The 125,427-nt window shown below is 43.6% G+C and overlaps 1 protein-coding gene across 13 annotated transcripts; it reads right to left on the bottom strand.

The window, feature by feature from the left end:
* Positions 1-26,954: 26,954 nt before the first annotated feature.
* LOC139566069 (protein phosphatase 1 regulatory subunit 12A-like) lies at positions 26,955-95,982 on the bottom strand. Of its 13 annotated transcripts, none has more exons than XM_071386945.1 (28): positions 95,638-95,982; positions 74,444-74,574; positions 65,062-65,180; positions 59,870-60,029; positions 59,056-59,200; positions 58,836-58,910; positions 58,496-58,587; positions 57,712-57,872; positions 56,963-57,099; positions 55,276-55,383; positions 54,101-54,364; positions 52,907-52,998; positions 52,345-52,464; positions 51,613-51,765; positions 51,065-51,232; positions 50,732-50,875; positions 49,799-49,889; positions 48,985-49,167; positions 48,586-48,787; positions 44,045-44,175; positions 43,547-43,612; positions 36,354-36,370; positions 35,942-36,056; positions 35,710-35,814; positions 35,540-35,587; positions 32,261-32,311; positions 30,434-30,652; positions 26,955-28,689 (listed from the first exon to the last, which is right to left on the bottom strand). In XM_071386945.1, exons 1-27 carry the CDS (start codon positions 95,872-95,874, stop codon positions 30,512-30,514), a joined length of 3,456 nt encoding a protein of 1,151 aa, XP_071243046.1. In that variant the 5' UTR covers positions 95,875-95,982; the 3' UTR covers positions 26,955-28,689; positions 30,434-30,511. The 13 variants fall into 13 exon arrangements, with proteins under 13 accessions (XP_071243046.1, XP_071243040.1, XP_071243035.1 ...); XM_071386939.1 differs by lacking the exon at positions 30,434-30,652 and adding an exon at positions 35,316-35,346 and having other exon boundaries at positions 50,717-50,875; positions 56,990-57,099; XM_071386934.1 differs by having other exon boundaries at positions 50,717-50,875; positions 56,990-57,099.
* Positions 95,983-125,427: the final 29,445 nt, after the last annotated feature.

Here is a 125,427-nt window from a genome sequence, read left to right as displayed (position 1 = left end):
ATTGCTATTTGTGTCTCATGTAGAGAGTTGTTCCCCTGTTTTGCAAGAACTGTCTTGTGATTGAGAGTTACATCTACTGTTAAAAAAAACTGTTTAGCATTTGCATTTAGTGTGAAAACAATCAGAAATTGCTAGGCTAACTGGTTATACGGTTATTTGGATTCCAGTTCCGCTCATGTGGATTGCAGTTTCCTTCAGTATTCAATGAATCGAGACAAACTGTAACGCAGCCCCCTAAACTGAAGTGGGTTTGCCAAAACAACACATTTCTCTTGCAAAATGCACTAACACCATCAAAGCTTCAAATACCCATCTCAAAATTAAAATCACTCCATCAAACAGTATCATTTGTCATTAATGAGAAGATTTATTTAGCAAAATTAACTAACACCCTCTAAACTGTTATTTGCAATAGCTTCGCATACAACACGCTGTTGGCCTCACATGACAGTGATGTTAGGCCTACAGCGTGTTTTCTACCCGAATCCACAGCGAAGTCTGTATATTTATTATCCCTAAGTACACATGTTATTGGTTTATCTTGGTCGTGAACACGCTGTAGGCCTAACATGACATTAAGGTTGGTGTTTCAGGCCAGAACTTACTTCAGGCCAGGTATGGCAGTTGCATCGCGTGCAACTGAGAATACATTTCTCAAAACAGTATAATTTGTCATCTAATAAAAAAGTAGTCTCACCATTCATTACATAGGCCTGAAAGCACAACGAATATGCAAATTGTCTGGGTAGCCATTTGATTAGATGTTCAGGAATCTTAAGGCTTGGGGGTAGAAGCTGTAAAGAAGTCTCTTGGACCTAGACTTGGCGCTCCGGTACCACTTGCCGCCCGATAGCAGTGAGAACAGACTATGACTAGGGTGGCTGGAGAATTAGACAATTTTTAGGGCCTTCCTCTGACATCGCCTAATATAGAGGTCCTGGATGGCAGTAAGCTTGGCCACAGTGATGTACTGGGCCATACACACTACCCTCTGCAGTGCCTTGCGGTCGGAGGCCGAGCAGTTGCCATACCAGGCAGTGATCAACCAGTCAGGATGCTCTCGATGGTGAAGCTGTAGAACCTTTTGAGGATCTGAGGACCCATTCCAAATAGATTTTGTTGTGCCCTCTTCACGACTGTCTTGGTGTGCTTGGACCATGTTAGTTTGTTGGTGATGTGGACACCAAGGAACTTGAAGCTCGCAACCTGCTCCACTACAGCACTGTTGATGAGAATTGGGGCGTACTCGGTCCTCCTTTTCCTGTAGTCCACAATCATCTCATTTGTCTTGGTCACGTTGAGGGAGAGGTTGTTGTCCTTGCACCACACGGCCAGGTCTCTGACCTCCTCCCTTTAGGCTGTCTCGTCATTGTCGGTGATCAGGCCTACCACTGTTGTGTCATCGGCAAACTTAATGGTGTTGGAGTTGTTCCTGGCCGTGCAGTCATGAGTGAACAGGGAGTACAGGAGGGGACTGAGCATGCACCCCTGAGGGGCCCCTGTGTTGAAGATCAGCGTGGCGGATGTGTTGTTACCTATCCTTACCACCTGGGGGTGGCCCGTCAGGAAGTCCAGGATCCAGATGCAGAGGGAGGTGTTTAGTCCCAGGGTCCTTAGCTTATTGATGAGCTTTGAGTGCACTATGGTGTTGAACGCTGAGCAGTAGTCAATGAATTGCATTCTCATATCGGTGGTCCTTTTGTCCAGGGGAGAAATGGCAATGTGGAGTGCAATAGAGATCGCATCATCTGTGAATCTGTTAGGGCGGTATGCAAATTGAAGTGGGTCTAGGGTTTTTGGGATAAAGTTGTTGATGTGAGCCATGACCAGCCTTTCAAAACACTTCATGGCTACAGACGTGAGTGCTATGGGTCGGTAGTCACTTAGGCAGGTTACCTTAGTGTTCTTGGGCACAGGGACTATGGTGGTCTGCTTAAAACATGTTGTTATTACAGACTCAGACAGGGAGAGGTTGATAATGTCAGTGAAGACACTTGCAAGTTGGTCATGCTCGCAGTACACGTCCTGGTAATCCGTCTGGCCCTGCGGCCTTGTGAACGTTGACCTGTTTAAAGGTCTTATTCACATCGGCTGCGGAGAGCGTGATCACACATTCGTCCGGAACAGCTGGTGCTCTCATGCATGTTTCAGTGTTATTTGCCTCAAAGCGAGCATAGAAGTAGTTTAGCTCATCTGGTAGGCTCGCGTCACTGGGTAGCTCTCGGCTGTGCTTCCCTTTGTAGTCTGTAATGGTTTGCAAGCCCTGCCACATTCGACAAGCATCGGAGCCGGTGTAGTACGATTCGATCTTAGTTCTGTATTGAAGCTTTGCCTGTTTGATGGTTCGTCGGAGGACATCAGGATTTCTTATATGCTTCGGGGTTTGAGTCCCGCTCCTTGAAGCAGCAGCTCTAGCCTTTAGCTCAGTGTGGATGTTGCCTGTAATCCATGGCTTCTGGTTGGGGTATGTACGTACGGTCACTGTGGGGAAGACGTCATCAATGCACTTATTGATGAATCCAATGACTGATGTGGTGTACTCCTCATTGCCAATGGAATAATCCCGGAACATATTCCAGTCTGTCCTAGCAAAACAGTCCTGTAGTTTAGCATCCGCTTCATCTGATCACTTTTTTATTGACTAAGTCACTGGCGCTTCCTGCTTTAATTTTTAGCTTGTAATCAGGAATCAGGAGGATAGAATTATGGTCAGATTTGCCAACTGGAGGGCGAGGGAGAGCTTTGTACGCGTCTCTATGTGTGGAGTAAAGGTGGTCTGGAGTTTTTTCCCCCTCTAGTTGCAAATTTAACATGCTGATAGAAATTTGGTAAAATGGATTTAAGTTTCCCTGCATTAAAGTCCCCGGACACTAGGAGTGCCGCCTCTGGATGAGCTTTTTCCTGTTTGCTTATGGCTGAATACAGCTCATTGAGTGCGGTCTTAGTGCCATATTCAGTCTGTGGTGGTATGTAGAAAGCTACGAAAAATACAGATGAAAACTCTAGATAGATAGTGTTGTCTACAGCTTATCATGAGATACTCTACACCTCAGGCGAGCAAAACCTTGAGACTTCCTTAGATATCATGCACCAGTTGTTGTTTACAAATATACATAGTCCACCCCCCTTGTCTTACCAGACGCTGCTGTTCTATCCTGCCGATACAGCGTATAACCAGCCAGCTGTATGTTGATAATGTCGTCGTTCAGCCACGACTCTGTGAAGCCTAAGATATTACAATTTTTAATGTCCCGTTGATAGTTTAATCTTCCTTGTAGGTCTTCGATTTTATTTTCCAATGATTGCATGGTAGCTAGTAGAACGGAAGGCAGTGGGTGTTTATTCGTACGAATTCTCAGAAGGCAGCCCGACCTCCGTCCTCTTTTTCTCCGTCTTCTCTTCACGCATCTTCTCCGGCGCCATGATACATGGCAACCATGTTCTGTGTATGTTTGGTGTGATGTTGATGCAAGGGCGTAACTTTGTGTTGAATATTGGGGGTGGTCAGGGTCAATGGGTTCTGGTGGATTTTTTAAATATAGCAGTGAAATTGTTGTTTCTGGTGAATTTTTAAGAATTGTGATTCCCGTGCATTCACTGTAACTGAGTGGCAATGGGAGTGACTTTTAGCATGAGCTGAAATCTTCTCAATAGCCTTCTAATTTCAAAAGCCTGTGCTGACAAATGCAGGGTCTGATTTTGTGACAAATGGTGACCTCTTATTCAGAATAAAACCCTTTATAGAGACACTGTAATGCAGCCCGGGGAATACTGGACAGTACATTTGTTTGAAAGACTCACATAATGGTCAGCACAAATACATTCGTATCCTTAGTACACCAACATTGAGAGGGTTAGGGTTAGCCAGAGACAGACCTGTCTTACAGCAGCAGAGCTATTAAAGACAGAAATGTGTGATAACCTTTTCTTCACCCACATTGACAGTGTTAGGGTTATCCAGAGTACTGACTTGCCTTTACAACACTAATGACGTAGCTAAGTGAGCCTTATCAGAGCCAGAGTGACCCATAGGGTAGGGGCCTATCTTCCTGTTTCTTTAGCATGAGGCAGTTTGATGCACAATTATTTCCCTTGGACAGGACACTAGGACGTTAGCTACAAAGCTAAAGAGGCAGTAAAAAGGAACCGTGATTCCTACCACAATGGCGATAGCAAAGTTAGGCCTTAGCTGCTAGTCACACCAGGAATGGGCGGCCCCATGGCTGTCCTTGTAGATGCCTCTCTTGTGCACCAGGTCTGGATGTTTCTCATTGGTGTCCTGAAGGTTGTGAGACACATCGCACCGGGCACAGACGTTGATTTAATGTCTAATTCCAAGTTGGTTCAACGTAATTTCATTGAAAGGACATTGATTCAAACAGTGTGTGCCCAGTGGGATAGAACATCTCAAAGTTCTGCTGGATCCTCCTGTTCCACTCTTCATAGGGCAAAGAGATATTACGACCTAGAACAAAACAGATATGTCTAACTTATCGATCGGAAAACATACACACCATTTTTATTTTTACAATTCCAGTGAGGTACTGTATCATGTTTAAATAGACAATTCAACCTCTAACATTACTGCGAAGTAGTATACCAATTGCCATAACTTCTTATGGCCGCAGGGGCAGTATTGAGTAGCTTGGATGAAAGGTGCACAGAGGTGCCCATATTAAACGGCCTGCTCCTCAGTCCCAGTTGCTAATATATGCATATTATTATTCATATTGGATAGAAAACACTCTGACGTTTCTAAAACTGTTTGAATTATGTCTGTGAGTATAACAGAACTCATATGGCAGGCAAAAACCTGAGAAGTTCCACTTCCTGTTTGAATTGTTTCCGAGGTGGCAGATTTTCAACCAAGCTCTCAATGAAATTACAGCGAGATATGGATGACTTTTCACTTCTTACGGCTTCCACTAGATGTCAACAGTCAACAGAACTTTGTCTGATGACTCTAATGTGAAAGGGGCCGAAGGAGACAGAAATGAGTAATCACTGCCACGAGCTGATCACGCATTCACCATGCGCCTTCACATGAGGAGGACGTCCGTTCCACCGCTCTTCTGAAGTCAATCTAATTCTCCGGTTGGAACGTTATTCAAGATGTATGTTAACAACATTCTAAAGATTGATTCAGTACATCGTTTTACATGTTTCTACTGACTGTTACGGAACTTTTGGACATTTCGTCACGTTATAGTGGAGGCGCTTTGTGACTTTGGAATTGTTTACCAAAGGCGCTAACCAAAGTAGCTAATTGGACATAAATAACGGACATTATCGAACAAATTAAGCATTTATTGTGGACCTGGGATTCCTAGGACTGCATTCTGATGAAGTTCATCAAAGGTAAGGAAACATTTATCATGTATTTTCTGGTTTCTGTTGACCCCAACATGGCGGCTAATTTGGCTATTGTTCTGAGCTCCGTCTCAGATTATTGCATGATTTGCTTTTTCCGTAAAGTTTTTTTGAAATCTGACACAGCGGTTGCATTAAGGAGAGGTATATCTATAATTCCATGTGTATACCTTGTATTATCATCTACATTTATGATGAGTATTTCTGTTGAAACGATGTGGCTATGCAAAATCACTTGATGTTTTTGGAACTAGTGAATGTAACGCACCAATGTAAACTCAGATTTTTTTTTGTTATAAATATGAACTTTATCAAACAAAACATGCATGTATTGTGTAACATGAAGTCCTATGAGTGTCATCTGATGAAGATAATCAAAGGTTAGTGATTCATTTTATCTCTATTTCTGCTTTTTCTGACTGCTATCTTTGCTGGACAAATGGCTGTGCTTATTGTGGTTTGATGGTGACCTAACATAATCGTTTGTAGTGCTTTCGCTGAAAAGCATATTTGAAATCGGACACTGGTGGGATTAACAACAACAATATCTTTTAAATTATATAAAACACATGTATGTTTGAGGAATTTTAATTATGAGATTTCTGTTGTTTGAATTTGGCGCCCTGCACTTTCTCTGGCTGCTGTCATATCGATCCCAGTAGCGGGATGCAGCCATAAGAAGATAACTCATCAACATTTTTGAGAGTTAGTGAAAGTGGGTCACTAGTAAGAAAAGCACCACTGGTATACAGAAACGAGATCATTTTTCATTCCGCCACATCTGATCCAAGATGGCGTAGCAGTGAAGACGTGTTTTTGTTCGTCCTCTCGTGTACTTTTGTATTTTTCTTCTTTTTTTGTATAGATTTCAATTTTATTTTCACTCTTTTCCATTTTAATTCGATTATACAGTGGGGCAAAAAAGTATTTAGTCAGTCACCAATTGTGCAAGTTCTCCCACTTTAAAAGATGAGAGAGGCCTGTCATTTTCATCATAGGTACACTTCAACTATAACAGACAAAATGAGAAAAAAAAATCCAGAAAATCACATTGTAGGATTTTTTATGAATTTGTTTGCAAATTATGGTGGAAAATAAGTATTTGGTCAATAACAAAAGTTTATCTCAATACTTTGTTATATACCCTTTGTTGGCAATGACAGAGGTCAAACGTTTTCTGTAAGTCTTCACAAGGTTTTCACACACTGTTGCTGGTATTTTGGCCCATTCCTCCATGCAGATCTCCTCTAGAGCAGTGATGTTTTGGGGCTGTTGCTGGGCAACACGGACTTTCAACTCCCTCCAAAGATTTTCTATGGGGTTGAGATCTGGAGACTGGCTAGGCCACTCCAGGACCTTGAAATGCTTCTTATGAAGCCACTCCTTCATTGCCCGGGCGGTGTGTTTGGGATCATTGTCATCCTGAAAGACCCAGCCACGTTTCATCTTCAATGCCCTTGCTGATGGAAGGAGGTTTTCACTCAAAATCTCACGATACATGGCCCCATTCATTCTTTCCTTTACACGGATCAGTCGTCCTGGTCCCTTTGCAGAAAAACAGCCCCAAAGCATGATGTTTCCACCCCCATGCTTCACAGTAGGTATGGTGTTCTTTGGATGCAACTCAGCATTCTTTGTCCTCCAAACACGACGAGTTGAGTTTTTACCAAAAAGTTATATTTTGGTTTCATCTGACCATATGACATTCTCCCAATCTTCTTATGGATTATCCAAATGCTCTCTAGCAAACTTCAGACGGGTCTGGACATGTACTGGCTTAAGCAGGGGGACACGTCTGGCACTGCAGGATTTGAGTCCCTGGCGGCGTAGTGTGTTACTGATGGTAGGCTTTGTTACTTTGGTCCCAGCTCTCTGCAGGTCATTCACTAGGTCCCCCCGTGTGGTTCTGGGATTTTTGCTCACCGTTCTTGTGATCATTTTGACCCCACGGGGTGAGATCTTGCGTGGGGCCCCAGATCGAGGGAGATTATCAGTGGTCTTGTATGTCTTCCATTTCCTAATAATTGCTCCCACAGTTGATTTCTTCAAACCAACCTGCTTACCTATTGCAGATTCAGTCTTCCCAGCCTGGTGCAGGTCTACAATTTTGTTTCTGGTGTCCTTTGACAGCTCTTTGGTCTTGGCCATAGTGGAGTTTGGAGTGTGACTGTTTGAGATTGTGGACAGGTGTCTTTTATACTGATAACAAGTTCAGACAGGTGCCATTAATACAGGTAACGAGTGGAGGACAGAGGAGCCTCTTAAAGAAGAAGTTACAGGTCTGTGAGAGCCAGAAATCTTGCTTGTTTGTAGGTGATCAAATACTTATTTTCCACCATAATTTGCAAATAAATTCATAAAAAATCCTACAATGTGATTTTCTGGATTTTTTTTTCTCATTTTGTCTGTCATAGTTGACGTGTACCTATGATGAAAATTACAGGCCTCTCTCATCTTTTTAAGTGTTAGAACTTGCACAATTGGTGGCTGACTAAATACTTTTTTGCCCCACTGTACCTTCCGGTAACCTGCCTCACCCAATGTGATACGGAATCGCTATTATTTTTTATTTTAGAACACATTCAAGAACCACCAGAATCTAATTAGCTACAAGCTATTTAGTCATTGTTAGCCACTGCTAGCGGCTTTAACCTTCTGCACAGATACCAGCCCTGTTTTTTAGCCTGGATAATACTCGCCAATCTACCAGTATTGGACTATCTCTCCACTACAACGCCGGATTCCTGCCGTAATCCCTGGACCACCACTTCTGATCTTCACAGCTAGCTAGTGGCTAACGCCCCTGCCACGAAGCTAGCACCAGTTAGCCGTGAGCCAGGCGCATCTCCCGGCTAGCAAACTAAATTCTACAATACCTCTTTCGCTATCTGGCTTGGATCCTCTGTCGACACGGCGCCCCGCCGCACCACCACGCCTGGTCTGCCGACGAATACTCCTTCCGCTGTGCCTTCAACCGGCCTCCGTCGGAGCAGACGCTCCTACTAGCCCCGGGCTACTAACATTAAACGCCGTGTCGCCCGCGTGCTAGTGTAGTGGCGACTACTCAACGGCTTCCCTGTTCCATCTACTGCTGCCCCCTGGACACTATGATCACTTGGCTACATAGCTGATGCCTGCTGGACTGTCCATTAATTCACGGTACTCCATTCTGTTTATTTTTTTTATCTGTCGGCCCCAGCAGCGAACTCAGGCTCTGGGTGTAGTTATTCCGACCCTCTCTGCCTAGTCATCGCCATTTTACCTGCTGTTGTTGTGTTAGCTGTTAGCTGATTAGCTGTTGCTGTCTTACCTGTTGTCTTAGCTAGCTCTCCCAATCAATACCTGCGATTACTTTATGCCTCGCTGTATGTCTCTCTCAAATGTCAATATGCCTTGTATACTGTTGTTCAGGTTAGTTATCATTGTTTTAGTTTATAATGGAACCCCTAGTTCCACTCTTCATACCTCTGACATCCCCTTTGTCTCACCTCCCACACATGCGGTGACCTCACCCATTATAACCAGCATGTCCAGAGATACAATCTCTCTTATCATCACCCGGTGCCTGGGCTTACCTCCGCTGTACCCGCACCCCACCATACCCCTGTCTGCACATTATGCCCTGAATCTATTCTACCACGCCCAGAAATCTGCTCCTTTTATTCTTTGTCCCCAGGGCCTTTGGCCGCACCCTCATCCTACTCCTCCTCTGTTCCTCGGGTGATGTGGAGGTAAACCCAGGCCCTGCATGTCCCCAGGCACCCTCATTTGTTGACTTCTGTGATCGAAAAAGCCTTGGTTTCATGCATGTCAACATCAGAAGCCTCCTCCCAAAGTTTGTTTTACTCACTGCTTTAGCACACTCCACCAACCCTGATGTCCTTGCCGTGTCTGAATCCTGGCTTAGGAAGGCCACCAAAAATTCTGAGATTTCCATACTGTTACGGGATTTTTATGAATAAATGACTACAATATGTATACATTTGACTTAGAATTATAACTAAACAGAATACTACTATGTTACTGTATGGATGAATTAATCTTATTATAATCATAATGCTGAATATAATGTGTTCCTTGTTAGAAAGAATGGAGTTATCTTCAGACAGGCTGAAATGATGTGTTCCTTATGTAACAGTATAACTTTAGTACGTCCCCTCGCCCCGACACGGGCGCGAACCAGGGACCCTCTGCACACATCAACAACTGACACCCACGAAGCGTCGTTACCCATCGCTCCACAAAAGCCGCGGCCCTTGCAGAGCAAGGGGCAACACTACTTCTAGGTTTCAGAGCAAGTGACGTAACTGATTGAAATGCTACTAGCGCGTACCCGCTAACTAGCCATTTCACATCCGTTACACTTACAGGAAATTCTGTCTCTACCAGGGAGGGGAGAGACCTTGGGTTGGTTGCAGATTGTTTAACAGGTGGCAGACAAAATAAGAACGCTAACTGTACTGCCATTGTATCCGAGAGGAGGAATGACATTTTAAAACCTATGACGTCAGTTTTATTATATAACCTGATGTAAATTGTACTATGATCAGTACTCTCGAGAATAAACGCTATTGATTGATTGATTTTGAGACTGGTTTCTGTCCATTTAATGCTGATAAGTATCTTACAAATTCTTATGTATGGGCAGAGTGTTTTAATTGAATTGGTTGATAAACATATAGGAATTAAATTCCTTTAACACATACCCAACTATAACATTTTCCGTCAAGATAGAACTGCCAAAGGGGGAGGAGTTGCAATCTACTGCAGAGATAGCCTGCAAAGTAATGTCATACTTTCCAGGTCCATACCCAAACAGTTCGAACTTCTAATTTTAAAAATTAATCTCTCCAGAAATAAGTCTCTCACTGTTGCTGCCTGCTACCGACCCCCCTCAGCTCCCAGCTGTGCCCTGGACACCACTTGTGAATTGATCACCCCCCCATCTAGCTTCAGAGTTTGTTCTGTTAGGTGACCTAAACTGGGATATGCTTAACACCCCGGCAGTCCTACAATCTAAGCTAGATACCCTCAATCTCACACAAATCATCAAGGAACCCACCAGGTACAACCCTAAATCCGTAAACATGGGCACCCTCATAGACATTATCCTGACCAACTTGCCCTCCAAATACACCTCTGCTGTCTTCAATCAGGATCTCAGCGATCACTGCCTCATTGCCTGTATCCGCTATGGGTCCGCGGTCAAACGACCACCCCTCATCACTGTCAAACGCTCCCTAAAACACTTCTGCGAGCAGGCCTTTCTAATTAACCTGGCCCGGGTATCCTGGAAGGATATTGACCTCATCCCGTCAGTTGAGGATGCCTGGTCATTCTTTAAAAGTAACTTCCTCACCATCTTAGATAAGCATGCCCCGTTCAAAAAATGCAGAACTAAGAACAGATATAGCCCTTGGTTCACTCCAGACCTGACTGCCCTCGACCAGCACAAAAACATCCTGTGGCGGACTGCAATAGCATCGAATAGTCCCCGCGATATGCAACTGTTCAGGGAAGTCAGGAACCAATACACGCAGTCAGTCAGGAAAGCAAAGGCTAGCTTTTTCAAGCAGAAATTTGCATCCTGTAGCTCTAACTCCAAAAAGTTCTGGGACACTGTAAAGTCCATGGAGAACAAGAGCACCTCCTCCCAGCTGCCCACTGCACTGAGGCTAGGTAACACGGTCACCACCGATAAATCCATGATAATCGAAAACTTCAACAAGCATTTCTCAACGGCTGGCCATGCCTTCCACCTGGCTACTCCAACCTCGGCCAACAGCTCCGCCCCCCCCCCCCTCGCAGCTACTCGCCCAAGCTTCTCCTTTACCCAAATCCAGATAGCAGATGTTCTTAAAGAGCTGCAAAACCTGGACCCATACAAATCAGCTGGGCTTGACAATCTGGACCCCCTATTTCTGAAACTATCCGCCGCCATTGTCGCAACCCCTATTACCAGCCTGTTCAACCTCTCTTTCATATCGTCTGAGATCCCCAAGGATTGGAAAGCTGCCGCGGTCATCCCCCTCTTCAAAGGGGGAGACACCCTGGACCCAAACTGTTACAGACCTATATCCATCCTGCCCTGCCTATCTAAGGTCTTCGAAAGCCAAGTTAATAAACAGATCACTGACCATCTCGAATCCCACCGTACCTTCTCCGCTGTGCAATCCGGTTTCCGAGCCGGTCACGGGTGCACCTCAGCCACGCTCAAGGTACTAAATGATATTATAACCGCCATCGATAAAAGACAGTACTGTGCAGCCGTCTTCATCGACCTGGCCAAGGCTTTCGACTCTGTCAATCACCATATTATTATCGGCAGACACAGTAGTCTCGGTTTTTCTGATGACTGCCTTGCCTGGTTCACCAACTACTTTGCAGACAGAGTTCAGTGTGTCAAATCGGAGGCAATGTTGTCCGGTCCTCTGGCAGTCTCTATGGGGGTGCCACAGGGTTAAATTCTCGGGCAGACTCTTTTCTCTGTATATATCAATGATGTTGCTCTTGCTGCGGGCGATTCCCTGATCCACCTCTACGCAGACGACACCATTCTGTATACTTCTGGCCCTTCCTTGGACACTGTGCTATCTAACCTCCAAACGAGCTTCAATGTCATACAACACTCCTTCCGTGGCCTCCAACTGCTCTTAACTGCTAGTAAAACCAAATGCATGCTTTTCAACCATTCGCTGCCTGCACCCGCCCGCCCGACTAGCATCACCACCCTGGACGTTCCGACCTAGAATATGTGGACATCTATAAATACCTAGGTGTCTGGCTAGACTGTAAACTCTCCTTCCAGACTCATATTAAACATCTCCAATCCAAAATCAAATAAAGAATCGGTTTTCTATTTCGCAACAAAGCCTTCTTCACTCACGCCGCCAAACTTACCCTAGTAAAACTGACTATCCTACCGATCCTCGACTTCGGCGATGTCATCTACAAAATAGCTTCCAATACTCTACTCAGCAAACTAGACGCAGTTTATCATAGAGCCATCCGTTCTGTTACTAAAACACCTTATACCACCCACCACTGCGACCTGTATGCTCTAGTCGGCTGGCCCTCGCTACATATTCGTCGCCAGACCCACTGGCTCCAGGTCATCTATAAGTCCATGCTAGGTAAAGCTCCGCCTTATCTCAGTTCACTGGTCACGATAACAACACCCACCCGTAGCACGCGCTCCAGCAAGTATATCTTACCGATCATCCCAAAAGCCAACACCTCATTTGGCCGCCTTTCCTTCCAGTTCTCTGCTGCCTGTGACTGGAACGAATTGCAAAAATCGCTGAAGTTGGAGACTTTTATTTCCCTCACCAACTTTTAACATCTGCTATCTGAGCAGCTAACCGATCGCTGCAGCTGTACATAGTCCATCTGCAAACAGCCCACCCAATTTACCTACCTCATCCCCTTACTGTTTTTATTTATTTACTTTTCTGCTCTTTTGCACACCAGTATCTCTACTTGCACATGATCATCTGATGATTTATCACCCCAGTGTTAATCTGCTAAATTGTAATTATTCGCTCCTATGGCCTATTTATTGCCTACCTCCTCATGCCTCTTGCACACAATGTATATAGACTCATTTTTTCCCCTACTGTGTTATTGACTTGTTTATTGTTTACTCCATGTGTAACTCTGTGTTGTTGTCTGTTCACACTGCTATGCTTTATCTTGGCCAGGTCGCAGTTGTAAATGAGAACTTGTTCTCAACTAGCCTACCTGGTTAAATAAAGGTGAAATAAAATAAAAAATAAATGAAATTAACACGTAAACATCGTAAATTGTGTTTTTATGTCTGTAACTAGTTGCTTGACAATGTCCCAACATTTCATAAGGATACATTTTTTAAACATTTTAGACCCCTGTTAGTGCAATTAGGGTTGATGGACAGTAAAGTACACCCTGTTTTATCATATCTTGTCTTGAGCAAAACAACTGTAGCTAGGTGTAGCTGAGATTTATGAGCTGTCACTCTCTCCTTTCTTGTTCATCCACGCCCCACAGTTAAATCAATTTCTTCAATAGACAAACCCAGAGTCATCATTCGCCTTGGCCTCAATATTAAACCCTGGAGGGGAAAGACAACCAAGTCAAGAGAAGAAACAAAATAGCTGATCAACCCTGATTCTGTAAATGAAACATACTCTTAAGTTAATAAAAAATACTTTGGAAAGTATTCAGACCCCTTGACTTTTTCCACATTTTGTTACGTTACAGCCTTATACTAAAATTGATTAAAAGTTTTTTTCTCTCTCATCAATCTACACACAATAACCAATAATAATAAAGCAACATGTTCTTAGACATTTTTGCTCATTCATAAAAATAAATAGAAATATCACATTTACATAAGTATTCAGACCCTTTACTCAGTACTTTGTTGAAGCACCTTGAACAGCGATTACAGCCTTGAGTCTTCTTGGGTATGACGCTACAAGCATGGCACACCTTTATTTGGGGACTTTCTCCCATTCTTCTCAGCAGATCCTCTTAAGCTCTGTCAGGTTGGATGGGGAGCGTTGCTACACAGCTATTTTCAGGTCTCTACAGAGATGTTCAATCGGGTTCAAGTCCGGGCTCTGGCTGGGCCACTCAAGGACATTCAGAGACTTGTTCCGAAGCCACTCCTGTGCTGTCATGGCTGAGAGGGTCGTTGTCCTGTTGGAAGGTGAACCTTCGCCCCAGTCTGAGGTCCTGAGCGCTCTGTAGCAGGATTTCATCAAGGATCTCTCTGTACTTTGCTCTGTTCATCTTTCCCTGCCACTGAAAAACATCCCCACAGGATGATGCTGCCACAACCATGAGCCAGGTTCTCTCTGGAAGTGACTCTTGGCATTCAGGCCAAAGAGTTCAATCTTGGTTTCATCCGACCAGGGAATCTTGTTTGTCATGATCTTAGAATCCTTTAGGTTGCTTTTGGCAAACTCCAAGTGGGCTGTCATGTACCTTTTACTGAGGAGTGGCTTCCGTCTGGCCACTCTACTATAAAGGCCTGATTGGTGGAGTGTTGCAGAGATGGTTGTCCTTCTGGAAGGTTCTCCCATCTCCACAGAGGAACTTTAGAGCTCTGTCAGAGTGACTAATGAGTTCTTGGTCACCTTCCTGACCAAGGCCCTTCTCCCCCGATTGCGCAGTTTGGCCGAGCGGCCAGCTCTAGGAAGAGTCTTGGTGGTTCCAAACTTCTTCCATTTAAGAATGATGGAGGCTATTGTGTTCTTGCGGACCTTCAATGCTGCAGACATTTTTTGTACCCTTCTCCAGATCTGTACCTCGACACAATCCTGTCACTGAGCTCTACGGACAATTCCTTCGAACTCACGACTTGGTTTTTGCTCTGACATGCACTGTCAACAGTGGGACATTATATAGACAGGTGTGTGCCTTTCCAAATCATGTACAATCAATTGAATGTACCACAGGCGGACTCCAATCAAGTTGTAGAAACATCTCAAAGATGATCAACGGAAACAGTAAGCACCTGAGCTCAATTTCAACTCTCATAGCAAAGAGTCTAAATAATTATGTAAATAAGGTATGTTTTTTTTATTTTGAATACACTTACCAAAAGTTGAAAAAAACAGTTTTCACTTTGTCAGTATGGGGTATTGTGTGTAGATTACTGAGGATTATTATGTTTTAATCCATTTTAGAATAAGGCTGTAACGTAACAAAATGTGGGGGAAAAATCAAAGGGTCTAAATAGTTCTTCGTTCTTCTATCCTTGTGCGGACCTAAAATCCCACAAAGTCCCCACAAGGATAGTAAGACAAGGAAAATCCTTTCCTACGTCCCATGAGTACAAAGGCTATTCTGAGTTTAAGGATTAGGGTTATGACTATGGAATTAGAGTTAGTTGTTAGGTTTAGGAGTTAGGGTTTGGTCTAGGGTTACGGGTTAAAGGAAAATAGGATTTTTAATGGAAATACATTTTGGGTCCTCACGAGGTTAGAAGAACAAAACGTGTTTGTGTTTAAGAATTTTAAGAAAGTTGAAGCTCATTTACAGCAAATCTAGACAATTGAAAAACTCTAAAATGGAGAACAGAAAAAAACAAGCAGAAATTAGCCCAACCATTATCACATTGGTTGCTGAAGCTTCATTCACCTCATTCCATCTAAAAACACGTAGCCTATTAGTTATACAATCAGGGGTTGGAACCGGTTCAGGGAACAGAACCAAAAACCATAAAATAACAAACATTTTCAATTAACAGAAATGGAAACGAAAGTGGTTCATACGGTTCCGGAACAGAACCATTATTTATAAAACATGGGAACCGGTTAATAACGTTTTTTTTAATGTTCCAAGCATTTTTTCCCTAGTCCCACAAAAAAGCAACAAAGTGCCTCTGCAAAGGCCTCACTCTGTCACTCAGAAATGTATTCCGGTATCTGCCTGCAAGCTGAAAATCTTTGCCAGTGTGTGCGTGTTTAGGCTGCCTGCTACTCCCCCTCCGACGCATAGGCCAATGTACTGACGTTACCATAGGCTACTGTACCAGCGTTACCATAGGCTACTGTACCGACGTTACCATAGGCTACTGTACTGACGTTACAAGTTTGGTTCAGAAGATAGGAGAGAGATTTTAATTAGCGAGAGAAGTATGGATTAACTTTTTTCAATGCTAGTTAAGGATACTATAGGCCTAGTTATCACCTTTCACGTTGGATTTATTAACTACAAAATCGTTAAAGATGTGTTTTTAAATTCTGGTGCCGCTCTTTACACACAAGTTTTTTAGCTAGCTAGTTCACGCTTGTTAGCTAGCTAGCTCAAAGGTGTAAGAAATTGTAATAGATACTGGAAACTTGTTTTAACAACTTCTCAACACAAGCTATACTTGACACAACATGCACCCATCCCCCTCTTTACCCCCACACTTCGTACCCTTAATGATAATAACCACAGACCCACACACACTCCCCTCCCCCATGAACAGGCCCCTGCTAAAACAGAACGCACACGCATTTTGCTCAAGGTTGAGACTCTAAGACAAAGAACCATGTTAAGAGCCAATGGAACGTCGACACCAGGCCCGAACAGGACTACCCACGACCCAGAGCGACCAATCAGAAGGCCAGACTACCAGATTCAACCTACGTCATTTACTGCATATATAATCTGCACAATATGTTTAGGGCCTCTTTTTCCGACGATTCCATACGAGTCAGACAGAACGGGTCCGTGCTGCACGATTTCTAAGATATCTTTACCTGTGAATAAACTGCCTTATTATACAATATCCACCTCGTCCTATGTCTCAACTTGATCTCCTGTCTCCAGTAAATGTTTTATCAACAAAGGACATTCAAAGTTCCTCTATAGAAGCTGCTCCTCCTAGTTATAATACTGTAGACATAATTCAGATAATGCATGTGAATACAAGACGCCCAGCATTTCAAGCCTCCTCCTCAACCCTCTCTCTCCACCTGTAAAATTGTTGTTGTGTCTTGCGTCATAGGCTACACTTGCCTGTCCATCACGTATGTAAATAACAAGCATGCCTGCTCTATTGACACTGACTGGTGAAGTAATTTAATGAGCTAAATGTTAATATGATATCTGAATGAGAGTGACTAAGAACATCAATGGGGGCCCCCTAGAGGTCAGGGCCCCGGGCACGTGCCCAGTGTTCCCGTTCGGTAAATCGGCCATGATTACTACAAATTTAGATAGCTGGCTAGACTAACTAGACTATTTGACCAAAACTATTAACTGACATGGGCTAATTGAGTGACTGTCAGTGAGTCACATATAACAAGAGGGAAACTGCACCTTGTGTATTCTACCACTCTAACTCTCAGCAGTAAGTGGAGTCCAAAATATATATTTTTAATATCATTTTTAGTCCAGACCTCGGTGTCTGCATATGTAGCTACTGCACTGTGTGCCTTCATCTGTTGTCCAGCGTTCCTCTCCCTGAACTCCCCCTTTTATGTGAGATCCATTCAATTGTTTAGCAGCATCCAAAATCATAAGTGGACTGGATTTTCTTACTTTTTATGGATAGTTTTATTCTCCATGCACATGGAAACTTTATATGTGAGAGCTGAGAGTGTGAGACATAACTGATCTTCCTGTCACCAGAAACGGACCTCGCAGCACAATGAAAGTGTCCCGGCCCCAGCAATGGAAGAACCCAGCTGCAAAATGAGGGAAACCTCGAACATACCAGAAAGCGAACATTAATATCAGCCAATTAGTAACTGAAAGAGAAAGGGAGCAACATTATGTTGATGTATCTGTATCTCTGTAACAGTACAGAGGGGGATTTTCCATACCCAGAAGGGCAAAAATAAAGTTGTAATGAACTGGATTTAAATTGAACTCGATTGAATTGAAAGCCTTACCTGAAGCCAGTGAAACATCACTGCTCTTTCTCATTGGTGATATTGTTGAGACGGTAGGGCACGTCGTGCAGCGTGGGTGCGAGGGAGGCAGGGACAGGGCCAGGTGCAGGCCCACACCACACATCTGTACTGAGCCCAGAGCTAACTGCTTCACCAGAGTGGAACTAGTCTGGATAAACCTTAACACACAAATATTACAAACTGAAGGACTGCCCATTAACTTAGAACAGCAGTATTTTTGTACTCTGGTCATGACTTGTCTCATTAAAAAATTCTGATTTTACTATTTTATTTATTTATTTATTAATAGGAATAGCAAGTTGTTATTAAACCCAGTTTTACATTTGATTGAAGACAATATCCAAGGTGGTGGTATAGGCCCCAACAATGATGGAGCCAAAGTAGCATGGCACCAGGTAACGAGTGATGTACAAGGGATATGTGAACATAGCCTGGAACCACTTACCCACATGGAGGGACAACACGAGACATATCATTTAACTGCAGAACAGTATTTGTTTATAGTCACTTACCTCCAGTCTAAAGACACTGAGTGTACAAAACATTAGGAACACCTTCCTAATATTGAGTTGCACCCGTTTGCCCTCAGAACAGTCTCAAATCATCAGGACATGGACTCAACAAGGTGTCAAAAGCATTCCACAGGGATGCTGGCCCTTTTTGACTCCAATTGCGTCAAGTTGGCTGGATGTCCTTTGGGTGGTGGACCATTCTTGATACACAGGAAACTGTTGAGCGTGAAAAACCCAGCAGCGTTGCAGTTCTTGACACACTCAAACCAGTGTGCCTGACACCTACTACCATACCATGTTCAAAGGCACTTCAATCTTTTGTCCTGCCCATTCACCCTCTGAATGGTACACACTGTACACAATCCATGTTTCAATTGTCTCAAGGATTAAAAATATATATTTTTAACCTATCCCCTCCCCTTGATCTACACGGACTAAAGTGGATTTAACAAGTGACATCAATAAAGGATCATAGGCTGACCTGGTGAAAGCTATGTCATGGAAAGAGCAGGTGTTAATGTTTTATACACTAAGTGTATACAGTACATAATCAATACAACACAGATGCAGAGATTGTGTGTGATGAGGTGGTTCGTTTTGTTAGGTTTGTAAAAGTCTACTGCTTGGAAAGAAGTAGATGACCATTTACCAGTAGAAGACAGCCAAGTCTTATGGTAGTTACTTATGTGAATGAATAGGCCCTGTGTCTGCAATGCATAGGTCAGATATTGTATGGGCTGAGACCCATGACATAAACAACCATCAACCAAGTAAAATAATAATGTTGAGTAAGTGCACTGCACGGGGAGTAGTGAGTATGGCTGGTGAGTTGGTGTCAGGCACACTATCTGTCTTGTAGTGATTACAGAAGTGAATGAGGCGTCTCCTCAGAACCCCCACCAGCTCCTGGAACTTGGGGTCCAGGACAACATTGGTTACAGACTATAGCCATCAGTACATCTGTAAACTACAGTTTGTAAATTGTACTTCAAATCAGATAAAAGTTTATTGGTCACATACACAGATTTGCAGATGTTATCACAGGTGCAGCAAAATGCTTATACAAACATAATCCCAAGTTAAAAAAATATAAAAAATAAAGAAATATCAGAACGAGTAATATCAGTGTCTGGAATATACACTGCTCAAAAAAATAAAGGGAACACTTAAACAACACAATGTAACTCCAAGTCAATCACACTTCTGTGAAATCAAACTGTCCACTTAGGAAGCAACACTGATTGACAATAAATTTCACATGCTGTTGTGCAAATGGAATAGACAACAGGTGGAAATTATAGGCAATTAGCAAGACACCCCCAATAAAGGAGTGGTTCTGCAGGTGGTGACCACAGACCACTTCTCAGTTCCTATGCTTCCTGGCTGATGTTTTGGTCACTTTTGAATGCTGGCGGTGCTTTCACTCTAGTGGTAGCATGAGACGGAGTCTACAACCCACACAAGTGGCTCAGGTAGCGCAGCTCATCCAGGATGGCACATCAATGCGAGCTGTGGCAAGAAGGTTTGCTGTGTCTGTCAGCGTAGTGTCCAGAGCATGGAGGCGCTACCAGGAGACAGGCCAGTACATCAGGAGACGTGGAGGAGGCCGTAGGAGGGCAACAACCCAGCAGCAGGACCGCTACCTCCACCTTTGTGCAAGGAGGAGCACTGCCAGAGCCCTGCAAAATGACCTCCAGCAGGCCACAAATGTGCATGTGTCTGCTCAAACGGTCAGAAACAGACTCCATGAGGGTGGTATGAGGGCCCGACGTCCACAGGTGGGGGTTGTGCTTACAGCCCCACACCGCGCAGGACGTTTGGCATTTGCCAGAGAACACCAAGATTGGCAAATTCGCCACTGGCGCCCTGTGCTCTTCACAGATGAAAGCAGGTTCACACTGAGCACATGTGACAGTCTGGAGACGCCGTGGAGAACGTTCTGCTGCCTGCAACATCCTCCAGCATGACCGGTTTGGCGGTGGGTCAGTCATGGTGTGGGGTGGCATTTCTTTGGGGGGCCGCACAGGCCTTCATGTGCTCGCCAGAGGTAGCCTGACTGCCATTAGGTACCGAGATGAGATCCTCAGACCCCTTGTGAGACCATATGCTGGTGCGGTTGGCCCTGGGTTCCTCCTAATGCAAGACAATGCTAGACCTCATGTGGCTGGAGTGTGTCAGCAGTTCCTGCAAGAGGAAGGCATTGATGCTATGGACTGGCCCGCCCGTTCCCCAGACCTGAATCCAATTGAGCACATCTGGGACATCATGTCTCGCTCCATCCACCAACACCACGTTGCACCACAGACTGTCCAGGAGTTGGCGGATGCTTTAGTCCAGGTCTGGGAGGAGATCCCTCAGGAGACCATCCGCCACCTCATCAGGAGCATGCCCAGGCGTTGTAGAGAGGTCATACAGGCACGTGGAGGCCACACACACTACTGAGCCTCATTTTGACTTGTTTTAAGAACATTACATCAAAGTTGGATCAGCCTGTAGTGTGGTTTTCCACTTTAATTTTGAGTGTGACTCCAAATCCAGACCTCCATGGGTTGATAAATTTGATTTCCATTGATAATTTGTGTGATTTTGTTGTCAGCACATTCAACTATGTAAAGAAAAAAGTATTTAATAAGAATATTTCATTCATTCAGATCTAGGATGTGTTATTTTACTGTTCCCTTTATTTTTTTGAGCAGTGTATATACAGACCAGTCAAAAGTTTGGACACAGTGAAGTGAAGACATCAAAACAATGAAATAAAACATATGGAATCATGTAGTTATCAAAGTGTTAAATGAAAATATATTTTCGATTTTACATTCTTCAAAGTAGCCACCCTTTGCCTTGCTGACAGCTTTGCACAATCTTGGCATTCTCTCAACCAGCTTCACCTGGAATGCTTTTCCAACAGTCTTGGAGTTCCCACATCCTGAGCACTTGTTGGCTGCTTTTCCTTCACTCTGCGGTCCAACTCATCCCGAACCATCTCAACTGGGTTGAGGTCGGGGATTGAGGAGGCCAAGTCATTTGATGCAGCACTCCATCACTCTCCTTCTTGGTCAAATAGCCCTTACACAGCCTGGAGGTGGGTTGGGTCATTGTCTTGTTGAAAAACAAATGATAGTTCAACTAAGCGCAAACCAGGCCTATCACTCAGAATTCTGTGGTAGCCATGCTGGATAAGTGGGCCTTGAACACCAAATAAATCACTGACGGTGTCACCAGCAAAGCACCCCTACACCATCACACCTCTTCTTCCATGCTTCACAGTCGGAACTACACGTGAGATCATCCGTTCACCTACTCCCCACCAGACTAATGTCAATTGCTCCTGTTTCTTGGCTTCTTTTTGGTGTCCTTTAGTTGTTTCTTTGCAGCAATTCGACCATGAAGGCCTGATTCACGCAGTGTCCTCTGAACAGTTGATGTTGAGATGTCTGTTACTTGAACTCTGTGAAGCATTTATTTGGGCTGCAATTTCTGAGGCTGGTAACTCTAATGAACTTATCTTCTGCAGCAGAGGTAACTCTGGGTCTTCCTTTCCTGTGGCGGTCCTCATGAGAGCCAGTTTCATCATAGCGCTTGATGGTTTTTGATGAAACTTTAAGTCCTTGAAATTTTCCGTATTGACTGACCTTCATGTCTTAAAGTAATAATGGACTGTCGTTTGTTTGCTTATTTGAGCTGATCTTGCCATAATAAGGACTTGGTCTTTTAAGAATAGGGCTATATTTTGTATATCACCCCTACCTTGTCACTACACAACTGATTGGCTCAAACGGAAAGAAATTCCACAAATGCATTCCAGGTGACTACCTCATGAAGCTGGTTGAGAGAATGCAGTGTGTGCAAAGCTGTCAAGGCAAAGGGCAGCTACTTTGAAGAATCTCAAATATAAAATATACTTTGACTTGCTTAACACTTTTTTTGTTTAGTTTAGTTTATTAATTCGACCATTTTAAAAAACAAGCACAACTTAAAAGCCATACATGCACATGAATAAAATCATCGAGGATAACACACAATAAAGTCTGGGACTTATTTCCATTGTGGTCCTCTTGAGACAAGATGGCTAGACAAGATCTAACACAGTATGGCAGTGTTACTACATGATTGAATATTATTTAGTAGTTTTGATGTCTTCACTATTATTCTACAATGTAGTAGGTGTCCAAACTTTTGACTGGTACTGTATATACATATGTTTTGTATACTCAGTGTATGTATGGTATGTAATGTGTATAGACAGTAAATGAAAAGATAAGGAGTGTACAGCAATAGTTATATAGGATGAGCCATGACTTGTAACCTACAGGCCATGTGTATCATTTGTCTCAGAATAGAAGTGCTGATTTAGGACCCGTTTAGATCATATTATATGGACACACGGGACACTCCTACTCTGAGACATTTGATACATAGGCACCTGGGACAACCAATAGGACATTGTATTCTTACTTACCTGAACAATAGTCACACTACCAGAGTGAGCTGTTCAAATGTAATATGCTTAAAATTCCCTTACCAGCGACGTCAGCCTGCTTCACAATCCTGCTGTCATGTAGCTGGACAGTTCCAGTACAAAAAAATGGTACTAGCCGTGCCTTACAAAAGGAATATAACTCATGTACATGTGTTTAGACTGAAGTGACCCAAGCACAAAACCTCAGGTCTAAGAACAGCCCTGAGTTATCACACAGCAATCCCTGTGTTCTCATGCCTTAAAAATGTAATTGCCCATTTTGTTCAAGCCCATTGTGTACATGCCAGGCATATACAGAGACACACCTGTAACCCTAGCTGGGATGTAAAGTTGTAATTCTATGGTGCTGTTCTCATGTTACCTGGATGTGTTCTCTGATCTCTGTGTGCTTAGGCAGACTCTGGTTTGACCCAGAGATCTGATCCACTCCACAGTCCTAGCCTCCAGAACCACCATCTCTTTTTGAAAGTTTTTTTTTTTTACTGAAGTAAATGGTGGAAAAAAATACAAAAATGGTTATACTTGAGTAAAAGTTATAGATCAAATTCCTCACATTAAGCAAACCAGATACCATATTTTTTTTAAGCTTTTTAAATTTACAGACAGGGGCACACTCCAACATTCACAAATACAGTATGTGTTTAGTGATTCCGCCAGATCGGAGGCAGTAGGGGTTACAAGGCGTTATATTGATAGGTTTGTGAATTGGATCATATTGTTGTCATGGGTAACGTCCAGGAACATGGCGTGGGCGATAGAGGGCACTAGACGTCTGAGGCTGAACGAACGAGCCCACAGGCTCTCCACCAAATGTGTAGACCAGCCTGCCTTCCACGTGACAGTCCCTGAGGAAGAGAGGGTGAGCGCGAGAGAGAGCGAGGATATTGTTATTGTAGCAACTAGATAAAATAGGCAAATGGTTATAGCCAATATGGTCATTGCAGTTTTTAATAAGAACTCAACCTGAATGAATCGGTCAATTTATTCATAGTTCACTTTAAATATTACCACCAAGGCAATTTTAGCCAAGAGACGATCAATTGCAGATTAATTTAATTTCCTGTGTATCAATATTTCATAAGGCATTTCATACTATCAACAAAGGCAATACCCAACTTCACGAACACATATCCATGTCACATGTTTAAGCAAAACAGAAACCGTGAACATTTCTTTTTCCATTTCTAACAGATTATGTAGTCTGGTCCCAGATCTGTCCAGCTTCTCGCTGCCCGTGATCAGCTCAGCCACCATATACAGGTCCGGCTTCAGCTAGCGAGTTCTCTCCAGCATGTACTACATACAGCACAGACACACCACACCACACACACAGGCCAGGGCACACAATGCAACATGGGCAAGGTTGGGGAATGGAGGAAGAGTGAGATTGGAGAGAGATAAGAGGAAGAGGATATAGAAAGAGAGATAGATATGAGACGAGAGGAGGCGAGGGAGACAGATAGGAAGGGGTACAGGCTGGGCAAGAGAGAGTAAATATTTTTTTTGACACAGAGCGGAGGGGGACGTGTCAATTACCAGGCAGCAAACAGGTTAATGGTGGGAATAACTCTGAAAAAAAGGGGGTGTTGGGAAATGTAGTAACAAAATCTATTTATATTTAAGTGAATGTGCAAAGGTAGTCTGGTGATAATGGAAAATATAGTTATACACTTAATATACAAAACATTAAGAACACCTGCTTTAAGTGCCTTTGAATGAGGTATGATAGTAGGTGCCAAGCGTACTGGTTTATGTCAAGAACTGCAACACTGCTAGGTTTTTAACCTTCAACAGTTTCCCATGTGTATAAAGAAAGGTTCACCACCAACTTGACAACTGTGGGAAGCATCAGAGTCAACATGGGCCAATATCCCTGTGGAGCACTTTTGACAACTTGCAGGCTGTTATCTTGGCAAAAAGGAGGGGGGGTTCCCCGTACAATCCTACATCACGATAGGGAAGAGGCATCGCCTCTGACCAGACTATCACATACAGGTTAGGTCTGACCGCCTTGGCTGCTGCCAGCATCGCCTACAGAGAACATCACAGTAATCCTGGGGCTACAATTTGTTCTTAAATACTGTGCTGTGATAAAGTATTTGCCCCCTTCCACAGCACTGTATGTACTTACATTTATTTGACAGCATTTGTAATTGTTCATAATGCTCTAATCTAGATGTTCCATAGTACATTCACACAAGATGGCAGGAAGACTAAGGGCCCCCTTTTCTTGAAAGACTTCAATGTTTTTCCCCTCCAGCAATAACAAGAGGACAAAGTTGGCCTAGTAACACCTGTAATACTCAGTACATTCAATTTAAGAGTATTATGGAAAACATTCACCAGGATATGCAGATATGAATGTGTGGATCTACAGTCAGATCAGCAGACTCTCGGTCATGCAAGTGGAGAGGAGTGAGTGTTGTCCAGGCGTACGCCTGTAAATTGTTAGGCCGTGATCTTTGTGTACTACTTCATGTGAGCCCACAGCTCCAGGCTGCCTCCCACCAGCAGATCAGCTCTGCCCTCAGCACATCTTCAAGCTGTCTCCCCCACATTTCTCAGGGAAGGTAAATCTTTACCACCCCTTTTTGGTATAGACTGGATATGACAATTTTAGGCCTATAACTAGGCCACAGTTACAATAGCACTTTCTGCTGACCTGGAACCTAATACTGCTGAACTATCAGCTGACCTGGAACCTAATACTGCTGAACTATCAGCTGACCTGACTCTGCAAAGTTCCTCAGGGGGTCATATGACATCACCCAGCTGTTGTGGGCCAGGAAGTGTCTGTCTGGCTCATCAGCTGCATTTCCTGGTCAAATACCAAGTTGTCCTCAGGTGAAATATCTGCACACCACTGGATGTTTCCCGGTGATAGGTTCCAATTTAGGCTGGTGGTCCGCAAGGTGTTTATAAACTACATTTCCCACAATGCAGTTCTAACACTCAACATTAAGCTCCTCAACCAGTTACAACACTCCAGGATGGATCAGGGCTCATTACTGTAACAAGCACAGGAGTGACAAACATTTGTAGATCCAACACTAGTGACAAGGCAACGCCCAGCTCAAGATTACTGGGATCATTTTCTTCAAGGTATTCCCGCTCCCCTAAAATGGGTCTAAAGCACCCGGACATAAAAATCGTAATTGTCTTATAGAAGGTAGCATACAATATCAGAAAAGGTGATTCGACATAGTTAGCAATCACTCTGTAGGAGCGGTTATATTGCAATAATGGAGTATCCAAAAGCAGACATGATTTGTGGCCACATATGGTTTGTTTACATTTCTACTGTTGAGGCTAGAGGGAGTTGACGTAGGCATAACAGCTCCATCTAGCGGTCGCGTCGGAGACAATAGTTGACAACTGTAGCATTAGCTTAAGCCTAACCCTTTTCCGAATCTTAACCTCATTCTCATAACCTGCTACGTTAATTCACCTAACCTGCTGCTTTAATAACCTAATCAGCTGTGGCGACAAATCACACCCCTAACCCTCCCCATGCCTTCACAATCGTGTGATTCGCAAACATTCAATGAAATACTTCACTCAGTATAGTCACTCCCACTAAGTCCAACTTTGAATCGTTGCGATGCCACGATTATTTGCGCAACAGCCCTGGGGACGAGGTTAGATGGTTCCTCACCCTGAAAGTAACCTATGGGCCAGGAGAAACTAATTCATGGTTGACATGGGTCTATATCACATCATTATTATTGCAGTTGAAACAAACTAACCTGAGGTGGTGGATGTAGGCCTAGAGGAGCATGGTTGTTGGGCTCTCCCCAGCTGAGCTGGGTGTTTCCGTTCTGTGTAGGTGAAAATAAACTTGAACATTATTGGTGAACATGAATAGGAATAACTAGACCTTGTCATTTCTAAAAACATGTACACTCGTTTGTCCTAAATAAAATACAGGTAGTTGACAGACATCAACATGGACATCTTTGAAGGTCCTCCACAGCTTTAGCCAGTTGTTGGAGTTGGGGACGTCCATAACACAGCTGAGACAACCCAAGAAACCATTCTCGTAGCATGATTCTGCTGTGCTATGGAGGTATCGCTGCAGAAAGAGGTCAAGACAAACTATTCACAGAGAAGTGACAGGTTAGCATCCCTGAAGGGCTATAAAGTCACCTTCAAGTGCACAATGTAATGAATGACAAGAAGAAAATAAGCAACAAGGGCTTTACAATGTACAAGTTTATTTTTAATGAACTCTTCAGTGGTTGGTAGTCACAGCACAGCTCGCATGTATGAAGCCACACGCCTATTTTACAAGATGGGAAATTTAAAAAGGAAAAACAGAAAAAATGTAAACCAAAAGAGGAGATGGCCAACAGTCCAACTACAGCAACTTGTTTTCTTTGCTACAGTATCCTTAAAAAGGCCACTGAAATGCATAAAATGTGTTTGATGGAGGGACTTTATTTGATGGTGGCTGACATCAAATACTCCTCACATGGCATTGACAGTGCATGTAGACATTGTAAAAAGGACTGGGTTAGCAATACCTAAGATATTTTTGTGACAACACCTTGGCTAATACTACGGTTTAAAAAAAACGGAGAAAAAAAATGAACAGCACTCATCCAAAGATACTGAATACAATGTGTGAAATGTAGAAGCAATTATATTATTCGTATCTTAAATACCGTGAACACTTAAAACTGGAAAGAAAAAGCACGGAACACTGCCAGCCATTCCCTTTAAGAGAGAGGCCCTATTGTAATCCAATGTCTTCAGACTATAAATGAAGAAAATAGTTAAACACACTTTTTTTGTCCTCTGGAGTTTGTATATTTTTAATAGTAACAGACGGGAATCATAAATGCATGCCATGTGCTGGTCTCAAACGATACATACAGGTATATACAGCATCACTCAGTACCTGCTAAAACGAAGTGAGAAATACAGAGTATAAACCAACGACTACACTACAACCTTAAAGAAAAGAGGGGGGGAGAGGGTCAGTGAAAGGGGTGAGCGATGGAAAGATGGAAGAGGAGTGAAAATCCTACTAGTGATGGACTCATCATTAAAGCATTTTTATTAGAAATAAATGCATATTGCACATACAGTGAAAGCTTACATTCCACCAAGTCCACCTGTTCTGTAAAGCGATAATTCCATTTACCTCTGAGGGAGACACACAAAGGTACAGAAATGGAAAGGGGGTGAGTGGCGTGGATAGAGGTGTGTGCGCATGTGCTTGTGTGGTGTGTGTCGGGGGAGGGGGTGGGTTGCATGCACTAAGACGGGAGGTACCACTGGGAAGTCTTCTGCTGTGAGACAGAGCCTCCAAAAACAGGGGGAGAGGGGGTCAGAAAGGACAGGACAACTACACATCGCACAGGACAACTACACATCGCACAACCCTTGTATGTAGGTCGAGGAACAAACAGGAAATTGAAACAAAAAGATCAAATAAGAGTTTGTGGCACAAATAAAATCAGGTGTGAAATAACTGTTCTTCTGTGACAGCCGAGAGATCGATACAAGTGTTTTATGTACAACTAAGGCTTATTGGTTAAATAGTTGAGGCTTCCCCGCCCGCAAATGCTTTAACATGCCGTTCACAACCCTATCCTTTGCTGATGTAAACTCAGTGGTTCTATCTGGAGAGCAGCCACTTGGTTGAAGTGGAGAATAACCTAATGGAGAGAGGGAGCACATGGAGGATGCTGTGGTGGTGGTAGAGGAGAGAGGGATAGAAGAGCTGAGGGGAGAAGGAGTCTTCCCGATGCTGATGTCTCTTGCAATTAATACCTAAAAGTTGCAAGTCCATTAGTCACTGCCATGGAGGAGTGGGCGGGCGCAGGAGGGGGGGTCTGTTCTACTTGGAAAGCTTGCTAATGACTCGAATAAGAGCTCCGTTCTCGTCCTTTAGTCTCTGGTTGTCTGCTTTCAAGTCTGGTAGCGTCTGGAAGAGAACAAAAGAGAGAAGGAAACGGGCTTAGAGACATGTCACCATAGAGACACGTTGAGGTTTACCATTCAGCCCAGTTCTAGAAACTGTTAATTGCAGAGTGTGTCATCAGCATCTTTGACAAGCCAGTCAACCATTTTTCCCCCTTGTCATTTATTTTCTTCGCTGAGAATGGAGCAAGCACACTCCGGTCAAAAGTCTCTGCTAAATAGCCATGCAGAACAAAAGAGGCGTCTCCACTGGCGCCCAGGAAAACATACTCTTCAAATACACAGCACAAATCCTGGCAGCACAAACAGTGCTCCTTTATTTGAAGCATACAGGGCCAAAAAATGCATGAGCAACAAACTGCTGCAGCATCAAATAATGCCTTTGCAATCGTTTGTTTTTTTCTATGTCTTTGTGAGGTAGACTTACCACGTGTAAAGCTAACACCATCTCGCAGTCAATACCCACCCAATACCCATTTCTGCCCTGAACCAAATTTACAAACTGGTATAAGAAAATAATTGCATTACTACATCTGCCTTAATACAATGAGAGTAGTTACGTTATTCACTAACATAACTACACCACTGCCTGTCATCTTGATCACGGTTTGTGAGTTTAGTCTGAAATTGAAACAATAAAACAACTTAAAAGCCCTATGCCACTCATTATTAGGGTCATTCTGACTAGATATCTGAATAAGGGATACCCTACTGCTTTAACTATTTATCAACACAATGTTCATCAGTGTGATGCCCAAATGTTGTGGATTAAGAAATACCACCCAGTTTGTTTGACAAATGAAAATATAACTAATCACAATCAGTCACAGATCATCACTTACAGGTATAATTCCCTCAATATCAACTAAAACCCATACTGGGCTAAGCAGATTCATGAAGCCATGCAGTCCAGCATTGCCTGGGGCAGAGCAACCATGGCGGATTGCCCAGTCCCTCTTGAAACACTCCAGCACTCACATAGGGAACAACTGAACATCCAGGGAGATCAAGAGCAAAACGTAACTGTCCACCGCAAAACTATAAGGCATTTTATTACAGATGACAATCAACCAACCTGAGCTTCTTATGGTATGTAATGGCAATTGAAATCATGAGCAAGAGCCAAATTAATATGTCTGTCTAGATCACTGGGAAATTAAATAAGACCAAGTGTAAACCTGCAGTAAAGGGGTGACCCGGTCTCAAAGCTGGGTTGATGTCATCTGTAAGAGTCAATTGAAATGGGGGTAGGACTGGAGAAAGACACTGAGGGGAAAGGAAATGTGTCCATCCTCCATAAAAAAAATGTCCGCCATTTGACGCAAAAAGAAAGCCACGTCATGCAAAGCCAGAAACAAGCCGAACGAAACAACGGCACTCCTTGATAAGACTTCAAGACTGCACACTGGGGGGAAAAGAACAAAATGGGGCACTCTCCTTTACAGTACATCAAATTATCTAGTAAAATCAACTTCATGAAGACCTAATCATGTAGTCCAATATTTATACTTCAGGTGCTGCACTAACAAAGTAGTACATATTTGCTTATATGAAAATTAACACCTGAATTGATACTTACCTGACTGAAAATAACCTTTAACTTTACTGTGAACTATAATTAGGTACTGTAAATGGAAAGTGCCCAATCAAAACACTACCCAATATGAAAACCAGAGGGGTCTGGGGAGGTAGGGGGGAGTCAGTCTCTGGGGGGAGTAGATAACCCTGTAGTTGGGCGGGGGACCTGCCTGTCTATGGGTGAGGTCGGAGCACAAATGGAGCATGAGAAGGGAGGGTGAGGGGTGAGGAGGAGCGGTTGGGCAGGGCTACAGGTCCACGGAGGGGGGCAGCTGGCTGCAGGCTGACTGGGAGAGCTTGACAACCACGCGGGCCAGGGCCCTGTTCTCTGCCTGCAGCCGCTCCTTGACCTGACGCAGGGCCTGAACCTGCTTTACCTCTGGGAGGTTCTGCAGGAAAACCACAACACAGAGGGGGAGAGAGAGCGAGAGGGAGAGAAAGGGTCAAACCAGCAGAGGGCAGAGAAAAAGGGGGAGATGGGAGAGTACCAGAAGGGAGAGAAATAATGGAAGACAAGGGGGGGGGGGCAATACAAATTCTAGAGAGGATAAGAAGAGGGGGCAAAGAGAAGACAAAACAGAAAAAGGACATTGTTAGGAAAAATGGGACAGAGTTTGGAACTGGAGGAATGACAAGTGCTTTCCAGGCAGGCTGGCATGTAGGAGAGATTGCAATCTACAGTAGCAGAGTAGAATAGAGAGAGGAAGACCGATATGATCGCTGGGCTGCCTATGACCTAGAAATAATCACTTCATTATGGCAGTGCTGGGCTGCCTATGACCTAGAAATAATCACTTCATTATGGCAGTGCTGGGCTGCCTATGACCTAGAAATAATCACTTCATTATGGCAGTGCTGGGCTGCCTATGACCTAGAAATAATCACTTCATTATGGCAGTGCTGGGCTGCCTATGACCTAGAAATAATCACTTCATTATGGCAGTGCTGGGCTGCCTATGACCTAGAAATAATCACTTCATTATGGCAGTGCTGGACTGCCTGCCTATGACCTAGAAATAATCACTTCATTATGGCAGGGCTGGACTGCCTGCCTATGACCTAGAAATAATCACTTCATTATGGCAGGGCTGGACTGCCTATGACCTAGAAATAATCACTTCATTATGGCAGTGCTGGACTGCCTATGACCTAGAAATAATCACTTCATTATGGCAGTGCTGGACTGCCTATGACCTAGAAATAATCACTTCATTATGGCAGTGCTGGACTGCCTATGACCTAGAAATAATCACTTCATTATGGCAGTGCTGGACTGCCTATGACCTAGAAATAATCACTTCATTATGGCAGTGCTGGACTGCCTATGACCTAGAAATAATCACTTCATTATGGCAGGGCTGGACTGCCTATGACCTAGAAATAATCACTTCATTATGGCAGTGCTGGGAAGAAGGAAGAAAACTTGCTGACTCTGGCATAATGGATTTTGTTGCCCCATTTCTGAGAACATCCAATCTCACATCTCCTTATTTAGAAGGGCATATGAGTTACGTCAACATAGATTATATAGAGCATCCCAAAATGTGACAAATACTGCACACACACATTCAGAATACACACATATTCAGAATACACAACACAGACAGGATATACTGGGGGCTCAAATCAAACACTGACAACAGGACTATGCTGACTGTCGGTTAGGATTGTTAGGTTATATAACTACTATGCTATAATTCACAGCAACAGAGTTTATCAAAATGGGACATTGAATTGCCTCCAGCCCTCCTCACATTGGGCCTGTGGCAGAGAGAAAAATAGCAGTCTTTGTGCAAAAACGCTAACCTGTATAGTTACTGATCAGCAAGGCATACTAATCTAGTACAGTAGTGGTCCAGCTAAAGTATACAGTATGTTTAACAGAATATTGACTGCTGTTCCTGATCTTAAAAGGGGCAATATGCAATTATGTCACTCACAACCTTCTGGTGCCCTACACACAAATAGGGCCATACAGCCAACACATGAGACAGTACCTTGAGTTCCTCCTCCATATCAGAGATCTTCCTTTCTAGAGCTCTTCTTTCCTGCAGGGAGGGGGACAAACAGATGTTAACCCCGGGTTTAAAGAAGAGGGAGACGAGCATAGAAAGAAAACACGCAAGACAACCACCGCATACAGGCTCCCACAAACTGCTTCAGTTATGTTACCTCACACCTCGTGGCCAAAACGAAGGCCATACCTCGGCTCCACAGCTCGGTTGTTACACCCTATTTTTTCTGACTAAAACGAGACGAGATTCCCTGGGGGAAAAAAACGATAACTATTACAATTTACTTGTCACTTTAGTCAACAAAAATGTGACGAGACTTCTACGTGACTAATGTACATTTAATTTGACATGGCATGCGGACCACGGCGCTAATGCCGCAACATTCGGCAGTCAAGTGTCAACTGGCTTCGCATCAATTCAAAAGGTCAACGAGTGACTGAAGTGACCACCTGGAGCTGTGTGGGAGAGCTGGGCAGATCAGCTTAATCAGCTGCAGACCGCGGAACATGAAAGACTTGAATTCTGCCAAAGAGAGGACTGCATTAAATATTCTGCATGCATACATGCTGAGGATTGGACTTTTTTGTTTGTAGAACTGACATCTTTGTTGCACAGTCTGATTGAGCTGATCTACCCAGCTCTCCTCCCACTCAGCTACCCAGGTCACTTCAATCACTCGTCAATCATTTGACCTGATGCGAAGCCAAGTGCCAGGACACTTGACTTGCAACTAACTCAACTAGAAACAGTAATGTTCACTCAATTTCATGTTGGCTATTTTTGCTTTGATCACATCAGAACCTCTATTTTCCCCTTCTCCCTATTATTCATCTGTGTTGCTGCTGACGCACCACAAGGCTCAAACACAAGTGGTTGCTTTTTTCCTGTGGGAGAAACTAATGCCATTTGTTGAATTTTAGGAGTACGGTAAAACTTCTGACATTTCTGGAAAGCTCAAATTCTCCCCTTTTCAAGAAACCACTTATGATGGGGAGAAAATCAGTTGTAAATTGTTTAACCTGTAGCCAAGGCGTTATAGCCTATATGGTTAATTATGGCTGGCATTAGTTACAATCTGCCACAATAATCAATGCCTACATATTATTTAAATTTTTTAAAAGCACCATGTGGTTAAAATGTGACTAAGCCTAAAAAGGTATTTTAAGACTAAAACAAAGACTAAATCTAAATTGACACTATGATAGTAAAACCTAGCTGGAGTTATATCCAGTGACGTGACGGTGGAGAGGTGTGAACGTCAGATAACAGATGCAGGTTGAGAAGCAACATGAAGAGATAGGCGAGAGGAGAGTGGGTGAGGTACACACGCATGACTGTGAAGCATGTCAAAGCCAGAACCATGGAGACTAATCTAAAAGACCTAACATGTTTAGTGCTGCATGTCCCATCTTCTCCTGACGTGGTTATCTAAACATGACAAGTTAATGAAATGACACATGGGTAATGGTCAGCTATACTGGCAGGCACAATGCAGCTAAAGTAAAAGCAGTTGGCTTCGTTTACAAAGGCAGACCCAAGCTGTGAAGGTCTGGAGGTATGCTGACTAAGGAATGCCAGGGGAAGGCCATCTAAAATCTGGTGACAACATGGACTTTAAGCAGACTAAAGCAATAGAATAGGGTATGAGTAAATCACTCATGGAATATGTTGGGAGTTCAGGATAAACTTTTTTTTTCTTGGCCACCATGCGAACTGCATGTGCCCGTTGTCGTTAAGGAGATGTTTGGGTCAGTCGTTAAGGTGCTATTTCTATGGGGTCAATTTCACACCATGTGTAAAATATAATAAATCATGAACTTGAAAAATAAAGTTGAGAATGTAAACATACTTGAGGACGGTTGAAATAATGGATGTTGAAATCAAAAACCCAACAAGACATCAAAAGAAAAAACTCAAAACGTGTAAGCAAATCATTTAAAAGCGAGAGCAAAACTATGACAAACAAACCATCTACCTACTTAGGTAAACATATGAATTACTTGTTGCGCAGGTGTATGGCGAACCAGTTACCAACACCTGCGCCAAACGTTGTGCGACAGGTAAGTCATATGTTTATCTAAGTAGTAAGACGGTTTGTCATTAAATGTATTAGACAGACATGCGTCTAATATCCGTACATTGACCCGTGACCGACAGTTTGAAGTAAGTTAGCTAAAACGAGCTGACGTCAGACCGTCTACTTAAGGAGGCAATAGAAAAAAAGCCTGTCTATCATGTTCATTGATTGGGACGAACCGTCACTCCAAAACTAGCGGACCAATACGCCTCCCTCTAAACCCCGCCCTTCACGGAAAAATACTGCCAAAACTCGCAATCGAAAAGACTGCCAGGAAAAGCAAAGATACGAGTAGCGTAACAAAAAAGCTAGTACATGCAGGCAAGAGCGTAGGCAAAATCTATTTCAATAGGATTGGTTGCTGGGAAAGTTTCACGGAAAAATATTTTTGCATTCGTTTTCAAATCTTGTTTTTAATCATTTGTGAGTTTTGCTCCAGCTTTAAAATTATTTGCTAACAAGTTTTGGGGTTTTGCTTTTGATGTCTTATTTTTGTATAGAATTCTTTCAATTGTTTGGTTTTTGATTTCAACATCCATTATTTCACCCGTCCTTGAAAATACAATGTTTACATTAAATTTTATTTTTCATGTTCACAATTTATTTTATTTTGAAATCAATACATATGGCGTGAAGTTGACCCCATATGTTTGTGTCAGCCGTTAAGGTGATTTGAGTGAACACTTGCCAAGAAAATGGCAAAAAGCACATGCAGAAGATAACATTTCCATTGAAACAATTCATCACGTATACTCGCTATCACACACTATGCAAAAAGAACAACCCTGGAGAAGTGACCACACACACACTGGCTAAAAATGTTCAAAAACACGTGAGAGAAGGTAGGTAGCTCGTGCTTGGGTGGGGTGGCACGCCCCCAGCCAACTATATGGGCATGGTGAGCCAGTCAGCAGGAGAGGCAGTAGACCGGAGAAAGTAGTCAGGTTTATAAGACCATACCACCCAGCTGAAATTGGGGCCTGCTTGTAACCTTCAGACATAAACCAGTTGGCATTGATTACCACGCTGTTAACCACTACTATTACCAATTCAGTTCAAGCCAATAACAATAATTGTATTTGTAAGTGCCTTTCATACATAGAACTAATTTTTGAGAGTTCATTCATTTGTTGGGCAAAATGATTCAGTATGTTAAAAACCATAAAACACTTAATAATCATTACCCTTTTCTCCATCTCAAGCTGCGACCGGTCAGCAAAGCGCTCCTGCCTCTGTAACACAAGCAACGTAAATAACCCAACGTTAGCGAGGAAGTCCTATTTATTCACAATGAGTCATCCTAATACATGCTAATTTCCCAACTGTACAGCGCAGCCTGGCCACAGTGCCTCACCTGTGTGGCTTTCTCCAGCTGAAGCTTCAAGTCATTCAGCTGCAGGTCTGTGTCACGTAACTGGGCCTTCAGCTTCTCATTCTCAGCTAGGATCTGCTCATAAAGCTGAGAGGAAAAACGGTCAGAAAAAAGTCTAACTTCACAGGGAAGAATTACTATTTCTATGGTGGTGTTATTGAGTATGGTGTGATTTTAACTAAGGTAGAAGGTGAGTGTGTGGGAGCTCCAGTACCTTCTTGTAGTCAGTGCTATCGTCTCGGTCCAGCCTGCTTGAGAATGACCTGCGACCCTCGCCACGGCTACCCAAGTGGTCATAGCGGTCAGAAGAGGAAGTGCTGCTCTCATTTCTGAAGAGAATAAAAACATTGATACTTAGCTCTACAGTATCTTATCGACCATGTCTAATATTTACACTGCCATATACCAGGTTGTCAACGGTTTATTTGGTCTAAAGTGGCACAAGCCCACCAAGTGAAGGGTAAGTAGTAGACAGGAAGGATGCATTCCCAAATGGCACCCTATTCTCTAGATTGGTCAAAAGTAGTGCACTGAGCCCTATGTGCCCGTGTCAAAAGTAGTGCACTATATAGGGAATAGGGTGCCATTTGGAAAGACCTGAAGAATAAACTGAATTTGGCACGTACCTGGACAGTCGGTCGCTCTGTGAAAAGAAAAACAGAAGCGATTTAATGTCTTTACCCGATGTTAAAACAAGCAAATCCACATGACAGATTCAGAGCAGTGCAGTTTTCCTGCTGTCTAGACAAGCGTAGTGCCTGGAATGTAGATCAATTAGAGTGCATTTGAGGGTTTCGGTTGTTCTGCTGGGGAATGTTTGGCGCATCACACTGAAAACAGGATGTTTAAGGTGGCATTCTATTCTCCTAGCAAATTTTTTTGTTCATTATTTTTGTAAATACTAAATTAAATGTACTGATAGGTTAGTCATTTCCTTGGCTTCACAAAGGTCTGCCTCCTTGACTTGCAAAGAGTTGACAAGGCTAGATGTTGGACCAATCAGCGTCTACCCCCTCAGCTCCGAGCCTCTCTCCCTTCTCATAGCACCTGACCACTCTGCACTGCAACAGACATTCCTGAATGGCTGCCAAGCCTGCCAGTGCCTTAAGGAGCAGCCCCTGAACCCCAGCGTCTCCTAGCTCCCGCCGCTCCAGCAGAGTGCCTTAGAGCAGGCAGGATGGGGGTCAGAGGGCCAAGCCTACAGCAGTGTTCAAATTGCTGTTGGCTTCCTGAAGCTGAAGGAGCCCGAATGCAAGGAAAAGCACTTGTGTGTCTGCACATCTTTAAGACCTTAGCTACAGAGATTAAAATGGTGGGGGGGAAGAAAACTGACATGTACAACTGGTTGAATTACAGAAAAGAAAAATACACTGCTTAACAAAAACACCAAAGCATGTTTAAACCTACCTCTCAGGTTGTGATATATTTTGCAGATCTTGACAAATTCAAATCTACCTCAAGTCGTTAGGAAAAAAAACTGTGCTTCACTTCACACTGCAAGTAATTGATAAATGCAGAGACATTCTTCCATTAACTTCAGTTATCCATGACTTTCACCACCACCAAAGGCCAGCTGTGTTTTCCACCTAAAATCAAGTGGGCAGAACTGGAGGGGTGAAACTAGTTTCATATCGCAATATTATAATAGATACTTGTATATCGATTTGTACTGAATGCATGTCTAATTTACACATCTCCATCTGGCTTTCAGGGGTTACCTTATTTTTTCAATTGTAAAGATCACATCTTTTATTGCAGCGTTTTAAAACTCCTATATCGTTTGTTGCTTTACATCAATGCACGAGCAGGCGCTCTCGCTCTCCATCAATTCTATTCAAATTGTATCCAATATTGATGAGATCGAGATATCTATCCAACTAATATATATACAGTGGGGAGAACAAGTATTTGATACACTGCCGATTTTGCAGGTTTTCCTACTTACAAAGCATGTAGAGGTCTGTAATTTTTATCATAGGTACACTTCAACTATGAGAGACGGAATCTAAAACAAAAATCCAGAAAATCACATTGTATGATTTTTAAGTAATTAATTTGCATTTTATTGCATGACATAAGTATTTGATACATCAGAAAAGCAGAACTTAATATTTGGTACAGAAACCTTTGTTTGCAATTACAGAGATCATACGTTTCCTGTAGTTCTTGACTAGGTTTGCACACACTGCAGCAGGGATTTTGGCCCACTCCTCCCTACAGATCTTCTCCAGATCCTTCAGGTTTCGGGGCTGTCGCTGGGCAATACGGACTTTCAGCTCCCTCCAAAGATTTTCTATTGGGTTCAGGTCTGGAGACTGGCTAGGCCACTCCAGGACCTTGAGATGCTTCTTACGGAGCCACTCCTTAGTTGCCATGGCTGTGTGTTTCGTGTCGTTGTCATGCTGGAAGACCCAGCCACGACCCATCTTCAATGCTCTTACTGAGGGAAGGAGGTTGTTGGCCAAGATCTCGCGATACATGGCCCCATCCATCCTCCCCTCAATACGGTGCAGTCGTCCTGTCCCCTTTGCAGAAAAGCATCCCCAAAGAATGATGTTTCCACCTCCATGCTTCACGGCTGGGATGGTGTTCTTGGGGTTGTACTCATACTTCTTCTTCCTCCAAACACGGCGAGTGGAGTTAGACCAAAAAGCTCTATTTTTGTCTCATCAGACCACATGACCTTCTCCCATTCCTCCTCTGGATCATCCAGATGGTCATTGGCAAACTTCAGACAGGCCTGGACATGCACTGGCTTAAGCAGGGGGACCTTGCGTGCGCTGCAGGATTTTAATCCATGACGGCGTAGTGTGTTACTAATGGTTTTCTTTGAGACTGTGGTCCCAGCTCTCTTCAGGTCATTGACCAGGTCCTGCCGTGTAGTTCTGGGCTGATCCCTCACCTTCCTCATGATCATTGATGCCCCACGAGGTGAAATCTTGCATGGAGCCCCAGACCGAGGGTGATTGACCGTCATCTTGAACTTCTTCCATTTTCTAATAATTGCGCCAACAGTTGTTTCCTTCTCACCAAGCTGCTTGCCTATTGTCCTGTAGCCCATCCCAGCCTTGTGCAGGTCTACAATTTTATCCCTGATGTCCTTACACAGCTCTCTGGTCTTGGCCATTGTGGAGAGGTTGGAATCTGTTTGATTGAGTGTGTGGACAGGTGTCTTTTATACAGGTAACGAGTTCAAACAGGTGCAGTTAATACAGGTAATGAGTGGAGAACAGGAGGGCTTCTTAAAGAAAAACTAACAGGTCTGTGAGAGCCGGAATTCTTACTGGTTGGTAGGTGATCAAATACTTATGTCATGCAATAAAATGCAAATTAATTATTTAAAAATCATACAATGTGATTTTCTGGATTTTTGTTTTAGATTCCGTCTCACAGTTGAAGTGTACCTATGATAAAAATTACAGACCTCTACATGCTTTGTAAGTAGGAAAACCTGCAAAATCGGCAGTGTATCAAATACTTGTTCTCCCCACTGTATATATATATATATATATATATATATATATATATATATACTGCTCAAAAGTTTGTGAAATCAAACTGTCCACTTAGGAAGCAACACTGATTGACAATACATTTCACATGCTGTTGTGCAAATGGAATAGACAACAGGTGGAAATTATAGGCAATTAGCAAGACACCCCCAATAAAGGAGTGGTTCTGCAGGTGGTGACCACAGACCACTTCTCAGTTCCTATGCTTCCTGGCTGATGTTTTGGTCACTTTTGAATGCTGGCGGTGCTTTCACTCTAGTGGTAGCATGAGACGGAGTCTACAACCCACACAAGTGGCTCAGGTAGTGCAGCTCATCCAGGATGGCACATCAATGCGAGCTGTGGCAAGAAGGTTTGCTGTGTCTGTCAGCGTAGTGTCCAGAGCATGGAGGCGCTACCAGGAGACAGGCCAGTACATCAGGAGACGTGGAGGAGGCCGTAGGAGGGCAACAACCCAGCAGTAGGACCGCTACCTCCGCCTTTGTGCAAGGAGGAGCACTGCCAGAGCCCTGCAAAATGACCTCCAGCAGGCCACCACCTTTTGCCTATTCCATTTGCACAACAGCATGTGAAATTTATTGTCAATCAGTGTTGCTTCCTAAGTGGACAGTTTGATTTCACAGAAGTGTGATTGACTTGGAGTTACATTGTGTAGTTTAAGTGTTCCCTTTATTTTTTTGAGCAGTGTATATATAATCTCTCTATCTATCTATATATCCTAGCCTACCTCTTTCAAGTAATACATTCAATGCAGCATTAGGCTTATATTTTGGTATTGAATGATGGGTTATGCATAGTAAGCGTCTAACTTTTAGACTGTCTCTTGCGCAATACGCAAACCTGTGCTCCACTTGCTGGCCTCTATTATTCTTTTTTTTTGGTCACTTTTGAATGCTGGCGGTGCTTTCACTCTAGTGGTAGCATGAGACGGAGTCTACAACCCACACAAGTGGCTCAGGTAGTGCAGCTCATCCAGGATGGCACATCAATGCGAGCTGTGGCAAGAAGGTTTGCTGTGTCTGTCAGCGTAGTGTCCAGAGCATGGAGGCGCTACCAGGAGACAGGCCAGTACATCAGGAGACGTGGAGGAGGCCGTAGGAGGGCAACAACCCAGCAGTAGGACCGCTACCTCCGCCTTTGTGCAAGGAGGAGCACTGCCAGAGCCCTGCAAAATGACCTCCAGCAGGCCACCACCTTTTGCCTATTCCATTTGCACAACAGCATGTGAAATTTATTGTCAATCAGTGTTGCTTCCTAAGTGGACAGTTTGATTTCACAGAAGTGTGATTGACTTGGAGTTACATTGTGTAGTTTAAGTGTTCCCTTTATTTTTTTGAGCAGTGTATATATAATCTCTCTATCTATCTATATATCCTAGCCTACCTCTTTCAAGTAATACATTCAATGCAGCATTAGGCTTATATTTTGGTATTGAATGATGGGTTATGCATAGTAAGCGTCTAACTTTTAGACTGTCTCTTGCGCAATACGCAAACCTGTGCTCCACTTGCTGGCCTCTATTATTCTTTTTTTTAAACAAAGTCTCCTTAGCTCTTGGAGTCCCATGCAGGAAAAGCTAGACTAGAATACCTTGCTGCACATTTTTGTTGTTGCATTTCTTATAACAATAGACTATTCAAAGAGGGATACAAAACTCTTGTTCGCTGAATGTTAAATACAGCAGCCAATAGAACTCATGGGTAGTTTGAAAGAGCGAATGTGCTAGACTATAGAAGTAATTTATTCAGACCCATTAACCATTCAAACCTCATGGAGAAGTGAACACCTTCTACATCTAATTCTAGTCCTATATTATTCAAGCATGTCATTAGAATTATGACGTTAAGGACAACTTATTTAATTTAACTGTTGAAAGCGAGGAAGGAATGAAGCAACACTAGAGAGAACTAGGTAGGCTAATACCAGAGGAATTATTACAAAAAAGGTAAATCAAATTCACTAGCCTATACTTGTAACTTTGTAGGCCACATGTGCTGCACCAGAATTGCATGTTCTCTCCCTGCTTTATCATGATTTGAACAAGGTGCGTAGTTCTAGTCCATATAATACAGTTCACACAAAAAGATTAGTGCAACTTGCGCCTGGCCACAAGATTAGTGCCATTTATTTACCCATAGCATAGCTACATCTATGTGCTTTTATGCGTTCCTGTTGTGCGTAATGTGCAGTAGCCTATGTATTGGATAACGTCCCAATCATTTGGCCTGTCTTTAATGTAGGGCTCATAATATGTATTTAAATCAGGCTCAGAGGTTGCATCAGGCTTGAATTTTCAAATCAAAGCTCTAATCATAACCAGACATAGGCCTATTTAAATGCTTTGAATGACACTTCCGGTTTTGACGGGGAAATACCGGGTTACATGGGAGAAAAGTGATTTATTCTCAGGTTGGAACATTTGTAAAATACCAAGAAAATATTCCACCCTAATTGCCAGGTAACGTTAGTTGACTGTACCTGCACCAAAACTTCTGTATTGTTCATCCTATAGCTTTTTCTCCATCTTCTTAAACGGTGAGCCAACATGTACTCAGCCCTTTTATTTCCATGCGCTCTCATCTCTCTGTACCAGACACATAGTGAACAATATAGTTTGAAACATCAAATCGCAATAGACATAGTCGGGAGAGTCGCTATACATATCGTATCGGCCCCTAAGTATCGTGACATCGTATCGTGAGGTCCCTGGCAATTCAAATCCCAGGGAGAAACCCAAATCAACTGCCAGGAGAGAGCAGCTCTCCCTGAATGCTTTCCTATCCATGCAGAGATAAATGGACCATTTCCTATTTGGTGTTCCGTTCAGGCCACGCCCCATTGTGCAGCCTCCAACAAAGAGATATGCTGGCTTTCTGGCTGGTTGCTCCGTCCAGCTGCCCTCCTCCTCCCACTGTGTGCGTCATCTGCAGCCAAGCGCCTGGCCACATCACTGTCTGCTACGCTGTACTGCACAGGACACACCCCTTCCAAAACCAGGGAGACTCCATATTATTGAACCTTTATTTTGACAAGTCATAATGAGACTAAGGTCTCTTACAGATGAACTCTGCATAAATACATCAGATAAAATATACAAAATTACAAAAAAGTATTAAAACAGATCTAGAGGTCACTTATCATTACTCTAAACTGACCAAGGAGGATGAGAATATCTCATTTGAGAGCTCTGTAAGTTGGTTTTTTTGCGACTTTTATGTGGAACAACAAAGCAGCTTTACCCAACTCTGTGGAGACCGAAAGACAAATTTCCTTTGTGTGGTGGCTTGTTTTGGCTTGTTTTGGAACTTACTATGGTGTAGTGCTTTGCGTTTGAGGTCACCTTAGCAACAGGACAATCACAGGAAAGGAGGAACCATTAAATCCAAAGTCATCAGAAAGAGGGAGTCTTTACAGTACCAAAGCTGGCCAAAATAAGCCAAATTAAGGAAAATCAGAGGCACTTGCTTGGCCGTGACTATAGACAAAAGAGAGCAAAAAAGTTGATTGGGGTGAAAAACTGGCCAGTCAATAAAAAGGAAGTGTTTAATCAAAACTATCAGTCACCCAATACATGAGCATGTCTTTCCTCAATAGTGTTCATTAGTCAGTATGTGCCAACATCAAAGTTACATTCCATCAAAGTTTAGTTGGTTAAAGTGAAATCATCCTTTAGTTTGGGTCTCAGCCTGGACCACAGTTGCGATAAAGAGGTCAATGGAACTCAACCAAAACAATGCCATGGAAACAAGGTGGAAAGATCTGGAATATCCTCATTGCCCCCCAGCAAAAACAGCCTATATTTAGGATATTGTTTATTATGTATATTTCACAATATGTTGAGGTATAAATCTGTGCATAATACTAGTAAGGATGTCAACCCCAATATATAAGTCTATGTCATCGGCATCAATCAATGGGGTTCATGACATACACATACTGACACTAATGTAGACATGCCTTTCAGTTAAAAACTACTGACTTCCCGTAACCAATTTCTGAATGCTAGCTATGCAACCATCTCATACAAAACATGAGTTAGCATCTAGCAGTCACTTCTTCAAAAAGTGAAACAGGACAACTTCTAAAAGTTATGCAGCGAAAATAGCCAAATATATCAAAATCAGACTTAAGTAACCACCTTGTGAGCCCGTTTCAAATGAATACATAAAATACGGAATATCTACTTAGTTTGATCAGATTTGTTGAATTTGCGCCAATGAGGGCGTCACTGCATCCTGCGTTCCAATGACCTCTTTCCTGCATCTATTGTGGGTTTATTTCTGCATGGTTGTGTGGACTGAGGTTACCTGAGGTTCACCCTTGATGCTGCCTTCCTCTGAGTCCGCCGACTGGTCTGGGTCATTGTCATCACTCTGGAATACAAGGAGGGACAGGAGGTCAGGAACAGCCCCGAGACAGTTATCCTCAGAATAAATCCATAGCCTGGCTGCAATTCCCCATTTTTATTTTTTTTGTTAACTAGGCAAGTCAGTTAAGAACAAATTCTTATTTACAATGACGGCCTACCGGGGAACAGTGGGTTAACTGCGTTGTTCAGGGAATGGACAACAGATTTTTTACCTTGTCAGCTCGGGGATGCCGCCCCAATCAGCTAAATCCAGAGGTGTTTCATGAGGTGCACTTCAGTGTAGTACCTCGAGAGTAGTTGTACTGCTAAATCTATAAAATGGCTTTTTACCTCAAACTGACATGTATTCTTATTGCCTTAGGGGTGGGTCAAGTGGACTCTGATCATTACACTTGAGGCATGTCCACATTAAAGTGTCAGTGTGTATGTCACAAACCCCATCTTGGGTCCAGAAAGACACCCCGGTGGAGCGTCTCTTCTCACGGGGCCGCCGGCGATCCCGTATGGAGCGGGGCTGGGACTTATCCTCTCCCTCCTTCTCCTCCTCCTCCTGCTTCTTGTCTGATTCTGTCAATCACAGAGAGATTGAGTGAGACACATGCACCTGACCTAGCACATTTGGGGTCAATTCCAATTCTGTATCATGTTTACATTGTCAAATCAAAATCACCCAATAAATGAGCATGTCCTTCATCAATAGTGTTCATTATAGCCAGTATGTGCCGACATCAAAGTTTCATTCCATCAAAGCTTAGTTAAGTAAAACTTAAGTTAAATCTTTGCGCCTCCCGAGTGGTGCATCGGTCTAAGGCACAGCATCGCAGTACTGAGGTGCTACTACAGACCCGGGTTTGATCCCAGGCTGTCACACAGCCGGGCCAGGACCGGGAGACCCATGGGGCGTTGCACAATTGGCTGGCTGGGATTTCCTCGGCCATGCGCCTGCAAGCTGACTTCAGTGGTCAGTGTTTCCTCCGACAGATTGGTGCGGCTGGCTTCCAGGTTAAGCGAGCAGTGAGTCAAGAAGCAGTGCGGCTTGGCAGGGTCATGTTTCATTTATGGCATTTCATTTTTAGGCAACCCAATCCTCTCCCTCCCTGGGTGGAATTCAGGTTAACCGTTCTGTGCTCAGGTGGCTATTAGATAGTGCCTTCAGAAAGTATTCATACCCCTTGACTTATTCCACAGCCCGAACTCAAAATATATTCAATTGATCATTTTTTCACCCATCTACACAAAATATCCCATAAGGACAAAGTGAAAACATGTTTTTAGATTTATTGATAATGTAATACAGAAACCTAATTTACATAAGTATTCACACCCGACTCAATTCTTTGCAGTAGCACCTTTGGCTTTGAGTAGTCTTCGGTGCCTGTATCAGCTTTGCACCTCTGGATTTTAGTATTTTCTCCCAGTCTAAGGCCGTTTGCACTCTGAAGCAGGTTCTCGTCGAATTTGCTTGTATGTCTCCATTCATTGTTCCCTCTATCCTTACCAGTCTCCCAGTCCATGCTGCTGAAAAGCATCCCAGTAGCATGCTGCTGCTACCACGCTTCACAGTAGGGATGGTGTTCTACGGGTGATGAGCTGTGCCTGATTCTCTAGACATAGCGCTTTGCATTCAGGCCAAAGAGTTACATTTGTCTCAGACCACAGAATCTTTTGCCTTATGCGCTTAAGTTTTTCACGTGCATTTTTGCAAACTCCAGGCATGCTGCCATGTGCCTTTTTCTCAGGAGTGGCTTCAGTCTGGCAACTCCCATAAAGCCCAGATTGGTAAAGTGCTGTAGAGACTATTGTTCTTCTGTCAGGTTCTAACATCTCAGCCAAGGAACTATGTAGTTCTGTCAGTGGTCATTGCCTTCGTGGTCATTGGCTTCGTGGTCACCTACCTGACCAAGATCCTTCTTGCCTGGTTGCTCAGTTTGGTCGGCCGGCCAGCTGTAGGCAGAGCTCCATATTTTATTTTTAAATTTCCCAATGGAGACCACTGTGCTCTTGGAAACTTTCAAAACTCTAGAAATAGTTTTATAACCTTCCCCAGATATATGCCTCATCACAATTATCTTGGAGCACTATGGACAGTTCCTTGGTCTTCAAGGTATAGTTTCTGCTTCGACATGGACTGTGGGACCTTATATAAACTTGTTTTTCTTTCTACAAAATAATGTCCAAACAATTGAATTGGCCACAGGTGGACTCCAAGTTGTAGTGACATCAAGGATGATCAAAGGAAATTGGATGCACCTGAGCACAATTTGGAGTGTCATAGCAAAGGGGTGTGAACGCTTATAAATGCACACTGAACAGAAATATAAATGCAACATGTAATGTGTTGGTCCCATGTTTCATGACCTGAAATAAAAGATCACAGAAATGTCCATATGTACAAAAAGCTGATTTCTCTAAAACGGTAACACATTTGTGCACTAACATCTGTCTCAAGATAATCCAACCAACTGACAGGTGTGGCATATCAAGAAGCTGATTAAACAGCATGATAATTACACAGGTGAACCTTGGGCTAGGGACAAAAGACAAATGTGTTTTGTCACAAAACACAATGCCACAGATTTCTTAAGTTTTGAAGGAGTGTGCAATTGGCATGCTGACTGCAGGAATTTCCAGCAGAGCTGTTGCCAGTGAAATGCATTTTAATTTCTCTACCATAAGCCACCTGCATCATTTTAGAGAATTTGGCAGTATGTCCAACCGGCCTCACAAGCGCAGACCACGTGTAACCACGCCAGCCCAGAACCTCCACATCCGGCTTCTTCACCTGCGGAATCATCTGAGACCAGCCACCTGGATAGCTGATTAAACAGGAGTATTTCTGTCAATAATAAAGCCTTTTTGTGGGGAAAACTCATTCTGATTGGCTGGATTTCACATGACTGGGCCACGGCGCAGCCATGTGAAATCCATTGATTAGGGCCTAACGAATTTATTTCATTTGACTGATTTCCTTATATGAACTGTAACTCAGTAAAATCATTGTAATTGTTGCGTTTATATTTTTGTTCAGTATAAATTAGATCTGTATTTCATCTTCACACATGTTTTCTAAAAACATGTTTCCACTATCATTATGGGATATTGTGTGTAGATGGGTGAGAATCTATTTAATCCATTTTGAATTTAGGCTGTAACAAAATGTAGAATAAGTTTCTGAAGGCACTGTATATCTAATTATGTTACATACTCCAGCCATACCTCAATATGGGAATACATTCTACATCAGTAGAACTCAAGCTTCTATTTTTCAACGAATAGGTCTGCTGTTGAAAGCAGGAGTATCTCAGTATAATATTTGTGCGTACATGTGCGTCTACTCAGTCAATCAATGTACTGCTGAAAGTGTGTCCGGAATGCTTACAGTTTGGTATGTGAGTACATTGATTAATCATACTGACACATCAAATGGCAGCACAAACTCAGCAAAAAAAGAAACGTCCCTTTTTCAGGACCCTGTCTTTCAAAGATAATTTGTAAAAATCCAAATAACTTCACAGATCTTCATTGTAAAGGGTTTAAACACTGTTTCCCATGCTTGTTCAATGAACCATAAACAATTAATGAACATGCACCTGTGGAACGGTCCTTAAGACACTAACAGTTTACAAACGGTAGGCAAGTAAGGTCACAGTTATGAAAACTAAGGACACTAAAGAGGCCTTTCTTCTGACTCTGAAAAACACCAAAAGAAAGATGACCAGGGTCCTTGCTCATCTGCGTAAACGTGCCTTAGGCATGCTGCAAGGAGGTACGAGGACTGCAGATGTGGCCAGGGCAATAAATTGCCATGTCTGTACAGTGAGACGCCTAAGACAGCGCTACAGGGAGACAGGACGGACAGCTGATCGTCCTCGCAGTGGCAGACCTCGTGTACCAACACCTGCACAGGATCAGTACATCTGAACATCACACCTGCGGGACAAGTACAGGATGGCAACAACAACTGCCTAGGTTACAGCAGGAATGTACAATCCCTCCATCAGTTCTCAGACTGTCCGCAATAGGCTAAGAGAGGCTGGACTGAGGGCTTGTAGGCCTGTTGTAAGGCAGGTCCTCACCAGACATCACCGGCAACAACGTCACCTATGGGCACAAAGCCACCATCGCTGGACCAGACAGTACTGGCAAAAAGTGCTCTTCACTGACGAGTCGCGGTTTTGTCTCGCCAGGGGTGATGGTCGGATTCGCGTTTATCGTTGAAGGAATGAGAGTTACACTGAGGCCTGTACTCTGGAGCGGGATCGATTTGGAGGTGGAGGGTCCGTCATGGTCTGAGGCGGTGTGTTACAGCATCATCGGACTGATTGTTGTCATTGCAGGCAATCTAAACGCTGTGCGTTACAGGGAAGACATCCTCCTCCCTCATGTGGTACCCTTCCTGCAGGCTCATCCTGACATGATCCTCCAGCATGACAATGCCACCAGCCATACTGCTTGTTCTGTGCGTGATTTCCTGCAAGACAGGAATGTCAGTGTTCTGCCATGGCCAGCGAAGATCCCGGATCTCAATCCCATTGTGCACATCTGGGACCTGTTGGATCGGAGGGTGACGGCTGGGGCCATTCCCCCCAGAAATGTCCGGGAACTTGCAGGTGCCTTGGTGGAAGAGTGGGGTAACATCTCACAGCAAGAACTGGCAAATCTGGTGCAGTTCATGAGGAGATGCACTGCAGTACTTAATGCAGCTGGTGGCCACACCAGATACTGACTGTTACTTTTGATTTTGACCCAGCTTTGTTTAGGGACACATTCCATTTCTGTTAGTCACATGTCTGTGGAACTTGTTCAGTTTATGTCTGTTGTTGAATCTTATGTTCATACAAATATTTACATGTTAAGTTTGCTGAAAATAAACGCTGTTGACAGTAAGAGGACCTTTCTTTTTCGTGAGTTTATGAGGTTTAATACAATCCATAGTATTTAGAGATCTGAACCCGTAGCTCTGCTCTCATGGCTGACCTTTCTCAGTGTCCCTGGAGGAGCGGCTGTAAGAGGAGGTGATGCCGGTCAGGCTGTTGGGCCTGTTGAGGGAGCTGGAGGAGGTGGTGATGCCAGTCAGACTGTTGGGCCTGTTGAGGGAGCTGGAGGAAGTGGAGGAAGGGGTGGAGGCCGTGCTCAGGGTGGTGGCCGAGGTGGTGGAGGGACGGTAGCGCTGGTAAGTCTGGAGAGAGGAGAAAGAACAGGAAGTCCGGAATGGTTACCGTCTTCAGATCAAACAACCTGGGCTTGAGGAAAACTGCAACAAACAAAAAAAATCTCAAAAGTGCGTGTCAGTTTACACATCAACAGTAAACTCATGTGTTGTATTTCCAGATGGATAATAGAGCATTGTAAATTAAGGAGGAAGCCATCACATACCTCTTCGAAGCTGCGGTACCTCGACCGGTAGTCGTCCTCCTTGGTTTCACCAGTCTCCTTCTTCTCCTCCTGCTTCTCCTTGTCTTGTTTCTCCTTCTCTTCCTTCTCCTCGTCCCGGGTCCGTATGGGGCGGCTCCTGCCGATGGTCTTCTCTGCCTCTTGGAGGTCAGTCAGAGTCACACCCTGAGAGGAAATTGAGAGAATTTAGTGAAACTCTGACGAAAAGGGTTGCAGCAGCAATGTTTTTTTATTTGGTCAATTACATTTCCTCGTGGAGGGGAAAAACTACAAAATGGCATTAATCTACATTTTGGAAGAGCAAAATGTACAACTAATTTCAGGCATTCACTTATTGCACTGTGAACATTATTTTGGTTATAAAAAGTGGGCAATTTAACAGGGCATTTTAAGCTGAACCATATTTAGTTATTTCAGATAGTATTAGTGACAGTGTGGAGAAGGACCAGCCCAGTTTCCTACGGCTTGTAAACAATCTCATTAAAACTCGATACGCTTAGGAATGTTTGCCAATTTACACAAAGTTTATGTTTCCACAATAAAAACGGGCAACTTTTTTGGGATTTTTAACAACAATCAGTTCAGCTATATTACCCCAAGCCACATTAAGGCAGAATAATTGATAACATGTACATAACTTTTTTTTTATGACTCATAGTAGAGAAATGGACTAACCAACCATTACAAAGTCCAATAAGAAGTGACTCAGTTGACACTGCATTTAACGACACGTATTTTGTCATTGGCCATTTAGGCCCAGTTCAGAAGCAGAGTTAGGACAGACGTCTTCACTAACCTGGGTAGACCGTCTGGACTGTCGAGCCTGTCTGGAGCGGGCTTTCCTCTGGGACTCCGACTCTTCATCCCGGACAGGTGTGAGGTACGATCTGCAACACAAACAAGGACAGGAGTAAGGTACGACCTTGAACAAAAACAAGCTATAGCCACACGTAAGGATGATCGACATGGTAGTTATGAGATTAGGCTATTTACTTCAACAGTTGTCAACAACAATCTAAAGTGGCAAATCTAACATCCAAGTGTTTTGTCTGCTAACCATTTAATCAACCATATTCTTATTGTACTATCAGCTGTGAAGATATTTAATCTCCTTTCACCTTTTATTTAGCGTTAGTCTCAAAATATTGCAAATATTGAGCGAGCAACAAGACAGATAACTAATGTTTTCTTTGAAGAGGGAATGTGTTCCTTCATCCCATATAAAAATATCAACTCAATCACTTGTGAGCCTTGGCTAGGCCTTGAGAAACCCATCTTCCTTATAAGGAGAACTTTCTGAAGCAGTCAGGGTTCTAGAACCTTCCCAGAACAGGTGGCTTCTTTCAGCAGCAGTGACTTCACAGGAAGACGTGCTCTTAACCCCATTCATTTTAACAGACTCCCGCTCCTCCTCCAGTGTGTACACACTGTAGGAGATCACACCCAATTCTCAAATAGAGGCAATGCAATCTCAAACAGCACAGGATCTTGCTAGCTTAAAGATATTCCGCTTTCTGAGAGACGGCAGTTATTACATTGTTTCTAGTTGCATAAACAAGAGAAAAAACATGAGCTTTGTGTAAAATAATAGACACGGTGTGTATCAGTGACATCCTTGTTTTCCCCCTGTGGGTGTCACGTGTGGGCATCCATGTGTGTTTCCATGTTTGCATTTCAGAGTGTGTGCGTGTGTGTAGGCGGGGGGTGCGCGTACGTGCGCGTGTCGGACCTGCGTCTCTCCCTGCCGTCAGAGCCAATGATAGTGCCAGTAGTGGACGTGGTGGTGGTAGAAGCAGTGTTAATCGTAGGGATGACTGCAGCAGACTCCTTCTCCCGCTCCTTTTCCCTCTCCGCACTTTCCTCTGCCCAGTACCTGATCCAAACAATTGTACACAGGACTTCAAAATATGACTAACATTTTTACATTCATATATGTGTGTAGGGTTCTCCCGGGATTTTTTAACACCTGAAACTGACATTTCCTGCAATCTAGATTTTTAAAAGTGACCTTATGATAATAAATAAAATTGACTTATTTTCCATAGTGGTGCAGTGTGTGTACCTGCTGGTGAGGCTGGAGGATCCGGTGCGGGTGGAGGAGCCCAGGCTGGAGAGCAGGCTGCGGTCACGGTGGCTGGTGGGCGAGGTAACAGACGAGGTGGTGGTGGTAGTGCTAGTGGAGGAAGAGGTGGTCGAACCCAGGTCTTCGTGCCTCCTGCCAAAGGAACCACTGTGGATACCAGTGGAACAACAGTCAGATAAAAAATGAGAGAAGAGGAAAGAGGAAGAGGGAAGGAGAGTGAAAGATAGACTGGACAGGAGAGGACCCATTACCCATACAAGGAATGTCATGAAAACTAGGCGATCAAAAACAGTTAACACTGTGGCCTTTGAAGATGAATTCCTCTCCATTAGCCATTATTCCAAAATGGGGTTGATCTCTCTTCAGTTGATGGGAGGGTCAAGAGAACACCAGTCAAAGACGCATGAAACTACACAACACTTATGCAGCCGAGACCGACCGACCGAGACAGACAGACAGACAGACAGGTGACAGACAGACAGTGGAGGTGGATAGAGGTTGTTGATCAGTGGGGGCTGGTGGTATACCTGCGGTAAATGCTGTAAGACTGGTAGTGGGAGGCGGGCGACTGCCAGGGTTTAGTGTTACAGGTGTTAGGGTCCAAGCTGGAGGCGGACGAGGACTTGGCTGGCACGTCCCGCGTGCTGCCGCTCCGCCCTAGCGTTAGCGTGTGGGACGTGCTGGCAGTGTGTGGAGGTGGGCGAGATAGGCATGTTAGCAAGGGGGCGCACACCACACTTTTACATAACATACATGTAACATGTATAAAACTAAGCTCTGATACGCTTGGTCCATGACTCGGTTTCTTGAGCTGTAGTGATGGATTTTGGATAATGTAGTTTTGGAACCTTGCAGGCTATAAGAGTGTGACAATGGCAGATTGTAATGTAGAACCTGATGTGCCTTTAGTTTCTCTATACTACACAGAAACCCGACAGGACTAGTACAGTCATGCAGGAGACTGTGGCGTGTGAGACAGAGGCGTTGGACTGACTTGCATGGATTTTCTCAGTAGATGTTTGCATGTTAAGCATGTACGTGCACTTGTGTCAAATGACAGTGCGAAATCAAATTGACATGAGGAATGAGCAAAACTACTAAGAGTCTGGAGATCTCCACGAGTCCAGAACTAGTACTGAATGAATGGAAGATGGTGCACTGATCTGGTGCACTGATCTGGTGTAGTGAGTCGGTCAGGTTGAGGAATGAAGGGTAGCATATCGTGAAGCGTGGGTAGCATATCGTGAAGCGTGGCTAACCTGCGCTGATAGCTGGGTGTTGTTCGGTTGGTGGAAGCGCTTCCTTCACTGTTCTTCAGCTCATCGTCCCAGCGTCTCCTGGTGTAGGAGCCACTACGTACCAGACTAGCAGCAGAGTCCCTGGGATTGGAACCACACACTACAATATCACCCAGGGCTCCACAATACTGGCAAGGACCCACAGCATTGTGCTACAAGTCAATAGTGGATAAATCCTAAAATGTGCCTAAATGTAAATTAGTAATGACTAACAAAGTATCAATGACCAATATTTGTAACATTATATTCTAGATATTGTCAACCTGATTGATGCTGGCCAAATGTGAACATTGAGAATATAATTTTCCTGTAACTAATTCCTACACTTCATAGAAATATGTATGAGGCCACTTTTTAAATCTATAGATTTTTCATTGTAAACTGAAGTACTCAGATGCAGCAGAGCGGCTACATTAAGACAACATGCAGTGCTGCTTTGGGCCTGTAACACACAGCAGTGAACAGCAGGTGGTGCTCCTGTCAATGCACTTTTCCCTTCAGAGGGACCACGCTGGCACTTCACCTGTTCTCCTTCTCGTCAATGTCTGATGTACTGGCCAGTCTCCTGGGGATGGTGGGGGCAACGTAGGCAAGTCTGGTTCCTTTGTCTTTTTCCTGCACATGAAACATTGGAGCCATTTGCTTGAGCTCCTAAACAAACACATGCTACATCTACTAACATTCTTCATGCATTGTCCCACAGCCAACAAACCAGTCTCAATCGACAGTGGATTTCAACTTCAACCTAGCAACGTAACTTATCAAAACAGTCTGGAATGGTGAACCATCAACTTCATATGAATGATGACATCCGTTTCAAATCGTACTATATGTCCAAGCAGCTGGACATATACATACATACACTACCGTTTAAAGGTTTGGGGTCACTTAGAAATGTCCTTGTTTTTTAAAGAAAAGCAAAAAAAATTAACCATTAAAATAACATTGATCAAAAATACAGTGTAGAAATTGTTAATGTTGAAATTGACTATTGTAGCTGGAAACGGCAGATTTTTTATGGAATATCTACAAAGGCTTACAGAGGCCCATTATCAGCAACCATCACTCCTCTGTTCCAATGGCACGTTGTGTTAGCTAATCCAAGTTTATCATTTTAAAAAGACTAATTGATCATTAGAAAATCCTTTTGTAATTATGTAACCACAGCTGAAAACTATTGTTCTGATTAAATAAGCAATAAAACGGGCCTTCTTTAGACTAGTTGGGTATCTGGAGCATCAGCAATTGTGGGTTTGATTACAGGCTCAAAATGGCCAGAAACAAAGACTTTTCTTCTGAAACTCGTCAGTCTATGCAAGAAATTGCCAAGAAACTGAAGATCTGGTACAACGCTGTGTACTACTCCCTTCACAGAACAGCGCAAACTGTCTAACCAGAATAGAAAGTGTGGGAGGCCCCGGTGCACAACTGAGCAAGAGGACAAGTACATTAGTGTCTAGTTTGAGATACAGATGCCTCAAGTCCTCAACTGGCAGCTTCATTAAATAGTACTGGCAAAGCACCAATCTCAACAGTGGAGAGGTGACTCCGGGATGCTGGCCTTCCAGGCAGAGTTACAAAGTCCTATAGGGTCAGACAGGCACTGAGGCCTGGGGTCAGACAGGCACTGAGGCCTGGGGTCAGACAGGCACTGAGGCCTGGGGTCAGACAGGCACTGAGGCCTGGGGTCAGAGTGTGGTGTTAGTTAGCTACTGACCTTCTCTTTGTCCTTGTTGTCCAGGGAGGAGGAGAGGCGGGGGCTGGAGGCCGAGCGCATCACCCCGGCAGTGTCCTTCTCTTTCTGGGCCTCCTTAGTGGCCGTGATCTCCGCCAGTGCCCCGTAGCTGCCAGTCTTCCTCAGCCCCAGGCGCCACGACGCCGGGGACTCGTCCGATTTCTTAGTCTTGTCATCCTCCTGTTTATCTTTAGGGGAGACCTCTTTAGGAGAGACCTTACCAGCAGGGGACACCTGCTGGGCCACCTGGGGGAGAGAGAGGGGAGAGGGGTTAGTGGTTAGCCGTTAGCTTAGAATCGTTAATAAAAGGAGGTTTATTCAGAAAGCAGACGAAGGCAGCAGTCCGGGGTTTAGTTTTCTTGGGTGAAGAACACAGAGCAGTCCACAGAGGTTAATCAAGAGGTCAAAAAGCAAAGGCGTTTGGTGTGGAATGAATCTGCAGAGGCTACTGTTTGATCTCTGGAAGCACTTGAGAACGTGTCATGGATTGACAACAAAATGCAGGGGATGTTTTGAGTAGAGGCGCATGTTGGAGGGGAAACCAAAGGTCTGGAGACATGCTTGAGACACCACAAGTGACTTGTACCCCTAGAAATAATATAACCATGTCTAGGTCGACGGCTCCCTTGAAAAAGAGACCTTGGACTCAATGGGACTCCCTGCTAAAATAAAGGTAAAAGTAATAAACTCCGGTATTAGACTTTTGACTGAGGGACAGAGTACAAACTCCTTACTTAGCAGCAGTGGCAGGCCTAGAATCAGACACTAAAGAGACTAAACAAACACTGTTCACTGAAACTCCAGTTAGTGCATGATGGATGGGACTGGGTCAATTCAACCTGTTAGGGTTTAGAGGGCTATGTTAAGTCCTCACACAAGCCTTGGGCACACTGTTACACTGCACACATAATGGCTAGAGAGACATCAAATAGACAATATTTCGAGCACATGGGCCACAGAGAAAGCATTATAGGACTGTGTTTTAAGACACATGCAGAAAATAAATGTTTTGGCGGGGAAGGGACTGTCACTAGGGGGGTTAGCAAGAGTGTTGACTGGATGTGCTATTGGGGTCAGGTGAGTAGGCAAGTTGTTGTTTGGTGCGAAGGCAACAAGGGCATGGTAACTAATAACTCCGGAACACACCAATGCCTCACCATGGGTTTTTTGGGCACAAGAGAAATGCCAGTTTTGCGCAAGCCTTGACGCCACAATGCAGGACAGCTTGGCTCCGCCACAGGCATGAGGGCAGTAATATAATCAGACTAAAGCCAACCAAGACAAGAGCCATGATGAGAGAGGGGCGGACAAAGAGAAACAGAAACAGGGTAGAGAGACAGAAGCAGCAGCAAAGATGGACAGTACCTTGCACAGACAGAGACAAAGACATATTTTAAGGCCTGATCACACCACACAATGTTTACTGACAAGGGGGTCAATCGTTTCTATTGGTTGAGTGAGTGACAGCTCTCGCAGGACACGAGAGGCTTTTTGAAAAGACAAGACAATGCTAGTCTCAAAGCGGACATTGTTAATCTTTTTGCTCACTCTCGTTAGACAGAAGACATTGTGTTGTGTGTGTGCTAGGCATTAAAGTAGGAGGGGAATAAGAGCATTTCTACAAGAGAGATAACAGGAAATATGGATAACTGGGATAGTGATGGGTATATTTCATAGTCTGGACTTCAGCTTGAATGCAGAGTCCTCCAAGAAAATGCAATCAGATGGAGGATACAGCCAATGGGAGAAATTTACATGGGCACATAACTTCAACTTAAAGGGAAAACGTGACCATTTAAAAATATTGGACTTCAAAGTGACGTAAAAACAGAAGTAGTAAAGACTGGGTATTGTTTGTAGCTTAACAGGTTTTTCTTCTTCTAGTTTAATGATAATGTGCCAGTGGTGTTGAAGGAAAGATAGTACATTTATAGTAAGAGTAGTTTGTAGTATCATTAGGATAATGTGGCGTAAGTCCCCCGCCTCAGTTCTTATGAGGGAATAAAGCAGAAGTGCCCTCTGAAGAGAGTAACAGGTCTACACTTCAAGACACAGTATATGGACTGAGGTCACCGAGTACATTGTCAGCTGCAACGCCACATCTGCACTGCAGAGGGCAGCAGACAAAGTGGGCCATTTTTGAATGATAAATTCCCATCCTCATTGTGTCTCGTAATAATCAACACTGCTAAAATATCTGACTGATGACCCCTGGAAGGACACAGGTAAGGCCAACAGTGTTACAGTGTACCGTTAACATTGAGCAATGACTACTCACCCCCATGTACAACCACTGCCATGTTTGTTGAAGACCAGATCTCCAGTTCAACTAATCGTAACTCGCGCCCTGGGCCTCTGACACTTGTATCTGTTCAGTGTACCGCAGGCGGCGACAACAAGACCTACACAAGTGTTGTACTATTCATGTGACAAATCCAACGTAACCCCCTTTACGTAAACCCCGTGTAACTTGAGCCAAGCGTGAAGCGTGGGTTTGTGTTAACGCTTTAACTAAATAGACATTGAATTATATCGATCTGTATACCGGTGAGGTGTACAGATGTCTCATCTCAGGGCCTCATGTGAAAGATGCATCCATAAACTGAGCTTAGGTGTCGCTATGTATCCTGGATGAAAGTTTATATCCTAACGCATCAGCGGTTAAACCTTCCTTTTAGGTTCTATAACTAACAAACTTCTGGGACACGGAACAACTTGGTCAGGCATGTGACTGTAGAAAGAGTTACTCAGTAGTGGGAGCTGTAAAGGCGTGATAAACTCTCTGCAGAAGAGGCTGACGAGGACTAGTGGAGGACTGCAGTGGACCTATCCACCAGGCCGTACCTTCTTGACAGGCGAGGTGAGAGTCACCTGGTTAGTGGGGCTGGTTGGGGAGGTGGAAGACACCGTAACGCTGGTCGGCGCTGGCACCACAGTAGTGCCGTTACTGTTGCTCACAGGGACAGGCGTCTTGCTCTTGTCTGGAGGGGAGGAATAGAGGTGCCAGTATGAGTTACTGATGCATAAAGACGGGTCTATACTTCATCTAACTACATGTCTGTAGACCATTAAAATGCGACAAGTGTCGTTGGCAATAAAATAAAATAAAATGATACTCAGGTAGACAGTCTGCAGACCGTCGTTGCAACTGTTGTTTGTAAGATATGGTCTGATTAGCCAAGCAGCAAGCTACAGTGCTAGCACCAAACCCCTCTTCAGAAATGTGTTTTAGTACTAAAATAATTTTTAAACAGATGGGTTTGTTGGTGTTAAAATAGAACAGGTATGCTTTTTGGACCATATTTTGCTTATGTCATGCAGACCGTCGTTTGTGTTTATACTTTTTCATAAAGACAACGACCATATGGGATGTCATAACCAACGATGTTCATGTCGTTGCAACAAGTGTATACAGACACCATTCAAAAGAGTACATCTACAACATTTACAATCAGTTCAACTAATGTAGACAGGGTCTAAAGTCTTCAGACTTGGGACTCTGGGCTAATGGCTTAGATTGAAATCAGGTCAAGGTTTAGAAACACCCTGCTTGCCATTGAGGTTATTGTACCATTACAGTAGGTAGAACGTACCGGCTTCAGTCTCAGACTCCGAGTCTTCCTCCTCTTCCTCCTCGCTGGAGCAGCTGGACTCCTGGTCCTTCTTGCCCTCCTCTTCCTCGTCCACCTTCTCCGGTTCCAGGGTCTCGATGCGCGGGGCGGGCTTCTCGGGCTCCAGGAGGAGGGTCTCTTTGCTGGAACACACAATGTTTGGTACTTTCAGTCTGCATGGATTCATTATTATCAGACTACAAAGACATGTGTGCACCATTTCAGAGTAACACCCATAAACCTCCATATTATCAGGGTGCCTCAATGACTTGGAGCTACTTTCAATGTACTGAAAGCATGGTATTTCAAACAGGCACTTAAACGATGGTTTGCCCCGTGGCCTAGACCTCAAATCAAATTGTATTAGTCACATGCGCCGAATAGAACAGGTAGACCTTAGTGAAAATGCTTACTTACAAACCTCTAAACAACAAAGCAGTTTAAAAAATACGAAAAATAAATAAAAGGAACAAGTAATTAGAGAGCAGCCGTAAAATAACAATAGCGAGACTATATACAGGGGGTACCGGGACAGAGTCAATGTGCGTGGGCACCGCTTAGTCAAGGTAATTGAGGTAATACGTACATGTAGGTAGAGTCATTAATGTGACTACGCATAGATAACAGAGTAGCAGCAGTGTAAAAGAGGGGGTGGGTGACCTACCCTGGGGTTAATGCATAAAAGATTGACAATCAATTACATGACTGTATTTCACTGAGTGACTACCTAATGTCACCCCATTTTCCCCCCAACCAGGACATTTACCTCTTAATGGATTTTAGATTTTGATTGTTGTCCCCAGTGGTCGTCGTTTCTATCAAGGGAGACTTCTTAACATCCTTCTTTTCACTATTGAGCTGCAATGGGAGAATGTTTTTTTAATGATTGACGGCAGTTAGTACCCTAACGCCATAACTTAAAACTTTCAGTCGTAAAAAAAAACAAAATTGTCAGATTTGATCAAGGGCTTCTGCTATGCTTACACCTGCAAGGCATATACCAGTGAGTCGCAGTTTCACTTTTGAAAGCTTCAATAGCAGGTTATACAGTTCATCCAGGCTCAAATGAAAGCTCTTATGTAACCATTAGCCACACACTGGCTTACCAGATTCTGCTTCTTCTGTAATTCCTCTAAGTAGCCAAGGACATCTTCATCTGCAACATCAAAAGATGTCTGACCCTGAGGAGGAAACACACAATTCTCAGAACTAGTGTTATGAGAAGAGCATATATGTGCAGTACAGTACATTACGTAACAGTACATGCTCCATATTCAACTGAACCTTAGAGGGTATGGATAGAGAAGCCATAGTAGTACTACTCACCACTTTATTGATAAGGTCCATGTCACACAGGTTCTCCACCAGTATCTTGCAGGCCTCCTCTTTGCCCCAATGTGAAGCAGCGTGGAGCGGTGTCCAGCCGTCAAAATCTTTAATATTTACATCATACCCTGCTTGGATTAAAAGCCTGGGGGGAAACAAAAATAGTATTTGAGATTTAGCTAATCTTGTTTTCTTGGATTTGGTGCTGAAACCTAATCTTATCAGTCGCTGCCAGTGTCCAGGCTTTTGCTACTGTGGCAGCATTATGGCTGTATTTCCTATTAGTTATGCAAAAACAGAACCCAAAGACAAATAAACAAAAAAGTATTCTATCAACTATCTGCATAAGCGCAAATACATTTGTGCAAAGGTTTAAGACCCATATTTCAGTCAATAAACATCTTGCAGGACAGGAAAAATGTTGACCTCTGAGTGACCTCTGAGTATCTGGTACTCAACATGGTAGATGTTAGTGTTAGCCAACTATGGCAGTGGAGTGTGTGTGGGAGACTTCGTTGGCTGCATTCCCAGGAGCAGATGGACAGGGTGCTGCAGTCCCTCCCTTAGGCAGTCTGTCTGTACTGACAGGCCAGAGCTGAAGATGGGCTCTTGATAACCACTGATGAAGTAAAATCCCACAAGGGACATGACTATAAGCAGCATCCACCGAAGAACAACAAATACCTAACGACAACATGTAAGTGGAAATATCTTTTAAATCAGCGTTAAAGGCGCTAAGTCTAGAATAAAAAGTAATCCAAAGATGGGCTACAGCTTGTTAGAGGTAAAGGCGAGGTAAGGAGTCTGGACTTACTTTAAAACTTCTGCGTATCCCTTGGCGGCGGCGACGTGGAGTGCGGTCCCCCCGGACTTGGCGTGTCGGACGTCGTTGATGGTTCCGCTGTTGAGCCACTGCCGGGCGTCCCTCAGCATGATCCGCTCCTCCTCCTTCCTGGCCGCCTCGATGTCCACGCCTGGTGGGGGCAGAGTGTAACGGTGACCACTGTTAGTCTGGCCTCGGTGGATTAACGGCTACTTAAAAGAGAGGCCCGTCACTATAAACACTGGAGATTATCTTGGCTACAAAGAGCAGTAAAAGGCAGAAACTGTCAGGAAATAAATAATGCTGCCTGTCTGGCATTCAACCCCAGGGAACTAACATTAGAATATTACAGAAATGATTCAAAGACATGAAAACGGAACCCTGAAATTAGCTGAAACTGGACACACCACATACACATGCTTGGCACACATGGCTTTAAATGAATGAGTTGAATGCTCACACTCAAATGGGGAACTACAGTCCAGAGTTTCATTTGAAACTAACAATGCGGCTGAAACCCTTTAAACAGCAGAAATCTGACCTGGAATATTACACAAGAACAGGCTAAATTTCCCTACGGTTTAACCAGTGTTGTAAGCGAGCTATGGACATTTGACATACTTTGTATGGTGAGATGTCAAAATTCAAGCCATGTAGGCATGTAGTAGAAGCAAATAATCCACTTGTGGTTGTGCAAAGTGAGTGGGAGCAAAGCTAGCACTCTTTTCCATTGACTAGAGGCCTCTGACAAAATATTGAAATAAGCAATTTGTCAATGTTATCACTGCTTTGGGACAGAGCAAACAGTAAGTTTTCCATGTGGGTCAGTATGTCCAAGGTATAGGCCGGCACTATACAGGATACAGGCTGTTGCAGGAACAGGTGTGTACGCTAGACGGCTGAAATTTGGAGCGACTGGTGAAGGTGTGTGACTACTCAGCTGTGAGTTGATTGTGCTCAACTACATAAACAATGAGCATAAGTGCTCTGGGGTGGAATCCAACAACACTTCAGCTGATCCTATAGGTTTTGGGTTCCTCGTATGACGCACCGTCATCCCTCATTGGTCAGCTCTTGCAAAAAAGGCTGGACTTTCTTTTTCTATCCATTCATGAAGTCACTTTATTTTTCCATTCATGAGGCCAAGGAAAGTCAAGCAGCATAAAAAAAATAAACAAGATTGACAAAGACGAATATCATAAGGTCCAGGAATAATCTGATTTTATTCAGAAATAGATCAACATTAGTTAAATCAGCGCTGGTTAACACTACCGGTCATTGCTGATGAGATTAGCGAGCTGAAGCGTGACTAATTAAAAGGACAAAAGAAGATTCCAACTGTCTGACAGTGTGTTAGGCTGGATGGACAGGGAGCAGTTAACTCCAGCCAGAAGTTCTGGCCTGGCGCCAGCGGAGGAGAACAAGGGACGTAGATCTGTCAGCTAGGGGACCCGGGCAAAAATTCCTGCACAAATTCACTGACAGAGCACCGCTTGTCTGCATGCTGCGTTTCAATCGTGGGAAGGAATTAAGACGACTCAGGTCTGAAATTGACTCCTGGCTGCCCAAAAAAAACAATCCTGCTGCACAGTTAATGGTTGTGACAAAAATACTTCTAGCTAATCTACAGGCCTTTGCATGGAGTTGTCCATCCCTTTCATCAACGACACCTTGACGTCTGGCTGCATGGAATAAACAAGCCCCATTTGAAAGGGGGATGGGTGTGGCTCTATGAGTCAAATCCCTGACTCACTACACAAATGAATGGTCCAATGAAACAGAGATTTTTCCAATACAGAAGTGAATCAATGGGTTCAGGCTGGTCTTGGGGGGAGATGGCACCCTGGCTGCAGTGTTGAGTAACACGTTGCCCTTTAGTCCAGTCCATGTGATGCCATTACAGTGTAATACACAATGCACTGCTGTCATAATGGATCTCAATTAGTCCTTTATTCTGCTGGGCTGCTGCGCATTCAGTCTGTGGAACGGGTGGACTGTGGTACAAAAAGATGAGAGATGTCCACAACGTCCCAGATGCATGTTTTACAAATGCACCAGCAAGGCAGGGGAACTCTATTAGTCAAGGCATTATCAACATTACTAGCCTCGCAGTAATTGGCCTGTATAAATGTTTATTGCATCTGTTACAATAGGGCCTATCGCTTACTAGAGAGCAGGGACATTTAAGGAGTAGTCTGTACTGGTTCTATAAAAAAGGCAGGGAGACTAATAGATCCTAAGTAGGACTACAAAACAGCAGCCTGGTGGAGGAACTGGCACACATTCCAAGCTGCTTTTTCAAGGGAATATTGCACCTTCTACCGGGACCCTGAGAAAATAAATAGAGAAAAGCCAGTAGACCAGAAAACTGACTGATTAAGTCCCCACCACACTCCCTCCCCCTCTCTCAAAGCTAGGCCTGCATATGGTCTGGTAATGCCAAAATGGAAAATATCCCAACGAATCGGCCATGGAGCAAACATGTGAATCCTCGGAGGACAGTCACCTGGACCTCTGAGGATGTGATAACACAGGACTAAATTCAGCTGAGGGAAAACCTGTTGACAAGCCAAAACAAAAATTACCCCAACACATTGAGCAGGGAAACTGGGTGGGGTGGCACCAGAGACAGCCCTTATGGCCAGCTATAGAGGGAGTGGGGGGGTGGTACAGGCAGCCCAGTCACCTGGCCGGCGTGGAGCTACTGTCTGGGAGGCAGAGATGGGATCTGAAGGTGGAGCCAGCCGCCCGGCTGTGGGGGAACAGTGGAGGCTCCTTAACGAGTTTAACCCCATGACTAAAAATGTATCTCTTTCGAGAGGAGACTATGCGACGGGAGGTGAAAATCCCATTAAAACATACAGAGGGAGTTGCACAACACTGTCCCTTACTGAACACGGAGAGCTGCTCTAGACATTGTGGTAAATTCAAGAACAAATGCTCATGAATTCATTCCCTATGTGGAGTTCCAACGAACAGCTTGGGCAATCCACTCGTGCTGCAACTCTGCTGCAAACTAATTGCCAGTGTAACTGCCCTTCGACACAAAAAATTATGTGGTATCACTGATCAGATACAGCCAGGGGGTAGAAACGTTTGCATGTTAAAAAGGCATATGATTGATGGCTCCTCTCTTTGGCTGGAAAAATGGCAGAATTTTTCTTTGAGTTGGTGGTGACCTAACAATCGTTTGTGGTGCTTTTGCTGAAAAGCCTATTTGAAATCGGACACTGGTGGGATTAACAACAAGATGACCTTTAAAATGGTATAAGACACATGTATGTTTGAGGAATTTAAAGTATGAGATTTCTGTTGTTTGAATTTGGCGCCCTGCACTTTCTCTGGCTGTTGTCATATCGATCCCGTTAACGGGATTGCAGCCATATGAAGTTAATAATAAATCCACAAGCGTTCAATAATTACATTAGTTTGTGTTTCTTACATCTGCAAACAGCGAGTTTGTCTTCTCTTAGCACGTTTTAGCTAAATCATGTTTGCCGCTAATAAATGTACTGAGTCAGAGAAAACGTAGCTAGTTAATACAGCCGGATACCAGTGCAGGCATAAATCAGCATGTTTGTGCAACAGTATCTTATAAATCAGAGGTATAGGCAAAGTGTGAATGTTGTCTACATGAAGAAACATTTAATGTAGGCAAAGATTATAGGGTCCCTTAGGAAACAGACCACCACTTTGGTTCCTACCCTGTCAACTCCTCCCTGGCATTTTCATACGTTGTCATGTCAAACACTTCAAAATACCCACTATTATTTATATTCCAACTATAGAATTAAAATAAATATTATATTTCCATGATTCCAACAGTTTACCGAATTGTTTTGATCTAAAATCATAAGTCAAATCGCAAATGCAACATTTGGTTAAAAATAAGGCCTAGTTTTTTTGCCTATATCGTGCAGCCGTACTGTGGCAGTGTGAAAATTCTCAAATGAGTGCAGGAAATGCAGATAAAAAAAAAAAATGAAGTTGAATTGAACAGTAGAAAACAGAATGGAGAAAGATCCATTGAAATCACTTAGACTGTATGTGTTGCCACTGTAGGGTCACGCACTACTCAAATGTAGAGCTTTAATTATTCAAAAACATAACATACCGTCAAAAACAATAACGCCGAGCCCTAGTTCTACACGTCTACACCGGGAGGAGCAACCTAAGCAGAGAAGGGTGCAAACAGCAGAGGGGGTGGGCCTGCTGTCTGACAAGCTGCTACCTAACTTCTAATTATTGCTGGTGGCTAGCATGGCTAACAACGTAAACAGCGCAAAGGTGTCCAGCCACACTTAGTGGATTTGATGAGGTGCATTTGGAATGGCTACTAGGTGAACGAGAACGCCATAATCTTCCGACAACGCAGCTACATCATGAGCAGAGGAGCGGTTTGTCCCCGGGGCCATTAGCACGTCTGAACAAGGCCTCAGACGGGGGGGGGGGGGGGTACATTTCATCATCTCAACAACACAGAGGGCTAAAAATAGAAAAAGCCTTCCATCCAGTTTAGACTCACCACAAAGAGAAACCCAGAGTTTAAGTGGATCGCATTAAACTCCATTATGTAACTTCTCCACCGAGGCAAAGCTGCCGGGACTGGGTCTCACTTGATTTCATAAATGCTTTATGACACGGTACATGCATGACATACCTGGACATCATGTACTGGTATTGGGTGAAGTAGTAAAGGGGGAATTAGACTAGACCAGTGAGGTGTTGGCCATGGAGGCTGTAGTGCTATTGAACCAAGCTGAGTGCACGCCACTGGAGGCCTGCTTCCTGATATGACCGGAGGCCACAGCGGCCTAGATGCATGTACCACGATCCACTGCGCACACTCACACAACCTCTCATCCCTTAACCGTCTATTTGGAAAGGCAGCGCATAACTGCCTGGTATGTAGCAAACACAGAATGATGCTAGCAAAGTAGCAGCACTCGTTTGTCATTAAAAAGTAATCTAATTTGAAAACTTAATGAAAAACATTTCCATTATGTCGTTTTAGGCACATCCCTTCCAATTACATAGATGTAAAAAGCCCCATTAATGATGTGCTTGGTGGACAATGTTTGACCGGCAATGGTTCAACTGAAAGCAGAAGTGAAAGAGTTGTTGTTGATTAGCAGGTCAGTGTGGGGCAGACCGAGTGAGTCAGTGCTGCGGTCTGTCTGTACCTTGTCGGTTGATCTCATTCTTCAGGAGCTCCTCCATGGCCTCCTCCTCAGCGATGTCCAGTGGTGTCTCCCCCTCACTGTTCACCACCCCCACGCTGGCTCCCTGGCCAATCAGATACCTGCACAAACACACACACTTACTTAGGACAGGTAAGTAGTAGTCCAAGTAGTATTAGTAACACTCAGTAGTAGTAAATTCATTCTTCACTGAATCAATATGGATGGATCAAGTCTCTTATTTAACCCAGGTTAAATCAAGTTAAATCAAAATGCCTAGGAAATCATGTCCATCTCATTCTATGTATTAGGCCTATATAAGCTACTGCTGTAGGCCTATGAAATTGACACATTTACGAGGATTGGAAAATAGATGCATTTACAAATTACCATAACTCTGTCAATTTGTTCTTCACCTGCAGGGAAACAGTCGAGTGAATATATTATGAAAACCTGTACGTCATAACCAGGTATTCCGTTACGAAAATGTGGCGACGGATATTTGACCGGCAGCATATAAAAATTTACCGGACGGTGCTCAAAATGACAGAAATCACATTTAGATTATGGTAATTCATATTAACAGAACATACAAGTCGAGGATGAACAATGCGTGGTCTTCACCAAATTCTGAGTCGCACTTTGAAAAATCATCCACATTTACTTTTCCTCAGTCAACAAGACAACAAAGAAGCAAAATCACTAGCCTTTGTCAATCTACTAACCCCCATAGTAGAAAAAGTGACCTATTCTATTGGTCAGCTTGTAGAAAAATAAATAGCGTATTCCAAACAGACTGTGGAACAATTGTAGGATGATCTCACACAGTCATACAACCAGTAGGTCTAGGCTACATAAAATAAAACACGTTAAAAAGCAATGAGTGATGCAACATATCAGAACATTTTGCTTAAATGTTGATAAAACTATTATTTCTTCACATTATAAGCACAGCAACACACACAACGCATTAGGCTATGAGCAAATGTTTATTCCATAACACAATTGCGAAAACACCATTGTCAAAAGCGCACCGCACATGCTAGCGGTTTAACGTGAATAGGGCTGTCCGACTAAAATAAATAGGCTGTCAGAGTCTGTTATTTCAACCAATTGATAGGTCGAAATGTTAAGTGTATTTTTCCATATAGACATCCTATGTGTTTTAATAAAATCAACTATATGCACTGATCTTGTCTGATGTGTTAAGCTTGATTAAATAATACAAATGAGGGAGTCGGACCGCAATTGATTTGATTGTGCCGGGCCTGGCTAGTCCTCCCTGCTGCAGCAACCACCCCAGAACATCGGTGTGTATCGTGCTGTAACCATATACAATTTCAGTAGCACGTCTTAGTCTGATGACTGTGCCATCCAAGGCCTCAATGGATCAGTCCCCTCAGACAGGCGTGAATCAGACAGTTGTCTTGTACACCATGGTGATTATTATTAGCTACTGCTTGACTAAAATAAATCTGTCAACCAACAGCCTATCGAACAGTCAACTAAATGGGGTCAGCCCTAAAAGTGACAGATGAAAATATATATATATTAGACATTAAGAAGGGAGATTTAATATGCAACAACTAGCATGGGTTGCTAATATGACTAGGACTGTGCCTTTGGCTACTGGACAAGGAAAGGATGTTCATAAAATAATTTCCTCTACGGATATGGTCCGATTTTGGCTAGGCTACTTTGAAGTAAAAGGTTCAGGTTTCAAACAATTAAGTATATGTTCTCAAATTGCATACTGCCTCCAGATCATTGCAAAGTGCGACACGCTGATGAAGCCTGCCTTCTGTTGCCTATTCATTTGCTGTTTGAGATGCTGTAGCAGAAGATCTTGCGCTGTCTGACAGATTTTCCATCAATGAATAGGCAAAAAATGCATTATTTCACAATGGGATTTTCATCGCTAGGACAATTGGCCGCCGCCAATTTTATTCATCGGCTATTTCATTTATTTACCTGCATTTTAAAATCCGAAAGCCAGCTTTTACCAGCTAATGGAAACCCTGGTCACAACCCACTGGTAGCAGAAATCAAACACCTTGGGAAAGGCTAAGCACATATCCCTCCACTGACCTAACCACCCAAGGAGTTTCACACTGTACCTCTCCACCCTATGGGTTTCATGCTGTATTCCTCTACTGACCTAACCACCTGCGGGAGAATGGTGTAATTTTAGAGCGCAAATAGGGGCGTTTTCTGATATAGGGGTTTCTTGATATGAAGTTACACCCATTGAAGCTCGCCATTGGTCTGTTGCCATTTTTCTCGTTGGGGACAACAGTGGTTCACATTGATGGGGCTGTAGTGGAGCAGGTTGAAAGCTTCAAGTTCCTTGGTGTCTACATCCCCAACAAAGGATCATAGTACAAACACACCAAGACAGTCATGAAGAGGGCACGACAACACCTTTTCCCAATCAAGAGCCTGAAAAGATTTGGCATGGGTCCCCAAATCATCCTGATTGCATCACCACCTGGTATGGCAACTGCTCGGCATCCGACCGTAAGGCACTAGAGGGTAGTGCGTATGGCCCCGTACATGACTGGGACCAAGCTTCCTGCCATCCAGGACATATACACTAGGCAATGTCAGAGGATTGCCCCAAAAAAAATGTTTGTCAAAGACTCCAGTTACCTACATAGACTTCTCTCTGCTACCGCACGGCAAGTGGTACCAGAGAACAGAGTCTAGGTCCAAAAGGCTCCTTAACAGCTTCTACCCTGAAGGCACAAGACTGCTGAGAAATGTATCAAATTGCCACCTGGACAATTTACATTGACACCCCCCCACTTTGCTTTTACACTGCTGCTACTCGCTGTTTATCATCTATGCAGTCACTTTACCCCTACACACATGTACAATATTACCTCAACCTGTACCCCACACACTGACTCCGTAACAGTACCCCTGTAACTATTTCTTGAACTGCATTGTTGGTTAAGGGCTTGTAAGTAAGCATTTCACGGTAAAGTCCACAACGGTTGTATTCAGCGCATGTGACAAATAACATTTTTATTTGGTTAACAACTGTGGCATTGAAGCTAAGCCTAACCCTTTTCCTAACCTTAACAGTCTCCTAACCTGCCATGCTAATTCACCTAACCTGCTGTGTAAACAAATCTGTGTTGAGAAACCATCAGTTGCATAAGGCCGGAACTGACCAATGGCAGGTTCCTGATATCAAGAAACAACCCAAATTGCAGTCTGCCATTACACCATATTCACCTGAGGGGTTTACTGTTGTATCCCTCCACTGACCTAACCACCTGAGAGGGGGTTCATGCTGTCATTCTAGTACCCTGCCTCTAATCAGACAACTAGTTCACACATATTCACTGCATAATTAGCCCAGTGATTCACCCTTTTGTGGTCAATCACGCTCCAATTATCTTTTCCTCGCGGATTTCTCGCCCTGCGCTGGCTGATTCAAGAGGCTCTTGGAACAGCAGGAGATCTTGACTCCTGCTGCTACCAATTAGAGCCGTGGAGAGACGCAGACCCTTCTCATTAGAACACACCACTTGAAACCGGCACATTCCGGTAACTTCCCTCGTAATGGAGATTCAGCGACCGCCGTTACATTTTAGAGTTCCACATTGTCTTTGAATTCACTTTCGCCCCATTTTAGCTGGGTTTTACAAGGTGTGGTTGGGCCTTGTGGTTAGGAGTTCACCCTGCCATCTACTGCCGCGCAATGTGCTTTTTGAGATCGGTTGGGTTTGATAAAAATAAATTATGGCTTTTGATTTAGAAAGCTTTTTTTTTGTGGGTTGAATGCTGTAACACAGAATAAAACTATTAACAAAAGGTCGCAAGATGGTGGTGACTGCACAATACTGCTTATTAGGGCTGGGAGATATGGTAAAAACAGCATATCATGAGATGTCCAAACTTTTGACTGGTACTGTACACCTACTCATTTCCAGGGGTTCTTTATTTTTACATTGTAAAATAATAGTGAAGACCTCAAAACTATGAAATAACATATGCAATCATGTAGTAACCAAAAAAAAGGGTTAAACAAACCCTTTGCCTTGATAACAACTTTACACACTCTTGCCATTCTCTCAACAAGCTTCATGAGGTAGTCACCTGGAATGCATTTCAACTAACAGGTGTGCCATGTTAAAAGAACATTTTTGGAATGTCCAATCAGTTGTGTTGTGGAAAGGTACTATACAGAAGGTATTTTATCACAGGGCTAAGTCTAAATTATGGCAAGAACAGCTCAAATGATCAAAGAAAAATGACAGTCCATTAGTTTAACCTCTGAGAAACAAACTTGACTCAGTTATACCAGCTCTATCAGGAGGAATGTGCCAAAACTCACCCAACTTATTGTGAGAAGCTTGTGGAAGGCTACCCAAAATGTTTGACCCAGGTTAAACAATTTAAAGGCAATGCTACCAAATACTAATTTGGTGTATGTAAACTTCTAACCCACTGGGAATGTGATGAAATAAATAAGAATCACTATTATTCTGACATTTCACATTTTTTAAATAAAGTGGTGATCCTAACTGACCTAATACTCTGACTACACAGCTCGCATTGCAAAATTAATGTAGGAACCTATGTTATTCAATTATTGCACCCACACTGCTCGCGAGCGTCTGCGTTGCCAAGGGCTAAAATATAATTCATTTCTATTTCTGACGCAGATCGCTCTGCAAGTCCTGCCTCTCCCATCTCCTCATTGGTTTATAGAAGCAGGGTGATTGAAAGACGAACTTTGTTGCCGGTCGGCGTGGTAATACTATGAAAGTTTAGATGCCAATCACCATATAAGTTCAAAGATGAAAAGGCCTGGAAGGAGGAGAGATGCCAAGAAACGATTCGGTTGACAGTTGTGTGTGTGGATTAAATGTCGGAGTGGAGGGCCTTATGCATTTCAGATAAAATAACTCAATGTTTATATCCCAGGACAAATTAGCTAGCAACAGCAAGCTAGCTAAATAGGACAAATTAGATAGCTAAATTGCCATACATGTTTAATGCTTTTCGACCTGTCCCCAAATTAATGTAATTGGTTCAGAGTTTTTTATATTTTAACCTTACATTTATGCACGATGGCGCACGCGCGCAGCCAGCTTGGGTTCTGTGTAAAACAGGGAATATTTACTAGGATTAAATGTCAGGAATTGGAAAAAACTGAGTTTAAATTTGTTTGGCTAAGGTGTATGTAAACTTCCGACTTCAACTGTGTGTATGTATGTATTCGAGGTCGACCGATTAATTAGGGCCGATTAAGTTTATAACAATCGTAATTAGCATTTTTGGACACCGATTATGGCCGATTACTTTGCACTCCACGAGGAGACTGCGTGGCATGCTGACTACCTGTTACGTGAGTGCCGCAAGGAGCCAAGGTAAGTTGCTAGCTAGCATTAAACTTATCTTATTAAAAAAACGATCAAACATAATCACTAGTTAACTACAGTGTTGATATTACTAGTTTATCTAGCTTGTCCTGCGTTGCCTGTTAATTTATCATCATTGAATCACAGCCTACTTCGCCAAACGGGTGATTTAACAAGCGCATTCGCGAAAAAAGCACTGTCGTTGCACCAATGTGTACCTAACCATAAACATCAACACCTTTCTTAAAATCAATACACAAGTATACATTTTTAAACCTGCATATTTAGTTAATATTGCCTGCTAACATGCATTTCTTTTAACTAGGGAAATTGTGTCACTTCTCTTGCGTTCATTGCACGCAGAGTCAGGGTATATGCAACAATTTGGGCCGCCTGGCTCGTTTGCGAACTAATTTGCCAGAATTTTACGTAATTATGACATAACATTGAAGGTTTGTGCAATGTAACAGCAATATTTTGACTTATGGATGCCACTCGTGAAATAAAATACGGAATGGTTCCGTATTTCACTGAAAGAATAAACGTTTTGTTTTCGAAATTATTGTTTCCGGATTTGACCATATTAATGAGCTACGGCTCGTATTTCTGTGTGTTATTATATTATAATTAAGTCTAGGATTTGATAGAGCAGTCTGACTGAGCGGTGGTAGGCAGCAGCAGGCTCGTAAGCATTCATTCAAACAGCACTTTCCTGCATTTGCCAGCAGCTCTTCGCTGTGCTTCAAGCATTGCGCTGTTTATGACTTCAAGCCTATCATCTCCCGAGATTAGGCTGGCAATAAAGTACCTATTAGAACATCCAATAGTCAAAGGTATATGAAATAAAATGGTAGAGAGAAATAGTCCTATAATAACTACAACCTAAAACTTCTTACCTGGGAATATTGAAGACTCATGTTAAAAGGAACCACCAGCTTTCATATGTTCTGAGCAAGGAACTTAAACGTTAGCTTTTTGACATTACACATATTGCACTTTTTCTTCAATGCTGTTTTTGCATTATTTAAACCAAATTGAACATGTTTCATTATTTATTTGAGGCTAAATAGATTTTCTTGATGTATTATATTAAGTTAAAATAAGTGTTCATTGTTCATTCAGTATTGTTGTAATTGTTTTTGGTCCTCCAATAAAATCGGTATCGGCACTGAAAAAAATCATAATCGGTCGACCTCTAGTATGTATGCATGCATGTATAACAAAATACAAAAATAAGAGATATCTAGGCATAGGTTATTGGTGTACTGTTGGAATCATGGAAATATAATGATTGTAATTCAATAGTTGGGATATAGTGGGCAGCACTTTGAATGCATAGTTGTTTGACACAAATTAATAAGCCAGGGAAGACGTGTGTAAGGAAAGGAACCAAAGTGTTGGTCAGTGTTTCCCAGGGATCCCTATACGAAGTTATGTTTCCCTTTACGTAGCTAGCTAGCTAACATATTCATACTTCACCTTTTCCTCTGATTTAGTAGATACCATTACACAAACATGCAGATCTATGCCTACACCAGCACTGGTTTCAGGCTGTAATTAGCCATTAGGTTTGCTCCAACTCCGATTACATTTAGCTAGCCAGCTAACCAGCAGTTAGCATTAGCTCCAGAGTAAACAGCAAGTGAAGTGCTCATGACTACACGCCCAAGCAACACCAACAACTGCTCTCCTTGAGTGACAGGGGGCAGGGCTTGGTGTGGGAAGCGGAATGCAGGAGCGGGAGAGACGACTTGCAAATGGAGTGAACTATAAAAATGGACATTACGGACACGCTGGTGTTGTGCCTCACATTCAACAAACCAAACATTGAAATACTGTTAGAGGGTGAAGTAAAAATCCAAATCGGTCTGTGCATCAATACCGTATACCACCCAGCCCAACTGCTTATTATGTATAAAATAATTTTACATTACTTTAATAAAATATTTCAGTTCTCTATATTACATTTGTTTCATTTGATGACTAATTTCATTCCAAGTCCTCATCTCTATAGAGCTGCTGCCTATGCTGTCTGTAAAAAAAAATAAAAAATAGATATTGTCAAAGTAAATAAAGCCTACTTTTATGACTCCTGAATACCAACTATCACATAGATCATGTATTTTCAGGTAGAGATACCACGAAGTGTTCTCGTCTCTTCTCTCGGTCTGCCCCACAGACGGTCTGTACTATAGACTGGACAAGTAGTCTCGCAATGGATTATAGTCATTACCATGTTTTCTGCGCTAAACTATGTATAATATTGGCCTGTTGGAAACTGCAACTCCCTACTACATCACAGTTCGGACTTGATCCGATTTCGAGACAAACTGTGCATTGAGCTCACAGAAAAACTAAATGGAATTCAATGAGTTGTTAAAAAAAACAAAAGTGTTGGTTAATCGCTCAGAACTACTGCCATCGGATGGTTGTGGGTTTGACACCAACGGGCCTGGCGCAAAAGGCTGCCATTGCCTTTCCGGCTCTGTGGGCCTCATTATGGGAATGACGGGGACAGTGTTGTGGGCCAAAATGGCGCTGCTATGTGCTCCTACCACCCACATCAGGTCCCAGAGTCGCCCAAGACCAGAGCACTCCATTAGTCATCCATATCAGACAAGGCCCTTCACATTTCTCCTTCATTCCTCATTGCATTGTGTGAAAGTAAAGAGAGCCCTTGTCTTCAACAGCCCAGCCCTGATATGGAGAAAATGAGGCAATAAGGTAGACTCCCCACTGTATGAAAATGATTAAACTGAACATTCAACAGCTGTTTTACTTATTTTTAATAAATAATTTGCCGTAGGGGTGAGAGGGAACTCTGAAGGATAAAACTTTCCGGTAATATGTACAAGGTGGCTCTTGGAATTACAACAACCAATTGCAGCTGATGAAACACCATAAAAAGGCACAATTTGTCAATCAATAACGTTGGTAGCGTAGTATGATAATTCTACTCTAACTTGGGCAGCAAGACTGCACAGGGTGCGATTGTGGGATAACAACGCTCATGCCAGGCTCCTGTAATATAATACAGATAAGTAAAACAGGTCACTGCACAATGAGTGCAAGTGAGCTCCTTCAGCTCTCAGCCTGTTGAAAATATCTATTGATAATATCTCCCTACTTGCCGGCCCGGTTTCTGATCCCTTTAAACAGCCTTCTTACCTCAAAAGGACAATGAAAGAAAGGATTGGAAAGCAACTGGAGTCATGACTGATGCCGGAGGTTACCCCCGATTTCTCTATATTGATTACATCACAAGGAACTTGTGCGAGGTTGTTGGGGCCATCTGACAGGCGGTTGCCCCAATCAACATGTAATCATGCACCTTGGAGAAACAGACCATTGAAAACAGTGACCCCTGACAAGTTTAGGCTGTCTACTCCATAAGAAGTAGCTATTAGGATTGAATTGATTAGCATTGCATTTCATAGTCTAAGATGATTGAATAGAAAATCGATAATTGATGACCTAACCTGACTAGTGATTTACAACTAAATGTGTCTGGGGAGGGTAATGGATATTCTCCAAATGAAAAGGAATTCGCACAATTACGTGTTCAACCAGCCATAAACCTCAGGGAATAGCCTTGTAACACTTGGCGATACAAAATAAACACTTGTTAAATTGGAGGGAAAAAAACTGACCATTGATTATTGATGTGCCTGTGAGTCATTGCCTCCATTGAGAAAAATGGGTTTGCTCAAGGTGAATTGCCTGGCTAGCCATCCATGTCGCGCCAGCCAAACGGACATTTCTTCTCCACGATGAATGTATACGACGATCATGTATGTAGCGATCAGAACAGCAGAATTTAATTCAGGGTCAGTCGTCAGGCAACAATGTGAAAGGGCTGGTACATAATGGGGTTATTCCAATGCAGTAATGTGTGTGTGTGTGTGGGAGGGTGGCCTAGAGACCAGCCATTCCCTAGAGGTCCATAAAAGTTTCCAGCTGGACCCTCGCCACATCAGCCATGACACCTCCAGCCCAGCAGCTGTACTTACTCTGCTATGTCCATGTACCCACAAGAGGCTGCGGCGTGGAGGGGGATCCAGCCCTCATTGTCGGGCTGGTTGATGGCAGCCCCATGCTCCACCAGGAACGTCACCATGTCCACGTTGTCATCTATGCACGCCTGAAGGGAGGGAGAGAGAAATAAAAAGTACGTTAGAAAAGTCCAACATTTAACACTAAGAAACTTCAGTGAAGAAACCCGAAAGGAGAAAAATCACAAGCCTTCAGGGACATGCAGGTAGGCTTATGTTTGTGTGTGATGCCTTCCTCAGTGTCAGGAACCAGCACGTGTGTGTGTGTGTGTGTGCACACCCCCGGTTGACCCCGCCGACAGGGAGTGGGTGGTGTCAGTAGGGGCTACCTCACACCCCGTTTTAACAGAGGCACCTCACTTCTTCAGAAATTGTTGAGGTATGTGGGCGGGGTTGCCAAAATGTCAGGACATAGCCGAGGTGTTTGGAATACCTCAAGGTGTACTATTGCTGTTGGGATGGGGGTAATTGGGTGTTCTGACAGCTCATATGCAAAAAATATGCACATTTTGACTTTTCACTCCCTCTTTTAGGCTGTCCCATTCAAAGGCTGTACCTATGGATTTGTGCCGCTCTAGACAACATTACCAATGTTTCACTCCAGTCAAAATGTGGTTAGACAGAAAAGTCCATTGAGCTACCCAAAACACACTCGCCATTATACACTCGACTCAGTAGTATTTAGTCCTCAGGAATATGCGAATCCTTTGCATTAAGAACAAGAAACCATTAAGTCAGAAATTCTAAAAGGAGCCTTCTTTTCCTTCAAATACGCATGCCAAGACTTGATAGAGGCAAGGAGCACAAACCTGAGAAGGCAAAGCATTAGGCCGAAGCAATGACACTACAAAATGGCTGTAAAGACTAATCTGCTAATTTTAGTTGCATCCCAAGACAAACCATAACAATACAATAAAATGACATGTTGGGGGCGTTCCCTGCCGAGGCTGAGAAGTAAAAGGGATGACAAAGGCCAACTATCTGTAGCAGAGAGAGAGAGAGAGAGAGAGTGAGATCGCCGTAGGGAGTTGACTCTGTTCAGAGGACATGGGGCTGCTGGGCCAGATCTAGAGACCTCAGTGACGACCTAGGGGTTAAAATGTCACCCGCTTCAAAGTCAGCCAGATAACAAGGTGACTGTCAACAAAGAAACAAGGCCAGGCTGGGCAAAACATTGTACACAGGCACGACGGGATTAAAGCTGGACAAAATTTGTGAAACAACCTTTCACTTTTGATGCCAAGTTTCAGATCTCAGTTATTACAGTAAGTGGATTTCACAAATCAGGAATGCCCGAAAGGCCCCCCCCCCCCCACCCTCATTTGACTGAATGAGAGTACTACTGTTAAATGTCATTCTGGGATCCCTTTTCGGACCCAGGACCTGGAATTGAATTCCCTGCTTTGCGTTCCATAACCTTGATCTCTTGATAACTTTCTGACCTTGAGGGTTCCCCCCTTTCTAAAAGCTGCCTGTAAAGTTTCCCACTTTCTCTGCGAGCTGCTATGAAGCCTCAAAAGCGACGAGGGGGGAAAACACACCGGACTTTGGGTCACAGCTCTATCTGGCTGGAATCCTTGTCCAAATTTGGGCCGTTTACAGCATCGGCCAGGGCTGGAGAAGAGTCTGCGTGTGCCTCGCTGCTCTTATCTGGGACTGTGTGTGTGTATTTTACTATCCTCATGGATACCTGATATCCTCAAAGTCCCCGCAAGGATAGTAAAACAAGGAAAATTCTCCCTCATGGGGACATATCCCACATGTGTGTGGCGGTCGTAGGATGTAAAGCTGTTCAGGCAGCTGCTTGAAAGAGTGTATCCAGGTGCGTATCCACCTTTAACTCACTGGCTGGCTGGGCTCCTCTGACTTTGCTGCAGGGCAGACAGACGGCACTCCACTGAGCGCAACCCACACAGCTGCTCACAACCACACTCTGGCTGGGTGACAAGATGACGCTAGGCCCGTCTGTCTGTCAAGAGTTCAGTCACCCCTCTGTGTTACCATCCCTTAGATACATTGTAGTCATTCTTGATAAGAGACTGTCTGCTAAATGCTGAAACCAAAATAATGTAGCTAACTGTAGACTGTATACAAACAGCTGGACCGTTGTTCTGCACCATCTGAAGTCTCATACCTGCAGGTGACTGATACTATAGGCAACTAAGGTAGTAGCAATTTAGGTCAGTTGATTTGTATACAAATCTGCTACCATGCCCCTTAAGGAGAACTCACAGCTGGTTCCTGATGCTCCCCTCTCCTCCGCGTCATCCCCTACAGAGGCACAGCCCACTGGCTACAGGAGCCCAACAATGGTAATCTCTTAATGGCTGTAATTGTGTGTAGCTGACAGGTGCCAGAGTTCCTGCCAACATCGCAGGGACGAGTAGCATGGCAGCCAAGGGGACAGGACGAGGAGGACCAAAAAAAAGCGGAGATGGTGAGTCTCATCCTTTGCAAACAGTCCTTTGGCAGAGCTGTGGGGAAAGTGGCATACCTGGCTGCCCCACTCTGTCACCGCTCAGAGACAGAGAGGGGCAGCCAGGCATCGCTCAGTGGCCTGCGAGAGACACCCAATGACGCAGGAGGGACACTGCCACTGTTTAAAGTGAGGGGGGGCATTCCTTGACCAATATAGGAGCCGCTGAGAAATGCAACGGGAGCAATACCGGGAATGGGTTGAAACAACTTTTTACTGACGGGGGATTTCAGCAGTGTTTCGGTGGTTAAAGCCGAACAAGGCAGACAAAGCCATCTTTATGTGAATGCTAAACACACTATGGGGAGAGAGAGGGAGCTAATCTGACTATTAATGTAGGTAATAACAGGAGACATTGTGAGTAAAGCCCGCCTCACACCACGACTGACGCCTGACGAACAGACCTGTTCTGCACACACAGACAATCCTGGGGGAAACTTTTGTCAGCAGTGTCAAGGGTAACACTTAATTTATTGAATATAGGGGAAACACTGCAGACATGTACTGACTCGCACTCCATAGGAAACATACACTGTTTGACCAGTGTTCTAGCTAGAGAGCAGGCCTTGTCTGCATAACACAGACGGGGGGGGGGGGGGGGGGGGCAAAGCTGTGTCTCAAACTCGCAAAATAAATGTAACATCATGACTCGCAGTTCAAGTCCAGTGTTCCTCAACCACACAGAGCGATGTCGTTGATAGTAATACTGAAGAGGGTTGTGCTAACAGACATAACATGAAGACAGCAGCTGAGTATAGCAGCAGGGGCTATTTCTCCATTTCCCTTCCAGCATGTTCTTAAACCAATGAGTCCCACTAACGCCGGTGCGTTTTGGACTTCAAACCCCTTTTAAAATAATCCTGGGCTGTACCATCGGATTCATCTATTTATTCTGAATCTGAAGACACCAACCATGTGTGATTAACGGTGTTTGAGACAATAGCAGATCCCGAAAAGCCCTGGGGCCAGGTCTTTTTAAGTCTGTAGAGTCTGAACGGTTTGCGCTACAAACTATATCAAACAAGCACGCACATGTAACATGTTCTGCTCCATGACGCTCACAAGCTACACATGAGTCATTGGAAGGTAAGGGGTTCTTCTACATAGGAAATCCCACGACAGTGTCTTTAGCTCACATAGTTGCTGTCAAACTCAAAACAGGTGTCACTGACTAGTTGGATATTAATTTCCTACTGAGCAAACCATCTGCACTTACAAAATTCATATAAATTAATTTCTCAGATTTGCTTTGACGACCTTATATATTTTGACATTTGTCACTAAAACTCATGAACGCACCGGGTTGTGTCAAATTGTTTTTACAATGGTTTACATTATGAGTCTAACTATAAGGGCTGGATCACCGCTAACCCTGAAACCAGGGATGCCTCCCTCTCCCCAGCCATCCCTGCAGATGAGAAGTCCAAAGTCAGGGCCAGGTCTCGAAAGCCGTATGAGCCGGGGAAAATGCCATCCCATCCTGGCAAACTGCATGTCCCCTCCGGCCCAGGTGAATTGTCTATATATGCGAGAGTGATATGTAAAGCACCTCCATAGCGGGTGCCTTAGCCTGCAGGCAACGTGGCCTTTCTGGGAATGCCCTTCTCTAATGGAGGAAGAGAGGGTTTCTGGGAACACTGACAGAGCTGTAGTAAATGAATCAATGATGCACATTATGACAGGATCCCCCATTGTTTTATAGAGTTAGAGATGCACTATGGAGAAATAGCTCCGCCATTTCCTGGTTAATAATTTTAATAGTTTCAGTTTGTGACAAAACAAGCTAGTGTAGAGAAATATTGTATTTCCTGCTATTTGAAGCGTAGAAATAGCACAAAGAACAGAACAGATCTACTGCTTCTTAGACTTGCTTTCAAATGAGAAAGAAATGTGAGTTATAGATCTGTCAATGTGAATTTGGTCAGTTTGTCCAAAGGTTACATATTGCAGCTTTAAAATGTACTTGCCTCTCCATCTGAAAAACAGTCTGTTTATTTATGTTTAATTAAGTTCAAGTAAATCGAGATGTAATCATCCTTACCAGTTGCAATATTGTTTTTTACATTTCTATGAAAGACACAGCTCTGTACCGTTCTTAAGAATCTCTACATTTACGTTTTATTCAAATGCGGCTACTGGAATTATTTATAATAGTGGATCAATTCTTACCAGTCCTGCTTGTGATTAGAGAAACTGTGTGGGAATTTACCACAGGTGTAACTAGTCTGCACTCAATCTCAGTGCTGCTAAGTGACAGAACACTTAGCATCTTATTTTCACTGGAGGGTACTTTAAAGACTACAACACAGGACTGTTGTAACCGATGCTCTTTTCAAACACTGAAAAGTACTCCTAAATCAAACCTGTGCGTGTTTATTGGGTGTGTGTACATTCGATTACCCATTCCCATTAGTGGAGCGTCAGCCGGCATGTGCCAGGAAGTGACTGTGGCTATGAGTGCACACTTCACAAAAGAGATAGAGGCTGTCTCTTGTAGTCTGAGAGCAGAGCCTAAACACCCCAGTGAAACCTGACCCATACAAAAACCCACTGGGTTCACGCAGTAAACCACAATGTTAGCACAGCCAAATGCCTCCACATCATGGTCCTGCTAGCTAGCTGTCCATGTGCTGACTGCAGGAAATGATATCCGCAAGTGAATTCTCTGCATCTGTCCTGGCCTTGTCAAACGTTGTTTAATGGAGAAGACAGTTGGAAGTAAAGAGGGAACTAACCAGTAGAACGTTTATAAGATACACATGACAGAACCAACCTCGTCTGCTGGAAGAGACGCTTGGAGGTAGCCTCCATGCTGGCTGTGTTCACAAGCTCAGGCTACAAAGATTGACTGTCCCCCAGCAGTCGAGACTTTCTCCAACCGCAAGGCAAGTGAAGCAGTGCCCTATGCGCCTCACACATTCTCTTCAATTTAGGGCACCCATATGGGGCTGATTACAGGGCACTATCTATAGATTAACTTAATGAACCCACCCTGAGCAGCAGAGATAAATATGGAAACATTAAGAGCAGAAAAAATAGTGTCCATATGCACCAGCCCAATGCTAAAATAGAGGATTTCAAGAGCCCTGGCTAGCGGGCAGAGATAGGCAAAGCTGTTCTCAGAGCACGACCAAAAATGCACCAATGACTTGCGCCCCCCCCCCACCCACCACGAGAGCCTGGGCCATGGCAACCAAAAACAGAAGACGATGAGAGTTCAGTCTTGTCGGGCCTTTGTAAGAAACATAAATAAAGAGAGAAAATAGTTCATTTAAAGCACACTGGGGTTGCTCAGACAGCCCCCGGAGGCAGCGCACAGACCAGACCTCGCAAGTACAAGATCAACAGCTAATCTTGAGAACAGGGGGAGAGAAGGGTTCCTTCTCTTTTTGGACGTTCCGAGTTTTTGTTCACCCCACCACTGTTCTCATGACCGCTTATGGTCAAAGGACAGAAACACTGTTCTCTGGTGCTAGACCTCTCAGCAAAGGTACCAGTGCTCATCTCCAGAATATATTATTGGACAGGTTGAAAGCATAGGTCACCATGAACCATAATTAGGTTAGCTTAAATGGATACAACAAATATAATGGAGACAGCCTACATTAAGTGAACTGAAACTTCAGGGTGGCTATCCTTGTGGCCATTTCTGTGGAAAAACCCACAATCTCCCCCTCAAAAAATACAACTTCTTGCTAATGGCGTGTCTGTCATCCATATAACCAGACTTGAGGCCGACACTGCAAAGTCTGACAAATAATGTAATATGACCACAATGCATTTTAGATATTCATTTACTGTCAAATGTGTTTAACCATTATGCTCCAACCAAGAGTATTTCTCCAAAAATAGTATCCTAGCCCATGTATACAGGTTCTCCTATCTATTACAATGAAGTCACACAATAGGAAAACATTTCATACAACATAAAGAACCTGCGACCGCTTCCAAACCCCATCTCCCACCCACAGTACAGAAAAAGGACAGAGGGCTTTTTCCATACTTTAAAAGGCACTGTACTTCCTACTGATACGGTGGGGGGGGGGGGGGGGGTCGTGCAGAGCGCTCCAAGCTAACTTTAGCAACACTCCACATCAAGGAGAAGACACTTGAGGACCCCTCCCACCACTTCCTCTGGCAGGGCCCTCCGATGGCAAACAGACTCTGGAACAGTTGTAAAACGGTAGATCCCAAATTCACACAACCAGTAGGCCTAGACAACATTAAATAAAAAAAGTTAACGCAACGAGTCTGATGCAACAGATCAGAACGTTTAGATTCTAAATGTTGATAAACTTATTTCTTTACATTATAGGCGCAGCAATGTACACAATTCAGTAGGCTCCACGTGAATGTTTGTTCCATAACGGAATTAGCGGGAAACACTTGTCACAAGGGCACTGCACATGCAAGCGGTTTCACGTGACAGATGAAAATATCCATTAGAAATTTAGAAAGAGGACAATAGGTTACTTTGAAGCAAAGTAAGACTTATAAAATGTGATAATATGTATTAAAACATTCAGGTTTAAAACAATTTAGTATAAGTTTTCAAAATGCATACGGCCTCCAGCTCACTGCAAAGCGGTGTGTGACATTCTGATGAAGCCTGCCTTCTGTTGCAGTTTGATGCCACGTTCAAAACTGGGAGCTATGAAATCCGACTTCAGTGCGGGGGGGGGGGGGGGGGGGTAATAAAATAGCAGGGACTAGGAAAAATAATTTTGTAAGTATATCCAACTCGGAATCTCAGGCCTCTTTCAAGCGCTCCGACTTTCCAAACTGACATGATTTGACCTTGTATTTTTCAGAGTTCCCAGTTGTCTTGAAAGCCCAAATGATGCAGCAGCAGCTCTTGTGCTGTCTGGCAGATTTTACACTCAAAGGGCTCTGTATGCATGTGACAATTCCACCAAATAATGCAAATTAACCTATAGACTGATAAGCATGACCAGTCAACATATTTTTACAGACTGGTATTTCCATCAATGAATAGGCAAAAAATTATTATTTTGCAATGGGACTCCTCACAGACAATTGGCCGGCAAAATTGTACTTATCGGCTTTAAGTTATTTTAAATAAATCAGACAAAGGCTGGCTACTCCCAGCTAACGGAAACCCTGGTATCAACCCACCAGCAGACAGGTCTCCAACAGGTCATTCCAACCACTAGTAGCCATGGCTAGGACCCTGTGTATTTCCCGACAACGTGACTTGTACCAGTGTGGCTCAGTTGGTAGAGCATTGCACTTGCAACGATAGGGTTGTGGGTTCACTACTGTAAATCACTATGGATAAGAGCATCTGCTAAAGGACTAAAGCAAATGTAACGTTACCAGGATCATATCAGGGCCATAACTGTAGGTTATATTGTGGGCTCCTGATCAGGAAACATAGGTATGGGTGTTGGCACATCCAGTGCTGGTTTTAGAAACTGTTTTAGTACAGGAACCAGCTCAGAACAGATGACAAACAAAACACTGAGTGCCATGAGTGGAGAACAGTGTGGTGACTGAGCAGCTGTTTAAACCCATAACGACTGACTCAGGCCTCGCTCTCTCTCCAGGTGGGATCAAAGCACCAGCACAGCCACCAAGCACTTTGAGCCCTTTGAAAATAGGACAGAATTATTCGTCACAATATCAACACCATAAAAAAGTATAACTGATGTATTTTCTTCTGTAGAAACTATCACCATTCTCTCAAGTTTCAGACAAGCCTCACAGGCCTTTTGAGAAAACGAAACTGGTAATCTAATTTCAGAGGAGAGAGATGAAGGCAGTGCAACATTTGAGTAGCTGTCAGAAATAGCAAAACATCCATCATGGGCCTGGCTTTAAAATATCACGTGTACAACCCAAATATGACCGCTGGCTTTTTGAGTCAGCAACTAAATGTAATAACAGGAGATGGGCTCCACTGTGGAGCCCTTGTTATCTTTTTGGAAAATACCTTTTACTCCCTTCTAAAGCAACAGTATGGAGACAAAGCAGCTTCTCCTGGAGACCAACACTGGCCCCTTTCTCTCCCTCGCAAGCTTGCTTCCTTTCCGCAGCCACCTAGCATATCTGCAGCCAAGCCACAGTCTAGCATAGCAGTGGATTACTTCCCAGATAAGTAATACTCCTCAGCGCTTCGAGTGACGCTCTGGCCACACCTACTGGGCTATGTCACCGGCTCAAAGGCACGCAGTCACTTCCACAAAAGGAATTCCTTCTTACTGTGTGCGCGTGTGTGTGTGTGTGTGTGTGTGTGTGTGTGTGTGTGTGTGCTCGCGAGAGAGAGAGAGAGAGAGAGAGAAAATTAAAAAGAGGGAGCAAGTGAGCGAATGTGTGTGTGTGATTTAAAAGCACAAAGCTACTGCAGGAGGCCAGGGGAAGGGTTGGCGGGGAAAGCGCTGCGGGCCGGCCAGCTGGGTTCCTCCACTAGATGAGCCCTGTTGGGAGCAGTAACCCGGCTGCACAGAGAACTCTGCCTCCACTGCTGCTGAGGATGACCATATATGGCTCTGGGATTCCCATGGAAAAAGGCCAGGATTGAAGCAGAGGGGGGGAAAAGTCCAGGGAGATTGTAACTATACATTGTGGTTTATGCTCTGCAGCCAAAACAATAGCCCTGCTTGAGAGACAAGTTTGTTTCCATGAGCTGTTACTGTCAGTGGTCCGAGGGGGGGGGGGGGGGGCAAATGAGTTGGGGGGCAACGAGGTCAGACACGGCCACCGTAACACCAGTGTGTGTGTAGCACAATCTCCTTTAATACCGTGCGTTGTGGGTTAACCTACAGCCATGAGCAGAAAATACTGATGAAGCCTGTTGTTCATGTCATTCTCCAGGCAAGCACTGCCTGAACTCCAGAGGTTAAAGGGACAGCGTGTATGCTTGTGTCTGCCCGCCAGGCATTCAAACAATCCATAGCCATTATGGTTGAAAAAAATGGATCACCTCCATAGCCTTTGGAGTAAAGGCTCTAGCCGTTGTCCACCGGCCCTGCGCCACCATCAACACCTCCACACGTGAATCTGAACTCAATGTCTCACATTGGCAATGTAATGTGCATGATGGTCCTATCTTCTTAGGCCTAGCTCACGAGACAGGATCTCTTTCGTTCCTGGTATCACCAAAAGGCTGCTTTTGGGAAAGAACGAGTCAAGACAGAGAAGCATCAAAGTGATTTCCTTAAAGAGCTAAGCCACACAGTAGTCAGAGGAAACAGTTTACACAATTAGGAGGGTTATCTTGGCTCTCCAATGTAAGAGGGGCATATATTGCAGACTGGGCTTTCAAGTAGGAGAGGAGCTGGGTGTATGTTCTGTGGTGGTGGTTGTGGTGTCGAATGCTGGGTAAGGAGGGTGGTTATAGTGATAAAAGCAGGCAATAGGAGTTAGTAGATGAGGCCGTGCTCACTTGTGGAGCCTCGACGAGGAAATGAGGAAAATAAACAAATACTTCCTGTTCCTCTGCCTGAAATCTCTCCAACACCCCCATCCCCCACTACATCCTATTCCCCCCCATTTAAGAAGAGAAACATTCCTGTCAGTCCTCCTGCCCTCTCAAAACAGACGACAGCAGAGAACACCTTTAATTAGCCAATGAAAATCCACATGAGGAGTCCTGAGCAGAGAAAAGCTCTGGTGGAGACTAGGGCGTTGGGATTTCCAAAGGCACACCTAATCTCCCTGAGCCTCAGAAAATGTCAACTACATTGGAAAGCTCACATGAATCTCCAGTGTGGTCTGAGGAGACTAAATTGGACCAAAATTACTGGTACACCAAGAGTTCTATCTATTTTGTAAATGTATGCTAAACGGCTCATTGCTTGTGAAAGAAAAAGTTCACTTATTTGGATTGAAAAGGTTATACTTCTAGATTGACTTTGTTGTGCTTCCGAGACTGTAGCCTCCTTTCTCCAGACAGGTACATGTACAGTCTGCTTATTTTTGGTTCATTTAATTATTAATTTGGCAGGCTATCAACATCTGGGATAGGAGCTCAATTAGACTTAACGACCAGACAATATTCACGCTCTACAAAATGTCAAGTCTACAATATTAGGAAATGAACAGTGAAAAATATGCAAACGGTGACATTGAACCAAAATGTCCACTGATTTAGAAAAGTGCATTTACCTTCTAGTATATTCCTGTTCTGAATAGTTTCCTACTCTGGTCTGTTCAGCAGTGTTAATGGCACCACTAAATTACTGTACCTGGAGATACTAAATAAAATCAGTGGTTTTGAATGATGTCCAATGCCTGCAGCCTTCAAAACTCACAAGCCAAACACACGGACACGCAGCTCTATTCACTGCTTTTACTCTGCAGTCAAATACACACGCACGTAGCACAGCACACACACCACAGACTATAATTAAAAGCCCCTGTCAGCACAACTGCACGCAGCAGTTTCACTGGCACATAGTCACAAGGCTGGTGGTGGCTCAGTACAAAACTAGATCCATCGCAGGCTAAGGGGAAGAGGCAGACTGGTTAGCCTGTACAAAGGTAGCTAAAAAGAGTTTGTTGCGTACTGGGTTGGTTGACTATTAAGCAAGGCAAGTAGCCCACTTTGAAGCCACATAGGGGCGTGAAGCCTGTCGTGTCTAGTAGGCTGTAGGGCCTTCACTCATACTCTAGGGTGGTCTAGGCCTACATCTTATGGTCCTTCACCTAGGCTGTAATCAGGGCTTCACCTCAGGGATCGCGTTCAGATATCTGCATTTTCAAAATGCAGACCATCAAAGAATCTGATTTTAAACAATTTCACCTGCGTTTTACATTGCTTACAACAAAAGCCATCATATTTATAATGTTTATTATAGAAAGAATGTAGCCAGCTACATTTCCTAACAATTTGCTTGAATTTAATCTTGCATTTCACCAGAGAAAAGTAGGCTACGCCAAGAAAAGTATCTACACATCAGTCAGAGGGCTGTCTGCTGATTGTGAATTCTCATCTAACAGCATTTGAGTGGAGAAGAGCAAGAAACACTACATTAGTCTGATGCCATGCAGAAATTACAATAAGCAGCATTTTAGATCGGTGTTTACAAAACGAAGCAAGATATTTCATACGCTTTCTTTTTTTTGCATGAAAAGCGCAGAATTCTGTGTTAATGCTTTAAGTACAGTTTTTGCTGCACAAATTTCACTGGCTGGAAAGATACGGCCATTTTGAGACTAATGGAAAGAATGTAACTTCTTCCTCCCAGGACAACAACAAAACAGACTCTGGGCTTAATTGTCCTCCTCGCTGCATAAGACATAGGAATTCACAGTCTTCAGCATCCAGGTGTTTTCAGTTCAAAAACATCTTATAAACCCACACTCAGTGAGGCATATGACTGCTGGAAAGCAAAGAACCCTGGGATAGTTTAAATACCAATCTAGAGCAGAGGAGACTGTGCCACAGGGTGAATAAAAAGACACGCTGCTGAAGTCATCCCACAATTTTTGCAGCAGCTCAATAACAGCTCTAAGCTCTAAGGCCCAAGTGTGGACAGAGATATGGGGCAGAGGGGTAGGAAAGAGAGCTCACAAAATGTACTTTTGGGAGAGGGTGGTACACAGGTGTGGATGAATGGCAGCTTCTGGTTTCAAATCAACTGTGACTTTGCCTTTAAATGTATAGCCGAGTCGCCAGCTTCATTGTCTCGTTTTGATCATGGCCGGCATCCATAGAGCACCTAGCCTATCGGTTGCTAGTGTGTGACAGGTCAAGTCCGTCTCCACAGCCTGCCAGGCTGTCACGTCTGTCTGAGCACATGTGGCAAAAGAGGGTCGAGTTTACACCCCTGCTGAGGAATTCTACCTACAACCCCAGGTGAACTAGTTTCAACCTGCAGTGACGCTAGTCTCAAATACTTCAGACAGTTCCTACCAATCGAGCCCTTTCAAAATTAAAGCATCAAGAAATTGTGTATCAATACATCAAGAAAATGTGAATGTTTATGCCTATATTTTAAATGTGTTTTATTTGAGGTAACATTGAGTCGTTTTTCCAAGAAAATCTGAAGTTGAACAGGCATGGAAGGTGTCTGCTTTCTAATATGTGTGACACATTGCGCAAGGAAGCCATGCAGACGTGTCATGATCAGCAGACTACCTGACATGTTGAGAAGCAGTCGAGCGCAACGACACAAGGACTTCCTGCACTTGATTATAGGTTTTGTGGAAACACTTCAATGAAAACTTAGACAGGGCCCGCCTGACAGAGCAAGACCTACCAATTATAAACAGGTAGAATGTGCAAGTTCTGTGAGCTTTTCTAATATTACAGTTGTCACAAGCTAGAGGCCCGTGACGGTTATGCTGATGATTCAAAGGCAACGTTGAATCAACATTGGGTTGGTTGACCCGTAACACTTGAATTATAATATGTTATTAATGCACTAGTGTCCATAACAACTGACAAGCAATCGACTGATACGGTTATGAAAACATCACTGTATTAGCCATTAACCTTTCTACAAGACAGACGACTGAACGCATAGAGTAATACGATTCAGATTGTCTTCATTCCATACTATGAATAACTGAGTGACATTAATGTATTCTCAAGCTGCTCTGTGTATTATAAATGCATGAATTGCTGCCTTTGGGCAGGTCAATTAGAAAGCCTAAATTTAATCTACAATAAAAAAGGGGTGGTTGAAATATTTTTCTTATAATAAAAGATTTCTATAGTGCCTTTCTACCAGAAGTACTTCAAGAGCTTTAAATAGTAACGGCTAAACTCACCTCAACCACGAAAGAAGTATGGATTTTACAAAGTTCTCCAAAAACGACCACTGTTTAATGTCTTAAAATTTGACAAACAGTGACGAATTATCACCGCGATCGCATAACAAATATAAGGTCATCCAGCTGCTGTACAGTAGCCCCTTCACCATAAACCAATGGCTACAATTACATTTAATTCAGAGCTGCCATTTGTAATGGCACTGACCTTTGGCAGAGCTAAACAGCCTCTGTTGACAGGGCCCAACACCAGAGGCAGGGGTTTCTGACCATTCCTCAGAATGGTTTCAACAAAGGAAGTGGGGCATTCCACTGTAAGACTCCCCTCCTCCACAAACCAAACAGTGCCATGTGCTGTGTTCGCACAGCACCTGCATACCCAGTCCACTGCCAAACAGGCCACCTCCAACTTTGGTTTAGGGCTAGGAATAGACACCTTCAATGAGAAAACCGACTCGGAGTGACATCTACAGGAAAAGGTAGAGAATGATGTCTATCTTCTGGGCCTTGGTATGGGGGAGAAAAAAAACGGACTGAAAGTATTCAGCCTGGTTCGGCATTCCTTTGATTATCTTCCAAGGTGAACAACGACAAATGTCCCTAGCAATGAGGAACACGGTGCTCCCCCGTCATCAAAAGTCACACAGCTCGTTTCACCCCAAATCAACTTAAATCTAGCCCTAATTGGGCAGCGCTTTCAGGTCCTGACACACAATTCTCACTTCAGATCAGGTGATCCGTGGTAAACCAAAACGCTCTCCGCTTCCCACCAGGGTAAGTGAGTTTACAGCCTTAAGAACAAAAGAGTGCCGCATGACTGGTGGAAGAAATGTTCCAGAACATAATATTTCAGCAATAGGATCTGTGTGAAGACACTTTACAAGGCCAGACCTTCAAAATATCAAGTCAACAAGTACATTTTCCAAATTTAAATCAAGAGATTCAATTCAAGCAGCAAAAACATCTCAACACCTCTACTGAAAGTTTAATCTATGCTTCCTGCCATGAGACAGCCCCCCCCCCCCGGCTCTCAATGGACGACTGGGAGCCTCTGCCACAGCTGAGAATCTCAGGGTTGGGGCTGGAGCAATTATGTAATGTGTTAATGTAACTGGTGCTGTTTTGGATGGAACTGCAGTGAGGGCCCCATGCACTGCTGTCTGCATAGGTTCCACTTCAATATTCATGCAGTCCATGTGATTCTGAACTGCTGCTGGATACTCTGCTCAGTCAGTGGTTATGTAACTCTGTATGTACGCAAATTGGCCGCCAAGCTGCTAGTAGCTTGGCATAAGACATTGCCATGGTTACATTGTTAAGAGTTCACACACCGATAGTGAGGGCGTGGAATGTAAACTGTTAAGGTAAAAAAAGTGACCAGTTGGCATTTTATCGAGCCTATCCCAATGGTGTCGTAAAACCATCACCGTGACGTCAAAACCACAACTTACAAAAAGCTATTTTGATGAGCCAGTAAAAATGTAATCCTTTGACAATAACTGTACCAGCTAGACTACATACACTAAGTGCATTACCAAAGATATACAATGTGGATGACACAAGAGAAAGGCCAAATATGGGTGAATACGGCTGTTGTTTCCCTGTGTAGGCCAAGCCTTGATAGGGCACAGTATGCAGCAGTCAGCTGGGTCCTGGCATCGCCTGGGGATAGGCTGGCAGGCAGGGCAGAAAGAGGAGGGTAGGACTGTGTGGGGGGCGTGACAGCTGAGGAATGCCTGCTCTGCCTTTGCCATGGTTTCCACCAACTGTCATGCGAGGAATTCACAGGCCAGGACGACAGGGCCGGAATGCTACCCATCCAGTGCATATCTACAAACATCTTTCTCCAGTCCTGCCCCCTCATTCACAACTCCCTGTACCTCCTCTCCACCCCTCACCTCTGGGTAGCAACTGTGTGGAAAGCGTTACAATTCCGGGTTACAAATTTACTCAGTGGTCCTAGAGGGCTTGTGCCCCAGCAGTAAAGACGTCAGCATGCTTCAGTTCGGCTGGTGCCTCGTCAAACTCAGGTAGCCGAAAGAGTGTGCTCGCATACTCCCTTAAAGACTTATGCTTGAAAACCTGGAAAAAGTGGCAATAATACCGTTTGTCCATTAAGACACCGTAGCCAAATATTCAGAATTAATCTAAGATAATCTTATGACAACTTAAATTTGACATTTTTGCCAAGGTCTTAGTCACGCAGTTTTACATCTAAGATGTTTGATTCAGTATTTCATGGGGGGAGAAAATGTGCATTAAAAAAACAAGTAATTTTTTATTGAAGAATCCCTACTGTTGACCAATCAGACGAAGGGGCGTAATCATCTGCTTCAACTTGCCTCCAGAAAAAATTATAATAATTTTAAAAAAAACAAGTGCCCAACCAGCCCCCCAAAAAACTCACTGAAGTCCAAAACATCACAAAATGTTTGTGCACATATTATCACAACAATTCCGAACTGGTAGTATGCGGAAGCCTTAACACACCCGATTCAGATGAACAATGTTTCAAATCAACCAAATAGGCCTAGTCCTCCAGGTCCATAGTTGAGAACAGTGGTGGTCATTCACAACAAAAGGTGAACATCAGAGGCCATTGTTCAGTGACTAGTAGGTGATCTCTGTTTCACACAGACAAACCCTTTCAAGCCAGACTGTCCACAAACTCCAAATGCATGCCAGGCCTCCAGTACAAAGCTAAGCGGTCCAGAGTATGTGTGGCGGTGACTCATACCCAAATTTAGAATCATCTCCACAAACCAATCTATACTGAGAAGAACTGGTGCAGGTGGTATTTATAACCTGGCACTCAGAAGTGGCGGGAGTGCAGTGCAGTCACTGCACCCAAGGAGGAGTGAGTGACCCTCCTTGTAAAGCATTGTTACAATCAAAGCTAGAGGTCACTGCCTTGTCAACAGGAAGGGACATGGTTCAGGGCATGTCAATGGCCGCTGATGTCATCAGCACCCGACAACCCCCATAAACAATTGTTGCAGATAAAATAACAGCTCTACAGCTGCAACTGAAAGGAGACTTGTCACTCTACCATGTCAATTAGCCTACACTGCCTGGCTGGTCAGTGGTCACTCGGGTACCTGCGTGGTAGCAGCATTAGAGTCATGTTAAAGCCACAGTAGTCTCACGACTAAGCCAATTATTACAGTAGTGGTGAATAGTGGCACCATGATTGACTATTAATAAAAAAGGCTAGTCAAACCACAGGCAGATTACTACTAATCCTATAGACCCAATAAAGACGTTTTCATGGAAGACTTGTTAGGGACCAATGAAAATATGAGGCTTGTTTACAATGAATGGGGGATGGGTAGTGGCGTATTGGGGAGAATTGACTTAGAGTGTTTGGTTTAGTTCCATTCAAGACCAGGACTTGGGTGCATTACCACTACTGGCCTTCTGCTAATAGGAGGGAGTCCATCCCACTTGCCTTTTGCACACATTGTATATAGATTCTCTTTTTTTCTACCATGTTATTGACTTGTTTATTGTTTACTCCATGTGTAACTCTGTGTTGTCTGTTCACACTGCTATGCTTTATCTTGGCCAGGTCGCAGTTGCAAATGAGAACTTGTTCTCAACTAGCCTACCTGGTTAAATAAAGGTGAAATAAAAAAATTAAAAAAATAAAAAACTTCGGGAGTCATTAACCATTCATTCTGACAGCTGATTCTCTAAGCCAATTGGCCCTACTCCTTGAAGGCAGAGATTCCTAATGTGGATCATGATTAGCAAAGCAATCAGGGACAATTAACGTGGCAACCAAAACAAACAGAGGCAACCCAGACTGAGCCACAGATGGGGGTTAACAAAAATGTCACTATTCAAATAATATCAAGATATTTTTAACAGAAAATATGTTTCTACTTTTTTTTTTTTAAACTCTGCGTTGTTGGGAAAGTTGTATTCGGCACATGTGTCCAATCAAATTAGATTTGTCGGATATCCGAAATACATGCATTTTGCTACGTTTTTTAAACACTTGAGCACTGCTGCACGAGGGAGCTGTGGAGGTGCCAGTGAGATGGGAATGAGCAGACTGAGGCAGAGAGCGACACTACTCGTCTACAGCCAAGACTACCTAGATTGTAAAAGCCACAATGTTATTTATCATCCCATATAACAGTGCCCATCTTGACTGGAGTAGCCTAGAGAAGCTAAGCTAGCCAACTATAGCTAGCTAGGCTAATTGAGGCCACATTTTGCACTCCCCCCCAACTGCCTACCTGTTGGTTGCTCGTAGTAACCTACTCATTTCGCTAACTTTTAATCACAATTATATTCCATCTTGCATTGCAATAGTGAACCCACTATCCATTGAACCGCAGTGATTGGCCAACAAACACCTGAATGCTAGTCTTTTTTATGGGGAGAACGTCATATAAACTACAATGAAAGGTTTGTTTTTATTAAAAGTATAATTTTAAATGTCATGGTATATTCTTGCATGTAACATGGATATTTTACATTTAGAAAATTCTTTCAGCGTTAAAATAGGCCTATACATTTATTGGGCCCTAAAATTTATACTCAAAAGTATTCTAATACCAACGTCCGTTCAGATATTCAAATAACAGTGCACATCCCTAAACCAAATCTCTGTTGGTTTGAGCAAACCAACATCAGCCTGACCTTCCTGAAATCCTAGGATTAGCACGCTAAACGCCAATCCCTATATCGCCTTCAAATCTTTTCCAAGATCCTGAAGCCAAGGATCACATGCTGGAACACAAACAAAGCTGCTCCAAGTCTCTCCAGACATGGTTAGGTCTCAAACACTGCGTCGCAAATGCTTTCCTCACTCTGCTTGTCCCAGGAGTGGAGTGCGGGGGGCTGACTAATTCCAGTTGAAAGGAAGACCAACTCAGTCACCCTAAAGAAAGGCTGATTAAGAGTAGGGCTGGGCGGTATACTGTTTTTTGCAATATACCAGTATTGATGCACGGACCAGTTTGGGTTTTTACTTTACCTTCTATAACGTATTTGAATGTTTGTTTTGTTAAATGTGATATGCAGAGTAACGTCCATTTTTATAGTTTACTTCGCTACTTGAGTCATCCCTCTATGCCGCATTCCACACAGACCTAGCCCCGGCTCCTGTCACTCAAGGAGCACATTTGTTGTTCCTCCACCACGAGACACTTGTGTTCAGTCTGCGTGGTCAATGCAGCATATCCAACAATGTTGATGACAACGATGCAGTTGTCACTTTTCTTTTTAATACAAATCTACTAGAATTCTATAATTACACTATTAGCTTGTAATTCTTACATCTGCAAACAGCTAGTTTGTCTTTTCTTAGCAAGTTGTTCCTAAATCTTGTTAGCCGCTAATGCTAATCGCTAGCTAATAAATGTACTGAGTAAGAGCAAGTGTAATTACCTATACAGCCTGATAATACCATTGATGGTGTAGAACTAAATCAGCATGTTGTTTGTGCAACAGTATTTTCTAAATTAAAGAGGAATATGCTAAGCAAGAATATTTTAGCTGCATGAAAGAGCTAAGAGAAATCATTAAATGTAGCCAAAGATTATAGGGTCCCTTAGGAAACACCCATCAACACTTTAGTTCCTACCCTGTCACTCATGACATTTTTGGGGTTGAAGTTGAATTGAACAGTATAAAACATTGAAAGACCCATTGAAATCACTTAGAAAGTATGTATGTGTAGCTCACTACTCAAAGCAAATTTAGAACTTGTATTATTAAAAAACATAATACACCTTCAAATAACGTCCATTTTTATTCAAATACAGTGATATAATATTTTGGCCATATCGCCTAGCCCTAATTAACAGACATGTACTACTAATCAGGGACTATCTAAATGTCAGACAAAGTCATTTGTGTGAATCTGGGTGATGAGATCATTGGAGATGTAAGGTTCAAGACACTGAGTATGCAAGACTTCAATAAACCATGATTCATTCTGACATTACTAAAATGCATTTGGGGAGACAGGCAGGCCTACATTTTTTCAATTTTGCATTTACGCCTGTGTGAAAACCTTTGATGAACAATTAACATGCTACAATGACACAAAACAATGGCATGACTTAAAATGTTAATGTGCAGTATCTGTTTTAAAAACACTTTCCCCTGACTTAGAGGGGTTCTGGCTTCCACGGGAACTCTGTTTTGGTTGTCAGTATTCAGGGTAACAGGCTGGTGCTCCACCTGCCATAACGTAGGCTAAAGTGTTGACTAATAACATTAACAGCCCAAAAACCTAGGATTGGCTTCTTTCACACAGCTAAAAGTGACAGATATTGACATGTAAACCTCACATCTCTCAAAGAGAATGTGTCAGCTGTTATCCGACTGCAGAACAGTTTACTGTGCAGCAAAACCCATGTCAGTAATGCAACATTGCAATCCAAACACATCTGCAGGATATATGCCAGCTAGCCTAATTTAGAGCCAATAGCCAATTCCAAAGTGTAACAATCGTTATAAAATGAGCATATGACTAATTCTGAGCATTTACTTAGTGTTAAGCTAAGAATGTTAGTTAGCTAGGCTATTTTAAAAGTAGACTTTCCTAACTACTTTGAAACAGCACAAGTTGATGATTGCCAATCCATGCAGAGAGCTTACAATACAATTACACAGATCTGTAGCCTCCATATATCACAATAACTAGGCTGTGCTCACCTTATCATAGCAGCAACAGAAACTAGGCCAAATGCATTGTGATACATGTAATGTAATCTGTAGTGTAATATATATCACACAGGAAAAAACTGCTTTGAATACAAGTGAGTCTCAAATTGCAATTACAAAATGTGGGTACAAATTGTAACGTTATCAATTTTCTACAATAGTATTATTAAAATAATAAGAGTAGCAACATAATGTCAAAAGACCTGGTTATTGATGCTAACGTTAGCTAGTAACACGTTAGTGGGCTGTTGTATGATAATTTAGTTAGACTAGTTAGTTACATAATATTTTTTGAAAATATAAATGTGTCATGACTGTAGCTAGTTAAAGTACAGTCGTCCTGCCCTTTAGTCTAGAGACTGCGGCATAGTTACGGTAGCTAAACATATTGTAAAATATTGTTGCATGTTACAGCTTCGACGTGATCCAAGCTGACATCTGAATTGAATTTGAATGGAGTTTTACTGCCGACCGACTGCAGTCAAGCTTATGCTTGGTAACGAACAGTGCCACTGCACTAGCTAGCTAAACGTTCTTTCCACAGGTTAGCTAACGTTAGTTAGCCAGCTAGCCAACTTGTAGCAAGTTAGCTATCAACTAACAAAAAAAGTGTTACTTTTCTGTCCTTCCTATTGACTCCAATAACACAATTGGTTGCAGTTTTAACCTCGCCAAAGACTAATAATTGAGTATCTGTTAAACAACAATATCTTTCATAGCTTACACAGGTTAGCCAGAGCAGGGCGGCAGATCAGTTCCAATAATGGTTTGCAGATCTGGGCTGTGCCTGTAACTGGCTGACGTTAATTAGCTATGCTAACTGCACCACCCAAGTGGCTGGTTAAATGTTAGCAAGCAAGCCAACGTCATTCTTCCTGACTATTGGATGTTTGAATCAGTTGCTGATAAACGAAGACCAAATAGTTAACAACCCATATAACATTAGTTAAGCTACGAATGCATTTAAACATACCTAGCTAGCTCAAACAGGATAGCTACCAATCAGTTATTTTATGAGTTTATCCACCCCTTTGCTTCTGATCCAATTCAATCAACACAGCCCAACAAATGAAATGGCCCTGTCTCGTCTAAAAAAAGACGGGCGTGCTAGGTAAACAGACTGAGCTACAGTAGGAATTACTCCATTCTCCATTACTGTGGCAGGAGGTAACGTTAGCTACTATCTTTGGCAAGACATACAGTTGTCGTGCTCTTGTATGGGAAGTGTCTAGGCTTATAGCTGTAAAAGACAAACCTGGTGGAGGGCAGTCAGACCGTCTACATTGGCGTAGTTGATGTCAGCACCCCGGTCAATCATTCGGAGCACCTCCTCGGTATCGCCGCTTGAGCAGGCAGCCAAAAACACGGCGCCATCGTCGAACTTCACCTTCGTCTTCTTCTTTTTCAGAATAGGAGGCTCGATGTCTGTCTCCGATCCTAACCACCGTTTCAACTGTTCGTTCCTTTTTTGCTTGGCGTCCGCCATCTTCATCCCCTCCTGTCTCGGGCTTCTTATCTTTCTCCGAGAGAGGATATACTTTATAGTGCCACTATCCCACAGCGCACTGGGCGTGGGAAGGGGGGCCTGAGAGAGCGTCTGGATTGTTTTCCATAAGCTCGCGAGACAAAGCAACGTCACCTCAGGATCTGCAGTATAACGTCATCATCAGCAGATGAAAGGAAAAGGAGGAGGTTGTACATTCCTTGACAGAGTTAGAGTGTTATCATTTATTATCATAAATAAGAGCAATGAGACCAGCATAATGTCGATTTTATTCATTGTGAGTTCTATCAGGATGGCTTCCAGTTTTTTTCAAGGGATTTTATTATGACTGGTCAAACTAAGTCAAAACATTTGAGAAAATAGGTATTTTATTTCAAATAAAATAAAATTGTATTTGTCAACAGTGCAGTAATATCTAACAAGTAATCTAACAATCCCCAACAACTACCTAATACACACAAATCTAAAGGGGTGAATGAGAATATGTATATGTAAGTATATGGATGAGCGATGGCCGAGCGGCATAGGCAAGGTGCAATAGATGGTATAAAACACAGTATATACATGTGATATGAGTAATGTAAGATATGTAAACATTATTAAAGTGGCATTATTTAGGGTGGCATTGTATAAAGTGACTAGTGATCCATTTATTAAAGTGGCCAGTGGTTGGGTCTCAATGTAGGCAGCAGCCTCTCTGAGTTGGTGATTGCTGTTTAGCAGTCTGATGGCCTTGAGATAGAAGCTGTTTTTCAGTCTCTCGGTCCCAGCTTTGATGCACCTGTATTGACCTCATCTTCTGGATGGTAGCGGTGTGAACAGCTCGGATGATCGTTTTGGCCTTCCTGTGACATCGGGTGCTGTAGGTGTCATGGAGGGCAGGTAGTTTGCCCCTGGTGATGTATTGTGCAGACCGCACCCGCACAAGGCGGTGCAGATGCCGTACCAGGCTGTGATACAGCCCAATAGGATGCTCTCAATTGTGCATCTGTAAAAGTTTGTCAGGGTTTTGGGTGACAAGACACATTTCTTCAGCCTCCTGAGGTTGAAGAGATGCTTTTGCACCTTCTTCACCACACTTTCTGTGTGGGTGGGCCATTTCAGTTTGTCTGTGATGTGTACACCAAGGAACTTAAAACTTTCCACCTTCTCCACTGCTGTCCCTTCGATGTGGATAGGGGGGTTTATTTATTTTCTGTTTCCTGTCCACGATCATCTCCTTTGTTTTGTTGACGTTGAGTGAGAGGTTGTTTTCCTGACACCACACTCCGAGTGCCCTCACCTCCTCCCTGTAGGCTGTCTCGTCGTTGTTGGTAATCAAGCCCACTACTGTTGTGTCATCTGCAAACTTGATGATTGAGTTGGAGGCGTGCATGGCCACGCAGTCATGGGTGAACAGGGAGTACAGGAGGGGGCTGAGCACGCACCCTTGTGGGGCCCCAGTGTTGAGGGTCAGCGAAGTGGAGAAGTTGTTTCCTACCTTCACCACCTGGGGGCAGCCCATCAGAAAGTCCAGGACCCAATTGCACAGGGTGGGGTTGAGACCCAGGGCCTCCAGCTTGATGATGAGATTGGAGGGTACTAAGGTGTTGAATGTTGAGCTGTAGTCAATGAACAGCATTCTTACATAGGTATTCCTTTTGTACATATGGGATAGGGCAGTGTGCAGTGTGATGGCAATTTCTTAGATTGGTAAACATAGCTCTTTCATTCTTTTTTTCAGCTGTTTATTAATAACGTTCAAAGAACATCATCCCAATTCATATGAAATTACCAGAGGAAGACAATAACAATTAAATAACATTGGCAATAGAAATAGGCAAGGAGGTTTATGTTTTACCAACAGTGGCAAAATGGTGTAAAAGGGCACAATACCCAAAAGTAGAACTTGCAGATTTTTTAAGGTAGCACATTGAGCATTGCACGCCAAGGCCTCAGAAAAGAAAAAGTGAAATCGATGTTGCAGAGCCAATATCAGCCGACAGGCAGGCCACATACTGTACAACACAGGCCAGTTAAATGCATGTCTTATCAAAATTATTTTCTGAGCCTTTTATTCATCAAGGATGAGGTGCTATTACATTGTTTTTACATTTAGAGTTATTTGTGAGGCCCTAAAAAAACTAAAAATCATCTCACCAGTGATTATAATGCCAGATCAAATTACATTCCAAAGAATGTTCAACTGGGCTTTTAAATGAAATGTGACCATGGTCACTTAATCAGACTTTCAATTTTCAATAGCTTGTTTACAAAACAACCACTAGTTGAACAAATATGTTTCTATTTTCTACTTAAATTTCTCTGTGGTAGTTTCACTGTAGTAGCAGGATATTAGTATGTTTACTTAGTTTGTGCCCATCTGTGTCAGCTGTGCCACTCCTTCAGAGGAGCCATTATGGAGAGAGAGACTATTGTCCATGAAACATTAGCTGGCCAATCCATGGAGATAATTACATTAGATATGAGAGAGAGAAGTAGAAGCCTTTTACCATGGGTGCTTTGAAGCACTGTGGGTCGATAGGAAAACATTTAGTGACCAGTGTGCAACAACAACTTATCTAAAGGAAACTATTGACTTCCTCCTTGGCCTCAAATTGGATTGGAAACCCAAGGGTGTAAGCCATGGTATGGACTGCTTTGTCTCTCAGTAGTGTTTGTGTGTGTGTTTTGTCGGGGGAAAATACCTTTACAAGAGACATCCACTTTATTTGTGTGTCAGATGGTTATATCAAGTATAAACCAGTGGAGGCTGCTGAGGTGTAAATGGAATGGCATTTGATACCATTCCACTGATTCCACTCCAGCTATTGCCACAAGCATGTCCTCCCCAATTAAGGTGTCATGAACCTCCTGTGGTATAAACATACATATGAGCTGAGGGGAGGACAGTTCATAACAATGGCTGGAATGGATTTATTCACTCGGCAAGTCAGTTAAGAACAAATTCTTATTTACAATGATGGCCTAGGAATGGTGAGTTTACTGCCTTGTTCGGGAGCAGAACAACATATTTTTACATTGTCAGCTCTGGGATTTGATCTAGCAACCTTTTGGTTATTGGCCCAACACTCTAACCACTAGGCTACCTGCCACCCCTTAAGATGCCACCAGCCACCTGTGGTAGACATAGTCTGTGTATTTGTGTCCCATTTGTGTTCCTTTTCATAACAGAGACACAATGCACACCAAAGAGCAATATAAAGCACCTTTACCACAAACCAGTACCTGGAATGATTTGATGGGAGCACTTGAAGTGAAAGGAATGTCTAGTGGACTCAGCCTCTGGGGTGGTTCAGACTTAGCCCTGACTGAATGCAGGGTGACTGGCGAAGAGTGGTTTTTATTTTGGCACCACCGAGCGTTATTATTGGCAGATGCCCATGTGTACGTCGCAGGGGTGTGGTTTTGCTTCCTTGTATGCTGGTTGTGGAGTTGTTTCTAGAGGCCAGTTCCTAGGCAGTCGTCATGGAGCATGCCACAACACTATTTAAATGGAAGTGCCATTTACTGTCATGTTCATAATGATAGTGTTTATGGGTTTGAGTGCAATAATTGTTGGTCTAATTGTCCTGCTAATTCTGATGGGAACGGCTCCTGGATCTCAAAGTCATTTATTTCCTACATTAAATCTAGAACATCCCTATGTATAAAACAAGTGGGGATAATAGTGATACAGATACATGTTTCTTAAGTTGGTTGCCCGTTATAGGCTGCTTTAGCTAATTTTCTGTAACGTTGTTTGACACGATGCTTCATTTGTTAAGGGAAGCCTCTAGTATCTGTCAGCAGCATCGGAGATGTTGTTGTGCGATAAACCCGCCTGACTCTGGACAATCTGACAAAATCTGACAACCTGAGCCAAAAAGCCATCCAAGCAAAGAAATGATTCAAAACATTTACACAGCTCCACCCACATGCGTTAAACCTCAAGACAGACCGACAACTGTGAAGACAGAAGGGTTGAGGAGAGAGAGATCTCCTCTGTAGATACAACCGGCTGCCACTTCTTTTCCCAACCCTGGTCCTTCCATCAGACCCAGTGGACGTCCAGCAAGGACCAGTGGTGGAAAAAGAACCCAAATGTCAGTAAAAGTATAGATACCTTAATGAGTAAAAGTATAGATACCTTAATGAGTAAAAGTATAGATACCTTAATAGAAAGTTACTAAAATAAAAGTTAGTCACACAGTACAATACTACTTGAGTAAAAGTCATAACTTTTGGCGATTTAAAAATACTTAAGTATCAAAAGTAAATGTAATTACTAAAATATACTTAAGTATCAAAAATAGAAGTAAAAGTATAAAACATTTCAAATTCCATTTATATTAAGTAGACAGCAACATTTTTTCTTGTTTTAAAAATGTATGGATTGCCAGGGGGACACTCCAAAACTCAGACATTATTTACAAAGATACATTTGTGTTTAGTGAGTTTGCCAGACCATAGGCAGTAGGGATGACCACTGGTTCTCTTGATAAGTATGTGAATTTCACAATTTTCCTGTCCTGCTAAGCATTCAAAATGTAACGAGTACTTAATTTTCAGGGAAAATGTATGGAGTAAAACAATACAATATTTTCTTTAGGAATGTAGTGAAATAAAAGTAAAAGTTGTCAAACATACAGTTGAAGTCGGACGTTTACACACACCTTAGACAAATACATTTAAACTCAGTTTTTCACAATTCCTGACATCTAATCCTAGTAAAAATTCCTGTCTTTGGTCAGTTAGGATCACCACTTTATTTTAAGAATGTGAAATGTCAGAATAATAGTAGAGAGAATTATTTATTTCAGCTTTTATTTCTTTCACATTCTCCAGTGCGTCAGAAGTTTACATACACTCAATTAGTATTTGCCTTTAAATTGTTTAACCTGGGTCAAATGTTTTGGGTAGCCTTCCACAAGCTTCCCACAATACGTTGGGTGAATTGTGGCCCATTCCTCCTGACAGAGCTGGTATAACTGAGTCAAGTTTGTAGGCCTCCTTGCTCGCACATGCTTTTTCAGTTCTGCCCACACATTTTCTATAGGATTGAGGTCAGGGCTTTGTGATGGCCACTCCAATACCTTGACTTTGTTGTCCTTAAGCCATTTTGCCACAACTTTGGAAGTATGCTTGGGGTCATTGTCCATTTGGAAGACCCATTTGTGACCAAGCTTTAACTTCCTGACTGATGTCTTGAGATGTTGCTTCAACATGTCCACATCATTTTCCCTCCTCATGATACCATTCATTTTGTGAAGTGCACCAGTCCCTCCTGCAGCAAAGCAACCCCACAACATGATGCTGCCACCCCCGTGCTTCACGGTTGGGATGGTGTTCTTCGGCTTGCAAGTCTCCCCATTTTTCCTCCAAACATAACGACGGTCATTATGGCCAAACAGTTCTATTTTTGTTTCATCAGACCAAAAGACATTTCTCCAAAAAGTACGATCTTTGTCCCCATGTGCAGTTGCAAACCGTAGTCTTGCTTTTTGCAAGACCAGGTCCTTAGCAAACCAGGTCCTTTGCTGTTGTTCTGGGATTGATTTGCACTTTTCGCACCAAAGTACGTTGATCTCTAGAGACAGAACGCGTCTCCTTCCTGAGCGGTATGACGGCTGTGTGGTCCCATGGTGTTTATACTTGCATACTATTGTTTGTACAGATGAACGTGGTACCTTCAGGTGTTTGGAAATTGCTCCCGAGGATGAACCAGACTTGTGAAATACATCCACTTGTACACCTCCAATTGACTCAAATGATGTCAATTAGCCTATCAGAAGCTTCTAAAGCCATGACATAATTTTCGGGAATTTTCCAAGCTGATTAAAGGCACAGTCAACTTACTGTATGTAAACTTCTGACCCACTGGAATTGTGATACAGTGAATTATAAGTGAAATAATCTGTCTGTAAACAATTGTTGAAAAAATTACTTGTGTCATGCACAAAGTAGATGTCCTAACCGACTTGCCAAAACTATAGTTTGTTAACAAAACATTTGTGGAGTGGTTGAAAAACAAGTTTTAATGACTCCAACCTAAGTGTATGTTAACTTCCAACTTCAACTGTATAAATAGTAAAGTAAAGTACAGATACCCCCCCAAAAATACTTAAGTAGTACTTTAAAGTATTTTTACTTAAGTACTTTACACCACTGGCGAGGACAGACTTTTTTTGTTAAAAAAAAAAAGATTGAAAATTAAAACATACAATCTACTTGCAGTGAAGCCGCTCAACATTTACATTACATTCAGTCATCTAATAGCTGCCCCTCAACCATCCAAGACCCCCCCCCCACAGGCCCCCCCACCCCCAGAATAAAAAAATTAAATAAAAAAAATGTAATAATTCCAGTCCTCACCTCCAAGCCCCCATCCCCCAATGCACCAACAACCAACAAAATTAACAAAAGAGAAAAAAGACAAAGACAAAGGAAAACAGAAAACAACAATGCAAAAAGCTAAAGACATCAGGGACAACAAAAATCCTAACAGCAAGGCCAACTGAGTATGTTTGAGTGCATGTATAGCACTATTTACATTTGTGTATGTGTATGTGTGTCCGTGTATGTGCACGTGTGTGTGTTTGAATGAGAGTGTGCTAACATTGACAGTCATTTTATCCCCCGCCTATTTTATCCCACTCCCACTTGTCTCCAATTCCACATCCCATCCCTCAGCTTCCCTCGGCCCATCCCACCTATCTCTGCTGGCCACCCTCTTCGGATTTCTATGCACCACACAGTATATCTTTCAATAATGCTGTGATGTTTAACATACAATTTGAATCTATCTAATCGAATACAATCCACAGATTGCGAGTTGAAGATAAATACTTTTACTAAGAGTATTAGTATGTTAGAAATTGACTGACCAGGTCTCTCCAGATCTCCCAACAATGCTATTTCTAGGGTAAATTTTAGATTAATGTTAAGCTTTTTCAGCCATTCCAGAACCTGAGACCAGAAACAGACTACCTGAGGTCAAAACCAAAACAAATGGTATATTGATTATGAATCCTCACAACAAAATCTGCAGAGCTGCGATGATTGCATGCCCCAAATATTCAACATTTTGTTGGTGGCAAGTCTTGAACTCCTACCATGGAATCGGTATATCAAAAATCTCTTCCCAACTATTTTACAATCTGTATGGCACAGCTGTCAACATCCTGGCCCTCAAATGAAACTGGTATACTTTCCTATTTATGCTCATTTTATTCCTCCGCCAGTTTGGATCCTTCATATTGGGCAGGCAGACCAGTTCCAGCTGCCACCTGCATCCTCCGTTTTTGGTGTAATGATGTAATCAATTGGTTCTAATCTTTGATTGAGCAGACCTTCCCATTCAATTCTGAGAACTCCATGAAAGACATAAATCTACCATTCCAATTTACAATATCATTTAAAAACAAAATACACTTTTCAAACATATTTTCCATAAATACAGGTTTTCTATCAACCAGCACATTTGAGTTCAGCCATAATATTTGTTGTAATATTTGTTTTATCTTTTCAGGGGGATGAAATTTAAATTGTAACCTGCTCTGAAATGCTTGTTTGAAAAAGAGAGATACTTTGAAAAAGGTTTAATTTTCAATTAATTGAAAATGAGACATGGCAATCTGCACAAAGGCAAAAGGGCATTTTTAAACAGTGGATGAGCTTTTCTTAGTATCTACTTGACAACAATTTAGGGTTCAAGTAAAACTTTTGTATAAGTGAAGCTTTTAGAGATATGTTTAGTGCTTTTATATTTAATAATCTCAACCCACCCAGTTCATATTCATTATATAGATTTGCACGCTTTATCTTGTGTGGTTAAGCATGCCAGATAGAGCTAAATATTTTCTGCTTATATGATTTGAAAAACGAATCATCGGGAGTAAGCAGCGTCATAAGTAAGTGAGTAAATTGAGATATGACTAAGGAGTTAATCAGTGCAATTTTCCCATAAATAGACAAGTATTTACCTCTTCTTGGTTGCAGGATCTTGTCTATTTTTACTAGTTTTCTATCGAAATTCATTGTGAAGAGATCATTTATATATCTTGTGATATGAACACCAAGTATGTCTACTTCACCGTCTGCCCATTTTATAGGTAAACTGCAGTGTAATGTAAAAGTTGTATTTTTTAAAGATTCAATACGTAATATTGTACACATAATTAGGTTTAAGTCCAGAGAGTCCAGAAAAGTAATCTCGATCTTCAATGAGACAACACAGGGATCTAGCTTGCTGACTTAATATAAAACTTGAGTCATCGGCATTCATAGATAACATTGTTTTTAAGCCTTGGATTTCAAATCCTCTAACATTGTTATTCAATCTGATTTTAATAGCTAGCATTTCGATGGCCGTAACAAATAGATATGATGACAGAGGACACCCTTCTTTAACTCCTCTTGAAATTTCAAAACTCTCTGAGAGGTAGCTGCTATTGAAGTGTAAGTGGCCTCCAGTTTTTTAGATAGATTGGATCTTTATATTTGCCATCTAGGTCTTTTTTGCCATCTTTTTAAAATAATAATGAGGACAGACTTAACAGTAATTGATTTCTGCAGACTCAGAGCATAAATCAGCCTCCTGGTAGGACCGACGCTGAGGCGTGGAGGATCTCTTGGCCAGGAGAACCAGTGGGAGGCCAAGATACACAGAAGGGGGATCAGGCCCAGTTCATCCTGATTTACTGGCCACCCCTCGAACCAAAGTCTATGTTGCAAACAGCCATCAGGAGATCCTGGAGGGAGGTCTTTTGTGTTTAGTCACAGGGGAGGTGGAGCACGCCAAATGTCTGTGGTGTCAGGATGATGGCTAAAAGGGTTTTATGTGCTGATATCATGAGAGCTAGTAGTGGAAAGTGATGTGTAAGCTGCTGCTGGGCATTGCAGGGAGCAGACCTCCCAGTGATGTGATGGACAGTGTGAGTGAGTTCAAGGTACGTGTGTTGGACGGCATTGATATCTGTAGTGTTTTGTATTGGAACACTGACAATCTGTCAGCATCTGCGTGTTGTTCTTCTCAATGTGTTAATGGAGGTGCTCAAACTCAATGAAATCATCCTACCGAATAAACACACACTAGAAAATGTGTCAAATATGTGTCAAAATCACCTTCAAAAGTTCCTGCTTCTGCTTTCAAACGTTGATTGTCAAGCCAATAGTGGAGAAATTGTATATTAACCTTAAAGCAGGGCCCCTCTCCTACCTAAACACCTTACTGTCATCGGTTTATGCTTACTATACATAACATACAGCAACATACTGTATGTGAGACTGAACAGCGACACCTTTCCCACGGGTTAGATTATAAAGATCCAACCATTCATTATGTAAGGATGATGTCACGTCAAACACAGTAAATCCATTTGCTCGTAATAAAATTTGCAGAGATCATTGGTAGCTTGAGCGGAATATATTAGACAAAGTCTGCGATGCAGGCAGAGCCAAGCATGGCAGTGAATTGTCTCTCTCCACAAGGCAGGTACCACCAAGAAACCATCTGTGGGTGAAATAGAGAGCCAAGCTCTATCTATCTTACAGCCAAGGCCTTCTGAGACATCATGGTGCTAATTTGTTACAGGCTTCTGATTGGATGCCTCAGCAGAGAAACAGTAGATCATACGTCCCCCAAGGTGAATTAATATCCACTCTCCACCGCCCCTCCTTCTGGCCTGTACTTCCCAACCTGCCAGGTCCTGTCTGTAGTCAGTCGCCACAACTGCCATAGCCCCTCTGCTTGTCTACCAGTGGTCATTTGCTCCCTGGGGCAACCATGTGATCCATCATCCAACCACATCAGTTATATGACTGTTGCGTTCTGTTTGGCTTTACCCATGTGGACTAACCTACCTCTTGAAGGTATAGTAAATGTTTAGGTGTCTTTTCCTTACACATTAAACAATTGTGTTTACCACAATGCTCACGTGGGCCATTAGTAGCTGCCTCATCTGCATGCAGGCCAGTCCAGTCATCATGTGTCACCGGGAGGGAAGGTAATCCAGACGAACTCTGTCCCTCATTACCTTTCACTTTGATGCCAGAGGACTGTTTGCTGTTGTTCCTGTTCCTCGCAGAGATCAAACAAAAGTTTGGGAGGAAGACAAATTAAGTGTATCAATACCACAAACCACAAACACTCTCTTTTTGGCATTGTCCATTGACATGTTAGTGACTGAAACTTATTAAAAACAAGCCATAAGTCATAAAGACTTATCCCAGGGGCTTGTTGTTTGTGTGTGCTGCTGTGTGATCTCGTGTCAGAACGGTTACACCTATGACTGATTCCTCAGGGGAAGCTGGTGTTTACTATTGTAATTGAGTGTTTCTGAAGCAACTGTTCCCTGATGTGGTTTGTAAAACCAGATGAGGTGAGCAGTCTAAGAGCATGCATAAGGGATAGCTGACTGAGGCCCAGGGTGGAGGACTATACAATATTGTGGACTGTTGTGAGTGGGATAATTGCTATTGCCTGTTGTTGTCAGTGGGATGATTGCTATTGCCTGTGGTTGTGAGTGGATGCGAAACTGTTAATATATTGGACAAGTGTAAATGATCAGATATTGCACTGAAGATGAAATACAGCTTAGTTAGAATCCTTCCAATAAATAACTGACTACCATTGACAGTAAAACGGCCTTTTCAGACATGTTCACTAACTACAGTAACATGTCCCTGAAGGTAACTGAGGCAGCAGCCACTCAGAGCTGGGTGACTCGTGAGTGTGGACAAGTGAGCACCATCTGAGTGAAGCCAGACGCCCACTTCCTGTCGCCCACTGCCTGCTGCCGTGGCGACGTTGGCGCCTGTGTCATACACTCAACTCCTCCCAGAGCAGAAAACACAGACTGCAGTGCTATCATCACACTGATAGAAATAGTCCTGCTTTGATGTTATCTGGGATGCGAAAGGCGATGGCAAGAAATGCATAGATAGTGCCGGCTCAGACCATAGCCTCTTCAATTAGTCACTGTCAGATTTTAAAGCTCTCCTCCAGCCCCTGGTATTAGGTGAGAGTTAGCAGGTCTGCAGACAGTGTCGCTCTCGGGCCTGCTGTTTTGCAATGGGCAAAGTACATATCATCACATTCCCAGAAAAGCACAGCATGACGCTTAAATAGGCAGCAGGCCCAAAGCAACCGTTCCGATTCCATCTGTGCTCATCCACGCCTGTCATTGACAAATAGGCCCTACGCCTCTACTGTATATATTCAAAGTATGTTACGTGTGGAACTTTGAACCACCATGAGTTGAGCTGAGTTGGCTGAGGCAGAGTGGTTAGATTCTGTCAGACCCTCCTCATTGAGTAGAGTAATAATAGCAAGCTGATCTCCGCAGCAGCCAGTCACATGCTGCGAAGTGTGTGTGTGTGTGTGTGTGTGTGTGTGTGTGTGTGTGTGTGTGTGTGTGTGTGTGTGTGTGTGTGTGTGTGTGTGTGTGTGTGTGTGTGTGTGTGTGTGTGTGTGTGTGTGTGTGTGTGTGTGTGTGTGTGTGTGTGTGTGTGTATATATATATCTGTGCACATGTTTGCATAATTTCTATAGAAATCTATTGAGCAGTTCCCCCAAGTAAATTAATAAATTGACTGTATGGTATGTAAGGCTGGGGTTTTAGGTTTGATATTGTGGGTGACACACTTCACGCTTCTGTGAGACAAGCTTCTCAAGTGTTGAAGTGTAGTTTGTTGCCCATGTCAGTTGTTGATGAGTCCAATCAATTTGAGGTTCACGGAAGACCCAAAACAACCAACAACAAACTACCAACAAACTATGGAAACACATCACTAAATTGATAGCAGAAAGGCAGGAGTGGAAAGAATAAGCTGTGGCTAAACTCTCAGTAGAGAGACTCAGGGATTTGACTCTTGCATCCAGGGGTCAGAGGTCAGACAGATCTGTGATGATCTGTGATGGAGCTGCCCCCCCCCCCCCCCCTGCAGCTGTCCCAGGGCCCCCTTTTTCACTGTGCTGCTCTGAGCCTCCTTATGGGGGGAGGCTCAGCTTCTCTCTGTAGTCTCAGGGAGCTTGTCACTTTGAATTCACACTCTTAGGATATCTACACCACTGAGCATGTGGCTTCTTCAACTTAAGGAGCAATATTTCTCCGTTGTGAGCGGGCAGGCAGTTCTTTGAGAATACCAGCCAGTCCGTCAAATGCATGCCACCTAGCAAATCTTGCTGGTGCGCCCCTGTGTACAACACGTGATATATCTCAGCGAGAGCATCCCTCGCCAAAATCCCCCCCCCCCCCCCCCAGAGGAGGAGTGATCAAGAGCTGATCTTGTCATGGACAACAGCTGAGCTCGTGCCTCAGCCAGATACAGGGCAGGCCCCTCACTTAGCAGCTCTCCCTACTATAGCGTCACTCCATTCTCTCTACTAGTCTAAAGGCTGCACATGCACAGATACTGTAGTCCATCAAAGGAACGTTCAACTATTAAGATATCCCTCAGTGTGGGGTTATACTTCCTATGGTATGGCTATGGTTTACTGTAATGAATGGATGTATACTATGCACATTACTCTACTGGTGCAGGGATACATGTCTCTTTAAGGCAAAGTAGTGACAGCCTAATAAGACAAGGCTATTGGACTGACCTTGTTTCATATCAAGAGTCTAATAATAGCATGAATCTGGAGCTGTGCAGCAACCGGTAATGGGTTAGAGCTAAAAGCTCAAATTAGTCACTCCGACAGAGCAAACCATGGAAAAAGACGCCTGCCTATCCATCGTTCATTGTCATAAAAGGTTAACAACATACACGCCATTGGTGAGGCGGTGTATTAAGGTGATGGAGTGTGTTTAGTCTCTCTACCAAACAGCTGACCCGTCCACTCCTATGGGCTGCTAATTATTACCATGGCAACATTGGCACTGGGAGCTTCATCAAGAGCCCAGTGGTCGAGAGGCACTCTCAGTTGTCTGCTCCTCCATTTGTGTCTATTGGCTTATTAACAACAGGAGGATTTGCTGTTCCTTATTTTTCTTGTCACTTCCTCGTCTGTCTGTCTGTCTGTCTGTCTGTCTGTCTGTCTGTCTGTCTGTCTGTCTGTCTGTCTGTCTGTCTGTCTGTCTGTCTGTCTGTCTGTCTGTCTGTCTGTCTGTCTGTCTGTCTCTAATTTCCTCCATTTCTCCATGACAGTATACATATCAGTGGTTAACATTAATGAGTGGTTGATAATGGAGAATATATTAGAAAGCCTCTTGACTTCAAAGAGTAAAATATATCTCTGGGACAAAGGCTTTCCCCTTTAGAGTTACTATTGGTTATATCTCCTAACCAGACTCCATTCCATTTAGCCTACCTTCATGACAACCATGTGGTGAAAAGGGCAGCCACGTGATCGATCACTCAACCTGAGGACTGTCGGGTCTTCAACCCTCAGTTGGAACTGAACCCAAACCCTTTTGATGATCAGTGGATGGGAGCCCAGTGGAGACATCTCTCTCTCAGGGTTCATAGCTCACCAGACCAGCCCATTTGCCATGGACAGAACTTCAAGGCAGTCAAATCTGCATGCAGACAGGTTCACGTTTCAATTAACAGGTGTCATATATCTTGTTTCCCATCGGCCTCATATCCCCCATGACCCCACAGTTCCAGAGCAAAACAACTAGTTACAGGAAATTAGTATTATCTATCCACAACATTGTAGCCAGTGTTAGTTGACCATCTACAGAGTGAATAGTAGCCCAGACCAAAAATACTGTAGATAGACAACCAGAGCCTCTGGCCATTGAAGACATAATCCTCCTTAAACCTAGTCCGCCATGGTTACCACCGTGGAGAGTTGGCACATGTACAGTGAGAGACCCTCCATTTTACACAGGAAGCCCTGGAGCAGCAGTGTTGAGTGTCTGCAAGATGAAGCAAACAGAATAGACCCTCCAACCAGAGTTATACATAGAGCTGTGTTCCTCTGCTTACTTAGATACAACTCTTCCCCCTCTCTTTACACTTGAGACACTCATTATTAGCGTTTATGTTGCAGCTCTCCACTCACCAGAATCAGAAGACCAGTGAGGAGGTAAGAATCAGAATCATGCTCCTGAGCTGAAACAAAACTATTATTTTCGCACACAATACAGTTGGTTTATCAGTTAACACAGATGGCCTGAAGTATACAATATACACACGTAGAAGGAGATGGCATTGGCATTAACATAGCAGGATTAATGCATTCATGTATTATCATAAAATGCAATAATAATTCAATGAGAGTGATTCTGGTTTGGTGAGATGGAGGGCGTGGTGTCACAGGTGTGAATATGAATATTCAGCATCCAGGGAAGCTATGCTGAGACCTGCATTTCTAACAGGAGTAGAATGACTCAGCTGTGTTGACTTATCACAGACAGACGTTCTCTCATTAAACAAATAGAGTGAAATAGCTCATCAAGCCTGTTGTAATCCTATTCCAAACACAGCCAGTGTCCCTCTCTTGCCTTGCCCTTCATGACCAGACAACTGTGTCGTACGTCTGCCCTCTGACAGACTCCAAGGCCAATCTACACCCCACAGTAACCGTTTCAGCATAGCTGCTAATGGTCAATGATTTTGACCATGGAACTAGACTATGGTGGTTATGTCACCAAGCGGCGAGCTACCACTACGGCTTTCTGGGATGCGCTTTAAATTTTGAGTAACAAATTAGGTCAAGGTCAGCTGAATGTCCAAAGTCACAATAACAGCCTCCTTCCCTGGTCACACTGCACTGGTCCCACTGGTCCCACTCCATCCTAGGCCCAGAGATACTAAAAACAAAATGGCTGCCAATATACAATCTATTGGTATGGATCTGCTATTTTCTATACTTTAGAATCTGGACCTCCAACAGAAGCGAGCCAGCTAACTAGCTACTAGCTAGTAGTCAGTTGGGCACTGCTAGCGGTCATCAGCTAACCTTAGCACGGTCAGCTCCTGCCAGTCTGCACAGCGCGATTCAACCCAGAGCATACCGGACTGCTTTTTCTCCACATCTCCGGATTCCTACCGCAAGCTCTGAATCTTTTCACCTGGATCATCGCAGCTAGCTAGCTGCTATCCGAGTGGCTACCCCTGGCTAACGTCTATGCCCCGAAGCAAGCACCAGTTAGCCTGGAACTAACCTCGTGCTAGGCCCATCTCCCGGCTAGCTGAAGAGGTCCATCAGCCACTCCTTGGGCTACAATACTTATTTTGCCAATTGGCATGGACCCATTTTACTGCTGACACGGAGCCCCGCCGATCCATCACGACTGGTCTACCGACGCAATCCGCCCGAGGGGGTTTCAACAGGCTCCTCCGTCACGATGTCCCCTGAAGGCCCATCTGCTAGCCTGCTAGCCACGGCCCACTAGCTGTCTAGAGCATACCGGACTGTTAGCTGAAGAGGTCCATCAGCCAATTTCTTGGGCTACAATACCTATTTTGCCAATTGGCCTGGACCCTTTTAATGCCTACACAGAGCCCTGCCAATCCATCACGACTGGTCTGCCGATGTAACCGTCCGAGGGGGCTACAACAGACTCTTCCATTGCGACGTCCCCCTAAGGCCCTTCTGCTAGCCTGCTAGCCCCGGCCCGCTAGCTGTCTGAATCGCTGTGCCTCCAGCTCACCTAGCTACCCACTGCTCCCTATGATCACTCGGCTACGCATGCCTCTCCCTAATGTCAATATGCCTTGTCCATTGCTGTTTGGGTTAGTGATTATTGTCTTATTTCACTGTAGAGCCTCCAGCCCTACTCAATATGCCTTAGCTCGCCCTTTTGTTTCACCTCCCACACATGCGGTGACCTCACCTGGTTTAAATGATGTCTCTAGAGACAAAACCTCTCTCATCGTCACTCAATGCCTAGGTTTACCTCCACTGTATTCACATCCTACCATACCCTTGTCTGTTATGCCTTGAATCTATTCTTCCGTGCCCAGAAACCTGCTCCTTTACTCTCTGTTCCGAACGCACTAGACAATCAGTTCTTATAGCCTTAAGAACCTTATCCTACTCCTCCTCTGTTCCTCTGGTGATGTAGAGGTTAACCTAGACCCTGTAGCCCCCAGACGCTCTCATTTGTTGACTTCTGTAACCGTAAAAGCCTTGGTTTCATGCATGTTAACATCAGAAGCCTCCTCCCTAGGTTTGTTTTATTCACTGCTTAAGCACACTCTGCCAACCCGGATGTCCTAGCCGTGTCTGAATCCTGGCTCAGGAAGGCCACCAAAAACCCAGAAACTAACCCTAACCCTAACTGCCACAGGGGGCGGAGTTGCAATCTACTACAGAGATAGCCTGCAGAGTTCTGTCATACAATCCAGGTCTGTGCTCAAACAATTCGATTTTCTACTTCTAAAATCCACCTTTCCAGAAAGAAGTCTCTCACCGTTGCTGCTTGTTATAGACCACCTTCTGCCCCCATCTGTGCCCTGGACACCATATGTGAATTGATTGCCCCCCATCTATCTTCAGAGCTCGTGCTGCTAGGTGACGTAAACTGGGACATGCTTAACACCCTGGCCGTCCAACAATCTAAGCTAGATGCCCTCAATCTCACACAAATGATCAATGAACCTACCAGGTACAACCCCAAATCCTTAAACATGGGCACCCTCATAGATATCATCCTGACCAACCTACCCTCTAAATACACCTCTGCTGTCTTCAACCAGAATCTCAGTGATCACTGCCTGTGTCCGTAATGGCTCTGCTGTCAAACGACCACCCCTCATCACTGTTAAACGCTCCCTAAAACACTTCAGTGAGCAGGCCTTTCTAATCGACCTGGAAGGATATTGACCTCATTCCTTCAGTAGAGGATGCCTGGTCATTCTTTAAAAGTGCTTTCCTCACCATTTTAAATATGCATGCCCCGTTCAAAAAATGTAGAACCAGGAACAGATATAGATAGCCCTTGGTTCACTCCAGACCTGACTGCACTTGACCAGCATAAAAACATCCTGTGGCGTACTGCGTTAGCATCGAATAGCCCCTGCAATATGCAACTTCAGGGAAGTTAGGAACCAATATACACATCCGGACCTCTGGCAGTCTCTATGGGGGTGCCACAGGGTTCAATTCTCGGGCCGACTCTTTTCTCTGTATACATCAATGTCGCTCTTGCTGCTGGTGATTCTCTGATCCACCTCTACGCAGACGACACAATTCTGTATACTTCTGGCCCTTCTTTGGACACTGTGTTAACTAACTTCCAGACGAGCTTCAATGCCATACAACTCTCCTTCCGTGGCCTCCAACTGCTCTTAAACGCAAGCAAAACTAAATGCATGCTCTTCAACCGATCGCTGCTCACACCTACCCACCCGTCCAGCATCACTACTCCGGGCGGATCTGACTTAGAAAATGTGGACAACTACAAATACCTAGGTGTCTGGTTAGACTGTAAACTCTCCTTCCAGACTCACATCAAGCATCTCTAATCCAAAATTAAATCTAGAATTGGCTTCCTATTTCGCAATAAAGCCCCCTTCACTCATGCTGCCAAACATACCCTCGTAAAACTGACTATCCTACCGATCCTTGACTTCGGCGATGTCATTTACAAAATATCCTCCAACACTCTACTCAGCAAATTGGATGCAGTCTATCACAGTGCCATCGGTTTTGTCACCAAAGCCTCATATACTACCTACCACTGCGACCTGTATGCTCTCGTTGGCTGGCCCTCGTTGACTCTCGTTGGCTGGCCCTATTCGTCGCCAAACCCACTGGCTCCAGGTCATCTACAAGTCTTTGCTAGGTAAAGCCCCGCCTTATCTCAGCTCACTGGTCACCATAGCTGCACCCACCCGTAGCATACGCTCCAGCAGGTATATTTCATTGGTCACCCCCAAAGCCAATTCCTACTTTGGCCGCCTTTCCTTCCAGTTCTCTGCTGCCTATGACTGGAACGAATTGCAAAAATCACTGAAGCTGGAGACTTATATCTCCCTCACTAACTTCAAGCATCAGCTGACAGAGCAGCTCACAGATCATTGCATTTGTACATAGTCCATCTGTAAATAGTCCATCCAACTACTTCATCCCCATATTGTTCTTTTTTTTGTTGCTCCTTTGCACCCCAGTACCTCTACTTGCACATTCATCTTCTGCACATCTATCACTCCAGTGTTTAATTGCTAAATTGTAATTACTTTGCCACTACGATCTATTTATTGCTTTACCTCCCTAATCTTACTTCATTTGCACTCACTGTATATAGATTTTTTCTATTGTGTTATTGGCTGTTTATTCCATGTGTAACTCTGTGTTGTTGTTTGTGTCGCACTGCTTTGCTTTATCTTGGCCAGGTCGCAGTTGTAAATGAGAACTTACTCTCAACTTGCCTACCTGGTTAAATAAAGGTGAAATAAAATTACAAATTTAAAAAATACTGAGGTACAATGGAAAATGTATAGCGTATTTTGCAGGTATACATTACAAAGTGTTGAGATTTATAGTGTAGAATACAACAAACCAGTCTGAATGGATATTCTCTCCTGCTACATGATGATGAGGTAATGTCAGTGTTGTCTCTGAGCTATTAGGCCGGACGGCGAGGTGTGCCTTGTCAGAGAAGACAAGCCGGCGACTGATGCTGTTCATCATGTGGAAATTGTCATCAACCCCGTGACAGGTCCTGAACAGTGCTCACGCATTACATGTACCAAAGACTGTCTATTATATTGACAAGATAGTCAAGTGACCACTCTAACAATGGTTATACATGTCCTCAAAGATGGAAGGCAGGCGGGAGGAGGCGAGATCAGGTGGGACAATTCTAGCCCATAAGGGGGCAGATACTTAAGTGGAAGACAGGCGATAGAGATAGAAAGATGACTCATCTTTGTATCTGTGCCATTACAGCATCTGTGACAGCATAGTGCCTTTGAGGCTATCACCATTTAATCATAGTCCATTTTCTTTTTCTTCATTGACTGATATCTCCCAACTCATAGGAATCCCCACCCAGTTGACTACTTTAAAATGGTGGAAGCTCTCAATGGCAATGTCCATGCTAAAACAGGTTATATCCATGATGTGTCCTTTATCTATCTCTATGACAACAGGTAATGCTTCGATATAAAGTTGCGAAATGCCACGTGCGTTCACTTATATCAGTGCATTCGTAACAACCTAACCATTATGAAACTTCTATTCAATCAAATAAACCTCACATAGAAAATAAGCTATTCCACACTCTCTCATTGACCTCCATGCTATTTTCGTGGACAGATTTTGGGCAGAGTAAAATCTCTCGCTTCTTCTCTTCCTCTCTGCCTGTACTAAGGGTGTGGTGGAGGATGGAGGGTGGAGGACATAAGGTGTGTTTTTGTGTATGTGTCGGAGAGGGAGGGGTGACATGCAGCTTGTGGAGCCAGTCACTGTGTACCTCCCAGACACCCCTGGGGGGTTCCTCATGTCAGAGCTTCCCTAAATCAGACTTAGTCAAACACATTTACCTGTCACCCCAGATCAACTCACCCTGCGTGGTTTGATGCCCCTCTCTCTACACACACACACACACACACACACACACACACACACACACACACACACACACACACACACACACACACACACACACACACACACACACACACACACACACACACACACACACACACAGGTCTCCCAAGTGTTAATGTGTGCATGTAATCTCACACTCACTCACAGGAGAGCATATACATCTCTCATGGCATGCTGTTTTCAGGATGTGATCATTACATAATGGACTTGTTATCTATTCAAATTAGGGGTACAATAATATGATATATCTAACGATAGAGAAAGTGACAACTAAATTAAAGCAGGGAAGTACCCATCATCCAATTCATATGACATGGAAATCATCCAGTCCATTAATGCTTGGCATATTTTCTGGTTACAGTTTTACATATGAATTTCATGCATCCCCTCCAGGGAACTGAATAGCAGCTGACTCCAATCGAGATCTACGCTATCCTGGAGCTAGACTTCAACATTGTCATTGGAAAAGACACAGCAAAAGGAACCATTTTCTGGTTCTCAGCTCTGAAAATGGTTCCAATCCACACACCACATTGTCCTCCAATCAACTCCGCATTTGGAAATCGTTCAAGGAAATGTCTTTGGAACTGTGACCAGCCTGCATGGAAGCCATCAAAAAATCCAGTTTAACAGACATGTAAACACAAACAGACTTGACATGGAAAGCAGGCGGGAGGTGCAACCTAAGACAAACAAACTGATTTATTTTCAGAGCCTGTGTGACATCATAATAACAAACTCCAGCAGTGGGACCGGTGTCTAAAAATAGGGAAGACGTCAAAGCGCTGGTACATATATGTCCATAAAGTGTGCAGCACATTCCTCAGATAACAGCAGATGGCTCACAGATTTGGGCGTCGGGGGGAGAGGAGGAACAGCCCACACACGCTTCAAACTAGGCATCGCAGGCCCTTTGGTGCGGTGGTTTACCGCGGAGAAAGCGAAGAGTGGAGACAGGGCTCCCAAATTGTCCTGTGTGGAGGCAAACAGGGGTTTAAGAGGGACACTGGGTTCGGCCATGCTGTAGCATTGTGTACATGAAGAAGTCCTTGACCCCTATCAGTGAGGTCCTGGTGGAAAAAGTTGGACTCCCTGAAACTGAGAGGCCAACAGCTGTTGTCTGAAGAAGACATCCGCTACTGAACATGCTCTGTGTTTTTTAATTAGTTGTTAGGGTCAAGATGTAGCTAAAGAGCCTTCCTGGTAACTGCATGAGAATTTCATAGCATGGAAATTATCACTTGATACATCTTGCTGATATTTGTATTGCAGGCCTAGATTAACACATACAGTGGGGAGAACAAGTATTTGATACACTGCCGATTTTGCAGGTTTTCCTACTTACAAAGCATGTAGAGGTCTGTAATTTTTATCATAGGTACACTTCAACTATGAGAGACGGAATCTAAAACAAAAATCCAGAAAATCACATTGTATGATTTTTAAGTAATTAATTTGCATTTTATTGCATGACATAAGTATTTGATACATCAGAAAAGCAGAACTTAATATTTGGTACAGAAACCTTTGTTTGCAATTACAGAGATCATACGTTTCCTGTAGTTCTTGACTAGGTTTGCACACACTGCAGCAGGGATTTTGGCCCACTCCTCCCTACAGATCTTCTCCAGATCCTTCAGGTTTCGGGGCTGTCGCTGGGCAATACGGACTTTCAGCTCCCTCCAAAGATTTTCTATTGGGTTCAGGTCTGGAGACTGGCTAGGCCACTCCAGGACCTTGAGATGCTTCTTACGGAGCCACTCCTTAGTTGCCATGGCTGTGTGCTTCGTGTCGTTGTCATGCTGGAAGACCCAGCCACGACCCATCTTCAATGCTCTTACTGAGGGAAGGAGGTTGTTGGCCAAGATCTCGCGATACATGGCCCCATCCATCCTCCCCTCAATACGGTGCAGTCATCCTGTCCCCTTTGCAGAAAAGCATCCCCAAAGAATGATGTTTCCACCTCCATGCTTCACGGTTGGGATGGTGTTCTTGGGGTTGTACTCATACTTCTTCTTCCTCCAAACACGGCGAGTGGAGTTAGACCAAAAAGCTCTATTTTTGTCTCATCAGACCACATGACCTTCTCCCATTCCTCCTCTGGATCATCCAGATGGTCATTGGCAAACTTCAGACAGGCCTGGACATGCACTGGCTTAAGCAGGGGGACCTTGCGTGCGCTGCAGGATTTTAATCCATGACGGCGTAGTGTTACTAATGGTTTTCTTTGAGACTGTGGTCCCAGCTCTCTTCAGGTCATTGACCAGGTCCTGCCGTGTAGTTCTGGGCTGATCCCTCACCTTCCTCATGATCATTGATGCCCCACGAGGTGAAATCTTGCATGGAGCCCCAGACCGAGGGTGATTGACCGTCATCTTGAACTTCTTCCATTTTCTAATAATTGCGCCAACAGTTGTTTCCTTCTCACCAAGCTGCTTGCCTATTGTCCTGTAGCCCATCCCAGCCTTGTGCAGGTCTACAATTTTATCCCTGATGTCCTTACACAGCTCTCTGGTCTTGGCCATTGTGGAGAGGTTGGAATCTGTTTGATTGAGTGTGTGGACAGGTGTCTTTTATACAGGTAACGAGTTCAAACAGGTGCAGTTAATACAGGTAATGAGTGGAGAACAGGAGGGCTTCTTAAAGAAAAACTAACAGGTCTGTGAGAGCCGGAATTCTTACTGGTTGGTAGGTGATCAAATACTTATGTCATGCAATAAAATGCAAATTAATTACTTAAAAATCATACAATGTGATTTTCTGGATTTTTGTTTTAGATTCCGTCTCTCATAGTTGAAGTGTACCTATGATAAAAATTACAGACCTCTACATGCTTTGTAAGTAGGAAAACCTGCAAAATCGGCAGTGTATCAAATACTTGTTCTCCCCACTGTACATTGTAGTTGATGAAATGTTTCTATTTTTCATAGAAGGGGAACCAGCTATTGTTTCCATATATTTCTTGGCTCACTCCATGATCTTGTTTTTCTCGCCATCTTCAGTGGCCCCAAGACTGAACCACGCACATTAACAGGGGTGTCATACAGATGACAGTTGAATTAATGACGCCCTTCTCCAGAGCCTTCAGCAGACTGTAAATGGTCCAGAACGCTTGAGAACCCTGCCTCTGCGCATCATGTTGTCAACCAGGTTCATATCACATTCTATCAAAGTGGACAGCCCTCTCTTCCTCTCTCGTCTTCACTCTCTCCTTTAAACATGCCCTATCATGGAGACCTACGTACCTTTGACTGTGAGGAAGAGGAGGAGACAATTAGATTGCATTGCTGGAAATAACAGTTTTATACTACTCAGGGATTTATTCTACTTTTCCAATATCTAATAAAGACAAATATAAACATTGCCCCATTGAACGACTACACATACTGTAGCAATATGTCCAATAAACCCATGGTCTCTATGTGCACCAGTCAGAATATGATGGACATGAGGCTTACGTACTCCAGCCCTCTGAAGTCATCGATGTTGTGTGTGTGTATCTGATGTGCACGACGAGTTTCACAAAGCCTGCTGCTAGGCTTCTCTCCTCTTTAAGAAGGAAAGAAAAAAATGAAAAGAAGAGAGTCCACAACGACATCATTCATTCTGGCCTTTTAAGGAGTGCTCCTGTGGAGGCCTTGTGAGCGCTGTGCTGGCCCACTTTCCCAGCAGCAGCAGCAGCACACAGCTTCCCGGCCCCATCCTCTCTTCTCCTGGGGAGCCAGGAGCACAGACACTGACTGTACTGGGACACAGACACACACAGTGACGATACAAAGACATGCTGTACGGTTACACAGAGACACTCCGCCAGGCTGCTTATTTCAGGGGTGTACAACCTAAGTCCTAAAGGGCCTCAGTCCTGCTGGAGTTCTTTTTTGGTTTGGGAGCTATATCGTTGATGATGTCATTGATGTCATTGATTAGCTATGGTGAGGACAGAAAATGGCATACATTGCAGGCCTCGTGGATCGGAGACACCTATCCTATAGACACGCAGACATGCACCGAAATATAAACACAAAAACGCTGTACATTATGCAGAGGAGCAGACAGTAAATCACACTGTGCATGTGCATGTGCAGGTGCCAGAACCACCTCCATGGTTCTGGCAGCAGTATTCATCATTGTATTTCCTCCCAGGTCCAGCAGATGTTGTCCAGGCTGCAGCCACTGTCCCAGAGCCCATCAGATAGACAGCGACGGACTGGAGAGGGACTGTGCTGTGGTGGCCCTCCCTGCCCTGACCCGAACGCTGCTGATGGCCCCCACACACCCTCCACACTCTGCTTCTTGCATGAACCCTTACCAGAACCACAAAAGGATGACAAAGGAGTGTGTGTGTGTGTGAGCGAGAGAGAGAGAGAGCGCGAGAGAGAGAGAGAGCGAGAGAGAGAGAGAGAGAGAGAGAGAGAGAGAGAGAGAGAGAGAGAGAGAGAGAGAGAGAGAGAGAGAGAGAGAGAGAGAGAGAGAGAGAGAGAGAGAGAGAGAGAGAGAGAGAGAGAGAGAGAGAGAGAGAGAGAGAGAGAGAGAGAGAGAGAGAGAGAGAGAGAGAGAGAGAGAGAGAGAGAGAGAGAGAGAGAGAGAGAGAGAGAGTAGAGGGAGAGTAGAGGGAGAGTGGAGGGAGAGCGGAGGGAGAGCGGAGGGAGAGCGGAGGGAGAGCGGAGGGAGAGCGGAGGGAGAGCGGAGGGAGAGCGGAGGGAGAGAGAGAGCAGAGAGAGAGCAGAGAGAGAATGAGTGAATGTGACAGAGAGACAGTGAGGGAATGACTACTGCGTTGGCAAGTTTAGTTACTTTCCCATTATGCTTTGCTCTATTGCCAGGTCAACTCAATGTTCTCAATGTTTCAAGTATAGCTTTAAGACAGAACCTTTGAATAATCCAGCCACTCTATAAACAATAACCCATTCTAAAATACATAATGGCGCTTTACGAGAAAGTGGGATGAAGAAATGTAGTTTATGTGAACGGAACACATTGGATATCACCTTAATGTCATGGTCGTTACATCGCGCTAGCTTTTAACTCAATATTACAGTAGGGGAGAGTGGGGTAAGTTTATTTTTTAAACAATTTTAACATAGGCCAGACCCTGTTGTCATCTCATATTCCAACGATAATGCCTTGCATTACGCCTGGGAAGAAAACATTTCAATTAGCTCAACAATAAAAATGTACTATCTTGAATTCATATGCATGACACATTGCAAAATATTATGCATATTATGCATTAAACTGACATGGTGGGGTATGGTGGTCATTGGCTCAACTTACCTCAAGGTAAACATTTTGACTATATTAGCTCACATAGCTACAAGGATGCACTTTCATGCTAGGTTTAGGACCTCATTTTGAAGCTTATAGAGACCCCAACTGATGTTTAAAACAATCTACTTTTGTTTAGATACAAGCATCATGAAACCTATAACACAATACATTTATTTGACTTTGTGAAAATCGTTTTTTTGGACTTAACCTACTTTCCACTTTTTCCTTGTGGTTTCTTCCTTCACAGACTCCATGGAATGAGGACTTCCTAAATATTTGGTCAAATTATTCATTTTGTGTATGGTTTCCTAGAAACAAGTGTCTCAACTTAACTCTTTCGCTCAACTTACCCCACTCTCCCCTACGTGCCTTTTCTCAAACATCTAGATGTTTACAAATGGCAGTTAAACATTACCCTGTTAATTAACCATAACATCCTCTTTAAGATTTTGGTCTTGGACACAATTTTCCCGACATTAGAAAGCTAAAAAGCCAATCCGATTCACAGGCAGTGAACGACAGTGGTGACATTAACCACGCATACACACACATACACACTCTCTCTCTCTCTCTCTCTCTCTCTCTCTCTCTCTCTCTCTCTCTCTCTCTCTCTCTCTCTCTCTCTCTCTCTCTCTCTCTCTCTCTCTCTGCTGAAAAAGCAGTGTGTGAAAGCAGTGTGTGCGAGTCTCTGTCTCTTCCTGGAACCTAATGCTCTGTCTAATGATGAGCATCTGGTCCTGTGTACAGGACAGGGGACAATGCCTCCCACCCCAGTGGGCCAGAGGACAGCTGTCTGCAAGGCCCGCCGCTATGCAGCCGATGCCTGCTAAAATAGCCAAATTAATGGAAGAGGCTCAAGTCCAAACGAGGGTTTAATACCAGGACACATTTTACCGACCTGAGCTGTCACACACAGCAGCAGACATCAATATTTACCGCTGCCATGGCACAACGGTAAGAGGTGGAGATGGAGTGACGGCCATTTTGGTTGCCCTCCAGGGTAAGTTTATACTGTGGTAAAGGGTGAGGAAATCCCCCCTTCAGTGGCTCACCGCTATGCACCCCTGGGGCTGGTGCTTCTAAGAAAGAGGCTGGAGGCAGCCAAACATACTGTAAATAACTGTCACTCAGAGATGTGTTAGTCCCTGGGATGTTGTGTAACACGTGATAGCCTATCACCATGTACACAACTGACACTGAGAAGCTCGAGCAATGTTTCTATGGACAAGCAGGAAAAGTGTTTAGATTATGTAGCAATATGATTCCACTTATAAATTGTGGATGCATACAGTAGCCTATAAGTAGACTACTATTATGTCAGATTGACAGACCTGTGCGTCACACAGTGATGTCATTTTGAATATTGAATAGCTCCCCGTGTGTTTATGCTAAAGACTTACTGTTTCTTGTTGTGGCTGCAGCTCAATCCCTTCTTTCCACCAATATAGAGTTTGAGCCTATTCCATAACGTGGGTTTGTGAAAGCGGTCTTTTTCTATGCATGACAGGATCCAGACAAGAAAATCATCACGAAATCATGTGTAAAACCCGAAATGTTTGAGCTACAAACTAGTGTCACCACCATCGAAAAATGAGACTCACTAACACAACGGTTGTTTCGCTCTACGACATCCACAAGCTTTACGTCAGTTGTCTGAACTCTCTGTCGCGGACATCCTCATTTCCAAGAGATCTTCTCACAGAACAAGTTGTCCAGACTGAACCATTGGAGCTACAAAATAATATGTCACCAATATAGAAAAGGGAGACTCTCACAAAGTTCTTATATTTCTCAGAAATAGGACAGACACTGTCTGTTTGCCATGTACACATGTGTTATTCAATGCGTTTCTATGGGCTATAGCAGTAAATGTCAAATTCAATGTTTTATCAAATATAGGTATATCTTTTTTTATACCTGCAGGGGTCCTTAAAACAATTCCATATATTAGCTTAGTAGATATTGCGCTCTAAGGGCTTAGACCTAAAGGGGTTAAGGGCATTGGGGTAAAGTTTTAAGGCTAGGCATTATGGGAAAATATATGGTTTGGATAGCTGTGTGCGTCAACTAAACTAGCCAACATGCCCACAGCTAGAGGAGGGTGGCCTGGTCATGTCGCTGATACATCAACTGTCATTTTCCTCTTTTGTCTGACTAATCATAACCTAACCTTGGACGGCCTGCCTTTTACGCAGTGGAACAAGTCATTATGATGAAACTGGGAAAGTTGATGCATGTGACTTTTTTAAGAGCAGGATGTAGGGTGAAGAGTGGGAATGACAGTGCCTATTCATGGAGCCACAGACAGAGATATGAAAGGTAAGACCTGTGGCTCTAATCGTTATTTCCCTTGGCAGACAGGCAGGCAGACAGGCAGGCAGGCAGACAGGCAGGCAGGCAGGCGCTGTATTCACTGCCCTCGCTGCAACGTCGCTTTTCTTCTTCATAAGCTGGCCCTGAAGAGTGCTTCCCTGTCTCCATGGCAACCGTACTACTGTATTCCTCACAAAACTCCAAAGAACCCCTCTCGCCCCCTCACCCCCAGCACCCAGGGCTTGGCAGCCCTCTCTCTCCCTCTGCTCAGGGAAACTTCAATTACCAGCAACACTTTTTCTACCTCGCCTCAACCTATTATGGTCAAATGAGAGTATAACTTCGACCCGAAAAGTGCACTCCTTTGCTGTAAATCTGCGAGCCATTGTCTCATGCTTGGGGTGCTGTGACAAGATAAGGTCACGGGGTCGCACCTCCAGGTGATATGTTTCCATAAGGCTATGGAGAGGGAATGCACATATATGGTATTGTCTTTATTTAATGCCTGTTCCCTGGCTTTACTGGGTGACTGGCTACAGACTCTTCTCTCCCAGAGTCCTGCACTTCTGTTCTGACACAGTACAGTAGAGACTCAGCTAACTCTTCTAGCAATGCAGGTTTTACTTAACCAACTCCAACACTCTTTACGTATGAAAAATGCCATTTTTTATCCTGTTATGAAGCCGTGCTGAGGTTTATTGTGCAGGCCCCCGGTACCCTACAAATGCTGTGCTTGAAATACCATACCCAAAGCAGTAATCTGAGAGCGTTTAACTTGAGATCGCGGAGTGGCCTGGACAATGTAAGGAGAACTTGACAGTTGTGAACACAAAGGGATTGTGTGCTTTAGCGGGCCGCTGAGCGAAGCAGGAAATCGAGGACGATTCTGTGTCCCTAACGTTTTTCCTATGCAGACGGCGAGGGGGGCCCCAGCAACCCTCAACACGACCACACAGGTCTATCTGTCCTGCTTGATGTCCAGCCTGGATCCTCTCCTCGCACAGCGTTTCCTCTGTCTGGGGTGTAGACATTGGCACGCTTACATGGTAGAGGAACATCCCTCTGAGTTATCTGTAGGCTGATTACTCTATGGGTTTGTCATGCATGAACCATGGCTGCAGCCCTGATGGAAAGAGCACAGTGAGCCGCAGTGAGCGGGGTTCTGAATCAGACCTACCCCCTTAAGACATCTCACACACCACATACAGTGTTGACTGTGAAGCTGAGTCCATCACATAATAACCCAGAAGTCAAACACATACTGTACATCCTCATTCACTTTAACTGTCACTCTAAAACACAGAGGGACTCTTTTCATTCCTCTCATCCAACTCCAACACACTGCATGAGAATAGCAGGCCCCTGGAATTTAAAAATGTCTGCATATGGGCCCCCTTGGCCTGTGTGCCTAAATGGGAGAGCGGTGGTGGTGCTATGAATAGACTGGAGACTGGTGAGGGCATTGGCTGACTCAAAGCTGGCATGCCTGGCACAGCCATGCCAACCCTACAGGAAATGTACCCATCGAAATGTGTTGAAAATGTATTTATTGTAAGCAAATACAAGAAATATGGTTTGAAATGCATTTTTTGTTTGCATGTTTTTCACCACATATATTTAAAATATATGAACACATTGGAATGGCAAATGTAATTTATTCATCTTGTGTAAAACTTTCAGTAGGGTAGCCAAAGCCAGGTTGAAGAGGACCCGAAGTGGAGGTCAGTCTAGGAGAAGTGAGGGGAATATCAGAGACCATCATTACCATCACTACACATCCACACTGCACTGGGTCATTGGAGCGGGGAAGTGGGAATTCTCCCTGACAATAAAAGAAGCCAGGTGCCTGCCTGTTCACCCGCGTCCGGCATTGTAAACACCACTCTCCCTGCTGTAAATGTCAGGCATAGGTAGGCGCTGCACGGCGCTCGCATGACTCATGCCACTGTATACAGATTCCCAAGACGCTATTTATCTTCAGCCCTCCCCTGCCCAGGGTATGGCCTGACCGCTTCCCTCCTTTAAGGGTAAGAGTATGACAAGACGCAGACTCTACTTTCCTCTCTTCTCTCTGGTTCCAGACAGACAGAGTTGTCATTTATATAGGCTGTTCCACTGCTCTGTGTAATGTAACCTTCCATTCTGCCTTGTCATGTGCTCTGTTCTAACGCATACAACAGCGTGGTAAACAAAGTGCCCAGGCCCAAAGTCACTGCGTTTACACAGGCAGCCCGTTTCTGATATCTTTTTCCACTAATTGGTCATTTGACCAATCATATCAGATATTTTTTTCAGAGCTGATGTGATTGGTCAAAAGACCAATTAGTGGGGATTTGCATTAATTTATTGGGCTGCTGTGTAAACGCAGCCTGTGAGTCTTCACACAATAAATGCTTCTGGTGTCAGCAGCAGAAAACACAGATGAACAAATCCTATAAAACCACTCTGACTGTTTATTTCCATTGACA

The sequence above is a fragment of the Salvelinus alpinus genome, chromosome 37 (assembly GCF_045679555.1).
Source record: "Salvelinus alpinus chromosome 37, SLU_Salpinus.1, whole genome shotgun sequence".
Classification (NCBI taxonomy): domain Eukaryota; kingdom Metazoa; phylum Chordata; class Actinopteri; order Salmoniformes; family Salmonidae; genus Salvelinus; species Salvelinus alpinus.
The sequence above is the reverse complement of the archived record's forward strand: the minus strand, read 5'-3'. Positions and strand labels throughout refer to the sequence as shown.

Excerpts from the sequence above, each read along its gene's own strand:
- LOC139566069 (XM_071386945.1), bottom strand. The coding sequence starts at position 95,874 with ATGAAGATGGCGGACGCCAAGCAAAAAAGGAACGAACAGTTGAAACGG. Across the intron at positions 60,030-65,061 it reads GAATGAGATCAACCGACAAG|GCGTGGACATCGAGGCGGCC; the intron begins GTACAGACAGAC and ends TGCCCCCACCAG. Across the intron at positions 57,873-58,495 it reads AATCTAAAATCCATTAAGAG|CAAAGAGACCCTCCTCCTGG; the intron begins GTAAATGTCCTG and ends TGTGTGTTCCAG.